Source organism: Pinus tabuliformis, chromosome J (assembly GCF_031772625.1).
Source record: "Pinus tabuliformis cultivar Carrire ecotype Pingquan chromosome J, CPIR1, whole genome shotgun sequence".
NCBI lineage: Eukaryota > Viridiplantae > Streptophyta > Pinopsida > Pinales > Pinaceae > Pinus > Pinus tabuliformis.
In genome coordinates this window covers 1,295,771,543-1,295,915,721 of record NC_142295.1, presented here as the reverse complement: position 1 = coordinate 1,295,915,721, position 144,179 = coordinate 1,295,771,543, and the positions used below count along the sequence as shown (strand labels likewise).

The 144,179-nt window shown below is 36.3% G+C and overlaps 4 protein-coding genes across 4 annotated transcripts; 2 read left to right on the top strand and 2 right to left on the bottom strand.

Moving 5' to 3' along the window:
• The first annotated feature begins 50,809 nt into the window (after nt 1–50,809).
• Nucleotides 50,810–53,784, top strand: LOC149232040 (cytochrome P450 71AU50-like). Its single transcript, XM_089379336.1, has 2 exons — nt 50,810–51,505; nt 52,796–53,784. The coding sequence occupies exons 1-2, from the start codon at nt 50,825–50,827 to the stop codon at nt 53,420–53,422; spliced, it is 1,308 nt and encodes a 435-aa protein (XP_089235462.1). The 5' UTR covers nt 50,810–50,824; the 3' UTR covers nt 53,423–53,784.
• A 23,032-nt stretch (nt 53,785–76,816) lies between these two features.
• Nucleotides 76,817–78,240, bottom strand: LOC149232039 (uncharacterized). The gene is made up of 2 exons (XM_089381811.1): nt 77,661–78,240; nt 76,817–77,448 (listed from the first exon to the last, which is right to left on the bottom strand). The coding sequence occupies exons 1-2, from the start codon at nt 78,238–78,240 to the stop codon at nt 76,817–76,819; spliced, it is 1,212 nt and encodes a 403-aa protein (XP_089237937.1).
• A 3,345-nt stretch (nt 78,241–81,585) lies between these two features.
• On the bottom strand, nt 81,586–83,547 carry LOC149232038 (TMV resistance protein N-like). The gene is made up of 4 exons (XM_089381810.1): nt 83,399–83,547; nt 82,784–82,982; nt 82,175–82,624; nt 81,586–81,648 (listed from the first exon to the last, which is right to left on the bottom strand). The coding sequence occupies exons 1-4, from the start codon at nt 83,545–83,547 to the stop codon at nt 81,586–81,588; spliced, it is 861 nt and encodes a 286-aa protein (XP_089237936.1).
• A 15,278-nt stretch (nt 83,548–98,825) lies between these two features.
• LOC149232037 (cysteine-rich receptor-like protein kinase 44) lies at nt 98,826–101,174 on the top strand. Its single transcript, XM_089381809.1, has 7 exons — nt 98,826–99,215; nt 99,344–99,470; nt 99,726–99,865; nt 99,983–100,193; nt 100,312–100,546; nt 100,689–100,839; nt 100,932–101,174. Exons 1-7 carry the CDS (start codon nt 98,826–98,828, stop codon nt 101,172–101,174), a joined length of 1,497 nt encoding a protein of 498 aa, XP_089237935.1.
• The last annotated feature ends 43,005 nt before the right edge of the window (nt 101,175–144,179 follow it).

Genomic DNA, 144,179 nt, shown 5'->3' with positions numbered 1-144,179 from the left:
TTACTTTTCAAGTTTCCTATATGGAATTGCAATACTTGTTTTAGGAAGGAACATTATGTTTCCCGTTATTGGGCTTGAATTCACTGATTTTGTGCTTTTTTTTAAAAAAACCCAGAAACTCTTTTAGAGAGTTGAAGTTTCAATATGTAATCTTCTATTTTGTTTTTTTGTTTTTTCAACCTAGAATAGTCTGGCCAGAGAACTTTGAATTTATGAGAAGAGTTCCACTCAGTCTCCTCAATGGATACAAGGTAAATTCGTGCTTTGGGCTTTTGACAGTGCCATTCTCTCGGCCATTTCCCAGTTTCCTATATAAATGTTTTTCCATGACACTCATAGTTATGCTTATTGTTTATTATATGTAAATTGTTGTTTACAAGGTTTTCCTTGCATGGTTTTTAATATTAAAACAAAGATACTTGTTTGTTTCATCACTTTATTTGATTGGTACTAGAAGTTATGGTTTAATGGGTTATATTGGAATGTTTCTTGAAATTAATGCAAACCATTTCTTGGGGCATTGACCCCATTCAGTACGTATTTTAGTCTTTTATAACTATTATTGTTTCATTCCAATCCATGGGCACTTAAATGAGATAATTCTATGTGCATTGTTTCTTTGTTCATGATGAGTAATTTTACTGCTTATTATTTCTTTAATAGTAGAAAATTATGCTATAGGAGAACAAAGTCTGGTTTCCCTCTAATTGGGCACCAAGGCTTCTACACCAGAAGAGGATTGGTTCCCTGGAGCCTCTAGCTCGCAGTGGGAACCTAACATGTTTCCAACATCTGAGGTTATATATATATATATATATATATATATATATATATATATACATCTACATATATGTAGATGTATATATATATATATATCTATATATATATATATATATATATATATATATATATATATATATATATATATATATATATATATATATATATATATATATATATATATATATATATATATATATATATATAGTTAATCAACTTAATTAGGATGAATTTAAATATTTTCTTGTACTTCTACAAATCCAAACAAACATACTTGTTGTGTATCCTAACACTCTCTATGACTCATATGACTTAGATATTTTCACTGTTCTGTTCTCTAATATTTTACCAGGCCTAAATTGTGGCAATGGTATTTTTCTATTTCAAGAAAATACTCTAAAATTTTCCTTATCACAAATATTTGTAGGAACTAGATCTCACTTATCATAGGAAAAATATTTTCAGACATTACACCATAACAACATTTGGGTTTTCCTCTAGCCTATTTTATCTAGAGAATTTACAAGAAAACTAGAGACATAAGAGTTCTCTATAACATTTTAATGCTTCAAATTCTTTCTTTTAGATTCATTACAACACTCTATACTATTTTGTAAACAAAACATGTAGTTATCACACCAAGTTTACTTATTTGTCCAGTTTAGCTCTGCCAAAGAAATAGAACTAGGAAGAAACTTCTTTATCCTCCTAGCCTATGAGACTGGCAATTACATCTAGGTCTCCCCCTGAGCTTCTTGGTTTCCAGAATAGTTCAAGACAATAAGTATTATATGACCTCAAGACCTCTAGTCCAATCCATATTATTCTTCTTAAGTGCTTCCACTGGTTATGACCAGCTCAAGAAGACCCTCCAGTAGTGCAACCGCTTTCCTTGATAGTGTCCTATCACAAGTTCTCTTTTCTTTTCCTCTTACTTCCTCACTCAGCCACTCGTGGCCTCTCCCACTGAGATATTATTCTTTTTATTCTCTCCAGGGAAGCAAGTAACTGTCTAAGTACTTGGAAACTCAATATTTTCCTCTTTTGAAGTCTTTCCCATCATTCCTCTAACCAAGCATAACTTTTTCTTTTAAAGTAAACAAAACAAATTGATAATCACTACACTTAATCTTAACCAAATCTAATTACCGAGTCCCACACAGTGAAAAGGTAAATTTGTTTTCATGACCAGGGGTATCACAAGTATTCTCCTATGGAAGCAATAATTGGAAATTCTTGAAATAATCAAATTTTTCTGCATTAAAATGCCATAGGCCCTAAGGGTTGATCCTAGGCTTTGATACCATATGTAACAACATCGATTTAAAATATACAAATAATTACATCAATTTATATGATTGATATTCAACACCCAATTATTCAACTATTTAACATAGAATATTAAAAAAACATGTGTAGAGACAACTTACTTGTATCGACGATATTCCTTGTGCTTTTGGAGTGGAATTCTCTTTGAATTTCATTAACCGCAACAAATATTTTTGGGACGACTCTCCACCCAACTGCAGGCTCAGTTGCACATAATATTTCTATAGCTAGTCACCCCTAAGCCCAAAATCAACATACTACTCCCAGGGAATCCTTTGTCTCACAACACTTTTCTCTCAAGCGAATCGATCAAAGAATGAGTGAATCTCATCTTCCTCACCATCCATTAAATAAACCAAAGAATGGAAAGAGATCCATATGCACACATTCCATGTGTCAACATGCCCACTTTTATTTCATTATTTTAAGTTTGACTTAATTTAATATTTATCTTAATTTAACTCTTTCTTATTTTATTATTTTTTACATTTTATTAAATTTACTTATTCTTACTATTTTTATAGTTTACTTTTATATATATTTATTCAGATCTCTAGTTTATTATTTTCTATTTTATTTATTTATTTATTATTATTTCATTCTCTTCATTATTTATTATTTGTTTATTATTATTATCTTGTCTTTATTATTTATTATTTACCATTATTATTTTCTCTTTATTGTTTACTATTATTATATTTTATTTATTGTTTATTATTTATTTACTTATATTTTAATATTACATTATTTTATTTATTTATTATTATTTTTATTTTTATTATTATTAGGGGTATTACATCAGAAAATAAATCTACTCATTTTGTTGCCATTAGAACTCATACACTAAAGCAATCATTTTCACAAATAGGTCTGGAGCATATTCACTTTATGCAACCTTCTCTTACTCACATACACCCAATCAACCATCACTTAAATCCAATGTGAAGAATATAAAAAATCAGGGGTGAATTCCACTTTTGGCCTAGGTTCAAGAGTGAACAAAGATGATGAAATCCAACCATAATCATCACTACTTGTGTACTAAAGGTGTTCACACCCATTGGAGGACTTAAGCAACCATTTTTTGACCTTTACCAATTAATGTAGAAGCTTATGAGAATAACAAGTTGAAATACATATGATGTGTGTGATGAATCCAAAGAATTTTTCATCAAGAAGCTCAACCGTATGCACAATATTGCCTTATCTCAATTGAAACCACATGCACAGGCTTGTCTCCATGCGGTTGGAGTCTTTCAACTGCATGCACAAGCTTGCATGGGTGCGATTGGGGTAGAGCATAATGAAAAACATAAAATATCTTATCATAACCTCTACCATGTGTTGTATCACATCCTCCAACATTTGACTTCACCTCAAAACCTCTTCCAAGTCTTGTGACACCTATGCAAATAGGCCAAACATGTCTCCCAAGTGTCACTACCAAGTTGACTTAAAAGCCTAACAAAAAAGGGTGAATTATCTACCAAGAAGTCCTTTGCTCTCCTCTGACACTTGCACAAGCTCCAACACTTCTAAACACACTTTGTAGTACCTCTGCAACATCATCTTTAGACCAACACACTACTGCAACAAGTCATCTCCATGAGCATAGATGAATACCTAGTATGCCAAATCAACTAGTGTGCCATCTCAACAACATGAATGACACTTGAGCCATCATCTCCATCACATTTAGATATGCATCATCCACCTATATAAGTATCAAAAACCATCATAAGATATCTTGCAACCATGTCTACTCAACCTCTAGTTCCTACACTAGGTCATAACATGAACATAAACACAACTGGTACATGAAAAACCATCAATCACACTAATGCCATCATCTGACCATCATGAGTGTGACATCATACTTTTGACATCAATGCCAACACAACAAGATTAATTCTAACTCAACTAGTTGCAACAATGCTACAAGGAAGACAAACAAACTTCAGCTAGACTACATAGGGTTGACAACAATGCCAACATGAGCTAGCTAGCATCATGAACTAATGCCAACATCAACTAGCTAAAACCATGCACACTGTAATGCCAAAAATCTCCCCCTTTGGCATTGATGGCAACCACACACAAACTCTAGCCCAATCTCCTCTATCACTCCCCTTTTGACATCAATGGAAAAGGGTCAATTCCATCTGATAGGGCAGTAAGAACTGAAGAAAAAACATTGGAGAAATTGATCTCTACATGGCTAAAAATAATACATATCAACCAACAACCATGCCTCTCATACAAGTAGGAAGCATTATATTGACCAACCAACATCAGAGCAACATGTCACACCAAAAACCTTTAACAGCAAGAACGATGTGCACCAACAACCATAAGCACCATTAATAGTCAAGTTAATTGTCAAGTTAATAATAGTTAAATGTAATATCTATTGCAATGGAGAGTTTAACTCATTAATTATTAAATATTAATGAAAATAATTAATCATTATAGTATTATATGTTAGTAGGTTTCCTTGTAATAGTTATAGTATTATAAAAATGTAATAGTTTCAGGAAACTATTTGTTGTTGTTCAATTATTACAATTATTAATAGTTATAGTTCATTTTTCTATTATTATTGTGGTGCTATCATTTATAGCTTCATAATTAAATCCAAACAACTAATTAATTAATAGATATTATCTATTCTTTATGCTTTCATTTATATTTTTATTGTTAATACTGTGTACAGAGATTTTTTCTCTCATTTTCATTATGTGGTGGCACTGCTAAAATGGTTGAAATGAAAATAACCAATTTAAAAAGTCAAATGGTTGAAGAGTGTTTGATGGCATTAAAAAGGCACGTAGAGTTAGTAGTGTGTGAAGCTTTGCTATATAGTTTTATTTTTGTTTTCAAAATTAAAAGAAATTACATTTTTAATAAATTGAATATATAGTTTTATTTATGTTTTCAAAATTAAAAAGCATCATAAAGAAACGATTTCTCATGTTAAGCATAGACATAATAAATGATAAGATATCATTTTCAGTAGTAATGCGAAGAAGTTGATTGTGGGGAGAAATGTGTTTTCTCCGCACAACCATTTACTCATGTTGTGCAAATAAGTTTTTAATAATTTGAATATATAGTTTAAAGTTGGATTGAGTTACAATTGCATTTTTCATAATTTGAATATGTAGTTTTATTCATGTTTTCGAAATTAAAAAACAATTATGTTCTTAATAATTTGAATATATAGTTTTATTCATGTTTTTGAAATTAAAAAATGTCATAAACTAATGATTTCTCATGTCAATCATAGACATATTAAAGGATAAGATATAGTTTGCAGTAGTAGTGCGAAGAAGTTGATTGTGCAGAGAAATATGTTTTCTCTACACTCCCGCACAGCGATTCACTCATTGTGCAATTACATTTTTAATAATTTGAATATATAATGTGCAATTACATTTTTAATTATTTGAATATATATTTTAAAGCTGGATTGAATTACAATTACATTTTTAATAATTTGAATATATAGTTTTTAATTATAAGCCAGTGTGCGAAATCTTTTTGTTCCAAGTTAATACCTTTTTGAAGACTTTTAATTGTTAATATGTCTTCACACAAACTCAGGAGTTTGGAGAAAGGTATTGTGTGGGGATGCAAAAGCTATCTAAAACTAGATTGTGCAGAGAATTGTAATGTGTGAGAAGCCAGTGTGCAGATTTTTTCTCTTCAGAAGTGTGCGGAGCTTTGCCCACTACCCCCTCTACTCCAAGTTAATATATTTTTGAAAGCTTTTAATTGTTAATATGTCTTCACACAAACTCAGGAGTTTGGAGAATGGTATTGTGCGGGGATGCAAAAGCTATCTAAAACTAGATTGTGCAGATGCAAAAGCTATCTAAAACTAGATTGTGCGGAGAATTGTAATGTGTGAGAAGCCAGTGTGCAGAGTTTTTCTCTTCAGAAGTGTGTGGAGCTTTGCCCACTACCCCCTCTACCCACCCGCTCACCCACATAAGGAACCTGCAACATTGGGAAGAGCAGTAGTAGTGTCAGGAATAACAAGGTTAGGCATAACAATGTTAGTGTCAGAGCACTCACCGACGGGCTAGCCACTCAGAAAATTAGTTCTTTTAATTTTGATTTTAATTTTAAAATGAATTGTGAGGAACTGATAAATATTGAAAATAAAAAGCTCTCCACAATCCACAAGGATAATTATGTTCCATCAAAACTCACTCAGCCAATAAAAAATTAAAAATAATATTTTTCAGAAAATTACAAAATTATTTTTGAATTCACAAGAAAATAAAAATATTGAACATTTTCATGAAACTTTAGCTAAAAATGCAAAAAAAAATATTAAATTATACAAATTTAATACACTTTTACCACACAACAAATACTATAATCATTGACAAGATAAGAAATAATAATAACAATTCAAAAGAAAAACTTCAATATCTATAATTGAAGAACTGACATGTTATTAGTTCCAATAAAACTATCTTCTACGATCACAATAAATAACATTGTTTCATTGCCCTATATTTTGGGTAATCATGAGCAATACTCTAAAGCTTTAATTTTGCACTCTTTACATTTCATCATCTAACACTAGGGCTTTTGTTTTCATTACAATCTTATTTAATGAATTTGTATTAAAATTAATTTCCAAATATAATAATTTTTAAAAATATTAAAATTAGTTAAATTAATATTTATTTTTAAATATTAAAATAAAATATTATTTATTTATTTATTTAAAAAGCACGTTTTTTAAAATTAAAATTAAATTTATAATAAGAATAAAAAATTATATACACATTTTAGCCAACCTATTAAAATCATTTCAATAATACTTACCATTTTAAATTTTATAAATAATTTATATTTAATTTTTTATATAACTAATAAATACAATAATCATTATAAATAACTTATAAAGTATTTTTCCAATATACTAATTATAACTCTTATCTTCATTAAATCATTCATAATTTTGTAAATGAGATGGGACTCATGATTCAAATTGAACTTGGTTAAGGGTTGGTTTAGGCTTATTATTCAATAAGTGTTGTTTTATATTGAAATAATTATTATTTATATGTTATGTATGAGTTTAATAGTTAAGAGTATATATTTCATATTGTTAGGAAAAAAAATTATTTCATAAATAAGAGGATCTCGTATATCAATATAGTGTTTGGCTCCATAACCTTAAATTATTATTATTATTATTTGAATAATTTAAATTAAAAAATGAAATAATATTAATTTTTTGATGAATATTTTACTACATTGAAATAGTTATTATCATTACATCTAAGTGAAATTTGAAACTTAGGTGTAAATAAGACAAAGTTGAACATTAGAGCACTACAAGGGAACTAGGGTTTTGATATTTACTATGTAGAAAAAATTATGAGCATAGGAGCATTCTCTTTCAATGATAGCTCCCCCAAGGGGAAACAACTCCCTTTCTTTCCTTGATGTCCTAGCCAAAGTCACAGTTGGTTGATTTGGTAGCAGCCAATGGAGCCTCAATTGAGTCGTTGTTGCTGACAGAGTAAAAAGCACCTCACTAGACAATAAAGGAAAATAATTAAAAGTAGTGACTCCTTTATTGACCATGAATGCATGGAAACTTGAGAAATGCATCCCTTAATTAGAGAAAATTCCCAAAGTATGAAATTAAAAATAAGTGAATGAGCAATTGTGTGTATTATATGAAATATAATGTTGTTATAAGCCATTTTATATGACTTTAGCCCTCTACAAAGCACCTTATTAGTTTCATTAACACCCATTGGAAGCCGAAAGGATCCATTGAACTCAAATTAGTATTTAAGGATTTCTTTACTATCATTATTCCATGATCAAGTAGATCGAGATACTATATTTGATAATCAGCGATACTTTGTTCATTATTCTAGTCTTCATTTGTAGTATTGGATGGAAAAATTTAACTTAGAAAAGGAAAAAATCACTTGTGCACTAGTTTGGGTTAGATTATATTCCTTATTGTAGCAATATTAGTATGTGGGAATTCTTGAAGGAATAGGTATACCAAAGGAAATATTTTTAAAATTACGAAAGCCACCAAATAGGGGTGATACATGACCTATGCTCATATATGTTTATACATGGACATATTGTTTCCCTTCTACAATGAAAATATGGAGGCCAACATATTACCCTCTATAGGTTTTAATCAGTGGCATATAACCTTAATTTGATACATGTCAGACATCCCCTAAAAAATACCCTTTTGCTTTAAAATTTCTTGGTTAAATTTGCCATCCCTATTTTTAGTAGAACATTATGATGTGGTGGAAGAAGTAGGAATAAACCATGCCACACTGATATACAAATTTTAACGATGACTCAAAAAATGAAAGCGACAACTTAAAATTTTGAAGAAGATAGTCTTCAAAAATATTTTTCAACCCAAAGATATATAAAAATAAAATTGGATTAAATAAAACAAGAAATCATTTTGCATGGAGGAAAGATGAGGAAATATGTGCTAAAGAGAAACATATTCAACAACAGTTAGAAGAAATATACTAATAAGATGAAACTTTATGGAGATAGAAAACTAGAATTCAATGGTTGAAAGAAGGTGAACATAACACCAAATTCTTTCATAGATCCACAACACAACAAGATCACTCTATTCAAGAGAAGGAGCTTTCCAGCTTCTTTAAATCCCTTTTGGAGAAGCCATTTGTTGGTTGTTCCTTTGTTATCTCCAAAATAACTTGACACATCCCCCAACTTATCACTAAAGATCATAATTATAGTATTTTTTGGCCGATCACTCTATAGGGAGTAGAACTTGTAGTAATGGATCTATTTATTAGAAAATGACTAGGTCTTGATGAATTCACTTTGGAATTCTTCCACTTCTTTTGGAACATGATCAAGCATGATGTCTAGTCATCAGTGGAGGAACTTGGCAAAATCATCCAAGTACTAATAACCCTTAATGTCACTTTCATCACCCTCATTCCTAGAGAGGATGAATTTGTTGAACCTAGTAAATTTAGACCTAATACTCTTTGTAATGTAATGTATAAAATCATATCCAAAGTCATTACCAACTGAATTAAACCTCTTATTCCTTTCTTAATATTCCCTAAGTAATCAGGATATTTGGAAGGGCATCATATCCTAGATATCATTATCCTTTCCCATAAGGTGGTTCATTCTCTCAAAGAAATGAATTCCCTTAGGATGCTCATGAAATTGGACACATCCAAACATTTTGAGAAACTTAGTTGGAAATACATTCTTTTGATCCTCTTGGATTCCATCATGCTTAGATTTATTTGGTTCTTATTCTTATCTCTTCAACTTCTTATCCATCCTTATTGATGGCTCTCCTTCTACTCCTTTTACTCCCTCTCATAATATCCACCAATGTGATAATGTCTCCCCTTCCATCCTCATCCTCATAGTGGAAAGATTAAATTGAAGCATCACAAAAATGATTAAATAAAATAGGTTACATAGGTGTTTCCTTCACAAGAAGTTGCAGTCCATATTCTATAATCACTTTTTGAATGATATTATGCTTATGGGAGTGCCCATGACTAAAGAAGCTAGAGTTTTTAAAAATTGCATGGATGCCTTCATGGAGCCTTTTAGGACTTCTATCAATCACATCAAATCCTAGCTCTTCTTTTATAACACCCCTCTTCAAGTACAATTTCACATGACAACATATTCAACACTATATCCACTTTGAGACAACAAACTTTTCAAAATCCCATCCCAAAAAAGTATGGGTCCTTTTTCTAGGATTCAATTTAAACTTGGAAAGAGAGAAACATACATATTTTAAAAAATGAAGTATATGCATTACCTTTTATCTAGGATATAATAAAGCTAAGCATAGTTGAAACACTTGAGGCCTCTCTCTCCCATTTTCCTTCTTTTCTCCTCCTTTTGTTCCTTGATCCCGCCCCCTTCTTCTTGGTCACCTCCTATATAGGTATTTTTAGTTACTAGACCACAATCAAACATGATGTTTAGGTGTTAATGGAGGAACCTAGCCAAATCAATGTAGTACTTGCACCCCTTAATGCCACTTTCATCACCCTCATTCCCAAAGAGCGTGAAGTTGTTGAAGCCAATAAATTTATACCTATTACTCTCTATAACATAATCTATAAAGTCATCCCCAAATTCATTACCAACTAAATCAAACCTCTTAGTCCTTTCACAATATTCCCTAATAAATCAAGCTATGTGGAAGGGCATCATGTCCTAGATATCATTTCCATTTACCATAAGGTGTTTCATTCTCTTAAATTAATGAAATCCCCTAGGATGCTCATAAAAATGGACATGTCCAAAACTTTTGAGAAACTTGACTAACAATACATTCTTTTGATCCTCTTAGTCATTGGATTCCATCTTATCTGGGTTTCTTTGGTTCTTGTTCTTATATTTTCAATTTATTCTCCATCCTCATTGATGTCTCTTCTCCTTCTCCTTTTACTCCCTCTCACAGTATCCACCAATGCAATTTTTTATCCCCTTTCATCTTCATATTCATGGTGGAAGGACTAAGTCAAAGCACGAAAACAATAATTAACTAAAATATGCTACATGGGTTTTCCTTCAATTGATTCCTCAACCCATATCCCATAATAATTTTGTGGATGACGTTATGTTTTTGTGAGTTACCATGATTAAAGAAGTTCTATTTTTCAAAACTTGCATGGATGACTTCATGGAGGCTTCTAGGACTTCTATAAATCATATCAAATCCTAAATCTTATTTTATAACACCCCTCTTCAAGTACAATTTCAAATGAAAACATGTTATGAAACCAGCTCACAAAAAGATACAAAAGATAGATGAACACCTTAGAAATAAGCCTCTTCGAGGGGGCAACCTCCTTTACATTACACAAATGAACAATTCTTGGATGATACAAATGACAAGACCTCCTTTCTATATATAGGAGTTTGAGGGGTCATAATATAATCAGAGCCGACATAACAATAATAATGTAAGGGCACAATAATAACAATAGTGGGCTTCTATGGGGCACAATAATAACAATATGGGGACTACATGGGTACAAAAATATAATAAGGGGGTGTACTAATAACAATAAGGGGTTACACTAGTAGTATAGGGGCCTAACATGCCCCTCTCCTTCAAAAGGTGTTGTCCTCAACGCTTGAGTAGTTCCTGATGCTTCTATATAAGATTCTTGTCCTCCCATGTGGAATCTTCAGCAGGTAAGTTCTTCCACTTGATGAGATACTTTGAAATTGATTGATTTTGTAGCTATCGGGTTCTTTTTTCTATGACTGCTCCAAGTTCCAATATGATTTTTCCTTCCTCTTCAAATTATGGCAATATTGTTTGAATTGGGATATTTTGCAACTTTTGAATGAGTGGCCACACTTCTTTGTCCTTCTTCCATTCATCCCTTGCTTCGTTTATCCAATTTGGTTGGATAATAGAAATAGCACAAAACAATGCTTCCACATCCTCATCCTTTCTTGAGAGTGCATCTGCAATAAAAAATTTCTTCCCTTTTCTCTAGATGATGTCAAAGTCATAACCCAACATATTTGTGACCCATTTTTTATGTTCTTCTAATGATAATATTTGTTCTAAAATGTATTTAAGACTATCATGATCCATTTTTACCTTGAAGTGTCTTCCCATTGGGTAAGGTCACCATTTCTTAAGTGCATGTAGTATTGCCAACATTTCCTTCTCATAAATAGCTTGCTTGAGATGTAACCGTAAAAATACCCAATCACCTATATCAAAACATTTTTCATTGCAATGTTGATCTACCTGTTTTTTCATTCGATTCTGCACCAAAGTGGCGTTATCCTTTAAAAGTTGGAGAACTTGTTGTTGATGCTCAATGTGATCTTTCACTGCTTGAACCTTTTTCTTCTTGATATTTCCTTCTATCTTGAGAGTTTTAGGAGTGGTAATTTCTTCCAATGCTTTACAAGATATGGTCAGATTCATTTGTTGACGCTCGATGTGATCTTTCACTTCTTGAACATTTTTCTTCTTGATATGTCCTTCTATCTTGATAGTTTGAGGAGTAGTAATTCCGGCCAATGCATTACAAGATATGGTTGGATTCATTTCTTCTTTCTCGATGTGATATTTCACTTCTTGAACCTTTTTCTTCTTGATATGTCCTCCTATCTTGAGAGTTTGAGTGGTAATTCTTGTCAATGCTTTACAAGATATGGTCGGATTCATTTCTTCTTTCTCTGGGGTTAGGTCCTGGTGTATATCCTTTTCTTGTGATGTTTCTTGATCCTTTTCTTCCTCCTCTTCATACTCTATGTAAAATAATTTCTTCTCAGCACACTTATGACCTTTAGTGCATTTTCTATCACAATTGTAACAAAGCCCTTTTTCTCTTTTTTCTTCCAATTGTTGTGGTGTAAGCCTTGTAGGTTGTGGAAGGCTAGGAGAAAAAACACTTCCATAATTATAGTCATGAGTGGTGGGATTCCTTGTTTTCATAATTTTTCTTTCAATTTTTCTTACCAACTTGAATGCCTCCTCCAATGAATCAGGTTCCCAAAAACAAACCTCATGTTGAAAGTTATCCTTTAAAGTCCCTATGAAGACATCAATCCTTTGCTTCTCTGCAATATAATTTACCCTTCTATTCAATTTTTGAAAGTCTTCAATGTGCTCTTTCATTGAACCCTTTTGTTTGAGATTTATCAATTGGCTAAAGAAGGAGTTTCTCTTTGTATCCTCATAATGTGCTATCATTTCCTCCATGAAAATTGATCACGTGACAAGTGGTTTACGAGAACAAAGCCCTTTATACCATAAAAATTGATTCGGTTCTAAATAATTAGATGCAATACATACCTTTTGTAACAGTGGTACACCATGTGGATCAAAATATTTCTCCATCTGTAGTATCTAATTTACTGGATCCTTGCCATCAAACTTCCTCATCTTGCTTTTTCTTGATTTTAGGAGCTCGATCTTGAAACGACTATAACTCTGTAATTTCGGATCTTCTAGTTCTGAAATTGCAACCTGCGGTAGCCCTTTGCATCCTATTTCCAATGCCACCAGTCTGATCCAAATTGGATTCTCCAAGGAAGCGTTATGCCAAATCTCCCACGGTGACCTAATTATAGACTAGTTTAGTAGATCGAACTTGTACAATGCAACACGTGTCACTATTTTTACCTTTGGATCTAAAAGATGTACACAAGAAACTATAGTCCGTCCTCTTTCTGTAACTTCTTACGAAATTTCAATCAGATGCCCAGAGAGAAAGTTATGACAATTTTCCCCAGGTCACCTATTTGGAATGTAATTTGGGGGTTTGCAAAAACCCTAACTTCCTCATACTATATCTCTAAAAATATAGCGATACAGTTTCTAAAATTCGGAGCCAAGGTTTAGATCCATTTCATCTCAAATGGGTTGTTTTCTTAGCTTCTAAAACTTTGTAGCAAAATAGTTATAGCGAAAATCCCACGATGACCTATTTGGAGCAGCGAAACCCTAGAATCCACAACTCTGATACCAAATGTTATGAAACCAGCTCACAAAAAGATACAAAAGATAGATGAAAACCTTAGAAATAAGCCTCTTCAAGGGGGAAACCTCCTTTACATTACACAAATAAACAATTCTTAGATGATACAAATGACAAGACCTCCTTTCTATATATAGGAGTCTAAGGGGTCATAATATAATTAGAGCCGACATAACAATAATAATGTAAGGGCACAATAATAACAATAGTGGGCTTCTATGGGGCAAAATAATAACAATATGGGGACTACATGGGTACAAAAATATAATAAGGGGGTTGTACTAATAACAATAAGGGGTTACACTAGTAGTATAGGGGCCTAACAAAACATATTCAACATTATCTCCACTTGGAGACAACAAACCTCTAAAAATACCACCCCAAACAAAATATGGGTCCTTTTTTTAGGATTCACTCAATGGGAAACCTGGAAAGAGAGAAACATGCATATTTCCAAAAATAAAAAATGCAAGTTGCCTTTTATCTAAGGTAGAATAAAGTTGAACGTGATTTAAACCATTACAGTCTTAAAATGGAATGAAGATGATTTGTAATTCCAACCACAAGACCAACTTATTCTTAATAATTAGGGCCTCTCCTTATCCTTCATTCCTTACTTTGCCCCTAATTTTGTTCCTCGATCCTCCTCCCCTTCTTGTTAGTCACCTCCTATCTATATATTTCGAAAGATAAACTTTCACGGTGCATCTAAAGGCATCCCAGGGCTAGCTAGCTATGGGGGAGTCTTTTGAGATCACATTGGATAGATCCTTAAATCATTCTCTAGAAACCTAGGCATCTCATCCAATAATGTTGTTGAGCTTTGATATCTTATTTATGGCTTCAAAAATTCTCCTCAATGTCGCTTCTCCAATCTCATTGTTGAGGGAGAATTTCAATTGATTATTTCAATGTTCACTGAGCTATATAATGGTCAACCTCCAAACAAGATATCAATTCACTGGAGGCTTTAAGCAAGATCGTACATTATGTCTACTTGAAGATACTGACAGTCTGGGTGGTATTTGTACAGAATGAGGGACTCTAACTAACTGACTTCTTGGTAATTGTTTTTGCGAAGTAGTCGAATGGAAACGTAAACTAGTACTACCAGCGGGGTTTGGAACTAACTTTAATTGCTTTGGAGATGAATATCTTGCTGGTTTTGGATACTTCTAAGACATCAATGTATACTCACTATTCCATTCATATGGCACACTTAGTTCACAAAATCCTACTTACAATGGAGTAGTATTACCAGGACCAACAATGACACCTTATTTTAATGCTCACTGTGATAGATTGGGATGTAGTGGAGGCATAGTAGAGGAGACAAATCCAATACAGACATTAGATTGGAGTTGTGCTATTTGTGTATGAGGAGCGGTATCATATCCATGGAACTATATGTAAGCTTGGAGAAATTCATTAATGTATGGATCTGTAAGTGACACTTGGTATCTTGGGATGACTGAAGACCAAACAGGACCATTATTGGGGACTTTGGAATCCTCCTATCAATGCATCTTCAAACTTATTATGTCTGGTATCAAGAACACAAGTTAGACATGAGTTATCTAACCCTGGTCATACAAGAGGATTAATCCCAAATTGTATGAGTCCGATATGTATGTATTTGTAATCATGACTCATACCCCATTCTACATATTCCTTTCTAATGAGAGGAATTTGATATACACTCTCACCAATAGAAACATGAACATTTACAGAGGAAAATATAAACATTGTAGTAGCGTGAAAATGAAAAACTAGGAGTTTATATATCTTTTCCATCTCAATGTTTGGTAGTTCCCAATTAGGTTGTGGATTAAATTCCTGCTCTATCACTCTAGTATCAAACAAAACATCTATATTTCTTTTGTTCAAAAACTTTGTAAGCCATGCCCATCTTTTCTCATTTGCTGCTTTATGAGATTCATTAGAGAAATTAAAACTTTTCCTAGCATCCACATTGATGAAGATAAAAGGATTAAAAGCACCTGAAAAATTGCATATTTGCAATCATGGGTCATGCCCTATGCCCAACAACACCTTTCCTCAACAACAATGGAACTTATCGCGACAGACACCTTCAAATTGCGCTTACAATAGATATGTTTCTCATTTATACCTTGAACATAATGGATAGAATGGCTTTGATACCAATTTTATAATGCGTGATAACACAAAATAACTCAAAGGGATAAAGAACTCAAAGATCACAGAACACATAATGTAGAGGTTTTGAACTTAAAACTCAAAGAAAACTTCTTTCATATTATGGAAATACTCATAATTTTATAAGTATCTTGAGCTGAGGCTAATGCTTCTTTATATAGGATGAGCCCTCGGAGTGTTGCTCAAGCTTTTGATTGTTTCCCATTCCCAAAGTGAAATATCATATCCCACAAAATATTCATGATATGATACAAAGTGGAGATTCTAACTGGGGAAACCCACAAAAGCCATAATGTATGTAGTAAAAGGTTATATACAGTAGATATTCCTTTATGGAAGAGATCATATCTGTACTAAAAGCTGATACACAGTGGATATTCTAATTTCTTGAAACCCACAAAAGCAAAACTAAATGCAATGATTATTGACACAGAGGAGATTCTTTTAAGGAGAACCCTCGAAAACCTAAAATAAAATCTCTTTGAAGATTTGGTCACCAACCTTTGGGGCTATGGTTAGAGTCATAGTCAGAATCATAATCGAACTCATATTCTTCAATATATCTGTCAAGACTTAACCGAGGAACACACGAAATCCATAATGTATATAGTAAAAGGTTATATGCAGTAGATATTCCTTTACGGAAGAGATCATATCTGTACTAAAGCTGATACATAGTGGATATTCTAATTTCTTGAAACCCACGAAAGAAAAACTAAGTGCAATGATTATTGACACAGAGGAGATTCTTTTATGTAGAACCCTCGAAAGCCTAAAATAAAATATCTTTGAAGATTTGGTCACCAGACTTCGGGGCTATGGTCAGAGTCATAGTTAGAATCATAATTAGACTCATATTATTCAATATACCTGTCAAGACTTAATCCAGGAAGTTGTTTTAACCATAATGGTTCCCTTCCGAAGCTGGCTAAAAAAGATGAGAAACACATGAATGGATCTAGCTTATCTAGGGGAATTCCCCCTCGGAGTGTTGCTCAAGCTTTTTATTTTTTCCCATCCCCAAAGTGAAATATCATATCCCACAAAATCTTCATGATATGATACAAAGTGGAGATTCCAACAAGGGGAACCCACGACAGCCATAATGTATGTTCTAAAAGGTTATATACAGTAGATATTCCTTTACGGAAGAGCTCATATCTGTACTAAAAGTTGATACATAGTGGATATTCTAATTTTTTGAAACCCACGAAACCAAAACTAAGTACAAAGATTATTGACACAGAGGAGATTCTTTTAAGGAGAACCCTCGAAAGCCTAAAATAAAGAAAACTAAGTACAATGATTATTGACATAGAGGAGATTCTTTTAAGGAGAACCCTCGAAAGCCTAAAATAAAATCTCTTTGAAGATTTTGTCACTAGCCTTTGGAGCTATGGTTAGAGTCATAGTCAGAATCATAATCAGACTCATATTCTTCAATATACATGTCAATAATTAATCTAGGAAGTTGTTGTAACCATGATGGTTCCCTTCTGAAGCTAGCTGAAAAAGCTGAGAAACACATGAATGGATCTAGCTTATTTGGGGGAATTCTGACTTCACCAAAATAGTCAATTTCAATAGTAAAATTATATCTTGTAGGAGAAGCACTATCTTGGTTGACCTTCATGTTGGTGCCTTTAAATAATAGATCAAATTCAAATATATCATATCTTTCTGCTCCATCCTGCATGTCATTATACAAAATAGAAAGGGCAAACTACTGACAGAGCTTGCCTTGATCTTCTTTTCTGGGAACAAATGAAACAAGTAGGAGATTCATCCAACTACTCTAATGAATGAATGGAGACATGATGTCTTCACAATACATAATGATTGAAATTCTTTCATAGGCACAGGCATATTGAAGAATGGCAAAATAATCCATCCATCTCAGGTTAGGATCATAAATATAAACAAGCCTGTGATATGGATATCTTACTACACCAAAATAAGCACGGTTGTTGTTGATGGGTGCTAATGGAATATCATAGATGTGCCTTGTATCTGAGAGCCAAAACCATTTCTCAAGAATGATCTTCTAGATTTCCATGGGTAAAGACAAAAACTTTTATAAAAGACAATCTACACAAAAAGAATAATGGAAGGAAGGGCATAATGTAACTTGGGAATTGTTCTGGAAGGATGATGAACATTCACCAAAATCAAATTTTTTAATTGTATATTATGTTTGAATAATTTCTCCTTCTCTAGTCATTAAATCTACAAGATAATTCTATTTACCGGCTTTATATATGATAGCAAAGTCATATCCATCTAACCATAAAGCCTGTCTTAAAATTTTGGAATTACCTTGTTCAAGCAATCTTTTGTTTTACATCATTCCTTTCATGTGCCTGAGATCTGTCTTAACAATGAAGTGGACACTTTTAAGGAACAACCTGAATCTTTTTATACCTTTCTTTTCTGCTATAATTTATTTATGGGAAGATGGATATTTCTTTTCAGCGTTTGAGAATGTGCCTGAGGCATATGCACACACTTCTTTCTTTTCTCCATGTTTCTACAATAAGATTGTTTCCCAACAGTAATATGAGGCATATGTTCCAAGAATGAATGGTAGGTCACTGTGGGGAAGAGCCAAAGGTGGTAACTGTTTGATTTTATGCTTTATATTTCTTACGGCTTTGGTCATCTGCTCATTCCAACTGCTGCCCTTTTTTAGCCTTTGTTGTAGAAGCTTTGTATCTGCGGCCTTCTTTGGATAAAATTGCCTAATGTAATTCAAACATCCTAAAAATCTTTGTACATTCTTAACATCTGGAAAATAGTCTGGAAAATTTGATAAAGAATTCAATACATGTGGTTGTAATTCTATTATGCCTTGGGATATGATTAAAACCAAGTACTCAACCTAGGTTTGTGCAATAATAAACTTATCTAGAGAGGTAGAAAGAACTAGACCATGCTTGAAAACAACTTGATAAAATATCTCCAAGTGTTTTTTATGTTCAGTAATATCCTTGTTGAAAATTAACAAATCATCTATGTAGACAATGATAAAAGAATAGCCTCGAAAAAGATCTTTCATTCTCTTTTGGAATTATGATGGGGCATTCTTCAAACCAAATGGAACAACTGTCCATTGAAACTGTCCTCCAGGTACCACAAAAGTTGTTTTATATATGTTTTCAGTATTAATGTCAATTTTCCAAAACCCACTTTTAAGATCAAACTTATTGAATACATTTGCTTTGGCGATCTTTGATAACAACATTTATTTATTAGGTAAAGGATATTTAGTGGGCACAAGAATTTCATTCAGATCTTTGTAGCTAATAACTAACCTCTTTTTCCACGTTTTTGCTCTGAGTGCTTGTTGACATAAGAAGCTGGACATGCCCAAGAACCCTTGCATGGTTCTATTAGTTTTCTCTTTATCAAGTCATTAATTTCTGCTTTACAAAGCTCTTGTTCAAATGGGCTCATGTGATTTGTTGATTCCTTTTGTGCTTTGACATAGCCTTCTCTCTCAAATGGAAGTGAGACAAAATATTTTTCCTTGAACCAGAATGCATCAGGGTGTTTTGCTGTACAATCATTTTTCAACTTATTTACAATATTAGATAGAACAGTAGGGCCATGGACTTCTTCATTCTTAACAATTTTCTGTATCTTGGAAAGATTTGTTATTGCTTCATTGAAATTTCTTACCTCATCATGTTTTACTCTGAGTGTGTATTTATTCTTAGCAGGGACTTGCACCTTTTCACCTTGAATGCTGAAAATTATCATGTTATTTTCAATGGTAATTGGCATGAATTTTTTCATAAAATCCTGTCCAAGCAACATATCAACACCAGTATCATAATTATATAAAGTGACATATGCTTCTTTTGATCTTAAGAGTATTGGAAAGTCTGGAGCAATATATGGAGCTTTTATTAGCTGTTTGCTCTAAACTGGACTTGAGTGGGTTTCCAAAAGTAAGCAGGAATGGCCTTGAATTTGCAACAACTGCTCATAGCTCCAGTATCAATTTGAGCATCAAGAATGTATTTTTTGTAGCTTGGAACTTTTATTTTTATAGGGATGACCATCCTATCATCAATACTACTGATGTCATGAATGTCTTCATTACTATGTTGATTAGTTGATAGTAATGGAGTTTGAGAGGAAAGGAAAATAGAAGAAACAAACTGTGAGTTCAGACTATCAAGTTCTTGCATGTTGGCTTGAATCCTTTGTGCAAGCTGCTTCATCTGGTTTCTGTCTCTTTGGAGATCTTATTCTACCCTTTTAATCTTATCCAATAATTTTTCTGCAATATTACGAGTGGATTCTTATGATGCTTCTGGTGTTATATGCCAATCTGAAATCTCAAATTCCTCTCCATCAGTTATCTTGTGAGGAATAGAAGCCTCCAAATGGTCAATCTTTTCTTGGAGGCATCTTCGAGGAATAATCAAGCTAGGATGAAGAGAGGCATTTTGTCTTTGGATTTCTTCAATTTGATGTTGGAGATCATAAAATGAAAACATGAAACAATTGGACAGATATATACACTCACTACTATCACTATTATTGTCTGAAAGAGAAACCTTTTTGGAATTTTTCATCAATGTCATAACTATTATCTGAATCAGTACTATGTACAGAAAAACATTCAAAATCAGAATCTTTCTGAGAAACTAAATCCCAATCATCTGGGTCATAAGAGGATTTAAAAACTTCGGCAATCTTTTTCTGGATTCCTTTCTTTCCTTTGTTGGGATATCTGTTGGCCCAATGACTAGTTTGACCACAAATAAAGCATTTAGACTACTTTAGGTGGTTTAGACCTTTACTTGAAAACAAATCATGATCTTCTGGCTAGAGGATATCTTGACCTATATTTCTTTTTCTTAGTAGTAGAAGGTTGAGACCTACACGGACACTTACCACTTTGGTCTTTTTGAGAACCCTTTCTGGAGTGGTTCTTATGACACCCAAAATTATATGTTTCAGTAAAGGAGTCACAAATGGTGGGGTTGAAATGCAACCTCTTTTTGACATTCTTATGAGTCTTGTTGGTGGCACGTTCATTCTTTAGAATGGTAAGAATGTGTTTGTGAAGTGTGACTAGAGATAATGTATCTATGGAAATGTGTTGTGCAGACAGTGACTGTTGAACTAATTCAGTCATTTTACTTGGCATGGAGGCTATGTAGTGCCGGAGATAAGCCACATTATGGTGATAAGGGATTTTATAATAAATATTTTTATTGTGCAATAATATTCTAATCATAAATCTAAATTGCACAATCTTTGACTCATAAACATTTGGGCATAATGTTCATTGTCAGAGGAAATAACTCCAAGAAATTCATGCGAGAGAGCCATCAAGATAGATTCCAAAGGATCATCATTTTCAAGAATTTATGTTTCCTCTTCCTTCTTAATAGTTTCCCACCATAGTCTGGCATTCCCTATTAGGTTCCATGTGATTAATATGACTACCTCTTTCCATGAAGCTTTAGTGTCTGCTTTCTTCTGAGGAGCCCATGCATTAATCTGTTGCAAGAGAATTAATGTCTGATCCCTATTTAGACAATCAAAATTATAAAGAAAGTATTGTTTTGATTTCCAAATTTTGTTTGGACATTGATATCATCTCTAACTTCTGCAGAGGCAAGATGTTGAGTCCAAAAATGGAATGGTCTCTTTTTATGTTGAGAGCTAACACCACCTTCTGACATCTTTGCAGCTTTGTTAGAAAAGCTTAAAGAAATTGCTCTTTTTTGCCTAGTTGTAGAGGATTCGCCTTCATCCTCTGACTGGCTTTCCATATTTATTTCTCTCGTGTAAAATTTTGAAATTTTATTTTTAAAAAGGTTTAATTTTTCTCATGCTAGCTCGATACACTTTGCTAAGGCTTCAAACTGGCTTTCATTCTTTTCAAAAACTTTGAGAGAGAGACTGGATGAGGACTGTGAAGATTTTATCAAGGTGAATTTAAGGCCTTCTTCTTCTATCTCAAAATATCTAGGGGGAGATCTTGATCTACTTATAGCAGTTTAAAAACTTGTGACTTCTTTGCTTATTACCCCTAATTAATCATTAATTTTTCTTAACTGATTTTCATGAGTATTTAGGTGAGCATATATTGTATCTATGCTCTGGTGGATATTTCTGACATGCTTTTTTACTTCTGCAATGTCTCTTCCCAGATCATCTATGTTTTGTGCCACACATACGGACATGTAGTTAGCATAATTCTGCATTTTTAAGTATTCTATTGGTTCAGGCTCTGTGGTTGATCGATAATGCAAAAATTGTAGATCACTCTGGATAGCACCATCTCTGAATTTAGGAGTACTATTACCAGGTTCTAGTCTCCTTTCCGACAATTCTTCTTTTGCGCCTGTCTTTTCTCTAGGTAGACTGAACATTTTCTGGTCTCAGACAGGGAACATAATGCATTTAAGACAATCTGAATGTTGTCCTTGAAGTGATGTAGAAGTGATGGTTTGGTATTTATTTTTTGAATTTTCTTTTTATTTTTCATGTAAATATACACAATCTAGTAACTGACGATGATTATGGCTACTAGGAGATACTAACATTCTGGGTGCTATTTCTACATAATGAGGGACTCTATCTGACTAACTTCTTGGTAATTGTTTTTGTGAAGTACTCGGTTGGAAATGTAAATTGGTACTACAATCAAGGTTTGGAACTAACTTTAATTGGTTTGGAGATGAAGAGCTTGTTAGTTGTAGATACTTCTGAGACATCGAAGTATACTCACTATTCCATTCAGATGGAAGGCTTAGTTCACAAAATCCTACTTGCAATGGAGTAGTATTACTGGGACCAACAATGACACCTTCTTTTAATGCTCGTTGTGATGGATTGGGATGTAGTGGAGGCATAGTAGAGGAGACAATTCTAATACAAACATTATATTGGAGTTGTGTTATTTGTGTATGAGGGGCATATCATATCCATGGAATTGTATGTAAGCTTGGAGAAATTCATTAATGTATGGATCTGTAAGCGACACTTGGTATCTTGGGATGCCTGAAGACCAAACATGACCATCATTTAGGGGACTTTGGAATCCTTCTATCAATGCGTCTTCAAACTTATTGTGTCTGGTATCAAGAATGAGTTATCTAACCCTAGTCGTACAAGAGGATTAATCCCAAATTGTATGAGTCTAATATGTATGTATTTGTAATCATGACTCAGACCCCATTCTACATCTTCCTTTCTAATGAAAGGAATTTGATATAGACTCTCACCAATAGAAACATGAACATTTATAGAGGAAAATCTAAATAGTGTAGTAGCGTGGAACTGAAAAACTGGGACTTTATACATCTTTTCCATCTCAATGTTTGGTAGTTCCCAATTACGTTATGGATTAAATTCCTACTGTACGACTCTAGTATTAAACAAAACATCTGTATTGCTTTTGTTCAAAAACCTTGTAAGCTATGCCCATTTTTTCTCATGTGCTGCTTTATGAGATTCATTAGAGAAATTAAAACTTTGCCTAACATCCATACTGATGAAGATAAAAGGATTAAAATCACCTCAAAATTTGTGGATTTGTAATCATAGGTCATGCCCTATGCCCAACAACACCTTTCCTCAGCAATAATGGGACTTATCGCAGTAGACACCTTCAATTTTTTCTTACAACAGATACGTTTCTCCTTTCTACCTCGAATAGAATGGAATAATTTGCATTATATTATAAAATTCTGAGTATTTCCATAATATGAAAGAAGTTCTCTTTGATTTTGAAGTTGAAAACATCTGCATTCTGTGTTCTGTGATCTTTGAGTTCTTTAGCCCTTTGATTTCTTTTGTGTTCTTGTGCATTATAAAATTGGTATCAAAAGCTTGAGGAACACTCCAAAGGCTTATCCTATATAAGGAAGTATTGCCTCATCTCAAGACACTTGTAAAACTCCAAGTATTTTCATAATATGAAAGAAGTTCTATTCGAGTTTTAAGTTCAAAACATCTGCATTCTGTGTTCTGTGATCTTTGAGTTCTTTAGCCCTTTGAGTTCTTTTGTGTTATTGCTCCCTATAAAATTTGTATCAAAGCATTATAATATGAAAGAAGTTCCTCCTATCAATGTGTCTTCAAACTTATTGTGTCTTGTATCAAGAACACAAGTTAGACGTGAGTTATCTAACCCTGGTTGTACAAGAGGATTAATCCCAAATTATATGAGTTCGATATGTATGTATTTGTAATCATGGCTCAGACCCCATTCTACATTTTCCTTTCTAATGAGAGGAATTTGATATACACTCTAACCAACAAAAACAGGAACATTTACAGAGGAAAATGTAAACAGTGTAGCAGCACAAAACTGAAAAACTGGGAGTTTATATATCTTTTCCATCTCAATGTTTGGTAGTTCCCAATTTGGTTGTGGATTAAATTCCTGCTTTATGACTCTAGTATTAAACAAAACATATGTATAGCTTTTGTTCAAAAACTTTGTAATCCATACCCATTTTTTCTCATGTGATTCTTCATAACACAAAAGAACTCAAAGGGCTAAAGAAATGAAAGATCGCAGAACATGGAATGCCGATGTTTTGAACCTCAAACTCAAAGAAACCTTCTTTCATATTATAGAAATACTCAGAATTTTAAAAGTGTCTTGAGCTGAGGCTAATGCTTCCTTATATAGGATAAGCCCTCGGAGTTTTACTCAAGCTTTTGATACTTTTAAAGTGAAATATCGTATCCCACAAAATCTTCATGATATGATACAAAGTGGAGATTCTAACTGGGGGAACCTAGGAAAGCCATAATGTATGTACTAAAAGGTTATATACAGTAGATATTCCTTTACGGAAGAGATCATATCTATACTAAAAGCTAATACACAGTGGATATTCTAATTTCTTGAAACCCACGAAAGCAAAACTAAGTACAATGATTATTGACACATAGGAGATTCTTTTAAGGAGAACCCTCGAAAGCCTAAAATAAAGCAAACTAAGTACAATGATTATTGACACAGAGGAGATTCTTTTAAGGAGAACCCTCGAAAGCCTAAAATAAAATCTCTTTGAAGATTTGGTCACCAACCTTTGGGGCTATGGTCAGATTCATAGTCAGAATCATAATCAGACTCATATTCTTCAATATACCTATCAAGACTTAACCCAGGAAGTTGTTGTAACCATGATGGTTCCCTTCCAAAGCTGGCTGAAAAAGATGAGAAACACATGAATGGATCTAGCTTATCTGGGGGAATTCCAACTTCACCAAAATAGTCAATTTCAATAGTAAAATTATATCTTATAGGAGAAGCACTATCTTGGTTGACCTTCATGTTGGTGCCTTTATATAATAGATAAAATTAAAATGTATCATATCTTTCTGCTCCATGCTGCATGTCATTATACAAAATAGAAAGGGAAAATTGTTGACAGAGCCTCCCTCGATCTTATTTTCTGGGAACAAATGAAACAAGTAGGAGATTCATCCAACTAGCCCAATGACTGAATGGAGACATGATGTCTTCACAATACATAATGATTGAAATTCTTTCATAGGCATTGGCATACTGAAGAATGGAATAATAATCTATCCATCTCAGATTAGGATCATAAATATAAACAAGTCTGTGATATGGATATCTTACTGCACCAAAATAAGCATGGTTGTTGTTGATGGGTGCTAATGGAATATCATAGTTGTGCCTTGTATCTGAGAGCCAAAACCATTTCTCAAGAATGATCTTCTGGATTTCCATGGGTAAAGACAGAACCTTTTCTAAAAGACAATCTACACAAAAAGAATAATGGCAAGAAGGGCATAATGTAACTTGGGATTTGTTCTGGGAGGATGATGAACATTCACCAAAATCAAATTTTTTAATTGTATATTCTGTCTGAATAATTGCTCCTTCTCTGGTCATTAAATCTGCAAGATAATTCTCTTTACCGACTTTATATATGATATCAAAGTCATATCCATCTAACCATAAATCCCATCTTAAAATTCTGGAATTACCTTGTTCAAGCAATCTTTTGTTTTGCAGCATTCCTTTCATGTGCCCGAGGTCTGTCTTAACAATGAAGTGGACACTTTTAAGGAACAATCTGAATCTTTTTATACCTTTCTTTACTGGTAGAATTTCTTTATGGGAAGAAGGATAATTTTTTTCAGTGTCTGAGAATGTGCCTGAGGCATATGCACACACTTCTTCCTTTTTTCCATGTTTCTGCAATAATATTTCTTCCCAACAGTAATCTGAGGCATCTGTTTCAAGAATGAATGGTAGGTCACTATGGGGAAGAGCCAAATGTGGTAGTTGTTTGATTTTCTACTTTATATTTCTTATGGCTTTGGTCATCTGGTCATTCCAACTGCTTCCCTTTTTTAGCCTTTGTTGCAGAAGCATTGTATCTGCGGCTTGCTCTGGATAAAATTTCTTGATGTAATTCAAACATCCTAAAAATCTTTGTACAGTCTTAACATATGGAAAATAGTCTAGAAAAATTGATAAAGAATTCAATACATGTGGTTGTAATTCTATTCTGCCTTGGGATATGATTAAACCCAAGTACTCAATCCGTGTTTATGCAATAATGAACTTATCTGGAGAGGCAGAAAGAACTAGACCATGCTTGAAAACAACTTGATAAAATATCTCTAAGTGTTTTTTATGTTCACTAATATCCTTGCTGAAAATTAACAAATCATCTATGTAGACAATGATAAAAGAATAGTCTTGAAAAATATCTTCCATTCTCTTTTGGAATTCTAATGGGGCATTCTTCAAACCAAATGGCATAACTGTCCATTGAAATTTTCCTCCAGGTACCACAAATGTTGTTTTATATCTGTCTTCAAGATTAATGCCAATTTTCCAAAACCCACTTTTAAGATCAAACTTACTGAATACATTTTCTTTGGTGATCTTTGATAACAACATTTCTTTATTAGGTAAATGATATTTAATGGGCACAAGATCTTCATTCAGAGCTTTTTATTTGATAATTAACCTCATATTTCCACATTTTTGCTCTGAGTGCTTGTTGACATAAAAAGCTCGACATGCCCAAGAACTCTTGCATGGTTCTATCAGTTTTCTCTTTATCAAGTCATTAAATTTTGCTTTAAAAATCTCCTGTTCAGACGGTCACATGTGATTTTCTGATGCCTTTTGTGATTTGACATAGCCTTCTCTCTGAAATGGAAGTGAGACAAAATAATTTTCCTTGAACCAAAATGCATAAGGGTGTTCAATTGTACAATCATCTTACACCTTATTTACAATATCAAATAGAACAATAGGGCCATGGATTTCTGCATGCTTAACAATTTTCTGTATCTTGGAAAGATCTGTTACTGCTTCATCAAAATTTCTTACCTCATCAGGTTTTACTCTAAGTGTGTATTTACTATTAGCAGGGACTTACACCTTTTCGCATTGAATGTTGAAAATTATCATGTTCTTTTCAATGGTAATTGGCATGAATTTTTTCATAAAATTATGTCCAAGCAACATATCAACATCAATATCATAATTATATAAAGTGACATATGCTTCTTATGATCCTAAGAGTATTGGAAAGTATGGAGCAATATATGGAATTTTTGTTAGTTGTTTTCTAACTGCTCTAAACTGGACTTGAGTGGGTTTCCAATAGTAAGCAGGAATCGACTTGAATTTGCAACAGTTTCTCATAACTCCAGTATCGATCCGAGCATCAAGAATGTATTCTTTGTATCCTGACACTTTTATTTTTACCAGGATGACCATCCTATCATCAATACCACTAATGTCATGAATGTCTTCATTATTATGTTGATTAGTTGATAGTAATGGAGTTTGAGAGGAAAGGAAAGTAGAAGAAAGAAATTGTGAGTTCAGACTATCAAGTTATTGCATGTTAGCTTGAATACTTTGTGCATGTTGTTTCATCTCATTTCTGTCTCTTTGGAGATCTTCTTCTACCCTTTTAATCTTATCCAATAATTTTTCTGCAATATTACTAGTGGATTCTTGTGATTCTTTTGGTGTTATATGCCAATCTGAAATCTCAAAGTCCTCTCAATCAGTTATCTTGTGAGGAATAGAAGCCTACAAATGGTCAATCTTTTCTTGGAGGCATCTTCAAGGAATAATCAAGATAGGATGAAGAGAGGCCTTTTGTCTTTGCATTTCTTCAATTTGATGTTGGAGATCATAAAATGAAAACATGAAACAATTGGATAGATATGTACACTCACTACTGTCACTATTATTTTCTAAAAGAGAAACCTTTTGGAAATTTTCATCAATGTCATACCTATTATCTGAATCAATACTATGTATAGAAAAACATTCAAAATTGGAATCTGTCTAAGAAACTAAATCCCAATCAGCTGGGTCATAAGAGGATTTAAAAACTTCGACAATTATTTTCTGGATTCCTTTCTTTCCTTTATTGGGACATCTGTTGGACCAATGACCAGTATGACCACAATTAAAGCATTTAGACTATTTAGCAGGTTTAGACCTTTTCTTGAAAATAAATCATGATCTTCTATCTATAGGAGATCTTGACCTATATTTCTTTTTCTTAGTAGTAGGAGGTCGAGGCCTACAAGAGCACTTACCACTTTGTCTTTTTGAGAACCCTTTTTGGAGTGGTTCTTATTACACCCAAAATGATATGTTTCAGTAAAGGAGTCACAGATGGTGGGCTGAAATGAAATTGCTTTTTGACATTCTTATGAGATTTCTTGGTGGCACATTCATTCTTCAGAATGGTGAGAATGTGTTGGTGAAGTGCAACTAGAGACAATGTATCTATGGCAGTGTGTTGTGCAGATAGTGACTGCTGAAATAGTTCAGGTATTTTACCTGGCATGGAGGCTATGTAGAGTCAGAGATAAGCCACATTATGGTGATCAAGGATTTTATAATAAATATTTTGCATTGTTCCTTAAAAGTGCCCACTTCATTGTTAAGATAAGGAGAAACGTATCTATTGTAAGTGAAAGTTGAAGGCATCTGCCGCGATAAGTGTCATTGATGCCAAGGAAAGGTGTCGTTGGACGTAGGGCGTGACCCATGATTGCAAATCTACAAATTTTCAGGTGTTTTTAATCCTTTTATCTTCATCAGTATGGATGCTAGGAAATGTTTTAATTTGTCTAATGCATCTCATAAAGCAGCACATGAGAAAAAATGGGCATGGCTTACAAATTTTTTGAACAAAACCAATACAAATGTTTTGTTTGATACTAGGGTCGTAGAGCAGGAATTTAATCCACAACCTAATTGGGAACTACCAAACATTGAGATGGAAAAGATATATAAACTCCCAGTTTTTCAATTCCGCGCTGCTACACTATTTAGATTTTCTTCTATAAATGTTCCTGTTTCTGTTGGTTAGAGTGTATATCAAATTCCTCTTATTAGAAAGGAATATGTAGAATGGGGTCTGAGTCATGATTACAAATACATACATATTGAACTCATACAATTTGGGATTAATTCTCTTGTATGACCAGGGTTAGATAACTCATGTCTAACTTGTGTTCTTGATGTTAGACACAATAAGTTTGAATACGTATTGATAGGAGGATTCCAACGTCCCCTAAATAATGGTCCTTTTTGGTCTTCAGTCATCACAAGATACAAGTGTCTTGAGTTGAGGCTAATGATTCCTTATATAGGATGAGCCCTCGGAGTGTTGATCAAGCTTTTGATTCTTTCCCATCCCCAAAGTGAAATATCATATCCCACAAAATCTTCATGATATGATACAAAGTGGAGATTCCAACTGGGGGAACCCACGAAAGCCATAATGTATGTACTAAAAGGTTATATACAGTAGATATTCCTTTACGAAAGAGATCATATATGTACCTTTTATCTTCATCAGTATGGATGCTAGGAAATGTTTTAATTTCTCTAATGAATCTCGTAAAGCAGCGCATGAGTAAAAAAGGGCATGGCTTACAAAGTTTTTGAACAAAAACAATACAGATGTTTTGTTTGATACTAGAGTTGTAGAGCATGAATTTAATCCACAACCTAATTGGGAATTACCAAACATTGAGATGGAAAAGATATATAAGCTCCCAGTTTTTCAGTTCTGTGCTGCTACACTTTTAGATTTTCCTCTGTAAATGTTCCTGTAAATATTAATTAATTAAGATGAAATTAGTATTTCATCTGATGCATTTAATTATATTAATTTGTATCTAAGATCATCTACAAGACTTTTCACTATTTTCATTTTTATATTAAAATCAGTTGACAGATAGCAAAATCGAGGTTTTCATATAGATAGAGCAGGGAGGAGCATAGGTTGGGCTAAAGGAACCATTCAATTTGCTAAATGAGGTTTTCATATAGACATGAGTGGGTTCAAATGGGTTAAAACAATCATTCATTTCACTGCAGTCAATGAAACCACGTGGTAATGGTGTCAATGAAGCCATTTGAAGCCTTTTTGCAACCTTTTTTTGTATTTATTTATTGACAAATTCTTATGCAAAAAGAAATTTGAAAGTTAACTGTTGTGGAAAACAAGCTTGTGCTAATTCTAGTTACTTTCCTTTGTAGGACTAGATTAAATTGTTTGTGGATTATTGTGTATGATTAGCTTGTTGTGTGAGTCATGCTACAAGGGTGTGAAATTTAACTAATTGATTGAGTTATTTTTTATTATGTTAAAAATAGGTGTTGCATGATTATAGATTTTATAAAAATTGTGTCATTATCTGTCGAGCAATTTTTTTTAAATCAATGCCTACATATGCAATTCCAATGATTGATATAACTCCTCACATATTTTTTTAAATAATGCTAGCTTAATGGAAGAGCACCTGCCTTATAAGAAGAAGGGTGGTGGTTCGATCCCACTATGCCCTAACATGAATTAATGAATGATATTGTATTTTATTTTTAAATTAGATATTTTTTATATTGATTTATTTCAATGGTGAGATATTTTTCTAGATTCATTGTTTTATATTGTCTCTAAAGAGACAAAAGTGATATTGTATTGCTTTTAAATATAATTTTTTATTATCTCTAGAGAGACAATAGCTAGCATTAAAGACTTATTGTCTCTATAAAGACAATATGTCTTTAATCCCAACTATTGTTTCTGGAGAGACAAAAATGAAATTGTCTCTAAGAGACAATAACGTTTGTGTTATATATTGTCTTTATAAAGACAAATGTTTATGACCAATTTGAGACACCCACTTAAAGACAAAATTTAAGACAATACACAAATGTTTTTGTCTAGATTTAAGACAATTTACCCAAACATTGACTCAAATATTGTTTTAAACACCCATCGTGTAGTAGTGTACTCTTGAACAAAAAATACTTATTACTTAAAAAAACATTAATTCTGATACAATAAAATAAATATAAGATGTTTTATATTAATTTGTACTTTTCTTAAAAGGAAAATTTATGCGAGTAATTTGGTAACTGTTATCACCCCAAGAAACTCTCCTAGGTTGTATATCAAAGATGCTCAGGAACATTACAAACTCAACAAAAAGTTGGATAAATGGTGGATGAATGAAAGAAATGATGCATATTCAAGCCAGATAACCACTTCTACCATGCTTAACCCCAGACATGGGTGAACACCCCCAGACTACAAGGCTTTAGACCACCAATTACTCACAGTTTTAAGGAAAATGTGAAGATGGAGAAGACTAATAACACCAGCAGATGCACAAGACCCTGAGATGGCCAACTGCAACCAGTTAAAAGGTCTGTTAATCTATTTCTTAATGCACAGACAGGATGATAGCTCTCTGGCATTAATACAACAGAAACCTGCATACAAATTCAATGATACAGCTAAATTCTAACACAGAGGTGGGATGACAGCCCCTCTAATGCTAAACATCAACAGAACATGAAATAATGCATAATAGGCACAGCCTGGAACAAAGAAGAAGAAGTGGAAAGTGAGCAATTAACAACAAAAGAAGCTTGTATTAGCTGGAAATGAAGACCATAAGCTGCAAGTTACACAATAGTTGCAGTCTCCAGAAGTTGAAGTTTACACCAAAATAACATTCATCAAACTCATCACATTCTGTCTTTTGGGTATATATAGAGTTTTTTTACAAAATAGCTTTGCTTCCCTATGCGTGGAGGGGTCATAACTGACCACCAACCACATTTACAATTAGGTATGGGTCTCTGCTGCAAACTATGCATTTTAATGAACAAAAACGGCCTTTTTGGTACTCTGGTGTACTCCTTGAACAAGTAGAATGTTTCATGAATAAATGTCCATAACTGCTAAATGAATTCAACTTCTTGAGGCAGTACTTTCTTGTCCTTGACTGTGTTGTTCTTTGAATGAAGTTGCTGGGGATTAAATGTGTAGATTGTTGGGTCATCTCTTCCTTCTTCGTGTGCATGGGACAAGCCAAAAACTCTGAAAATGCATTAAAAATGGACGAAAATCCGAGAAAGAACGCTGGCCGTTGGATAGCTCAAACAGACAGCCGAGATCGGACTACAGAGACCATCGGAAGACATATGCAGATGGAATAATCTGCACCATCGGATCATGTGAATGAACAGTAGAGATTCGATCTGAGAGGCTATCGGGCGGGTAGCTGAAAAGGAGGATCGAGGGCCATCTGATCGCGGATGGACGATTGGATGGCTGATGGGCGGTGGAGGTAATCAACAGTTAACGGGCAGGGGACTGTACCAGAAGGGCGGTAAGTGGTTTCCTCGCACCGCTTTCCAGCGTCAGCGTAGTTTATGTACACATGAGCATGATCTAGTAAAAATGTACCACCTGGCAGGCAGGTCGGCGGGAAAACCACTTTCCCGTGGGCTAACAGACGAGTGGTTTATGGGAGCGGGGGTTGCGATAACCATTAGATCTCTACAGGATGATCAGACGGCCCAGATTTAATACACATGTTCAGAGTGATGCGATAGGTGAAAAGACGTGAAAAGGGCAGTGAAAGGGTTATAACAGGGTTTATAGGGTTTAAAATAAAAAATGCCCGGGAGTGGGTAAAAGAAGGGTTTAGGTGAGGTTTTGTAATGTTAATATGGGATTTATAAAGGTTATCGAGGGTTTATAAGGTTATTGGGGGTTTATAAAGGCAAACCACAATAAGGAAGATAGGGAGAATAAAGAGAATGAAAGGGAAGGAGGAAACGGAGGTGTGGGGAGTTAAAAGAGAATAAGGCAAATGAAAGGGAGAGATAAAATAAACTGCTGCAAACCCTTTGCAACCCAAACCAACATTGCCTAACCTGATTTCATCCATCAAATATTGCAAACTGTAGCAAAGCTAACACTGGCTCCTTCTGGGGATAAGATCCTCCTTGTGAGGTCTCAAGAACCTGCAGATCAATGCCTTTCCAGCTGAAAACAAATTAGCCAAAATTCCTAGTGTTCCATTGGGCATGGAGTCTATTGCATCTGTACTAAAACTGATAAAAACACAATATTTACAACTTTTAAGGCCAAAGACCTTAAACAACATAAACTTTCAAAAATTGCCCATTAACTGCGCCATCAAAAACTTCTTCTCCTCCCATACTTTTCAGTATGAAGGTGTTGTTCCTTTCAATCTGTGAAATGATGAAAGGCCCTATCCAAAAAGCATCAAATTTTCCATGATTTCCTTTCTTTTCTTTTAGTGCATCCCATTTCAAAACCAAATCACCAAACTAAAAATTATTTATTTTTGCCTTCTTGTCAAAGGCTTCCTTGATCTTTCTCTGATGTGCTGCAGCCTTTTCAACCAGTTGTTCTCTAATCTGATGTAACTCTGCTAAATCAGTGATCCTTTTTACCATTTCATCTTCTTCATTCTGCTCTTCTTGAAAGAAATTTTCCACAGGGAGAGTTAGCTGAATTGGAAATACAGCCTCAGTACCATATACTAGCTTGAAAGGAGAATTGCCTGTGGATTTTTTAATGGTCACTCTGTCAGCCCACAGTGCATACTTGAGCTTGGAATCCCAATTCTTTTTATTGTCCTCTAACAACTTCTTAATTATCCTTATCAGAGTTTTATTAGAGGATTCTGCTAAACCATTTCCTTGAGGATAATATGAGGTGGAATGAACAAGTTTAATACCCATTGAATCACACATTTCCACCAATTCCTTTGCCCTGAAGGCTGCTGCATTGTTTGTTATTAATTTATGTGGACAACCAAATCTGCTGAAGATATTTTCTGTCGAAAACTTCATGACCACATTATGATCAGCCTTCCTAGTAGGGATTGCTTCAATCCACTTGGTAAAATAGTCAGTGGCTACTAATATCCATTTATGTTGGCCACTGGAATGTGGATTTATTTCTCCAATGAAATCCAAACCCCACTACTAAAAAGGTCTTTTTGCCTGAATTGGTTTTAGGGGCAGGGATTTCAACTACTGTTTTCCTTCAAATCTTTAGCACCTGTCACAAGATTTAACAAATAAAAATACATCAGAAAATAAAGTGGGCCAATAATACCCAACTCTGAGAATTTTGTGGGTTGTAGTTTTCCAGTAATGGTGCCCTCCACACACGCTGTCACATAACTGCTGCATCACTTTTATTGACTGTTCTTTGTCCAGACACCTTAAAAATATTCTAGATGGATCCCTCCAGTAGAGCAGATTTTTATTGATGCAATATTTAGCTGCCCTGAGTCTTAAAGTTCTGGCTTGACTTGTGCTTAAGCCTGAAGGGATTTCTAGCTTCAGCAAGAAATTAATTATTGCAGAATACCAATCACATTTAGCTAGATTTTTGGCCACTAACTGCTCTGTTTTTGGTTCAGCTATTTCCTCTTTTTCTGCCTAATTATTTTCTACAATTGTGCACAAGAAATCAATATCTAAAGACCTGCAATTTTCTTCAGCCAATAACTTGGCAAGCCCCTAACCTTTGACCAACTCAGTGGGCTTCAGCTCTATATTAAATTCTATCATTTATGCAATCCACTTTTCCCTTCTTCCATCAACATCAGGTTGTGTTAAAACATATTTTATTGCAGCAGAAGGTACATATGCAATTATCTTAGAATGCAAGATATAAATTCTGAAAGCCTTCAAGGATTTGATAAGGGCATATGCATGTTTTTCAATAATATCATACCTCAGTTCAACATCTCAAGTTCTTATTGAAAAATTCTACTGGATGTTCTGAACCTTCTTCATCTTGCTGCAATAAAACTGCTGCAATAGTATCTTCAGAGGCAAATGAGAATACATGGAACTCCTTGATGTAATCTGGACTTATCAATGTGGGAGCCTCCATAATAGCTTTCTTAATTAACTCAAATGATTTTCTTGCTGTATCAGTCCATCTTACCTCTGCTCCTTTCTTCAACATGGAGGTAACATGCTTCACTAGTTCTACAAAATTTGGAATAAACCTCCTGACAAAATTAATTTTGCCCAAAAAAGACTGAATATACTTCTTTGATTTAGGGACAGACAAAGTGTGAATTTCTTTGACTCTTTCTGGGTCAATCTGAACACCTGTAGCAGACACAATATGTCCTAACAGCTTGCCTTCATTTAAAGCAAATTGAGATTTTTTGGGATTGACTGAAATTCCAAACCTTCTGCACCGCAAAAACACTCTTTTTAAATGTTGCAAATGATTTTGATGGCTGCTAGAGTATATTGTTATGTCATCAAGGTAGATAAGGAAAAATTTGTCCTTCTCACCCATAAAATCTATATCCATAGCTCTCTGAAAGGTAGCTCCAACATTCATCAACCCAAAAAGCATTTTGGGATACATAAAAGTGCCCCAAGGAGTAGTGAATGCAGTCTTTTCTTGATCATCTAGGTGCACAAAAATCTGATTGAAGCCTGAAAAGCCATCCAAGAAAGACCTAACTTTGGCTCCTGAGACCTTTTGCAGCAAATGCTCCATCTTTGGTAGGGGATAGTTGTCTTTCTTTGAGCACTTGTTTAAATTCTTGAAGTTGACACATAGTCTGATTTCTCCACTCTTCTTCCTCACCACCACCAAGTTTGCTACCCATTTTGAATATCTAAGAGGAAATATGATTTTAGCAGCCAACAACTTTTTAATTTCTTTTTCAATTAGAGAAAGAAGCATGGGATTTATTGGTCTCATCTTCTGTTTGAAAGGAATAGTGTCTTTATCCAGAGGGATTTTATGCTGAATTATGTTCTTATCATATGTTTTCAGGTCACTATACTCCCAGGCAAACACATCAACAAATTGCCTCATTAAATTGCAGTATTTAGCACTTTGATCAACAGACAAATGAGTGGACAAATTTACATATTTAGGCTGACCTAGACTTCCTATATCATGCTTATAGACTGCAGATTGATCTTCTTTTTGGGCAGCATTGTAAGGCACATCATTTTGGTCAAACAGTCTTTCAAGAGGAATTAGACCCTTAGGAATATGGTTACTAGGAAGCTGGACAATGCTTTCTTTACCAATTTTATTTCTAAGTTGGGACTGGGGCTTTTCTAACAAGGCATCATTATCTTGATCAATTTTCACTTCAACAAACTCATCAATGACTTGTAGAAACCTATTTATCTCATCATCATCATTAAAAACTTTCCAATGGTGGACATTATCAGGCAAGGAAGCTCTGTACTTCATTTGGACTTCATAAACTAATCTGGGAGGCATGGGAGGTACAAATAGACTAGCAGAAACAGCAAGGGAATCAGCAAGCTGATTTTAGGCTCTAGGAATATATGAAATACAGAAATAATCAAAACAATCTCTGATTCTCCATACCTCATCTCTATATGCCTTCAGCCTTGGGTGCTTTGCTTGAAATGTTTTATTTACTTGTTGAATTATCAGATCAGCATCTCCAAACACCTTTATATTCTTGATTCCTCTGTCTTTTGCTGCATTAAGGCCGAACAACAAAGTTTCATATTCTGCTATGTTGTTTGTGACTTGAAAAGCCAGCTTAAAAGACAGCTGAATGCTTTCTTGTTGTGGAGATACTAGCACCACCACTGCTCCGGTAGTCTCCCTGGAACATGCTCCATCAAAGAACATTTCCCAAACCTGACTTCCTTGCTCTTCTTCGGCTTGAACTACTAGCTTCCTGATCTACATTGAGGCCTTATGAGATTCTTCTATTTGGAGAATGCATGCTCCAAAATCAGTGTCCACAACATATATAGGATGATTTGTAGGATTCTTCTCATCACTGATGATATATGCCAATTGTGCTTCTCTGTACAATCTCCCGCTTTCCCCTCCAAAAACTGGGATAGTGGCATAAGATAGATCATTTTGTAGTGTCCCACCTAGTCTCTTAATCCATCCTCTGGACAACAGCATGACAAACTTAGGAGGGACATCTGCTACCACAATATCCATCATCATACTCTTCATGGGTAGCTGAGTTAAGGTAATGGCCAGATCTTTAATCAATCCAAGACATTTGACCTTCCTTGAATCAAAAGAAAATAAATCCTGATAGGGTCTAGTGATATCAAGGCCTAACTCTTCCATGACAGCTTTAGGCATTAAATTGTGGCTGGCCCCTATGTCTAGCAGGCAATTGTGGAGGATTTTATCATGAATGGTCAAGGAGACATAAAGAGATAGAGAATTATTATCAGCATGCTCAATCATGGGACTAAGCACAATGGCAGGCTTGTCATCTTACAAATTAACAGCTTCAGTGGGGTTTTGGGTGGTTTCTAGCTTAAGGGCTTCAAGGATAGGCTTTATAAAAACTTCACTATTCACCAACTCTACCAGAGGCACAGATATTTTCAATTTCTGAACTTCTGACTCAAAGTTGAAAGAAGAAGATAACTTATCAGAACATTTTACCTCTTGAACTGGAGCTTTGAGGATGACTGGATCAGCTACTAGTCTTCTTTGTTTAACATCATGTGATTCTGCTTGGACAGCAGCTCTTTGGGTAGGATTCTCCTTGGCATTTTTTGCATTGGATCTCAGATTATATCTCTGCTGGTCACCAGTTTGTAGAACAGCTCCTCTGTCCCATTCTTGATTGTCTTGTTCCTGCAGCAATGATTGTTCATACTCAGCCAATGTAAAAAATGCAGCGCTGCCTTTATCTTCCATGCAGTGAATTTCATCCTCATCTTCTTCAAATTGTTCTTCCTCCATGACTACATTTTGGAAAGGAGCTTTAACTTTCTGTTCTTCTTTTGACTCTTCACCCCTCTGCATAATTTGTAATTGCTCATTTTCTCTTCTAAATGGAATAGGATTTCTTGGAGAAAATGCGTTCTGCTGCCTTGTTTTTGCTGAATTCTGCTCAACCTTTAGCTTAGAAATTTCAGCAGCCAATGACTCTATCATCTTGGTCATTTTGTCTAATTTAGGCTCTGAAGATGATGTAGAAGAAGTAGATATCTAATTTCTCTGTCTTCTCCTGTCAGCTTGACCTTTTACCTTTTCTGCAGCCATAATATTGGATTCCACCTCTAGTGCTGCATCCTACATATCAGCTAGAGTGGCACATCTTCTTTCTCTCAATAACAGGCAGAAATCAGAGCCAAAAGCATTGGCATAAGTGAGTTTGGTAGAGGTAGGAGTAGGCTTTACCTTAGCTGGTATCTTACTATACATTTGATTGAATCTTTTATTAAAATCAGGCAAAGATTCACCATTTTCCCTCTTCAGATTACCAAACTCAGTGTGATAATACAACAAGTCTCTTTTATCTCCCCATTGCTTCAAAAACACATCATCTAATACTTCAATATCTTTTATTGATCTCTGGGGTAATTCTTTGAACCACTTCCTGGCCTCTCCATCAAGGCTCTAGACAAAAACTCTCATCCACACATCATTTTCACTTATATCTAAATTATCAGCATAACTGTAAAATGCTTCAAGGTGTTCTTCTGTTGTTACTCCCTCTGTGCCAGTGAATTTAGGCATATATTTCTGATATTCCCCCATAGGCATAGGATTTAAAGGGACAGGCAAAATGAGAGGTCCATATTTGGCAGCTACAATTCTTTCTATCCTCGTAGGTGCTTGTTGTCCTGCCATGATTGGAATATTTGGAAGAATACTAGCAGATTGAATGGTAGGGAGTAATGTGATGGATGGCAGAGATAAAGGGATGTTTTGGACTAAATGTAATGCTTTCTTTGGACTGAGATTCAAAGGGGAACTAACTGCACAAGGGGCTGAATTAATCTCTGAAGGAATTTCCTTATTAATAGTGTTGATTTCTAAATCTTCAATCTGTATGTCTTCAGCGACAACTTTATCTTTCAGAGATGAATGAGACTTCTTAGGATTACCTGATCATGATGCTCCTTTCTGTGATGCTTTCTTCGATTTGACAGTCCTCTCAGGTCCAGGCACTGGTTCAGCAGGTGACTTCTGAGGATTTCTTTGAGTATGTCTCACAAATTGAGCCAGAACTTCATTGTGGAGTCGCCAAAGGATGGTCTTCCTCCAGGGGAGTCACCAGATAGATGATTACAACCAAAAACTGTGTTCAAACCTTGTCTATCATCAAAGCTTGAAGCTATGTCGTTCTCCCAGGGAAGCTAAACTTCAATTCTTCTTTCCCCGGCAACGGCGCCAATTAATGTTATCACCCTAAGAAACTCTCGTAGGTTGTATATCAGAGATGCTCAGGAACATTACAAACTCAACAAAAAGTTGGATAAATGGTGGATGAATGAAAGAAATGCTGCATATTCAAGCCAGATAACCACTTCTATCATGCTTAACCCCAGACATGGGCGAACACCCCTAGACTACAAGGCTTTAGACCACCAATTACTCATAGTTTTAAGGAAAATGTGAAGATGGAGAAGACTGATCACACCAGCAGATGCACAGGACCCTGAGATGGCCAGCTGCAACCAGTCAAAAGATTTGTTAATCTATTTCTTAATGCACAGACAGGATGACAGCTCTCTGGCATTAATACAACAGAAACCTGCATACAAATTCAATGATACAGCTAAATTCTAACATAGAGGTGGGATGACAGCCTCTCTAATGCTAAACATCAACAACACATGAAATAATGCATAACAGGCACAGCCTGGAACAAAGAAGAAGAAGTGAAAAGTGAGCAATTAACAACAAAAGAAGCTTGTATTAGCTAGAAATGAAGACCAAAAGCTGCACGTTACACAATAGTTGCAGTCTCCAGAAGTTGAAGTTTACACCAAAATAACATTCATCAAACTCATTACATTTTGTCTTTTGGGTATATATAGAGTTTGTTTACAAAATAGCTCTATTGCCCTATGCGTGGAGGGGTCATAACTGACCACCAACTACATTTACAATTAGATATGGGTCTCTGCTGCAAACTGTGCATTTTAATGAACAAAATCAGCCTTTCTGGTACTCTGGTGTACTCCTTGAACAAGTAGAATGTTTCATGAATAAATGTCCATAATTGTTGAATGAATTCAACTGCTCGAGGCAGTACTTTCTCGTCCTTGACCGTGATGTTCTTTGAATGAAGTTGCTAAGGATTAAATGTGCAGATTGCTGGGTTATCTCTTCCTTCTTCGCGTGCATGGGACAAGCCAAAACTCTGAAAATTGCATTGAAAATGGACGAAAAGCCGAGAAAGAATGCTGGCCGTTGGATAGCTCAAATGGACGATCAAAATCGGATTGCACAGGCCATCGGAAGACATATGCGGCTGGAAGAATCTGGGCCATCGGATCATGTGAATGAATGGTGGAGATTCGCTCTGAGAGGCTATTGGGCGAGTAGGCGAAAAGGAAGATCGAGGGCTGTCTGATCGCGGGATGGACGATCGGATGATTGACGGGTGGCGGAGGTAATCAGCAGTTAACGGGCGGGGGATCGTACCAGAAGGGTGGTAAGCGGTTTCCCCGCACTGCTTTCTGGCGTCGGGCGGTTTACGTACACATGAGTGCGATCCAGTAAAAATGTACCACGTGGCAGGGAGGTCAGCGGGGAAAACCACTTTCTCGCGGGCTAACAGACGAGTGGTTTACGGGAGCGAGGGTTGTGATAACTGTTAGATCTCTGCAGGATGATTGGACGGCCCAGATTTAATACACATGTTCAGAGTGATGCGATAAGTGAAAAGACGTGAAAAGGGCAGCGAAAGGGTTATAACAGGGTTTATAGGGTTTAAAATAAAAAGCGCCCGAGAGTGGGTAAAAAAAGGGTTTACGCGGGTTTTGTAATGTTAATATGGGGTTTATAAAGGTTATCGAGGGTTTATAAGGTTATTGGAGTTTTATAAAGGCAAACCACAATAATGAAGATAGGGAGAATAAAGAGAATGAAATGGAAGGAGGAAAAGGAGGTGTGCAGAGTTAAAAGAGAATATGGCAAATGAAAGGGAGAGATAAAATAAATTGCTGCAAACCCTTTGCAACCCAAACCAGCATTGCCTGACCTGATTTCATCCATCAAATATTGAAAACTGTAGCAGAGCTAACACTGGCTCCTTCTGGGGATGAGATCCTCCCTACGAGGTCTCAAGAACCTGCAGATCAATGCTTTTCTAGCTGAAAACAAATTAGCCAAAATTCCTAGTGTTCCATTAGACATGGAGTCTACTGCATCTGTACTAAAACTGATAAAAACACAATATTTACAACTTTTAAGGCCAAAGACCTTAAACAACATAAACTTTCAAAAACCGCCCATTAACTGGGCCATCAAAAACTGCTTCTCCTCCCATACTTTTTAGTATGAAGGTGTTGTTCCTTTCAATCTGTGGAATGATGAAAGGCCCTGTCCAAAAAGCATCAAATTTTCCATGATTGCCTTTCTTTTCTTTTAGTGCATCCCATTTCAAAACCAAATCACCAACTTGAAAACTATTTATTTTTGCCTTCTTGTCAAAGGCTTCCTTGATCTTTTTCTGATGTGCTGTAGCCTTTTCAACCTGCTGTTCTCTAATTTGATGTAACTCTGCTAAATCAGTGATCCTTTTTGCCATTTCCTCTTCTTCATTCTGTTCTTCTTGAAGGAATTTTGCCACAGGGAGACTTAGCTGAATTGGAAATACAGCCTCAGTACCATATACCAGCTTGAAAGGAGAATTCCCTGTGGATTTTTTAATGGTCACTCTGTCAGCCCATAGTGCATACTTGAGCTTGGAATCCCAATTCTTTTTATTGTCCTCTAACAGCTTCTTAATTATCCTTATCAGACTTTTATTAGAGGATTCTGCTAGACCATTTCCTTGAGGATAATATGAGGTGGAATGAACAAGTTTAATACCCATTGAATCACGCATTTCCACCAATTCGTTTGCCCTTAAGGCTGCTGCATTATTTGTTATTAATTTATGTGGACAACCAAATCTGTTGAAGATATTTTCTGTCAAAAACTTCATGACCACATTATGATCAGCCTTCCTAGTAGGGACTGCTTCAATCCACTTGGTAAAATAGTCAGTGGCTACTAATATCCATTTATGCTGGCCACTGGAATGTGGATTTATTTCTCCAATGAAATCCAAACCCCACTGCTAAAAAGGTCCTTTTGCCTGAATTTGTTTTAGGGGAAGGGATTTCAACTACTGTTTTCCTTCAAATATTTAGCACCTGTCACAAGATTTAACAAATAAAAATACATCAGAAAATAAAGTGGGCCAATAATACCTAGCTCTGAGAATTTTGTGCGCTGTAGTTTTCCAGTAATGGTGCCCTCCACACATGCTGTCATGTAACTGCTGCATCACTTTTATTGATTGTTCCTTGTCCAGACACCTTAAAAATATTCCAGATGGATCCCTCCAGTAGAGGAGATTTTTATTGATGCAATATTTAGCTGCCTTGAGTCTTAAACTTTTGGCTTGACTTATGCTTAAGCCTGAAGGGATTTCTAGTTTCAACAAGAAATTAATTATTGCAGAATACCAATCACATTTAGCTAGATTTTTGGCCACTAACTGCTCTGTTTTTGGTTCAGCTGCTTCCTCTTTTTCTGCCTGATCATTTTCTGCAATTGTGCACAAGAAATCAATATCTAAAGCCCTGCAATTTTCTTCAGCCAATAACTTGGCAAGCCCCTGACCTTTGACCAGCTTGGTGGGCTTCAACTCTATATTAAATTCTATCATTTTTGCAATCCACTTTGCCCTTCTTCCATCAACATCAGGTTGTGTTAAAACATCTTTTATTGCAGCAGAAGGTACACATGCAATTATCTTAGAATGCAAGATATAAATTCTGAAAGCCTTCAAGCATTTGATAAGGTCATATGCATTTTTTCAATAATATCATACCTCAGTTCAGCATCTCAAGTTCTTGTTGAAAAATGCTACTGGAAGCTCTAAACCTTCTTCATCTTGCCGCAATAAAACTGCTGCAATAGTATCTTTAGAGGCAAATGAGAAGACATGGAACTCCTTACTGTAATCTAGACTTATCAATGTGGGAGCCTCCATAATAGCTTTCTTAATTAACTCAAATGATTTTCTTGCTGTATCAGTCCATCTTACCTTTGCTCCTTTCTTCAACATGGAGGTAACATGCTTCACTAGTTCTGCAAAATTTGGAATAAACCTCCTGACAAAATTAATTTTGCCCAAAAAAGACTGAATATCTTTCTTTGATCTAGGGATAGACAAAGTGTGAATTGCTTTCACTCTTTCTGGGTCAATCTGAACACCTGCAGCAGACACAATTTTTCCTAGCAGCTTGCCTTCATTTAAAGAAAATTGAGATTTTTTGGGATTGACTGAAATTCCAAACCTTCTACATTTCAAAAACACTCTTTTTAAATGCTCCAAATGATTTTGATGGCTGCTGGAGTATACTGTTATGTCATCAAGGTAGATAAGGAAAAATTTGTCCTTCTCACCCACAAAATCTATATCCATAGCTCTCTGAAAGGTAGCTCCAGCATTCATCAACCCAAAAGGCATTTTGGGATACATAAAAGTGCCCCAAGGAGTAGTGAATGCAGTCTTTTCTTGATCATCTGGGTGCACAGCAATTTGATTGAAGCCTTAAAAACCATCCAAGAAAGACATAACTTTGGCTCCTGAGACCTTTTGCAGCAAATGCTCCATCTTTGGTAGGGGATAGTTGTCTTTCTTTGAGCACTTGTTTAAATTCCTGAAATCAACACATAGTCTGATTTCTCCACTCTTCTTCCTCACCACCACCAAGTTTACTACCCATTTTGAATATCTAAGAGGAACTATGATTTTAGCAGCTAGCAAATTTTTATTTTTATTTTCAATTAGAGGAAGAAGCATGGGATTTATTGGTCTCAGCTTCTGTTTGAAAGGAATAGTGTCTTTATCTATAGGGATTTTATGCTGAATTATGTTCTTATCATATGTTTTCAGGTCACTATACTCCTAGGCAAACACATCAGCAAATTACCTCATTAAATTGCAGTATTCAGCACTTTGATCAGCAGACAAATGAGTGGACAAATTTACATATTTAGGCTGACCTGGACTTCCTATATCATACTTATAGACTGCAGATTGGTCTTCTTTTTGGGAAGCCTTGTAAGGCACATCATTTTGGTCATACAGTTTTTCAAGAGGAATTAGACCCTTAGGAATATGGTTACTAGGAAGCTGGACAATGCTTTCTTTACCAATTTTATTTCTAAGGTGGGACTGGGGTTTTTCTAACAAGGTATCGTTATCTTGATCAATTTGCACTTTAGCAAACTCATCAATGACTTGTAGAAACCTATTTATCTCATCATCATCATTAAAAGCTTTCCAATGGTGGACATTATCACGCAAGGAAGGTCTATACTTCATTTGGATTTCATAAACTAATCTGGGAGGCATGGGAGGTATAAATAGACAAGCAAAAATAGTAAGGGAATCAACAAGCTGATTTTAGGCTCTACGAATATATGAAATACAGAAATAATCAAAACAATCTCTGATTCTCCATACCTCATCTCTGTATGCCTTCAGCCTTGGGTGCTTTGCTTGAAATGTTTTATTTACTTGTTGAACTATCAGATCAGCATCTCCAAACACCTTTATATTCTTGATTCCTCTATCTTTTGCTGCATTAAGGTCCAACAACAAAGCTTCATATTCTGCTATGTTGTTTGTGACTTGAAAAGCTAGCTTAAAAGATAGCTAAATGCTTTCTTGTTGTGGAGATACTAGCACCACCCCTACTCCTACAGTCTCCCTGAAATATGCTCCATCAAATAACATTTCCCAAACCTGACTTCCTTGCTCTTCTTCGGCCTGAACTGCTAGCTTCCTGATTTGCATTGAGGCCTTCTGAGATTCTTCTATTTGGAGAATGCATGCTCCAAAATCAGTGTCCACAGCATATATAGGATGATTTGTAGGATTCTTCTCATCACTGATGATATATGCCAGCTTTGCTTCTCTGTACAATCTCCTTCTTTCCCCTCCAAAAACTGGGACAATGGCATAAGATGGATCATTTTGTGGTGTCCCACCTAGTCTCTTAATCCATCCTCTCGACAGTAGCATGCCAAACTTAGGAGGGACATCTCCTACCACAATATCCATCATCATACTCTTCATGGGTAGCTGAGTTAAGGTAATGGCCAGATCTTTAATTAATCCAAGACATTTGACCTTCCTTGAATCAAAAGAAAATAAATCATGATAGGGTCTAGTGATATCAAGGCCTAACTCTTCCATGATAGCTTTAGGCATTAAATTGTGGCTGGCCCCTGTGTTTAGCAGGCAATTGTGGAGGATTTTATCATGAATGGTCAAGGAGACATAAAAAGATGGAGAATTATTATCAGCAGGCTCAATCATGGGACTAAGCACAATGGCAGGTTTGTCATCCTACAAATTAACAGAGTCAGTGGGGTTTTGGGTGGTTTCTAGCTCAAGGGCTTCAAGGATAGGCTTTCTAAATACTCCACTCTTCACCAACTCTACCAGAGGCACAGATATTTTCAATTTCTGAACTTCTGACTCAAAGCTGAAAGAAAAAGATAACTTATTAGAACCTTTTACCTCTTGAACTGGAGCTTTGAGGATGACTAGATCAGCTGCTGGTCTTCTTTGTTTGACATTCTGTGATTCTGCTTAGACAGCAGCTCTTTGGGCAGGATTCTCCTTGGCATTTTTTGCATTAGATCTCAGATTATATCTCTGTTGGTCACTAGTTTGTAGAACAGCTCCTCTGTCCCATTCTTGATTGTCTTGTTCCTGCAACAATGATTGTTCATACTCAGCCAATGTCAAAAATGCAGCACTGCCTTTATCTTCCATGCAGTGAATTTCATCTTCATCTTCTTCAAATTGTTCTTCCTCCATGACTACATTTTGGAAAGGAGCTTTAACTTTCTGTTCTTCTTTTGATTCTTCACCCCTCTGCATAATCTGTAACTGCTCATTTGCTCTTCTAAATGGAATAGGATTTCTTGGAGCAAATGTGTTCTGCTGCCTTGTTTTTGCTGAATTCTGCTCAACCTTTAGCTTAGAAATTTCAGCAGCCAATGACTCTATCGTCTTGGTCATTTTGTCTAATTTAGGCTCTGAAGATGATGTAGAAGAAGTAGATGCCTGATTTCTCTGTCTTATTATGTCAGCTTGACCTTTTAGCTTTTCTGCAGCCATAATATTGGATTCCACCTCTAGTGCTGCATCCTGCATATCAGCTAGAGAGGCACATCTTCTTTCTCTCAATAACAGGCAGAAATCAAAGTCAAAAGCATTGGCATAAGTGAGTTTGGTAGAGGTAGGAGTAGGCTTTACCTCAGCTGGTATCTTACTATACATTTGATTGAATCTTTTATTAAAATCAGGAAAAGATTCACCACATTCCCTCTTCAGATTACCAAACTTAGTATGATAATACAACAAGTCTTTTTTATCTCCCCATTGCTTCAAAGACGCATCATCTAATGCTTCAATATCTGTTATTGATCTCTGGGGTAATTCTCTGAACCACTTCCTGGCCTCTCCATCAAGGCTGTAGACAAAAAATCTCATCCACACATCATTTTCACTTATATCTAAATTATTAGCATAACTGTAAAAAGCTTCAAGGTGTTCTTCTGTTGTTACTCCCTCTGTGCCAGTGAATTTAGGCATATATTTATGATATTCCCCCATAGGCATAGGATTTAAAGGGATAGGCAAAACGAGAGGTCCATATCTGGCAGCGACAATTCTTTCTATCCTTGTAGGTGCTTGTTGTCCTGCCATGATTGGAATATTTGGAAGAATACTAGCAGATTGAATGGTAGGGAGTAATGTGATGGATGGAAGAGATAAAGGGATGTTTTGGACTAAATGGGATGCTTTCTTTGGACTGATATTCAAAGGGGAACTAACTACACAAGGGGCTGAATTAATCTCTGAAGGAATTTCCTTATTAACAATGCTGATTTCTAAATCTTCAATCTGTATGTCTTCAGCTACAACTTTATCCTTCAAAGATGAATGAGACTTCTTAGGCTTACCTGATCCTGATGCCCCTTTCTGTGATGCTTTCTTCGATTTGACAGTCCTCTCAGGTTCAGCGGGTGATTTCTGAGGATTTCTTCGAGTATGTCTCACAAACTGAGCCAGAACTTCAATGTGGAGTCACCAAAGGATAGTCTTCCTCCAGTGGAGTCGCCAGATAGATGATTACAACCAAAAGCTGTGTTCAAACCTTTTCTATCATCAAAACTTGAAGTTTTGTCGTTCTCCCAGGGAAGCTGAGCTTCAATTCTTCTTTCCCCGGCAACGCCGCCAATTAATGTTATCACCCCAAGAAACTCTCCTAGGTTGTATATCAGAGATGCTCAGGAACATTACAAACTCAACAAAAAGTTGGATAAATGGTGGATGAATGAAAGAAATGCTGCATATTCAAGCCAGATAACTACTTCTACCATGCTTAACCCCAGACATGGGTGAACACCCCGAGCCTACAAGGCTTTAGACCACCAATTACTCATAGTTTTAAGGAAAATGTGAAGATGGAGAAGACTGATCACACCAGCAGATGCACAGGACCCTAAAATGGCCAGCTACAACTAGTTAAAAGGTTTGTTAATCTATTTCTTAATGCACATACAGGATGATAGCTCTCTGGCATTAATACAACAGAAACCTGCATACAAATTCAATGATACAGCTAAATTCTAACACAAAGGTGGGATGACAACCCCTCTAATGTTAAACATCAACAGCACATGAAATAATGCATAACAGGCACAGCCTAGAACAAAGAAGAAGAAGTGGAAAGTGAGCAATTAATAGCAAAAGAAGCTTGTATTAGCTGGAAATGAAAACCAGAAGCTGCAGCTTACACAATAGTTGCAGTCTCCAGAAGTTGAAGTTTACACCAAAATAACATTCATCAAACTCATTACATTCTGTCTTTTGGGTATATATAGAGTTTTTTTACAAAATAGCTCTGCTGCCCTATGCGTAGAGGGGTCATAACTGACCACCAACCACATTTACAATTAGGTATAGGTCTCTGCTGCAAACTGTTCATTTTAATGAACAAAATCGGCCTTTCTGGTACTTTGGTGTACTCCTTGAACAGGGAGAATGTTTCATGAATAAATGTCCATAACTGCTAAATGAATTCAACTGCTCGAGGCAGTATTTTCTCGTCCTTGACCGTGTTGTTCTTTGAATGAAGTTGCTGAGGATTAAATGTGCAGATTACTGGGTCATCTCTTCCTTCTTCGCGTGCATGGGACAAGCCAAAAACTCTGAAAAATGCATTGAAAATGGACGAAAAGCCGAGAAAGAACGCTGGTCGTTAGATAGCTCAAATGGACAGTCGAGATTGGACTGCGCGTGCCATCGGAAGACATATGTGGATGGAAGAATTTGGGCCATCGGATCATGTGAATGAACGGTGAATATTCGATCTGAGAGGCTATCGGGCGGGTAGGCGAAAACGAGGATCAAGGGCCGTCCGATCGCGGGATGGACGATCAGACGGCTGACGGGCAGCGGAGATAATCAACAATTAACGGGCGGGGGACCATACCGAAAGGGCGGTAAGCGGTTTCCCCGCACCACTTTCTGGCATCGGGCGGTTTACGTACACATGAGCGTGATCTAGTAAAAATGTAACACGTGGCAGGCAGGTCAGTAGGGAAAACCACTTTCCCGCGGGCTAACAGACAAGTGGTTTACGGGAGCAGGGGTTGCGATAACCGTTAGATCTCTACAGGATGATTGGACGCCCCAGATTTAATACACATGTTTAGAGTGATGCGATAGGTGAAAAGACGTGAAAAGGGTAGCGAAAGGGTTATAACAGGGTTTATAGGGTTTAAAATAAAAAACGCTTGGGAGTAGGTAAAAGAAGGTTTAGGCGGGGTTTTGTAATGTTAATATGGGGTTTATAAAGGTTATCGAAGGTTTATAAGGTTATTGGGGTTTTATAAAGACAAACCACAATAATGAAGATAGGGAGAATAAAGATAATGAAAGGGAAGGAGGAAACAGAGGTGTGGGGAGTTAAAAGAGAATAAAGCAAATGAAAAGGAGAGATAAAATAAACTGTTGCAAACCCTTTGCAACCCAAACCAGCATTGCCTGACCTGATTTCATCCATCAAATATTGCAAACTGCAGCAGAGTTAACAATAACAATTTGTTTCTTTAGTTGAGCAGGTTCAAGTATATGACACTTCTAAAATAGTTATATCCGACGTAATAATGATAGTGATGTAGTTTGTTGTATATAACACTTCTAAAATAGTTATATCCGATGTAATAATAATAGTGATGTAGTTTGTCTAAATGATATGGCGATGATTTGTTTGATGCAATGAGGATAGTCTAAGTTCAAATATGACATTTTTGAAATAATTATATATAATGAGTTTAAGTATATAAGATTCTTAAAATAGTTATATCTGATATAATAATTTTAATATATCTTTAAAAATTACTTATAATGTATCTTTAAAAATTACCAATTATTTTAATTATGATTTCCATTAAAATAGGAAATCGTGATTTCCATATTTTGTAAAGGTTGAGATATGATTCTCGGCAGAAAATGTTTTTAGATAAGAATTTGTATGCGGGGCACTGTTATTTGCTCAGACTTCAACGCTCGTGGTTTCGAAAACGCTTTGAACGAAAAAATCCAAGTTCTAGAAGAGAAGAAATACTTCAACACCCTCGATATGTTTTGTAATTTAGAGAATGTCAAAACTTACATGATAATTATTATTTTAAAAACATTAATTCAGATGTCTTTATGTAAATTTGTGTTTTTTCGGTCAGAGCACAATTTGGTTGAGTGGTTTGGTGATAATTAGTTTCTCTTTAGTTCAGTTAGTCAAAGCATATGGCATTTGTGAAATAAAAAAATATCGTGATTTCTATATTTCGTGAAGGTTGAGATATGATTCTGCGCAGATATTTGCATGTCTTGTCGATTCTGCGCAGATATTTGCAACCTTGACAAGACATGCAGAGAGACGAGTGGCTATCGAGGGCGCATGTAAACAACCTTGACAAGACATGCAGAGAGACGAGTGGCTATCGAGGGCGCATGTAAACGGGCATTTAATGCCCTATGGTATGCTGGTTGACTCTTGCCCAAAGTCTTGCCCAAAGTCTAGCTCGCGTGCAGAGAAAATCGTGGAAGGTGATTTCCGGGCTCCAACTGGACCATAATTTCACGTGTGTTGACTATGACCATACCCCCATCCTGTAAGTAATGAGACCAGAATTCAGTTACCTGACGTTTATGCATGTTCGACCAGCCTATAAGTATTTCCACCACTCTACAGAAAAATATGTCTAGTAGTTCATTGTGTTGGAAGTAGTGAGCGTGCGCCGCTGAGATTGATCATGGCGACGGAGTTGGGTTTTCACCAGTTCCCAGTTTCGTGGAACGTAGGTAATTACTTTGATATTAAACTACTCAGTGCTTTTATCTTTGTATTGACAGTGGCGGCATGGAGTTTCCTTTTCAGGGGGAGGAATGGAAAATCTGGTAGCATGCCTAAGGGGAGGCTGCCCCCGGGGCCGTTTCCGTTGCCCATCATCGGCAACCTTCACCTGCTGGGAGAGCTTCCCCACCGCACTCTGGCGGCGCTATCTAAGAAATACGGGCCTCTCATGTCTCTCCGCCTCGGCTCCGCCCTCACCTTGGTCGTCTCCTCTCCAGATATGGCCAAGGAGTTTCTCAAGACCAATGACCGCATTTTTGCCAGCAGGTCTCCATCCGCCGCTGCAAAATACTTGACCTATAATTCCTCGGATGTGGTCTTTGCTCCGTTAGGGCCTTACTGGAGGCAGATGCGCAAGGTCTGTGTTTTACAGGTGCTCCACTCTAAGCGCATAGAATACTTCCGCTACATAAGAGAAGAGGAAGTCTCCGCCATGATTCGCTCTCTTCTGAATTCAGTTCATCAGCCTGTGAACATTACTAAGATCGTGTCGAGTCTGGTGACTGATATAATGTGCAGGATGGTCTTCGGTAGAAAATATAGTGACCAGGACATAATTGGCAACATAGGGTTTGTATCAATGGTGAAAGAAATTGTTGCATTGTCTGGTTCTTTTAACATCGGAGACTACATACCATACTTGGCCTGGATGGATCTCCAAGGCTTCAGCCGTCGCTTCAAGAAAGTAAGGAAGTCGCAGGACGATTTCTTAGAGAAAGTAATTGATGATCACGCTGCGCAGAATGACGCCAACGCTCCACGAGATCTTGTGGATGTTTTAATTGCAGCCTCTGTCGATAAAAATGCAGAGTTCCAACCTTCACGAGATAATATTAAAGCCGTTCTTCTGGTAAGTATGTTGGGCTTGAAATTCATCTTCTCCCAGATTCATTCATCACATTGAGGTTAGGTTATTTTTTACTTTTTCTTTTTTATTTTGGAATTATAAAGTGTGGATTATCATTTTATCAGGAAGATGAATTATATTGGATAGTTTTAAATGTTAGGCAAAAATAATTGATGTTTGGAACCATATACTTTGATTTATCATTTTATGGGTAAGATAAATATTATTGAAGATGAACAATAATAGATAGTTAGAAATGTCAAAAAAAATTTGGCAAAAATAATTTCAAAGATAAACCATATTAGTTTGTTTAAAGTATTGACAAAAATAATTTCCATGTGTTAAAGATAATATTAAAAATGTTATTCTAGTAAATATGTTGATTTGAAATTTTTTTCCCCAACCAGATTATTTTGCCCATGTTTCAAACCATTCAATGTGATTCATCATTTTAGTGTGATAGATTTAGAAAAGATAATATTAAAGTTGTTAAAGATAATATTAAAGTGATTATTCTAGTAAATATGTTAGTTTGAAATTCTTTTTCTGATCTAGATTATTTTGCCAATGTTTTGAACCATCTGGTGTAATTCACCATTTTATTCCAAAAACAAACCATACTAGATGGTTCTTTGAAAAAAATAATTTGAACGTGAAAGATCATGAAGAAATAATATTAAAAGAAATAATATTAAAATTGTTATGGTAAGTATGTTAATTTGAAAATTTTCTCCCTATCTATCATATTGAGATTACTTTGTCAATTTCTCAAACCACCTAATGCCATTCATTATTAAGCATTTTATCTGAAAAATGAATCACACTTAAAGTTCGTGGTTCAGAATATTTATCATATTGAAATTATTTTGTCAATTTCTCAAACCATCTCATGCTATTCATTATTAATCATTTTATCTGGAAAATGAATCACACTTCAAGTTCAGCGTTCAGGATGTTTGAAAAAAAAGTTGCCAACTAAAATAATAATTTCAATATGATGAGCAGAACTATGTACTAACTCTCCCGGGTTCAGAATGTTAGAAAGATGTTGCCAACTAAAATAATAATTTCAATATGATGAGCAGAACTATGTACTAACTCTTCCTTAATTCTTAGGAAGAAGACAGGGAATATAGAGATGGCCAAGAAAATAAATTTCAAATGAATCCTAATCACAAAGAAACCTTCATTCTAAAGTAGGTTGATTTTGGATATATTATTTCATCAATTATTCCAATGGTTTCCGATAATTCAATAATTGTGACCCCGAACTTATGTTTACAATGGTGACAGGATATGTTGGCCGCTGGCACGGACACGTCTTCTACAAGCTTAGACTGGACAATGGCCGAACTAGTGAAGAACCCACCAGTGATGAAGAAGCTTCAGGGCGAGTTGGAACGTGTAGTTGGATTCGATCGCATGGTAAGCGAGTCTGACCTGCCTAGTCTCGTTTACTTACAAGCTGTGATGAAAGAAACGCTTCGACTCCATCCACCGGGGCCGTTTGGGGTTCCCCACGCTTCTGTGGAGGACTGCACTATATTGGGTTATCAAATCCCCAAGGGAACTCGCGTTCTGGTGAACCTTTGGGAGATTGCAACGAACCCTGAGTCATGGGGGGAGGATGCAGATACTTTCAATCCAGAGAGATTTATGGAAGCTGGTTCCATAGATTCTAGAATTCAGAACTTTGAGTGGCTTCCGTTCGGAGGAGGCAGGAGAGGATGTCCAGGACAGCAACTGGGAACTCTTGTCGTCGAGTTTGCGGTGGCGCAACTCGTGCACTGTTTCAATTGGAAGCTTCCTGAGGGCATGGATGTGAAGGACCTGGACATGACTGAAAAGTATGAATTTACAATGCCCAGATCCCACGAACTCTTTGCGGTTCCAACTACTCGATTTGCCGTAGCAGTGTAATATCATATTTGTATTGCCAACTGCTCACATTACGTCGTGTGGGAGTAAAATAAAAACAACAGACCACGTAGAAGCTGTTGAAATAAAGCCCTGGTCTTGTAGAAACTTCTTACCAGATGGGACATTATAGTGTTTAATAGCTTAGTTATTAATTACGTAGATGTTATGAATTTTCATTTTCTGCTCTCAAGCTGTGAATTTCTGTGATCAATTCGCTGTGACCAGAATTGAAAAACCTGTAACTGAGTTTCGAGTCACTGATATAACAGGATTATACAGGATATCTTATAATATCCTCCTTGCCAGTAATACATTCTCACGGAATATTGTTGAATTAAAATCTTACCATGAATCAGATCCTTGAATAGGAACAAGTAGTGGCGAAAAGTAGAAATAGTTGCAAAGTACTTATTTGTAAATTTTTATTAGCCTACGTTTAATAAGGAGAAGAGGAGGTTAGTTTTTTACGGTATTTTTTATGAGTGGATATTATTTAAATGTTTTTAATAGTTATTTAATTTTTTAATTTTTAAATGTTTTTATAATTTTTATTTTAGTTTATATGAGATTTAATTCTTTTTATTGATATAGTTTCAGGTTAGAATTTGGTAAAATAATTTTTAATTTAAATAAAATATTTTTTAATATATAAATAGATTTTTTAAAATACATAAATAGATTCAAATATCATTAAAAAAATATGGGGTGTTTAAATTGTGTAAAATTCATATATTGAATTTATAATTCTAACAAAATTTTGCTATATTTTGAACAAATTTAACCTGAAAATATATAAATAATTATTTACCATTATTTATATTTATATTGTAAATATTTTTATTTTGTTTCTTTGTGAAATTTTGTTTTGAATATATACATGCCTGATCGAATATTCTAAAATATTTATAATAATATATACAAATCAATGATTGAGATTTATTTCCAAATAGTTATGTCTTTTTATTTTTTTAATTTAATTCATTATTTAAAAAGATGTTATATAAACAAATTTCATATGATGTGAGTTATTATTTTTGGGGCACGTGGTATTGATAATCTATATGGTATTGTAACAAAAATATATTTACAAATTAAAAATCTCCATAATAAAGTGTTTGTAAGTTTCTATGATGATTAATGAGTTTGTTGCATGTTTTTAAAAATATTTATATCTTTAACTTATATTAATATTTTTATAATTAATATTAATTTAAAATAAATTCATAATTTAATTAGCTTTTATGATTATTTTTTTTAATTCAATTCAAATATGTACTTACCAGCCTATGACAACATTATTTATTTTATTTTATAATATCTTAACTTAAAAAATAGGTTAATGGCACAATCTAAAGAAATAGGTTATCCGAAGACTAACATTTCTGGATAATTATTCCATTCATGAACAAGTGTAATATGCAACATTGCTTCTTAGTACCCGCCTCTTATGAAAAAAGTAATTGATAAGAGAAGTTATTTGTTCCACCAAAGATTTCTATAAAGTAATGATGGTCGAGGGAGAGGCCAAGAAAAGCTAGAAACAAGGATGGAAGGGACACATTCAGAAGGGATGAGAGGAGGAGATACAAAGATGGATGAAGAGTGGTAGCGAGGAGAGGAATCAGCAAGAGCTACCAGTAGGTAGCGCTTAAGAGAAGAGAAGAGAAGGGGATTGCCTCTCGATCCCTAGAGGTTGTGGGTTGAGTATCTAGTCTCTTGAGCCTTGTAACAACTTAGGGTCCTTGGAGACAGTCGGTTGAGATAGGATCCCTAAATCCCGATAACAGCTTGGGTCCCTAGAGGCTATGGGTTGAGACAAAGGTCTTTGGATCCCTGTAGCAGCTTAGGTCTCTAGAGACTATGGGTTGGGATGGAATCTTTGGAGCCCTGTAACAACTTGAGTCCCCTAGAGGCTGTGGGTGGAGATAGCATACTGTTGAGCCCTTTAACAACTTTGGAAGAGACCATCCTAGAGTAGTAGTAGAGGAAGACTAGAGTGAATACTTGTGGTTACCGCCCTCATCGAACAATGGATTTTGGACTCCTTAGAAGGGGGAGAATCACTATGTGTGCAATTGGGGCTGAGGTTGGGCACCTCTGGACTCCTAGTGTCTACCAAGCAAGTAGTTATCAGTTAGTGGGATTGAGGAAGGAAGTCCTGTGGGGTCCCTAATTCAGTGGCAGTTGATGTCTTAGTCCTAGAAGAAAGCAACGAGGGAAAATTTTAAGAACCACCCTAAATTTATACGTATAATAAATGGGCGAATCCCCATGATACATAGGAAAAATGGGAGGCGATTTTATCAATAATATAATATGTATATATAATTTTTTTGGCGAATCTCTCACCAGATTATATTATCTTGTAAAGTCATGGCGAATCTATCACTGAATTATAAGATCTTATAAGATCTTGGCAAATCTTTGACTGAATAATAAAAAGTGAAGTCTTGGTGAATGTTTTGTTAAAGTATGAAACCATATATGATAATAGGAAAACATATACATGAAATTGTAATATACTAACATACATGTTTTGAAGAAAGAAACATAATTTTCTCTTCCTACAAACAATGTTGCAAATTTCAGTGGCCAAGTTTGTCAAGGTTCTCACTGTACACTCTTTCATATCCTTCTATTAGTTTTGATAATATTCCACAACAAAATTCTTGTAGGTGTTGATCTTGACCACAAGTTCTGTTAAGGTAGGAGAGATTAATCTTTTCTCTACCACTTTTGTCAAGCTATCAAATTTCTTTCTTATTCCATAGAGTCCAACTACGAGATTAAAAAAAAACATATTTTGTACCACTTTTGTAAAGCTATCAAATTTCTTTCTTATTCCATAGACTCCAACTACGAGATTAAAAAAAAACACATTTTGTTTACCCCAACACGCCGACAAGTAGCAAGCCCCAACTATATAATATAAGAAAGTAGTAGGTATCCCAAAGCCCTGAAGGGGATCTAATAGAAAGAAGTGACCGTTGTCAGAAGCCTTCCAATCAATATATATATATATATATATATATATATATATATATATATATATATATATATATATATATATATATATATATAAGTAGTATTGATCTATTAATATGATACAAAAATTACAGAGAGACCTGAATTCAGGGATGTTAAACATCAGTCATCATCACAAAATGAAACTGTTTGTAATGGACTGCCCCAACAGAGGGGAAACTAGTCTAAGAAGTTTTAAAGATTGCCCCTGTTATGGGGGAAACCAGCCATTGAACCAGAAAAACTATTTCAAAGTAGACCTTGGTTTTCCAAAATGAACAAAAGGATTCTAGAGCCAAAAACAGGGACATAACTAAGAAACAGTGTAACATGTCCACCTGGTAGAGATTCAACCAGAGGATTTAAGACACATAGCATAGAAATAGAGCACACCCAGACCACCAAACCACGGAACCATGAAACATATCCACCTGGAGGCCGAACATCTTTGCATAAGACAAGAAACCACAAAACAGTGAGACGTATCCACCTGCGAGCTGGAGACCTTTGCATGAGGCCACGTGTTAGGCCAATGGTTCCTCCGGAGCTGGCTCCTCCTCAATCAGGTAGGCAAACTGATACCAATCGTCATTTGCTTCAGACGCGCCTCAACCCTGAGCTGGTGGAGCTTCCACAGTGCCTTTTGCTTCCATCTGTCACTTACCAGAGTCGTTATGCCTGCTACCTAAAGCTTTTGTGCCGTTATGCTTGTCCTCCTCACCAGAAGTGTCACTAGCATTGTCTTTTCCATGTAGAACCTTGCTGCTTTCACCTTGTTGCTTGTTGCTGATCCCATAACTACCAGGCATTTCCTTGTTCTGCTTGTTCCCGTGACTTGACAGAGGAGCTTGCGTCGCAGACTCTTCCTTGAAGGAGATTGTGATGGTTGCAGTGATTGTAGGCCTATTTAAGGCACTACGAAAGCAGAATTAGGTGCTGTAGGGGCAAAAAAAGGAGGAACTGGGAGATCCACAGTATGGACAACATTGTCCCTCCTACCTCTACCACTTTTGGTATTTGGGTAGCGATGAGTGGGATAAATGGGCGGGTTGGGCATTTCAGTAGTTGAGTCCGGGGAATCAGAGGCAGAGCTCGTTGAAGCTTGCGAGCAGATAAAACCTCCATGCATTCCTCCACGTCTACTGCACATGCGATGCCTGAGGTGAGCCATGGCATAGATGTAAGCTAAATTGACAGTGGAGGAATTGGAAGAAAGGCGACGCTGAGCGTGAGTAGGGGTGGGCGAGCCACAATCTAGGAGGCAATGATGGGAATGCAAGCAATGGAAACCATTACCAAAATCCTGACAAGAGAGGATCAGGCAGCGACTGCCTGTTGCAGTTCTGATACACGGTTCAGTCACTTGCGAAGAACAAATGCCATGGAGAAGAGGAGGATTGACAGAACAATTTACATGGGCCATGCTGTTGAAGAAGGTGAGCTCGTCACAGCTTTCGAGTCAATAAATGTCGCCTGCAAGGTGTTGTTAATCCCTCTACGGTGGGCTCTCAGGATGAAACAAATAGCCAGATGGCTTCCCAACCTGCCGACACTCCGTCTTGTCATTTAAATACTATTGTTGACACCTACATCTGGGTTTCCAATCAATATATTAATATATACATATAGATTTATTATTATTTTAATTAGAAATATTCAATTAAATAATAAAATTTAATTACGTCTCTCCCAATCTAAATTGCTTATTAGCATAATTCACTACCTTCATACGTCTTGTATTTTTTAACAACGTTGTAACATGTGGATTAATTTCCTTTTTGGTGCACAATCTCTGCCTTTTAGGACAAGATGGTGCACTGCCCAACCCCTAAAGATCATTATGACAAATCAAGAAAAACATAGAAGATGAAAGGTTGTACAAACCAGCATATTTTTCAAGCACTGGCCCAACCCCTACAGATCATTACGACAAATTAAGAATAACAGAGAAGATTAAAGGTTGTACAAACTAACATATTTTTCAAACAACTAATCAAACATGAGTACCTTAACCTTTTCATGAAGATAACATATTGAGAATGTTTGAAAAATGGTGGGAAATCTGGGCACTAACTATCTCTCTTCTGTGAGGGTGATGTGGAAAGAGTGATAATATTTCACTGTTTTGAATTTTTTTTTTTGTTGAATAAAAAAAAACCAATATTAATGGAGATATTGGTATTTTTTACTAAATTTTGTGAAGTGACTAAATGTAGCTTTAACCATTCACCTTAAGATGTTTTTTATAATATAATTTCCTAAGTCTATTTAATATCTTCATTATCATAAAAACCAACCTATATCCATCTTATCTCCACTTCTACCACTCTTGGAGGGATGAAATCTATTTATCCCAACCTATATCCATCTTATCTCCACTTCTACCACTCTTGGAGGAATGAAATCTATTTATCCCTTGGTAGACCCGGAATTAAGATGGATCTCACTTGATAGAATTTCCCCTTTAAATAGTCTATGCACACATGAATACCATGATATTACCATGGGTCAATACTATGGGTTATCATAAACTTGGAGCTTAAAAACTACTATTAGTAATTTATAAAATTATAAAATTAATAATTGATTTTTATTTTAACCAAATTAAAATGTTTAAGTGACATTAAATTACAAGATCCATTTTTACCCTTGATCTACCAAGCCCAAGGATCAAATATTTTTTCACTTTATGCTAGTTTGCATATCACGATATTTGATCCCTGTTGGGGCTTAGTAGATCCAGAGTAAAGATGGATCCACGCTGGTTTAATTCCCCCCTTTAAATAGCTTACTTTTTACATGAATACCATGGGTCAATACGTGCCATCTTTTTTTTATTTATAATAATATTAGGGTTAATAATGGGTTAATAATGTTTTTTTGCATGGTATTAATAATAATTTGGCCCATGGTATTTGGCCCATAGTATTTGGCCCATAGGCTTCACCTAAATATAACACATTTTTTGAGTGTTCTTAAATATAATGTGACTTCTGGAGTAAATATAAAAAATGTTTTATTTATTTACCATACCTCTCGTTTATTTATATTTTTATTAATTTACCATACCTCTTTTATAAATATGGCATTTGGCCCATAGGATTCACTTAAATAAAACCTCTTTTTTGAGCCTTCTTAAATAGAAAGAGGGCTATGGACTAAATATAAAAAGAGGTTTTATTTATTTACCATACCTCTAGTTTATTTATATTTATATTTATTTACCATACCTTTGGAGTAAGTATAAAAAGAGGTTTTATTTATTTACCATACTCCACTTTATTTATATTTTTATTTATTTACACGTAAATATAAGGTGACTTATGGAGTAAATATAAAAAAAAATGTTTTCCATTATTCTTTATATGATTATGACTAAACAGATGCAAACTTGGAATATGGCAAGGACATTATTCAATATTTAAATAAACATGAAAATAAGAGACTTGATTTTTTAAATAAAATGAATTATTCTTTTGTGACCATTTGTTCCAAAAAATATGGCCATTTTCTCGAAATTAACCCCAATACCATGAAATACGAGAAAATGAAAGAAAAAAAACCTTTTTTACACGAAATGTGGAGGGTAAAATAACTATCATAAATACCTATTCTTGAAAATTGGGGGGAATGGAAGGTTGTAACTCCTAATTTCAAGGGCTAAATTTACTTTTTTTACTCTCTCCCTTAAAATAAGGTGGGCTAACCTCCATAACTAATTTTTTTATAAAATAAATTTGAGGCAATTTGTAACAATGTATTGTGATACAAAATATTCGCCCAATAAAAATATAAAACCCCTTAATTTCACCCAAGGGCGAAAATTCGCCCCTAAAATTTTCCATGAAAGCAACGCCCCCCCACACTCTAGAATCTGGCTCGGGGGTGACGACTGCAAGTAAGTGTGGTTGCAACTGTCTACAGTTGAGTGGAGAGTCCTTGTCCTAGACTCAGTTGCTCATCAAGTTCAAAGATAAGTATCTGTGTATGTCGTTTATCTTCTAATGAATCATGTCGAAGTATTATAGATGATGGTTCTGGATTCAGGGACTACACTATGTTGATTATGCTTGCATATGTGGTACATTTTCCTTGGGGATATGTTATTGATATGTATATACATATATGTGTTGATCATATAGATGCATGTGTGTGTGAACGATGAAAGAAAGAATGCATGAAATGATTGTGAATGATGGTCACAGAACATCTGATGCATAATAGGCATAAAAAACTACATGATAACAAAGGCTAAGCCACAACACTGAGCTGAGCCTAGACCTACATACATGTTTAATAATGTGGAAAGCAGCACATACATAAATTATTAAGGAAGAGATAGAAATCGTTACATGTCACGACCAAGCTATGAGAGCTTGGATTAATAGTTGAAAAATAGTGGGTTCTGAGACCCCTTTTATCAATATATAGATTACATGGAAGACCCTCTGCATACTAGGGCTTGTATTCACTTATATGTCATTTGTTGTCCAGTTACAAGTTCTTGTGTTGCATGGCAAACAATGCATTAATGACAATAAGAGTTTTCCCCTGGAACCAATTGAGCCACTAACTTTTCTTGAATGTCCTTTAGCCTGGCATTTTCAGTAGGTTGGATACCTATTGTTGGCATCATTGGGTGGTTGTTGAGGCACCCGAAGGCTCCATGGAACTTCTTGTAGGCTCGACACAAGGTCCACTACCATTGGCGTGTGGTAGGAGAGGTAGGAACCTCTCAAGACTACACACCAATTCCGTGGTAGGTAAGTGATGTAGGAGCACCTACGTCACCTTGGGTAGCATTCCCTCCCAGTGGGAAGGGAAGAATTGCGGGCCAAGTACCCAATGGAGAATCTATCACCTAAGCTCAGGAGGGATAATGTCATAGACAACCCTAAGAAACCAATGACATCATCATGAAACCATGAATCACATCTCGGAGTCCACCATATTCCTAAAATAGAGCCATTTTCAGCAAGACTGACTCAAGGAAGCCTGTGCGGCGGTAGAGAGGGTAGCCGAGGATGTTGTGGATCTCTCTGTCTAAGACACTACATGATGTAGAGTCAAGTTCCCTTAACCGATTTATGACAGGAATGAGGAGGAAGGCCTTGTTGTGGTGTAGAGGAGTGAGGCCATGAACTTATAGGAAAAGTGTGAGCTAACCTTATCCTTTGCTCGGTCAAAACCCTAGTCAAGGGAGGGTTTTGATTGGTGGAACCATATTCCCCCTCACGTGATTGGTCAGAATGACGAGGCAAAAAATATGTAGAGCCAATGCCCAAAATATAATTTAATTTGAAGTCGGGGACTTGAGAGTAAAGGGCACCAAAGTTCTATCAAGTGATGGTGATGGAAACTTCTTCCTTCACTCGAATCCATTAGGTGGGGAAGCTACCAGAGGTGGCCACCCCGGAAGCCCAGAAGGTCGGAACCCCGGAGTGTTGTGAGATGGATTTCTTAAGGGGCTCTGGGTTCAAGGGTTCCCGATTACTAAGTAAAACCAAGTTTCAACCTAGTCACCGGGGAATCCCTCACTTTCCTTAAACCAAGCAAATGGAGACTTATCATCAGGTGGAGATGACATTAGCATGACATCATGAAGGACATGTCGCAAGCATTTTGGGAGTTTTTGGTACACAAAGGAGCCACATATGGGTGACACGTGGACCTCTTGCAGAACAACACAGTGTGGATGATGTTGACATGATGTCACCCGAGCGATGGTGAGACCCCAGAGGTTAGAAACCTCGTAAATATAGATGGATGAAGGTCCCAGGAAAGTGCACTAGTCGATGGAAAAATTCTCTATCACCTAGGGCTGTTAACCCATAAGTATTCTCATAAGGGCGTCGGGGTTGTGGAGCCCACAGGGGCACTAGTGGATATTGTGTGGATGGTTGCGTGGTAGCCGGAATATTGGAAGTCCTTAACCATTGCAGAAAACAATATCGAAAGTGTCGGGGTAACAAGATGGATAGAGGATGGGTGGTCAGACCCACACCAACATGGCAGGTCATTGATGGGAAAGAAGGTCATCATCGTAGAGTAGTGGTCTGTCAACCGAAAGGTCAAATTTTGGGGGGAACCTCAACTTGAGAGTTCAAGACATGTTGAGCGTCCCAAAGTCGTCACATGCCAGCGAAAAGATTGAGATTTCAAAGGGGACTCTGGATTGCAATTTCAAGGTGTGTCGAGGACCCAAAGCTACACTGAATTAGTCAGCAATATATATATAACCCATTCCTTGAATGCAAAATGAAGGGGTCAAGTACATTACAATATTTTATTCTGGAATTTATTGTAGGTCAAAATTCTTATTCACTACAAAATATTTAAGGGGAAAGTTTAAGGGCACTTGTAAATGGTCACATTCCAAAACATTATTTTATTTATGGATTTTTCAAATATATATTAGAAAAAATTACATCATTGTAAATATTTTTCTTTTAAAATTTTTAAATAAATTTATTTTTCTTTTGAGTTTGTAGTTTTTGAAATGGAAAACTCATTATTTTTCTTTGGTATATTCATTTTTTTGAAAATTTTGAGTTAAATGACTTATTTAGCATGTTCTTTTTTTCTAAACTTTTAAGTTAAATGACTTGTTTAAAAAATAAATAAATAAATTCATTACTAAAGAAATAATTTGGTAAGTTTAAACGAAATTGTCTCTTAAATATTTATATGCTCTAATTAATTTCATGTTTTCTTTTTAATAAATTTTTATAAAAATTTCAATTTAAAGAATTATCTTTTACAAAACTAAAAATAGTTAATTTTTTAGATTTTTTTTAATTATTTATTAAAATAATTATGAATTTTACTCTTTTGAGATAAAATCAAATTAAGAATATCTAAATATATAAAAACATTTAACCATTTCCATTTTACCAAAATTCTAATACTCCCTCGTACAATTTGTAATCAACAAATGAAACACATACAAAATTTTCTATAATCAACATATTAAATACATATATACACATAGAGGAAATATAATTCAATTTATAATGGGGAAATATATGATTACAAATGAAACACATAGGAAATTTTCTATAATCAACTTATTAAATACATATATACACATATAAGAAATATAATTCAATTTCTAATGAGGAAATATAAATATCTTTATTAGAATTATATATTTTTGTTAATTTTCTATAATCAATATATATATATATATATATACAGATATAGGAAATATAATTCAATTTCTAATGAAGAAATATAGATATCTTTATTAGAATTATATATTTTTTTTGGATTACATAGTAAATCCTATGATTTAAATTAAAAAGATATATACATATATAAATTTTTAATTAAAATCTCAAATTTCAATATGCCTTTAAAAATATGATTTAAATATTTTACATTAAATTAAATTAAAAAATAAAAATCATGTTTTACTTTCCTTATTTATGTCAAAATGATTATGAATACTAAATTTGATTAATAGCAAAGCAGGAGTAAAAGGATATTTTATCAATCCCCTTTCAACAAAAGAAAAAATTAATTGTCATTTCATTAATTTTGAATTTTAAATATTAAAATTTAATTTTCTTTCTTTATAGGACTTTCATTGAAAATTATATTTTCATAAAGCTTCGTAAAAATTATGAAAAATTTTGCAATTTGATAGAAGTCAAAATCACACTTTCAATCCCAAGCTATTTCCCGTGCAGCCAGGAACAAATAATGGAACGTGATCGGAGTATTATATGAGACAAAACGCATCATCTTTTGGTTAGGATTCTCATGATAGTTTAATGATGGATTATGTTTCTGGTTTGAATTGGTGATCATTATCAAAATTCAAATTTTATTCATGTAAGTTAAAATAAAAAATTTATAAAAAAATATAAATATAAATTTATAAAAAATATTGCATTTGAAGAAATTGGATATCCCTCAGCTTATATTAGATCAGTATTTAAGATGGATTAATGCTGGTTTTATTTTCAATATTAACCATTTATGTTTATTTAAGATAATCTAAAAAAATAAAAGAGAGAAAATGGGAAAACATGCAAGTAAAATCTAATAATATGAATGACAAAACCCTAAAATTCTAGTGTACTGTAAAAAATGAGATACTAGTATCAGAGAGCAGAGAGACTCAACTCATCAACACAACACATAAACACATAACACAAGACTTGCTTCCATTCATCGATTAATAGGTATTTATACAAGATTGAGAAACTTCTGGATATCAATTCGGGTGGTGGCTTCCTGAAGAAGCTTGCCCCTTTGTCAACAGTTTGTAGAAACCATATTTAAAATCTCTGTTGAATGTAGGTTCCAGGTAATTGGAATTAACTCTAGTTTCTTCTAACACTCCCCTTAATTCCAACTATATAACAAACATCTGATATGCCTACTGGTCTAAGTCTCAGCTAGGCTTACAACATAATTTGGATTTTCTACAATGCACAACTTATTTCTACACATTTCAAATTTAGCCTTTCCAAGAGGCTTGGTGAATATGTCAGCCACATTTTCATTTGTATTACAATATGATAAGTCAATTTCTTTTGATTGCAATTTTTCTCTTACAAAATGATGTTGTGTGTCAATGTGTTTTGTCCTTGCATGATATATAGGATTGTTTGCCAATTTGATAGTGCTTTGATTGTCACATCTGATTACTGTAGGTGCTTGTTGTGTTTCTCCAACATCTTCAAGTATTCTCCTAAGCCATATGGCTTCACAGGTAGCACTGCATAATGCTTTATATTCAGCTTCAGTGGATGACAATGAAACAGTTGGTTGTTTCTTACTGCTCTATGATATTGGTCCTGAACCAATATTGAACACGTATCCAGTAGTAGATTTCCTATCTTTTAGATTTCCAGCCCAGTCAGAATCAGAATAACCTGCCAATTCAACATCAAATTCATCAGTATACATAATACCAAAATTAAGTGTTCCTTTTAGATATCGAAGGACTTTCTTTGCTGCTTTCCAATGGCTTTCACAAGGCTTAGCCATGAACTGACTAAGTATGCTGACAGAATATGCTATGTCTGGCCTGGTAGTGGTGAGATAGTTCAGACTTCCCACCAATTAACAGTACATAGTTCCATTCACCTCTTTGGTTCCATTATCACTGCACAATTTGACATTCTATTCTAAAGGAGTAGATGTTGCCTTGCATTCAGTCATATTGAATCTTTTATGGATTTCCCTTGTATATTTGTTTTGTGTGATTAGTGTCTTACCAGATTCCCTCCAAACTTCAAGACCTAAACAATAATGCAATTCACCAAGATCCTTCATCTCAAATACATGTGACAACTGATTTTTAATTTCTTCAATCAACTTGCATGCATTTCCTGTTATGATAAGATCATCAACATATACAGATATTAAAGCAACATTCTTGTCTTCATCTTCCTTGATGTATAAGTTAGGATCATTCTTGCTTCTCATAAAACCTTTCTCATAAAAGAAAGAATCAATTTTCACATACCATGATCTTGGTGCTTGTTTCAAACCATATAAAGATTTATTTAACCTGCAAACTAGATGCTCCTGTCCCTATTTTACAAACCCTTCAGGTTGAACTAAATAAACTTCTTCTTTTAACTCACCATTCAAAAATGCAGATTTGACATCTAACTGATGCATTTTCCAATTATATTTTGTAGCTAATGCAATCATGATTTTAGTTGTGTTCAACTTAGCTACAAGTGCAAAAGTACTTCATAATCAATTCCCTCCTTTTGTGAATATCCTTTTGCAACCAATCTAGCTTTATGTTTATCAATACTTCCATCAACATTAAATTTAGATTTATAAAGCCATTTGCATCCTATGGGAACTTTGTTTTTAGGTAATTTTGTTAATTCCCATGTGTCATTCTTCATTATAGAGTTATATTCTTCATTCATTGCATTTCTCCATTCTTCATATTCTTTAGCTTCCTTGTAGCTTGAAGGTTCTACAACATTCATAACATGAGACATTAATGCATAATCTTTATACTTTACAGGTACTTGACTTTGACGTGATGACCTTCTTGGAGTTTTGCTATTTCCATCTTTCTTTTGGCTTTGCAGAGTCTCCTCTCCTCTCTTTGGAGTGTCATGACTGCTTGATGCCACTTGCTCTTGAACTTGTACCTGTTCATGTGCTTGTTCCTGTTCTTGTTCAACGCTTGGATCTAATTTGACATAATCATCAATATCATGCCACACACTAGTATTATTTATTTTATCACCTTCATTTGCAATCTCATGAAACACCACATCCCTACTTGCAAGCAATCTATGAGTACTGGGATCAAACAACTTGTATGCTTTTTTATTATCACGATAACCAATAAATATGCACTTAATTTACTTTGCATCAAGTTTTCTTCTTTCATCTTTTGGAATATGAGCAAATGCCTTGCAACCAAAAACTCTTAAATGACTCACTTTTGGTTTGTACCCATAAAATGCTTCAAAAGGTGTTTTAAGCTCTAAACTTTTGGTTGGACTCCTATTGTTCAAATAAACAATAGTATTAATGGCTTCAGCCCAAAAAGCATTAGAGATATTTTTACCTTGAAGCATACTACGTGCACATTCAACTAGTGTTCTGTTTTTCCTCTCAGCAACTCCATTTTGTTGAGGTGTATGTGGCACTGTAAATTGTTGTAGAATCCCATTGCTTTTACAATATTTATTAAATTCTATTGATTTGAATTCTCCCCCTTGATCAGATCTCAAAATTTTGATGTAATTACCAGTTTGTTTTTCCACCATACTCTTAAATTCTTTAGAATACTCAAAGACATCACTCTTCTTTCTTATGAAATAAACCCATGTATACCTAGATCTATCATCCACAAAAATAAGAAAATACCATGCTCCACCAACAGATCTAGTTTGTATAGGTCCACATACATCAGTATGAATTAATTCAAGTATTTCCCTTTGCCTTTTTTCTTTATGTATAGAAAATTCCTCCCTATGTTGCTTGCCAAGTACACATGCTTCACATTCAACATGATCATTCTTCAAGACAGGAAGCCCTTCAACCATTGTGTTCTTTTGAAGTAGCATTAAATCTTTGTGATTTAGATGTCCATACCTTTGATGCCATAAATCTACCGCTGATATTGTTGTAGATACCAATGCTTGATGACTTTTCCAGGTTACATCCAGCTTATACAAGCCTCCAACTATGGTTCCTGTGGCAATAACCTTGTACTTATCTTGAATGTCTTTCACTACACACTATGATTTAACAAATTCCACCTTCAAATCTTGGTCAGTAATAGTAGAAACATAAATTAAATTCTTTTAGATATCAGGAACATACATCACATTATGGATCTGTTTCTCTTGTCCATTAGGCAAATTCACACCTATTACTCCATAACCTTGAACTTTAAATGATCTGTTATCTCCTAGGCAAACATATGTTCCATCAATGTTTTCATTATATTCATTAAACCACTCCTTATTACAAGACATATGTAGTGATGCACTAGAATCAATGAACCAAGCATTCTTATCATCATTTTCCACAAACAATGCAGCATCAGAAACAAACAATTTAAGATTTTTAAATCCATCACTGATTGAGGTATCTTTGTCCACAAAATTTCCATTATGCCTTCTATTTCTTTGCCTAGACTCATTATATTTCCTTTTATAACAATCTTTAGAATGATGCCCAGGTTTGCCACAATAATAACACTCATCATTTCTCTTATGGATTGGAAATTTAGACTGTGTCATACCTTTTTGTTTTGCTTGAAACTTTCCTCCTTTGTTCTTGTCCCATGGCTTGTCTCTGTATGGATATTTGCCCTTGGCCACCAATGCCAAATCTAAACTGCTAGAGCCCAAATTAAAGCTCTTCATCCTTTCCTCCTCTTGTAGAAGAATTCTTGTCAATTCATCAAATGTAGGAGGTTTCTCTCTAGCTGCAAGACTTGAAAAAAAAAATTGATAATATTGCACGAAGCCATTTAATATGATGGTGACTAAGTCGGTACTAGACACCTTTTCACCAATATCTCCTAACTTATCACTTAAATCTTTGACACAAGATATGAAATTGCTTATATTTTCATTTGCTTCCATTTTTAGAGATAAAAGCTTAGTCTTCAAAAACAAGATTCAGTTTGTATTTGTTGTTTCATACAAACCCTTCAGCATATCCCATGTTTCTTTAGATGTCTTGCAATCTCTGATGTGAGGAATAATGTTGTCCTTTACGGACATACGCAAAAACACCTTTGCTTTTGTCTCCCTTTTTTCCCAATCTAGAATAGAACCTGCAACAGTGGGTTTGGGCTCATCCCCACTCACAATGGACCACGAATTATTTCCTTCTAAAATAGTCATTAATTTGAATTTCCAATTCACATAATTTTCTCCATCAAGTTTGGTGGATTCATTCATATAAGTATCAAGAAATAAATTTGCCATAATGAGAAAAACTTTATCCAATCACCAAAATGACACCAAATCCAAATGCACCAAATTTCACTATGTGTAAACTCACATTGCATATTACAAAGCAACAGAATAGCATAAGAAACCCACTTTTACCCTTTGGTATAAATTCAATCTTTCAGCTTCAAAAAATAATTACTTGACCAAACTGACACGATGTTCCTGGCAACTGGACTCTTGCACTTATTGGCTGAAACCCAGAAAACAAAGACTGATCACAAAGGAAACCAAAACCTGCACAAAATGATATGCTTTTACAGGAGCTTACGTCACTATATTAACTCTTAGTTGGTCATAACATCTGGAATTTCAGCTGATACACAGAACTCCAATCAGAGTCTTGATCTAGTTACAGTCTTATAAAAAAACAGATTCTTTAATCTTAGTCCAGTTACGGTTATATAAAAATGCAGCGACACAATCCTCAAAGAAAAAAACATAACTGTTCTGTCAAATTTTTGAGCAGCACCCAATACAGTATATTTTTCTGCGCCACAATAAAAACAAGCAAGAAAGAATTAAACACAAATTACTGTTATGAATAGCAGTAGTGCCAGCAGTTCACACAATCAACAGTGTCTCTCATAAACAGCCAACGCGGTCATCAGCACCGCTATCCCTTGCCGTTCTCTGCCGCGTCCACCACACTCACAAATACAGAATACTCCTCTTACTCAGAAAGAGAGCAGAGACTTAAACATAACAATGACTCACTGCCTCACATGGCGCTCACCACCAAGCCTCACACGGCGCTCACCATACTTCTGCTGCGCGGCTCTGATACCATATCAGAGAGCAGAGAGACTCAACTCATCAACACAACACATAAACACAGAACACAAGACTTGCTTCCATTCATCGATTAACAGGTATTTATACAAGATTTAGAAACTTCTGGATATCAATTCAGGCGGTGGCTTCCTGAAGAAGCTTGCCCCTTTGTCAACAGTTTCTAGAAACCGCATTTAAAATCTCTGTTGAATGTAGGTTCCAGGTAGTTGAAATTAACTCTGGTTTTTTTTAACAACTAGATATTAGCAGGTTTCAAGTGATCTCCATATACCAAGAAATTTATATGTTAATCATTATTCTTTTTTGATCCAAATTTATTCATCAATAAATATGTCTAAATTAATCCTTATAATAGATCACAAAAATAAATCTTTTAATTGAATTCCAAATAGATTATCATCATTAAAATAATGACTATTCTCCAACCAACCAATTTCTATTCTTTGCTAAGAATAACAAGGGGGCAATTTGAAGTCTGACTATAAAAGGAGAACTGCGCTCACTGCCAACTTCAACTAATTTCATAAATCAAAAATTCGTACCATATTGAAAGCAACGTATTAGGTTGTGAGCCGAATCAACCTATTAGGTTGGGTATTAATGAATCTCGGTAACTATGGATTGAAGTCATTGAATATTGACCAAAAAAAATTCAAAATCTTGAAAATTTTCAACTATAATATAAATTTTTAAAAATTTCTATTTATTTAATCAAAATTTTATAAAAATATTTATTTTTATTATTATGGGAACAAAAATGATGGCAATGCAAACTAGCAGTTGAGACGAGAGAGAAATGGAGTTGTTTTTAGTGGGATTTTTTAGACTTTTCGGTGTCTGAATCATGTCGAAAAATTTCAGGTGAAATCTTGACTTGTGTTATTTAAACTCATTTTTTGACTATATAAATGGATTTAGCACCCATAAAAAACCCTAGGGCACTTCCATTGTACAGGGTTATCCATCAAGCTTATGATTTCAATAAATTCTTGTGGGATTTTACAGAAATTAGACCAAAAAACTGGCTGGAAAAATTTCAAAAAAATCTCACTAAAAACAACTTAGAAACACACGCAACTTAACATTGACTCGAATGAATTCTTGGTCAGAAAGCATCATTGATTGTCTTATAATTGAACCTAAAAATGACAGGTATTCCTGTCATGATATTACATGTGTTTAATAATTTTGACTGGCTATCAAAAAAATCCAATGGCCGTGAAGACGTGTTGGTCGATTAGGGTTCCAGCAACTAGGGAAAATTTTAAGGATGGAAAACTGTCTTGAAGTTTAAAAATATTGGCGAATCTCACTAGTCCTTAATATGAAAACTATAAAATGTTTATTGATATATTTGTAAAATTATTCAAATTTATAATGGTTTTAGATATAGTATCTATATAATGTTGGCAATTTTTAAGGTAAAATAATTTTATATTATAAAATTTGGGCGAACAATTTTTATATAAAATGGAAATTGGCAAATCTTTTTTGTGGAAAAATCATGGAAAATTAGCCCACCTGCGAATATTAGCCCCTAAAATTTTCCATGCCAGCAACACTTCGATTGAGGAAAACGCACGATCAAGAAACACAATTGCAGCGTGAGCAGGCACATGACTGATGCAAAGATCTGATGATGTCGGGGACCATTAGAAAAAAACAAGAGCAGATCTGAAGAATCTCTGTGGCCGGGGCATGAAAAGTTATTTATAATGCATGTACGTTTATCAAAGAACATTAAACAGATTATCATTCTCTCTTCTAAAATTAAATAAATAGTCTTTCTTTTCATAGTAGTGTTCAGTGTTCCACGGGGACTTGCCCCCCCCCCCAGGGGTCTAGTTTCCTAGCTCCCCCACACTCCGGGGACTTGGGGACGAGAAGTGGTCATTTCCTCATGCTCCCAAAAAATAGGGTACGCAGGGGGACATGCCAGGGGGTCGTTTCCTTGTGCTGAGGGGTCGTTTCCGAAAGGGGGTCGTGGGGAGTCATGGGGGGTCAAGGGGGGACGTGGGTGGTCGAGGGGCCCATTTTTTCAAATAAAATTTTGTTATAATTAAAATTTAACATTAGTTTTAATACTTTAGGGTTTCAATTCATTTTTTTATAAATTTAATTCATTATTCACCTTGGCCCCTCATTCCATTCACAAGACGTTCCTAGTTCCTTTGCAGCAAAGAGGAATTGGTCCACATATAGCTTCATCCACTCTATCAAGAGGAACAAGCTTACCTCTAAAAGAGCAGAGAAGTTAGTGGCTGTGCACAATTCCCTACATCTTGAGCATAGGAAGACACTTGAGTATTTGAAGGGACCAACAACACGATGGGATGTTGATCCAAAGAATGATGCACAGGTAGATATGGAGGAGAGACTTGATGAGAGACAGATGGGGTTGGTTGGTGTGCCACTTATCATGTTTGAGAATGCTAGTGATTCAGATTCATACGGTGATATGGTTGATCTTGATTTATTCATGCAGCAATTGGATACAAAGACTAGCGAAGCATTACCTTCAGGCTTGAGCAAAATTATGCTCGTTTATCTTTTGATATGTTGATGTTCTTATGTTATTCTGACTCTATAAAATTTTGACTCTTGATGTATCAGACTTGACTTTAGTATTTTATAATTCTATAAAATTTTGACTCTTGATGTATGGTGTATCAAACTTGACTTTTATAATTTTATGTCAATATTCATTGTTCAATGTTCAATGTTCATAGTAGGAAGTGGAACATCAATATGGTTTAAACTTTAATCATAATGTATGATGTATGATGTATGATTATAAATTAGAATTTTAAATTTATATGATATTAGATAATGATATATATATTAATGATCATGCGTTGCAACTTTTCAATTCAAACCCAATTGTCATAGTGGACTCAATTTATAAATTATATTTTATATTTATAAATTTTTAAGACCCTGACATCCCCCCACGTTTCCTAAAAATTGGTGGGGAGCTTTTGCATAGGCTACTCCAGCGTATCCTCTCTCCCTCGCCCCCTCATCCCAAAACCTTGGTGAAACATTGGTAGTGTTAGATAGAGTTATAACAAGTTATTCTAATAGTCTTTCTTTTTATAGTAGTGTTAGATAGAGTTATAATAAATTAGAATAGAACAATAATTAAACAAAGGCTATATAGTAGCTAGTACCTACTACTTAGTTAAAATAGAGTTTATTAAAACAAAAAATAGCAAAGACAAAGATTTTTTTTTTAGACAAGGGTCGGTTGCTATTGTATTAAACTGAAAAAAAAGAAGGCAGATTGCCATACATAAGATGCTTCCTGAGCATTTTGAATCCAAGGAATTACAAAAAATTTACTTTCCTTAATTCTAACTTTTGTTTTACTGCCCCTAAGACTACTTATACTGCTGTAGATTCTTACAAACTGTGAGCCCCAAAATTTACATCTGCAACCCATGACTAATCTATATCTATACGACTTATCTTCCTTGCGGTAGATCCTTCTGGGTCCATGTCTGGCTCATTTGGCTTTGCACTAGAAGAGGATGAAGTATCTTTGAATTTTTTATCCATCATATACTTGAGGATGGATATCTTTTCTTCCGCATGGACGCATCTGTTACTCAAATCACTGAATTGTTCATGCAGGGTGTGAACTCTATGCAGGAAGAGGTTCATCTCAGCCCTGTATTTGTCATGGAGAATTCTGCATTGGTCTTCAAGCCTTGTTTCCAAACTGCGAACCTGATCCTCATCGAACTCAGCTTGTAAGTCCCTGCAATGAAAACACTGTTATGGGCGCTCCATTGGGTCTGGAAAAAGGTTGTAGGTGCTGATCGGATTCTTCTCACAGTGCCTCTGATGACTTTCCTTACAGCTGGGGTAAGTCTCCTTTCGCTCGGTGGCGGCACCTCTCTGGTAAGAGTAGCAGCCTCTTGAGGATAGAGCCTCAATCTTGAAGAGATTAACACAGATTGCTTGGAGAGGAGCAGCGGCGATTCCGCTCTTGAAACTGTGAATGCGAACTTCTCCAGGGGTATATAAAGCCTTCCCAATGGTCCACCGCACCTTCCAACGCATATCCTGACCAATATCAAGGACCTGATGTTTAGGACGATTTCCGTCTGCAGGATGTCTAATTCCCATGCTTCGAATTGATTTCCTTATCTGGTTTCTGATGCGAGTCCTTTCTGCCTTATCTACACTATCCCCTGCACTGTGGACTTGCCTGTAGTAGTGGATTCTTTTGACTGCGATTCTCCTAGCTTTGACTGGCTGCGGATTCCTCATGGTAACGGTTGGAGGGATGTGACGTTATTACAGCTGAGGATGCCTTTGGAGTGATCACAGGCCTTGTTGGCGTTCTTGTCAGCATCTTTATTTAGTCCATGAAGTATATGATAATATCGGACCTCCTCCAACAATTCATGAAGGATTTGGTTCCTACAGTTGATTTGCTGCAGAAGGGTGTTTGGCGTGCTCCGCTTTTGCACCATGAGCCTGATGATAATTGCTGAATCCCCGAAGATAATTACTTTCTTAATTCCTATTTTGAGCAGTTGGGTGAGCCCTTGGAACAGAGCCAGTCCCTCAGCCCTGTTGTTGGATAGCTCACCCAACCCCCATTCAAACTGAAGAATAGTCTCACCATTGGCGTTGCATATAAGACCCCCAGCACCTGCTAGGCCAGGATTTGATTTTGAGGCGCCGTCAAAGAACATATAGAACCTATTGCAATTGCTCAGCCAGAGTGCAAATTCCTCTTCCTTGAGCCTCAATTTCCAAACGCTGCTTGCCTCCGTCAATCGTGGATTTCCTTGCCTTGGTGCCTGGAAGCTGTTGTTGTTTCCTTGTACACAGTTAATCAAATTTCTCTCTTCAACACTATAATTGGTGGTCTCAATCTTTTCATGAGTGTGGACTATAATTGTTTCCACCGCTAAATTCTTAGCTTTTTGACACATAACTCTAGTATTGCATCCTTTGTCTTGAAAAACCTTCCTGTTTCTTGCCAGCCAGATGCGCCAAACAAGGGTTAAGGGTATAGTATGCCATATCCTTTGCGTTAATCTGCTCTTTTTTCCTTTCCAAGGACAATTTCTCCTCCAGGTGTAGACAGATTCTGCAATGGTTGCCTTTGGTTCCCATGTGACTTCCCCGATTGAGGCCATCTGTCTCCAGCAATCATCAGCTACTTGGCAGTCTATGAACAGGTGTTGCATTGTTTCTTCAGCTTGACAGCAGTTTGGGCACCTGGATGGACCCAGAATGCCCCTTTTATTTAAATTTTCTGCTGTTAGAATCTTCCCTTTCAGGAGGAGCCAAAAAAAGAATTTGACTTTAGGGGGGGCTTCAGCTCTCCATACCAGTTTCCATTGATTCCATATGGCCTGTGGGAAGGCGCTGTTGCAAAGATGTTGGTACCCTGCCTTGGCTGTGTATTGAGTTCCCGTGGGGTCCCAGCGGTAGCCATCTTGCTTTCCTCTTTGGATCGGAGCTTTACTTTGCAGAAGGTTCTTAAAAGCTACAACGCTTGTTTCTAACTCTCTAGGATAATCCGGGAGATTCCAACCAGCCCAAGTTTGAGAATGGTTTCCCCATTGCGTTATTTGAGCTAAGCTCCATATACCTCTGTCATTAAGCCAACTAATGGCAGGGGTTGCTTCTATGTTGGATCCCATGGATTGCTGTCCTAATATTCTATCAGTAGAAAAATTAATGCTGCTCCCCCCTCCTGGGACCTTTGATATGTTTTGGGTCATAAATGGTATGACTTTCTTGCAGAGCTGCCAGATTTTTGTGCTGTCTCTATTGGGGATATTGGTGTCCAAGAGTTGATGCCTTGTGCTGTTCAGATACTTGGCCTCTAGGACCGTTTTCCACCAAGCTGAGGCCCCTGAGATCAGTCTCCAAATTATTTTAGCTCCAAGAGCTAGGTTCAGCAGTTTTGGGGATCTTATTCCAAGCCCTCCTCTCTCATGAGGCTGAATGACATTCTTCCAGCTAACCAACTTTTTCCTTTCCGTTTTCCCTCCTTGCCAGAGAAAGTGTCTAAGGGCTCTTTCCATTTTTTGGTGGAAAGCCATTGGAGCTTGGTACAGAGAAAAACGATAGATGGGCAGAGAGGACAAACTAGATTTTAGAAGAACAAGGCGACCTGCTGGATTCAGCCAGATAGATCCCCATTGTTGGATCTTTCTCTTTATTTTGTCAAGGATTTCATTCCATACATCATCTTTCATAGGTCCCATACTTACCGGCATTCCTAGGTAAGTGAAATGGCTCCAATTTAGCTTGTATGAGACTCCTAGAGTGTTTGCAATGTTGTGGATGGTTTGAGCAGTTGCGTTCCATCCATAAATGCAACTCTTTACCTGATTAACTTTCCCTCTTGAATAGTTCATGAATTGATCTAGAATCTTTTTGAAGCACTTTGCTATGATTATTGACGCTCCTCCCATCAAGAGGGTATCATCTGCAAATTGGGAGTGATTGATGTTCTTTGTACCTTGCTCAAACTGGATGCCAGTGATTAGGCCAATTCTTCGGTTGTAATCGAAGGCTTTGCTAAGAGACTCAGCCATCAAAATGAATAAGTAGGGGGACAAGGGACAGCCTTGTCTTAGGCCACGAGAGGATTGAAAGGCAACACAAGGGCGACCATTGATCAGAGGGGAGATCCAAGGATTCGAAATGCAGGCTTTGATCATATTAATGAAGGAGGAATTGAATCCCATTTTATGAAGCACTGCAAACAGGAAGGAGTGTCTAACCCTATCAAAGGCGTTGGCAAGATCTAGTTTTAGGACAAATCCCTTCTCTTTTCGGCTAATGATTGAATGAATGGCCTCTTGCACAAGAAGGATGGAATCAGAGATGTGTCTATTAGGCAGAAAGCCACCTTGATTTTCTGAGATCAAAGAGGAGAGAAGGGGCTTGAGTCTTGCTGACAGAATTTTGGTGATTATTTTGTATGCTGAATTGCATAAGGATATGGGTCGAAACCTTGAGAAGGTGGAGGGCCTGTTTTCTTTAGGAATTAATGCTAGATGGGTTGAGTTGGTGTATCCCCCTAGTTTGCCTTTTCGAAGAGCCCAACGTATCATCTTTAGGAGGTTTTTTTGATCAGCTACCAGTACTCTCTGTAAAAGCTAATTGGAAACCCATCTGGTCTTGGGGCTTTGTCTGGGTGAAGACTCCAGATTGCTTTTTGAACTTCTTCCTCTTCTATATCTTGAGTGAGCTTGCTGTTCGTTTCTTGAGTGACTTCAGCAGTCATGTATTGAAGTATACTGGAGTAGTCCTCCTCACTTTTGTCCTCTGTAAGGAGATTTTTGAAATGATTGGTGGCTGCTTCTTTTATGGAGTCCTGGGTGTCGTAGTTGTTGCCTTCACTATCTCTAATTGTGCTCACAGTGTTCCTGGTTTTTCTAATTGTTGCCTGCTTATGGAAATAAGATGTATTTTTATCTCCCTCGCGCAGCCATAACTGTCTTGACTTCAGTCTCCATTTGATCTCTTCGTCCCTTAGTGTTTGGCTCAGCTGGGAGTACAGTCGTATCTCGTTTTCTTTGGCTTGTTGGGAGAGACCAACAACTTCGATATGTTGCTGCACTTCCTCAAGATTTTTCTTGATATCCTTTTTAATCAGCTCAGGCTCTCGGTAACTATTCTTTGCCCAGGCTTTGAGTGCCTGTCTAGTTTGCTTTAATTTTGATTCCCAGGTGAAAATCGGGAACCTTCCACATGCTGGGACCAAGCCTGCCCCACCACGTCTCTAGCTGCAGGAGATCGATTCCATAAGGGGCTATATTTGAAAGGAAGGGGTCCGAGCTGGCAATGACTGTGCAAGGTGAGCGTGATTGGATAATGATCCGAGGCGGAAGTGTTGAGGATGTTTGACTGGCCGGTGGAGAAGGAGGACAGGAATGAGATATTGATGAGGAACCGGTCAAGCCTCTCCATGATATTACCTGCTCCTAGTCGCCTATTGCTCCATGTGTACCTGCGGTTCTTGGGTTTTATATCAACCAAGTCTTGCTCCTGCATAATGTGCTCAAGTCTGTTTCTGAATGGGTCTGGGCTGAAGATGCCCCCTCTCTTCTCATTTGCATGCAAAACCAGATTTAGATCCCCTGCGAGAATGAGGTTGTTGTCTTGGTCTTCTGCTATATTTGTTTCCAAGGTGGTCCAGCACACTTCTTTTTCCCTGTATTGATTTGGTGAATAGATATTGTATATTTTAACAGTTTTTCCATTTTCCTTGCTTTCTAGTTTGACACTGATCCAGTTCTGATGTGTTTTGACAAAGTTGCAACTCCATTTGCTATTGTCCCACATTGTTAGGATGCCGCCCGAAGCTCCTCTTGCTTCACTGGCACAACCATTGTATTGCTTTTGCTGATTGATAATGTTGTTGGATGCGGATTGATCTTGCTTTGTCTCCTGAATGAGGATAATTTCAGGCTTTTCACTTTTGATTAATTCCTTAAGGGCTGCTATCTTGGAGGGGTGCCCTAACCCCCTACAGTTCCAGGATAGCATTTTCATCATGGTTTACCGGAAGCATGGAGAGGTGCTCGCCTCTCTTTGCCTTTGTAATTGTTTTCTTTATCCGAATGTCCAACAATGAAGGATTCTATAGGAGTCTGAGATCCCATAGCAATATCTTTCTGCGCACTTTCTTCTCTGTGTTGTTTAGCTGATTTTCTGCCTGGACCGTGTTTTTTGGGAATATCACTGGGTGCTCCATGGTCCTTCGATGAACTTCTGGTGATCCTTGCAGAGGGGGTGTCAGGGGAAGGTTGTGAGGTATGAGGGGGGGAGGGGTGAGGAAGTGGATCTGATGGATCGGATTCTTCCTCAGAGAGGGCAGCAAAGGGGTTGGAAGAGGGAGGAATGGATGGATCAGTGGGTCGAGGAGGAGAGGAGGGATGATGAAGGGGGGGCTGCTGAGAGGATGAAGAGGGATGCTGATGGGATGGATGGGGATGGTTGGGTTGCTGGAGAGAGGGCTCAGGGGCTTCAGATTCCGAAGGTTTCAGAGGAGGAGATGTTTTTTTTCTTTTAACAGTTTCCCATTGCCCTTCTTGCTCTTCTGGTTCTACATTAATAATTTTAGGGCATCTATTTGCAAAATGGCCATACTCGTGACATACCTTGCATTTGAAGGGTATCTGTTCGTAGTCCAGCTGCTGGATATGGCACCACTCGTCTACTTTCAGTTTGATTGCTTCCGGTAATCCACGTCCGAGATCCACTTCAATACAAATCCGCGCACAAGCCTGCATATTATCCTTGGGCTCACTGCGATCTATATATTTTCCAACCGCATTTCCTATTGCTTTAACCGAGTCATCACCCCAGCAGTGAAGAGGCAGATGGGGCAGCCTGACCCAGACTGGTACGGCGCTTGGAATGTCAAGCTCTGGATCAAAATCCGGGGTCCATTTGTTGAGGTAAAGACCCCTGGAATCCATGAAGTAAGGCCCATTTCTGAAGATTAGGTCCTTGTCTTCCTTAGTTTCGAAGTGGAAGGTAAAATATCCTCTGCCACAGAATCTGATGGATATTTTCCCTTGGGTCTTGTCTGCCCAGTTTCGTTCAACCCACCTTTGCACTGTTTTGGGCGAGGGCCATAGTCCTGTAAATTGCCCTATTAAGCCTTTCTCTGCTAAAGAGATAGCTGCCATGCGAGGGATAGTCGGTGGCAGATGAACTTCCTGTAAAACATCTAATTTCTTCACGAACTTGGTTGCTATTGGCCTTGTTCTTTGCTGAGGAAGCGATTTGACCAGTTTGGAAAAGGCCTGTTGTAGTTCCGGATCCCCACCAGGCGGATCCGGAGGATCCATGGAGCTGATCGATCAAGCAGCAGACAGTTCGATGGCAGAGGCGCGCGCGCACAGCAGCTCCTAGGTCAGGGCTCGCAAAGACAAGGATTTTATCACAAAAATAAAACAACTAATAAAATATTGTATTGTTAAACATCATCACCAAAAATTAAAAGATCTGATTAACTAATGTTGTTTATATTAAGATACATATTTATTTTTATTGATATATCTAATTGTTTATAATTAAATTTATTAAAATATGTTTTTAATATAATAATAAGTTATTTTAGATTGAAAATATTGTGAAAAAATTATAATTCATGAAAATAGAAATAATAGAAAAAAGAAAAAAATTAAAGAAAAAAGAAATAAAATTAGTAACTAATAGAAATGAAAGTTACTAAACAACTCATAATAAGACCTCAACCAATCACTTTACAAATAAATAAATTTAAATAATGATAAAAATAAGAAAAATTAAATTCGTAATGTTAAATTATAAATAAACATCATAAAATTTTAGTCAAACACAAACTAATACGGGAAAAAACTAAATACCTACAACAAATATAATAAATAATCTCTCATACCTACAACAAATATAATAAATAATCTCTCATCATGATGCTTAATTAAAACCAATAACATGTTAGTTAGAATGGAACGCTGCTGTTTAGATTACAAGGTACGATTAGAATGTCATTTCTGCTATCAGTTTCCTATGTACGTATGTAATGATAGAAAGTTTGTGACATTTGAATTTATTTATTTAGATTTATTAATTTAAAATTTATAAACTAGCATTTGCACCTAATGTTGCAAAGGAAACGCCATAAGGCATACCGTGTGGAGGAATATTGAAATGTGAATGGGCATTTTTGAAAGCAAGGGTCGATGATAATGAGTTTCAATTGAGGAAGCCATGGCTAAAACCCTATCCAGGGGTTAAAGTGGCTATAAAATGGAATAAAAATAGTCATAAATAGCCATTGAAGTTGTTTAAACACCTTTGTATCTGGATAAAGATTGCCTAGTTGAAGGTGAAGGTAAAAAAATGAATCCAGGTGAACAGGTCGATGATAATGAGTTTCAATTGAGGAAGCCATGCCTAAAACCCTATTCGGGGGTTAAAGTGGCTATAAAATGGAATAAAAATAGTCATAAATAGCCATTGAAGTTGTTTAAACACCTTTGTATCTGGATAAAGATTGCCTAGTTGAAGGTGAAGGTAAACAAATGAATCCAGGTGAACAACCACTGGGTATCCATATCGATTTGGATAGGGTTATTTAAGAAATCATTATTTAAACGAAAAATTTAATTAATATCAAGATATATTTAAAACATGTATTATATTCATTAAAATAGTTTGATTTTTTTTTAAAATATGTTAAAATCCATTGATAATGAATTGGTTGTAAAGACATAAACTATCAAAATGGTATTTCATCTTGAAACATCCTTTTTCAAGTTTCAGTTGGAAAATACAAGTAGTAAATTGTAACGGAAGAGGTTAGAGAAGAAATATAATATTCTGAAGAACATTGTGGTTGTCATTCCATATTTGAAGTTGCATCAAAATTTGTTGGAGGCATCGAAGACCTAAAGACGCAGTAATGAACCTGCAAAATGTATATTTTGTTAGGATTTGTAATATGTAAATTAAGTGTGGAAATTTATTTGTAATATTTTGCTTGTGAGTTGTGTTAAAAAGAAATTGGAATGAATGGAAATGAATATTCGTTACAGTATTCAGCCCAGTGTCTATCGTGTGCTCAGTGATTTTATCATCTATAGTTCTGGGAGACACACTGCGTCTGGGAAGGTGGGTGGTTTGTTATATTCTCAAATATTCAATTTGGTGGTTTGTTATATACTCCAATATTCAATTTGTGTTAGAGTGGTTCAGGTAAACTTAAACTTGATTAGATAAAGTTATTAGTTGTTTTTGGGCTAATGAGAATCTATGGTTTTGTCCATGGTATTCATATGGAATATAGTATATTCTTAAGTCTTCAATTTCTATTAGAGTGGTTCAAGTAAATTTGATTAGGTAAAGTTATCAGCTATTTTGGGGTTCATGAGAACCCATAATTTTGTCTATGGTATTCATGTAGAATATAGCCTGTTTAAAAACAGAAAGACTCCATAAGTGAAAGAAATTAACATCGAGGCTTTTGGCTTTTAAATAGGTTATATTCCATAGGAATATCATGGGCCAAACCATAGGTTGGAGATAGAAAACTACTTATAGGTTGGAGAGAGTTGTAACTAATTTTAAGGCTCCTTTCTATCTCTGTAGGTAATGTTTGGTGAAGTCCATTCAGTTGCTCTTCCCAGTAAAGTTTGTCCTGTTCACAAACAAGCGCCCCAAAAAATTTCAATGATAAAGGCAAACCATGGCATGCCTTTAAAAACCCATCTACAAGATTTTCAAATCCTGGTAGTGGATATGGCTGGAAAAAGGCATGCAAGCAAAACAGCTCTTGGGAGTGTGCTATATTGAGGCCTGGTAACTGATAAATTGACGACTCTACAATTCATGCACTTCTAAGGATATGCTTGCCCCTAGACGTAACCAAAATCAAGCTCTTGGGGTGAAGGACATGCTTAATTGGCAAGAAAGGATCTAGTTGATCCACATGACCTACATCATTTAATATTATGAGTGCCTCACAAGCTGAGAGATTCTTTTTAAGTATCTCCACGCCTTCTTCCCACCTTTCAATTTTGATATCTCTATCCTTCAAGTCCTTAATGAGTTTGCTTTGTAAATTATTTAGAGACATTCTATTTGCATTTTCCCTCACATCAAATAGAAAGCAGGATCTATCAGAATCTGACCTCTTACGATTGAAAAGTTCTTTGGCCAGCATCGTCTTTCCAATTCCACCGATGCCCACAATCCCCACAACCTTGACCTCCACATGCTCGTCATGATGCAGTCGCAGTGTCCCTTCAAAATCTTGTAACTTTTCTGCCAAACCAGTTGGATATTTTGCCACATCCAATAGCATTGCAACATTTTTCAACACGGCTTGCATGACCTTCTCCAACAGCTCCTCTTCGTGCTCCTCCAAGAGTCTCTCTTCACCCTCGTCCTTGAATATTAATTAAGACAGTAAAGTAAGTAATGACAAAAGCATACTTGAGATGTGATATATGCTTCAATGCAACAGATTTAGAACTAATATGGATCGAGACGGTGGATATCCTTACCCATCACCCTCCTGCAGTTCAAAGCCACTTATATTCGCGACATGATGAAGGGCGTTTCGCCAAGTCTGGATAGTCTGCAAGTCGTACTGCTGCTTCTCTTCGTGGATACGTAGGGCTTTAGCGTACGGTCCATCTTTATCTTTGCCCATCCACCTGACCTCCGAGGGATTCACTTTATAGAAGACCGAAAGAATAATAGCTTTGGACTCCACCATGAGGACCAGCTCGTCCAGGCACCACCTGAATTCGGCATAGGTCGCAAATGAAATGGCTATATGGACAGAGGCTACTCGAACAACAACTTCTATCTGAGATGTAATATTGTGTCCAGCCTGCAGTTCGGGCTTGTCGAGGAAGACTTGCAATCCATTGGAAATGAGGTGACGGTATTTGTAACCATTAGACCAGTGCGCAAACCGTTTCAGCAACTAATTTTTTGTAACCATTCTAATCTAATGGCTGTAATCTTTGCAATCGTCTTACATATAATCCTATGGCATATAAAGATGACAGGTAGGCAGAGAGGGGAGTTGATTTCAAAGGGAAACTCCTTACGGCGTAATTAATTAATCATCAATGGTAAAGGTGACATACAAGGTGGGAGTAGTCTACTTAGGCGAAGGAATGGCCCGGTTTCCGTCGCCGCCTGGAAAAACCTCTGGCTTCTGGCGCTGGCAATTCCTTCGCCCTCCGCGAGCTCCGCCACCCTCCGCATTAATGTCCATGACTGACAGGGGCGGGCTCCGCCACCCTCCGCATTAATGTCCACGACTGACAGATATCTGACAGACATTCTGATTTCCATCGCGTCTTGCCGCCGAGGAGTTAATTCACCATGGAATTTGAATTCCTCCGCCTGGGATTAACTTCAACTTCTCGGGTTAAGGTTCTTCAGAGATTCAAATGGAGAAACCATGTTGCAGGTCCTCTGTCTTGTGTCTTCTTACTGTGTTTTTGATGCTATGTTCCGGGTTCGAATCCCGCTGCGCTCAGGAGATAGCAGCTCCTGCTCCAATGCTTGAATCAGAAAAAGAAGCCATGTTTTCAGTATTGGGTTCTCTGGTAGGAAGTGACTTGAATGTGAATGGGATTTATCCAGATCCTTGTGGTACCACACCTATTCAGGGATCTTCATGTGATCTATTCGGCGATTTCTGGTTCGTTACATTATTAAACCTTGGCGCCATTTATGATAACTCGTTGAAATGCAGTGAGATCGCCAGCATTCATCCTACACTTTTCAGCCTCGGGCACTTGAAAACTCTCTCATTCTACATGTGCTTCAATTGGGCTCCACAGATAATGCCTTCTCGAGGGTGGAAAAATCTGAGCAACTCTATCCAGAGCCTCACATTTCGCAGCAATGAGGTCGTGGTTGGAGTGTTCCCGTCTGAGCTATGTGAGCTGGGAAACTTAGAAAATTTGGTTGTGAAAGAAAATAACATGAAGGGTCCATTTCCAGAGGAGCTGGGGAGATTGTATAAACTGAAAAAGCTCCTTGTCAGTCGGAATCAGTTCTGTGGCCAAATTCAAACTTTGATTGGCAACTTGGAGAATCTGCTAATCCTGGACCTGAGTTTCAATAAGTTGAATGGTACTTTGCCTTCTTAAATTGGGGGCTTAAAATCTCTCATGAAGATGGATTTCAGCGATAATTTTATCAGAGGGAAGATTCCGCTGGAGTTGGGCGATTTGAAAAATGTGACGTTGTTGGATCTTCGCAACAATGGGCTTCATGGAAATCTTCCACAGACATTGACGGACATGAGTAATTTGCAGGAACTTTATCTAGGAACCAATTCTATTGGGGCCAATATTTCTCTAGCATGGGATAAGCTGCCAAAGCTAATTAGTTTCGATCTCTCGACCTCAAGATACGAGGGAAGAATACCAGAGTCTCTAGGTTCATCCAAGCAATTGCGATATATTTCTCTCAATGCCAATCGTTTCACCGAGGAAATCCCATCGAATTTTGCGGAGATTCCTTCCTTGAATACATTATATCTCAATGGAAATAATTTATTAGGCACAGTGGTTTTTCCTGAGATCTTTTGCAGGAGATTGGGAAGGCGCCTGGCCCTGTGGAATAATGGCCCGGGGCTTTGCTATGAAGGCTCTGGTATAATAATTCCTCATGGTGTCAGTTCCTGCAGCTCCGAATCATCAAAGGCAGCAAGCCACCCATCTTCTCCAACTAGTTTTGTAAGCCCAGGCATAAAGAGATATGATGTTGAATATGTTTCTGTACTGTTGTTATTACTGTATGTAGGCACTCTAATGGCTCAATAGCCATAGATAAAAAACAGAAAGCCCTTATTTTGAAGGACGGATATATAATTTTATGTGTATACTACATCAGGATACATGTGTTCCTTTTTGTTATCGTTCGTTATATTAAGAAATATGAAAAAAAAGTTCGGGGATACAAAATCTGTGTCATCTTTTTGTGTTTCTCTAAGTAATATTTGACCCAATCAGTCATTTGGTGATGATTTGACTCAATTACTGTGAGTACATGTTACCTGTCTGACTTTATTTTGCATATTTTTTCAGGAAAAGACTTGCTAATATATGAATTGACCATGGCTTTAAATTCCAAACTGGCCATGGCATTTTGGTGGAAAAGTGAGGACAGTGTTTGATATAAATGTGAAGAATTAGCCATATTTTAAGAGATTGTCAGTCTGTAACAGTAAACCCTAATCCTACTGTAAAACAGGAATTGACCATTGCTTTAAATTCCAAATTGGCTATGTCATTGAAACAGAGTTGGGGGAGAATCAGGCAACTTGGAATTCTGAGAAACAGAGTTGAGGGATGTCAAGTTCCCTATGGCCATAATTCATCTGGGCAAAGTGCATTTTCTCTGAGTGTACAGAACTGCAAAATCTGAGGTGAACAACAGTAATTGAAACATTGTATTCCTCGGATAAAAGGTTTATAAGTTTATCTAAAGGACTTTAAAGAAGTCAGAATTGCTTCAGTGTAATTTCTATTGTTCTAAACTTTAACTATCCTTCGTATACAGCTTCTAATTTGTATTCCTCTTCAAGGAATTCAATACTATCCACGGGCACATGGCATTTTAAGCTTTATCCTTTGTCTTTAGGTATAGCCCCTTTTATAATTTATCCTTTGTCTTCCGGCTTATGTACAAACTTTTCCAAATGTTAATGGTAAAGGAGTTGGAATTTCTTCAGTGTATTTTCTATTGTTTTAAATGGTAAAGGAGTTGGAATTTCTTCAGTATATTTTCTAGTGTTCTAGGTCGATGGTGGCATGGTTTGAAGGCATCTTTCTGGTTCATCAATGTAAATGGTTTTAACACACAAAAAGTGTTTGGAAGCATCATTGCAGAAGTTTTTGTAGATTAAAAGTATAGCACCATAGATCACTACAACTCTAGCATTGTCACTTCCCAGAATTTTATACAGGACCCCAAGTCATAGTAATCATTATAATAATTAATTGGTTCAAAGTCATAGTAATCATTATAATAATTAACTATAAATGAAGTGTGAACAATTCCAAACGAATAATACCATGTATTTAGAAATAAAATTACACAGTATTCTAACTACATACCATGTACTCAACAACTGAGTGTAATTATGGATAGTATATTATGAAGCTGGCGATTCATTTTGCATTTTATACAATCTCTTATCATGCTGATCTGGAAGCGTTATAGAACTATTCTACTTATCATAGACTTGATAGATGGGAGACCATAGAAACTCAACAACGCTGGTAGAAAAGTGTGTTCATAGCAACACAAGGGCAAGGTACATTCGAAAGTAGTAGACCTCGAATATTGTTGACCGTGCAAAGCACAATACAAGCACAACAAATTATTTTATAAGTAGCACTCAATCCATTGAAGAGAGAAGTCACCATGATTGTAATTTTTTTTTTTTGAGAATGGTGCCTTGTTGCCTTCACTCACAGAGAATGTATGCAGTATGGGGTGATGTGGACACACAACTTGACTGCCAGAGCAACGACATTAGAGTTTCACATTTAATTGAATACCTAGCAGGGCCATCGAATCCATGATATTCAGTACAATCATTGCTCAGTATAAGCAAAACTGTTATTGGTTAAATCCATAAACTCCAAGTAATGACAACGCGAATAATAAACATGGCATCGAGCCCAACTGTACAAGTATTGCTCAAAGAATATATAGAACACAGAATATGAGAAATATGAAACCTTTAAAGAGTCTCAAGCTCTAGAGCCAACTCCATTGCAGCTTTCATTGCATTTAGGAAAATATTAAAATCTCTGTTTGTTTAAGGTGTGTCTCATATGTACTCAGTTGTGGTGCTTGAATTACTCCATTCTCATATCCTTTGAGGTCAACACTCTTGGTGTGGTGCTTGAATTACGCCATGCCCATATCCTTTGAGGTCAACACTCTTGGTGTGTAATCACCATGACCCACTTTTCAACAAACTGAAGATTACACATTGCATTAAGAAACCATGGTAGTTCCTCTCTGACTGTCTGTAGATGGACATTCCAAATCAGATCTGAATGTGGATGACACGTTGTGTAGTGCTGGCAAGTCTCACTTACTCCACAGTAGCCATTGTCAGATATACACCGAGGTCCCTGATCATCAGGGGGTGGTATGCCTCACTGGGAAAAAATTTCAGCAGCACTCTGATGCTTCTGGGTGTGCTGATAACCAAAAAGATTGGTATCCAGCCAAGATGCAGCTGGAATTACAATGTCCCTGAACTTTGGTGTGAAAGCAGCCCTTGATATTTCATTCAGTAAAGAGTTTGATTCAGGTTGACTAGTACAACACAATGAATTTTTGTTGTTGATTCTAAATTTTGATTGTAGATGTCTACAACAATGTAAAGTGGAGTTCCAACAAGGTAATCAGATATAAATTTTTGTTGTTTGATTCTAAATTTTGATTGTAGATGTCTACAACAATGTGAAGTGGTGGTCCAACAAGGTACTTGGATATAAAATTTTGTTGTTTGATCCTAAATTTTGATTGTAGATGTCTACAACAATGTGAAGTGGAGGTCCAACAAGGTAATTTTTGTTTTCGATTCTAAATCTTGATTGTAGATGTCTACAACAATGTAAAATGGAGGTCCAACAAGCTACTGAGATATGTTACTGCAATAACTTTGGACATGAGAGGACAATACAATAAATTTTGATTGTAGATGTCTACAACAATGTAAAGTGGAGGTCCAACAAGGTACTCAGATACAAATTTTTGTTGTTTGATTCTAAATCCCTAGTATAGGCAAGAAACTGATGAATCACAATTGTTTCTTTCAAATTCTAACAATTTCAAATCCCATTGTGGCCGTTGGAAAGGTGACTGTATCATGAGGACACCATTACTCCCCCCTAGTTCAATCAAGAAATAATCAATGCCCCAAGTGTTGATTGGCAGATACTCCTCCCTCAACTTAATTCCCAGCTTTTGGACTCAATTAAAAGTTTCTTTAGAAGTCATAACTTTCACTTGCTCTCAAACAGTTCAGACCTAATACCAGAAGTCTTCAATCTTTCTACTTTGTCTGTTGTCCTGGTTTTCTTTATGCATTACTAATTGAAAAGGAAGACATTAAAATTGAAAAGGAAGGCACCTGGCCTCATTCCTTTTGACATGTCATTAGAATGGGCAGACCACAGAAACAATGGAGCTCGGTGGATGGCTCAATATTGTCAACCACACCAGTGAACCAAGGCCCTGCTAGAGTTTCTTTGACTTAGATGCCAAAATCTAGTCTGCCAAAGTCACCTAGGGACTGCACCAGGCCTCATCTTATAAGAAGTCAATGCATACAATCCACTTCGAGGGTAGAAACTCCTTTTACAAAAAATACAATACAAGACAAGATATGATGGCCCTGAGACTAGGTACCCTTGGTATATATATTGGAGACAAAGGGTAGAGTAATAGCACTCCACCAATCTAGGGTAGACTCTGCAACTATCTTTGGGTGATAAATGATAAATGTTTATGAAAGACATGAGGATCTTTGTATATGTCAGAATTACTGAGGTTCAAGAATTTTTCTTTTATGTGATAGCTGAACATAGCTCATTTATGTTGTCACCTGTACTACTTACAATTCTACATTATGCAACCTGTACAATCATCTACTATACTATTCAGAAATGGAATTTCTATTACATTAAAGGATGAGATCTCTTACCTACTTCCCGGGCATGATCTGGGAAGTCAAGTTCATGTTACAAATTGCAGTGCCAATTTATATATATGAAATCTTAATCTAAGGATAAACCCATAATTTTAAAAATTGTGAATAAGATAACCTCATTTGAATCAATGATGCTATATATCAAGGGCACTCCAAGATTTGTCATTGCAAACCCTTGTGCCTGATTTTTTTAATTCACTATATTATAAGAAAGCATGAGATGGAAAAATTGAGTTCATGCAAAAATTGAGTTCCAAAACAAATGTTATTGATCTGATTCATATAATCAACCCACTTTATTATAAGTTAGCTACATAATATGTTTAAATTTTTAAGTTTCTTATTAATTATAAGAGTTAAATAAAAAATAATAATTAAATATTTATTCTTTAAATAATAATAATAACAGTTTAGGAAGTCATGTTCTTGTTACAAATTGCAAGGTTAATTTATATGAAATTGTGAGGCTTTTGCATGTGCTATTTGGTAATGTATTGGCCCCAAACAGAATCTGACAAGAGCTCTTATTAAATTGCTAAGACTATATACAAGGACAATCAGAGAATGAATCCCTAATATCATACACAACGAGTGCCTCTCTGGCCTAAACATGTTCGGATTATCTACCTACCTACTTGAATTCTAGGATCTAGATACTTGCACTCACTTAAATAAGGTGACTGTACTTCAATAAAACCCTGCTTTGAAAAAAAGGATACAACGATGCAGCATCATTTCAGTTCTGGAAAGAGTTGAAGTCTGCTTCAGTAGTGTGCACAGGAATGCCCTTATTGCCAGTGAATAGGTTTATGGGGCAAAAACTGTCTAACAAACTGAACTAAAAATTATCCATGGTCATTCAAACAACTTCAATTCTATGATCTGGATACTTGTACTATCTTAAACAAAGTGGCCATACTCCAATGAAACCCTGCTAAAACAAATTGATGTAATCTAAGCAAAAAAGTCCTTTAGATAAACTTATAAACCTTTTATCCGAGGAATACAATGTTTCAATTACTGTTGTTCACCTCAGATTTTTGCAGTTCTGTACACTGAGAGAAAATGCACTTTGCCCGGATGGGTTATGGCCATAGGGAACTTGACATCCCCCAACTCTGTTTCTCAGAATTCCAAGTTCCCTGATTCTCCCCCAACTCTGTTTCAATGACATGGCCAATTTGGAATTTAAAGCAACTGTCAATTCCCATTTTACAGTATTAGGGTTTACTGTTACAGACTGACAATCTCTTAAAATATGGCTGATTCTTCACATTTATATCAAACACTGTCCTCACTTTTCCACCAAAATTCCATGGCCAGTTTGGAATTTAAAACCATGGTCAGAGGTCAACACTCTTGGTGTGTAATCACCATGACCCACTTTTCAACAAACTGAAGATTACACATTGCATTAAGAAACCATGGTAGTTCCTCTCTGACTGTCTGTAGATGGACTATGGATGACACGTTGTGTAGTGCTGGCAAGTCTCACTTACTCCACAGTAGCCATCGTCAGATATACACCAAGGTCCCTGATCATCAGGGGGTGGTATGCCTCACTGGGAAAAAATTTCAGCAGCACTCTGATGCTTCTGGGTGTGCTGATAACCAAAAAGATTGGTATCCAGCCAAGATGCAGCTGGAATTACAATGTCCCTGAACTTTGGTGTGAAAGCAGCCCTTGATATTTCATTCAGTAAAGAGTTTGATTCAGGTTGACTAGTACAACACAATGAATTTTTGTTGTTGATTCTAAATTTTGATTGTAGATGTCTACAACAATGTAAAGTGGAGTTCCAACAAGGTAATCAGATATAAATTTTTGTTGTTTGATTCTAAATTTTGATTGTAGATGTCTACAACAATGTGAAGTGGTGGTCCAACAAGGTACTTGGATATAAAATTTTGTTGTTTGATCCTAAATTTTGATTGTAGATGTCTACAACAATGTGAAGTGGAGGTCCAACAAGGTAATTTTTGTTTTTGATTCTAAAGACGTCGGCGCTCGAGGGGGGGGGGTGAATCAGTATTATCACATTAATAAAACTTTTCCATTTCCATAATCAGATTCATACATGCTACTTCCACAACTTCTTATGATTAAGTTAATTGATCTTCAATGAGTGCATTAGAACATTATCAACCATATTATCAATTAACAGATGCAGTAACATAGAATAGATCATCACACATAAGGCACACACATGAACACCATGATATAAGGTGGAAACCCAATGCGGGAGAAAACCACCTGCTGCAAGTCATCTCAATCTTCTTCTTAATAAGAAAATCCTTTTACAATATTTGTACTGGTGCAGTCTTATACCAGTACGGGAGCTACAACCCCCTTTGCTCTTGTACTAGCCGATCCATTTACTAGTACGCAGGCTACTACCTGCTACAATGCTCCAAAGATTTCCTTTAGCTCTTGTACTAGCTTAGATACTAGTACGTAGGCGCCGACCTACAATCTTCTCTCCTCCAGGTACCACGTTTCATCAATTTTCATACTGGATACACTGAAGCACAACACATAATCTGAAAGGCTACGTTTCGTCCAATTTTCATACTGGACCCAACAACAACATTGAAGCACATAATCAAACAATCTTCTGAATCACCCAATCACCAGATCCATACACATACAATGATATTATGAGAGTTATCAACCAGATCTAGTACATAAAGATAAGTCATTAATCATGCTGCTATCTGAACTCAATACCAGTAACCAAACATCAGTTATGCACCCAAAACCCTGCAGAATAGTCAAAGGCAGTTAAAACAAATTTCAAGCAGGGACCGCAACTTCAATGGTATAGATCTGTGGATATCTGTACTACCTCCGCACCTGCGCCTTCTGTGGCGCCGCGACCACCGCACTTGCGCCTTCTGTGGCGCCTCCGCACTGCGCCTTCTGTGGCGCCTCCGCACTGCACCTTCTGTGGCGCCTCTGCACTGCGCCTTCTGCGGCGCCTCCGCATTGCGCCTCCTGTGGCGCCTCTGTGGCGTCTCCGCACTGCGCCTTCTGTGGCGCCTCCGCACTGCGCCTTCTGTGGCGCCTCCGCACTGCGCCTTCTGTGGCGCCTCTGTGGCGTCTTCGCACTGCGCCTTCTGTGGCGCCTCTGTCTGTGGCGCCTCCACACTGCGCCTTCTGTGGCGCCTCCGCACTGCGCCTTCTGTGGCGCCTCCGCACTGCGCCTTCTATGGCGCCTCTGCACTGTGCCTTCCGTGGCGTCTCCACACTGCGCCTTCTGTGGCGCCTCTGTGGCGTCTCCACACTGCGCCTTCTGTGGCGCCTCTGCACTGCGCCTTCTGTGGCGCCTCTGTGGCGTCTCCGCACTGTGCCTTCTGTGGTGCCTCTGTGGCGTCTCCGCACTGTGCCTTCTGTTGCACCTCCGCACTGCGCCTTCTATGGCGCCGCGGACCTCCGCACCCGCGCCTTCTGTGGCGCCGCGTACCTCCGCAGCTGCACCTTCTGTGGCGCCGCGGACCTCCGCAGCTGCGCCTTCTGTGGCGCCGCGTACCTCTGCACTTTTCCTTCACTGTAGTTGCGTACCTGTGGATATAGATAATTTCAAGACTTCAAGAATAACCCAGACTATCAGATCTACAGATCTGATCATGCGCCGAAGTGATCTCAATCCATCAGTAGATTCGCCTTATTTAGATCTAGACATTACTCCCAAGAGATCATAGTATTTCAGATCTAGCTCCCATAAGATGTTCAACCCAAAAACTACACAAGCCAAATGATCTCCTTTGCTTTATATAGGCAAGCTCTTCCTCAAATCATGGATCAATACCACGAGCCAAAACCATAGGATCAAAAAACTGTTGGACTATTACCATGAACCAACCATGAAAGTATGTGAGATCAACACTTTTGGATGAAATACCACGGGCCAAAACCATAGGATCAAAACTGTTGGACTAATACCATGAACCAACCATGAAATTGCGTGAGATCAACACTTTTGACGAGGTACCATGGTCCAAAACCATAGGTTCAAATACCAAGGACTAACTACCATGGACCAAAGGTAAGTTCTCCAACATATACGCGCTTTTCCTCATAGGTTCAAATACCAAGGACTAACTACCATGGACCAAAGGTAAGTTCTCCAACATATACGCGCTTTTCCTCATAGGTTCAAATACCAAGGACTAACTACCATGGACCAAAGGTAAGTTCTCCAACATATACGCGCTTTTCCTTGCATGAAAGTGCGTGAACTTTTTCTCTACATGAAATAAACTTTTCTCTGCATAAAAGTGCGTGAATTTTTCTCTACATGAAATAAACTTTTCTCTGCATAAAAGTGCGTGAACTTTTCTCTACATGAAATAAACTTTTCTCTGCATATAAGTGCGTGAACTTTTCTCTACACTATAATTTATTTTCTGAGATGAGTGGGTTGCCATCAAGTACAACATATGTATCATAATGCCAACAATCTCCCCCTTTGGACTTGATGGCAACAACAACCAATCACTCTCCCCCTTTGACATCAAGGGCAAAGGGTTATGCTCCCCCTAAGAACATGCTCCCCCTGACTATAAACCAGATCTACTAAAGTCTCTGAATGAACTCCCCCTTTGTATATGCCATGGTGCTCCAATCTGATAATGCTCTTTCTGAGAACAAGCTGAAATATCTGCTCTGCTATATAGTGTTGCTCATGCTCAAGCTCCCCCTGACTGTAAGCAAGGTCTGCGAAAAGATGTTCTACAAGAAGAACATGACTCTATATATCATAAGTGACCTTCCTATCACCAAAAGACTCAATACATACATTCATCACAATGGTGATACAAAAATTTACATATGATAACATCATTCATCCCAGGCATAGTGGGGAAACATAGGCCGTTACATGACCTGAAGAGATAACTACAATAGAGACATAAAGACCAATCACCTAAGATAAACATCAGCAACAACACTGTATGATCTGCTTCATAGTATCTGTCAACAGCAAGGTACGTCTGCATCAACTCATTCATAACCATCCAGATCTACATGAACCAAGAGTCATCAAATGGAAGCATCTGCATCAATCAACAGATGTACGAAACAACCTATCATCATATAGGTAAGATCTCATCATCATCATGTCTCCAACAATGCAACTTGAGTAGTCAATCATGAATCCAGCCAACAATCCTCATCCATATATGTGTCAAGAACAATAAAGACTCCATGCAAGCATCATTAGAGAATCAACCACAAATCTGATCCAAGGACCATGTGAACAACTCATAACCATAGCAAGATGAATCATAAGCATTGTCACCAAGGATCATAATGCCAACAATGCATTAAGAACATATGCTCCCCCTAAACTGGTGCCATCTATCAGATACTCAGATCTGATTTTATGCTCGAGAGATCATACTTCATAGATCAACTTCACTTTTCTTACTGCCTTTCTTCAAACAATCATATACGTGATTGTGCAGTATCCAACTCGCGTATATACGTGACTTTCCTTCATGGAGTTTGCATATGAGATTCAGGACACTGAAGTTTTGTACTTTCAGCTCCCTCTGATTCTAGTTTGTCTGTACATTGTGCTATGCCGCCTTTTTCTGGCTGTACTTCCTTTTTCCTCCATATCTTCAAGCGTGATGATGACATTTTCTCCTTTTGATATGGTGCCCACACTTTGTTCCTGCATTCCTTAGCTATATGTCCAAGCTTGTCACATGCATAACATCTTACATGTTTCATATTCCTCCTGTAACAATCAACAGCTTTGTGACCAAACATATTGCAAGAAAAGCAATATCCATAAAAGTACCTTGATTGAGATGACCTTTCTGCATAATGGTCTTGAACTCTTCTTCTTCTACATCTAGCTGCAACATGTCCAAGATTATGACATACATAACATTCAACATTATTCATAGGAGGAGTAAAGGATTTTCTTTGAGGAATCTCTTTCCTTGGTTGATGATGAGATGGATCTTTCATTTCTTCGTTGATCACTTTAGATTTCTCTTTAGAGTTCCTTGCTTCACCTTGTGAACTAGATTCACCTTCAATCGATTCATGGAAACCAAGACCAGTCTTTATAGCAGGAGACCTTTGACTACTAAGAATATCATCCAAGACTTTAGAGCTATCTTGAAATCGTAAAATCTTATCCTTTTCTTCTATTTTACCTTTCAAGATATTTACCTCAACCTGAAGCTGTTCTTCCTTTTCAAGAGATTGCTTTTTCAAATCTTCTTCAGCTTTTCTTCCTTCTTCCATTTGTTCCCTTAGATTGAGAATCTCCTTTTCTTGTTCTTCATTCAGATCCTGCTGCATTTGACGAACTTGGAAGGCATATTCCAGCTGGGATTTTAAGCTGATGACTTCGTTGTCTTGTTTTTCAATTGCTTGATGTAGATCTTCATTCTGCTTCTTTGATTCTTCAAGATCTCCCTTTAGTGAGAGGAATGTAGCTTCAAGAGTTTCATAGTAGCTGGATCTATCTTTGAGTTTCTTGATGGTTGTGCTTCTTTCGTTGACTTCTTTTCTTAATGATGTCACTTCATGCTGCAATTTTTGACATTGGTCTTCCTTGTCCTTGAGTAGTTTTCTTGCCTTGTTTCCTTCTTCTAGTTGGGCCTTTAGTTTGGTAGCTTCTTCTTTGAAGTCACATTCCCTTTTTTTCAATAGATCTTGTTGATCTCTAATTTTGTCTGTCAGCCTTTTAAATTCTACCTCTATTTGATATCTTTCTTGTTCACCCATAAGAGCAAGTTCAGTAGTTTCACTATCACTTCCATCTCTTTCACAAGGAAATATAGCTGGAACATCAGAGGATAACACATTCATACCTGATAATGATTCTGAATCTGATTCTGAATCTGAAGAGCTTCTTATGCCTAATCCCCAATCGATTCTTCCACTGTCATAGTTCTTCTGAGATGACTTCTTTTTATTAGATGCTTTCTTCTTAAGCTTCTTTCCCATTGTTCCACGGATCTCCTTCAAGCGATCAAGCTTCTATCAAAGGACCTGCTCTGATACCAATTGTTGGAAATAATACTGAGAGGGGGGGGTGAATCAGTATTATCACATTAATAAAACTTTTCCATTTCCATAATCAGATTCATACATGCTACTTCCACAACTTCTTATGATTAAGTTAATTGATCTTCAATGAGTGCATTAGAACATTATCAACCATATTATCAATTAACAGATGCAGTAACATAGAATAGATCATCACACATAAGGCACACACATGAACACCATGATATAAGGTGGAAACCCAATGCAGGAGAAAACCACCTGCTGCAAGTCATCTCAATCTTCTTCTTAATAAGAAAATCCTTTTACAATATTTGTACTGGTGCAGTCTTATACCAGTACGGGAGCTACAACCCCCTTTGCTCTTGTACTAGCCGATCCATTTACTAGTACGCAGGCTACTACCTGCTACAATGCTCCAAAGATTTCCTTTAGCTCTTGTACTAGCTTAGATACTAGTACGTAGGCGCCGGCCTACAATCTTCTCTCCTCCAGGTACCACGTTTCATCAATTTTCATACTGGATACACTGAAGCACAACACATAATCTGAAAGGCTACGTTTCATCCAATTTTCATACTGGACCCAACAACAACATTGAAGCACATAATCAAACAATCTTCTGAATCACCCAATCACCAGATCCATACACATACAATGATATTATGAGAGTTATCAACCAGATCTAGTACATAAAGATAAGTCATTAATCATGCTGCTATCTGAACTCAATACCAGTAACCAAACATCAGTTATGCACCCAAAACCCTGCAGAATAGTCAAAGGCAGTTAAAACAAATTTCAAGCAGGGACCGCAACTTCACTGGTATAGATCTGCGGATATCTGTACTACCTCCGCACCTGCGCCTTCTGTGGCGCTGCGACCACCGCACCTGCGCCTTCTGTGGCGCCTCCGCACTGCGCCTTCTGTGGCGCCTCCGCACTGCGCCTTCTGTGGCACCTCTGCACTGCGCCTTCTGTGGCACCTCTGTGGCGTCTCCACACTGCGCCTTCTGTGGCGCCTCCGCACTGCGCCTTCTGTGGCGCCTCCGCACTGCGCCTTCTGTGGCACCTCTGTGGCGTCTCCGCACTGCGCCTTCTGTGGCGCCTGCGCTGCCTTCTGTGGCGCCTCTGTGGCGTCTCCGCACTACGCCTTCTGTGGCGCCTCCGCACTGCGCCTTCTGTGGCGCCTCCGCACTACGCCTTCTGTGGCGCCTCTGTGGCATCTCCGCACTGCGCCTTCTGTGGCGCCTCCGCACTGCGCCTTCTGTGGCGCCTCTGTGGCGTCTCCGCACTGCGCCTTCTGTGGCGCCTCTGTGGCGTCTCCGCACTGCGCCTTCTGTGGCGCCTCTGTGGCGTCTCCGCACTGCGCCTTCTGTGGCGCCTCTGTGGCGTCTCCGCACTGCGCCTTCTGTGGCGCCTCCGCACTGCGCCTTCTGTGGCGCCTCTGTGGCGTCTCCGCACTGCGCCTTCTGTGGCGTCTCCGCACTGCGCCTTCTGTGGCGCCTCCGCACTGCGCCTTCTGTGGCGCCGCGGACCTCCGCACCCGCGCCTTCTGTGGCGCCGCGTACCTCTGCAGCTGCACCTTCTGTGGTGCCGCGGACCTCCGCAGCTGCGCCTTCTGTGGCGCCGCGTACCTCCGCACTTTTCCTTCACTGTAGTTGCGTACCTGTGGATATAGATAATTTCAAGACTTCAAGAATAACCCAGACTATCAGATCTACAGATCTGATCATGCGCCGAAGTGATCTCAATCCATCAGTAGATTCGCCTTATTTAGATCTAGACATTACTCCCAAGAGATCATAGTATTTCAGATCTAGCTCCCATAAGATGTTCAACCCAAAAACTACACAAGCCAAATGATCTCCTTTGCTTTATATAGGCAAGCTCTTCCTCAAATCATGGATCAATACCACGAGCCAAAACCATAGGATCAAAAAACTATTGGACTAATACCATGAACCAACCATGAAAGTACGTGAGATCAACACTTTTGGATGCAATACCATGGGCCAAAACCATAGGATCAAAACTGTCGGACTAATACCATGAACCAACCATGAAATTGCGTGAGATCAACACTTTTGACAAGGTACCATGGTCCAAAACCATAGGTTCAAATACCAAGGACTAACTACCATGGACCAAAGGTAAGTTCTCCAACATATACGCGCTTTTCCTCATAGCTTCAAATACCAAGGACTAACTACCATGGACCAAAGGTAAGTTCTCCAACATATACGCGCTTTTCCTCATAGGTTCAAATACCAAGGACTAACTACCATGGACCAAAGGTAAGTTCTCCAACATATACGCGCTTTTCCTTGCATGAAAGTGCGTGAACTTTTTCTCTACATGAAATAAACTTTTCTCTGCATAAAAGTGCGTGAATTTTTCTCTACATGAAATAAACTTTTCTCTGCATAAAAGTGCGTGAACTTTTCTCTACATGAAATAAACTTTTCTCTGCATATAAGTGCGTGAACTTTTCTCTACACTATAATTTATTTTCTGAGATGAGTGGGTTGCCATCAAGTACAACATATGTATCATAATGCCAACAAATCAAATATAAATTTTTGTTGTTTGATTCTAAATTTTGATTGTAGATGTCTACAACAATGTGAAGTGGTGGTCCAACAAGGTACTTGGATATAAAATTTTGTTGTTTGATCCTAAATTTTGATTGTAGATGTCTACAACAATGTGAAGTGGAGGTCCAACAAGGTAATTTTTGTTTTTGATTCTAAAGACGTCGGCGCTCGAGTATGATTAGAAAGCTGCTTCCTGCGATACGAGAACTTTAGCCTTTTTTCAAAGCTAGACACCAATGGGACTTATCTGGTCATGGTAATTGAAATTAGTACAAGTAATCTATACAATTTCAAGACCACTACTTCAAATCTGCTTTTCAACGTGTCTGATGAGGCCTGCAATTCTGCAAATAAGGGATTCACTCAAGGCTCAGCTACATGTTCTGCCAATGGTACCGTTTACAGTTTAGTTCAATGTTGGAGAGATTTATCCAGAAAGGACTGCAGATCTTGCTTTCAACTACCAACGAATAACCTCCACCGATGTCTTTCTCTGAATGGAGGAGCCCAGGCACTATCGGGAACCTGCAGGGTTCGATATGGAATATACCCTTCTTTTAACACTAGTACTGCTGGGAATAGTGCTAGTCCACTTTCATTCTCTAACTCCTCCCGGCCAAACCCTTCTGCCCATATGACTCAGGTGACTCAGGCGAATGGAGCTTCACACACCACGTCAAGTAATCCCTCATGGCCACATCTAATTTTATGATTTCCTTGCTTTTGGGGATTATAGAAATTGATTGTAACTTCAATGTCTGTAAATAACAGTACAATGCATTACATGATTTTCTCTACAGAAAATTCTCTGGGGATTGTGGCAGGCGTCTTAGTAGCGTTAATGGTCTGTTTGTTTGCCCTGAGGAACAGACTGAAATCTTTCTTTTCACGGAACCCAGTAACATGTCAGCAGAATGAAGGTAGAATCAGCGGAATTTATCTCAGATTTTAAGAATAATTGACCTTATTCTTGTTTATCTTATTCTGAACTTATCTTGATGGCAGATTTTAAGAATAATTTTCAAAATATTCTAAATCTACCATCTAGAAATAAAATTGAATCTATAACCAGGCATCTCTTTAACACAACCCATTCATATTTATGTTATCTAATGAAATTAGATTCTTATTTGCCTCTTCTTTTTCTATGTAGAAAAACATGTTATTGATCCAGAATCGACACTAATCGAACATGAGCAAATTATTTTCACCTTAGAAGCACTCACAGAAGCAACGGATAATTTTCATGAAAACATGAAGCTTGGAGAGGGAGGCTTTGGCCCTGTATACAAGGTATTTACCTACCCACTATTGTTTGCAAGTTTAACGCTATCACTTTACATCATCTTCCAGATAGAGGAACAGGAACAGGGATTTTTCCATGGTTTGTTGATGGACTGATTCTTCCAGGGAATAACGAGAGACAGAAAAGAAATAACAGTGAAGAAGTTGTCTATAAGGTCTGGACAGGGCAAACGAGAGTTTATGAATGAATTGAAGCTTGTTACCCATGTTCAACACCGAAATCTGGTAAAGCTGCTCGGATGTTGTGCCGAGGGTCCCGAAAGGTTGCTTGTTTATGAGTATTTGCGAAACAAGAGTCTTGACACCTTCCTGTTTGGTATGTCATTTTGAATTTTGTTTCCTGTATGAGGGAAAGATGATCAATTTTTCATAAATTAATGAGATTGATTATGTAAAAGGTTTTGAAAATTACTATTCTTTGAATACAAATACAGATCCAGAGAAGAAGAGACATCTTGATTGGCAAAAACGCTATAACATCATAATGGGAATAGCTCGTGGTCTTCTTTATCTTCATGAGGATTCACAGTTGCGAATAATTCATAGAGACATTAAAGCAAACAACATTTTTCTTGATGAAAGGCTGAATCCTAAAATAGCAGACTTTGGGCTAGCAAGACTCTTTCCTGAAGACGAGACTCACATCCAAACAAGAGTTGCAGGGACATAGTGAGAATATTTCATTCTACCCTTCTCTTCTCTATGCAATTTATTTGAAATTAATCAATTTGTTAAACAGCTTAACATTTATGCAATCATGTGCCACAATCACCCCCAACTTATTTGAAGAGTTTCTGATTGGAGTATGTAGCGGTTACATGGCGCCAGAGTATGCAATGCAGGGGAAACTATCCCTGAAAGCTGATGTGTATAGCTTTGGAGTGTTAATCCTTGAGATTGTGACGGGAATTAAAAACAGTGATATAAATTTTTCCCCAGAAATGCAAAGCCTATCAGAATGGGTAAGACTTCAATTCATGATTTTTTTTTGGTATGAATAACAGTGGATTGCGATAAATCAGAATAATGATGATTTACCTTGGATGGGATGCAGGCATGGAGATTACAGAAGCAAGGGTGTCTTCTGAATATGATTGATTCCACAGTAATGGAAACATGGCAGCAGGAGGAAGTTGTAAGATGCATTGAGGTTGCTCTTCTATGCACGCAAGCTGATTCAGGCCTCCGTCCAACCATGTCTAATGTTATATTAATGGTCTCAAGCTCTCCTGTAACATTACTAAATCCAACACAGCCATCATTTCTTAAAAATAGTGAGAGTACGTTTCATGTGTGAAGCAGACAGTACAAATAGTGATATAACAGCACAAGGCTGCGCTGGCTACGCGGCCTTCAGGCAGGAAGAAAGACACGAAACCAAGAAGAAAGACACGTTTCGTCACTGCGAAGACACGTTTCGGTTCAGTCACTGCGAAGAGTCTCATCGCCAGGAGGCCTGGCCTTTCATGGCCCATTGCCAGATCCTCCCTCTCTGTCTTCCAGCTGGTGGAAAAAATAATATTTTTCTATGAAAAAAATAGATTAAATCAACGGCAGAAAACACCCCAATCGTCTAACACACAGAATCAATGGCTCAGGATCGCACACGTCACATTTTAGGGATGTCTTTCTCAAAGGGAACGCCTTACGGCGTAACTAAAAAAAAAACTATGATTACAAAAGTTTTACATCAACGATACCAAAGAATTCATCATAGTTTTGTATTGTGAGACCCATTCATCAAAATCAAATTTGAAAATGACTTGACACGTGAAAAATAATAATAAAAAGAGAAAAGTTGAGAAAAGAGGACGTTATGGCTTCGTGACTCTGATTCATGGGCAGGAGAGTTTAAACATAGATTATACTACATCGACCAATAACAATGAACAAATACCCTTAACTCATCTCCTCAATTAAGGCTTCTGAAACATCATATATTGGTTCAATGTATGTTTAGTATTGTGGGCAATTTTGGTATGAGTGTTAGTGTTTGATTGAATGTCTTTCAAGTTGCTAGTTGAGTTGTTTGATTGAATGTATTTGAAGTTGCTAGTTGAGTTTATGTCTCAGGTTGGATATTTAGGAGAAAATAATTGAATTTGTGCTTTAGTTTGGATTTTTTTAATGAAGATTAGTTTATGTTTAGGTTGAGTGTAATTCAGATTTTGGTTTGGATTTTTTTAATGAACATTAGTTTATGTTTAGGTTGAGTGTAATTCAGATTTTGGTTTGGATTTTTTTAATGAAGATTAGTTTATGTTTAGGTTGAGTGTAATTCAGATTTTGTCTGTTAGTTTATATTGTTATGGATGAGTTTGGTTTTAATAGGATAATCATTTCAAAATATTATTGGTGTTTATAAGTTATTTTTGAGTGGATTTCTAGGGAAATTTTGCAAGAAAAAGGAGATTCAAATATCTTTTGGGCACAAGCTCAAGCATTAATCTCTCTTAAAAAATTTAGATGCACTTATGTACCTACAAATTTAAAGGGAGGGGGTTTGATCCCTTAACCTCTTCCTGCCTCACCCTTTTTCACTTGGAAATTTCCATAAAAGTAAATCAAATTAGAGGAAGGGTTCAAACCGGTTACCTCTTCCCCCTCAAATTTTGGTATTGAACTATAATGAAAACCCCGTTATTCGAGGATGAGGGGTGGAAATATATATGTGTGTGTGTGAGCGGGTGGGGGGACAGGGGGCTTTCCACCCCTCATCCGCAAATAGTGCATGCAACTAACCACCATCAAACAACTTGAAGCACCTGCCTCCCAACCCCTCTAAATGGTCCTATCACCCAAGGATATCATTGCTTGTGACATGAAAACCTCCTTCAGTGATGGTTTCTACAACCCATTGCTTACCCACCACTCATCAACCATCATTGCCACTTCTCTATCAGTTTTTGCAATGCAGAGGGGTTAGGGGCATATCTTACCACTTGTGTGGAGCCATCATAACTACTCTTGTCCACCACCAAGGGTTTTAGTTTTTGTTTATTTAATATGTAGTTTGATTTTTTATTTATGTTAATTTTTTTTTTATTTCCTATATATATATATATATATATATATATATATATATTCCCAAGGAAAATTCGTAATTTTATTAATGAAAACAAAATTACATGTTACAGATGCTTGAAAGCATTCCATCATCTAGTCAATGACTGATGATCATAAATTCATACAAAATAATAAACTAGTCAAATGAAGAGAATAGATTAAATTTTTCTCCATTTCTTTTTTTCAACCTTTCACCATTCTCCTTGAGATGGCGATGGGGAGACGATGGCTAGCTGATTTCCTTCTTCTATTCTTGGATTTCCTTGTCTGAATCAAAATTATCTGATGTGTGATGACATTTGTATCCACTAGAATCCTTTGCTTCTGATATCCTGGCTAGTTGTGTCGCAGTGACCTATAAATCAGTTGGTTCTTGGGATACTTCCCCCTTTCCTTCATTGTCTTGTGATTTTTGATTTTCCACATTGGGAGTGGGTACTTTTTCTGCTTTGCCCTCTTCCTCATCTAGCTCATTTGGTCGAAATTGCCATCCTTTGGGTTGCTTCCTTGGTTTCTTCTTCCTTCGTGGTTATTTCTTGGCTTCAGGGCACAAGTTTTGTAGATGTCCTATTTGTCGGCATATTCAACATCTAAAGGTTGTGTTCTCGAAATATAGGAGTTGAGTCCAATTCTGCTTGTTGTGTATCAATTGTATGTGATCCTGCATGCCTTTACTGAGGTCCACTTATACGCATATTTGAGAAAAAGTGTAGATTTGTTCCTCCATTCTTTGTGTATCTATATTTATGTATCGTCCTAAAATATTCACAATGCCTTCTAGCACTTGGTCATGCCAGAAGTGTAGGGGGAGGTTATGAAGTCTAACCACAACGAAATTTTTTATACAATCATGGTGTTTGCATCAAATTTTGGGAACCATGGGGTAATGAAAAGCCCCATAGATCCCCAAAACCATGGGCCTTCCTGAAGTACAATTTCTTGATCCTCCGATGATGCAAACTTTACGATGAAGAATCCTTTACAGCAAAGATGTATTTCATATTTTTTTGTCCAATTTGTGAAGATCCACTGGAATAGATCCATTGGTTTTGGCCAGAAACTATTAAATCTGCAGATGATGGCTTGGGCTTCATAAGTTGTGCATAGATTGATTGTTTCTAAAATATATATGACCAATTATGGAATGTAATTCACTTGTTCCACTATGTATGGACTTGGAGTGTTAGGAATTTTTTCTGGCCATGTTGTAGTTGCTGGATCTCCTTGTTGATCCATGTGGTTATTGGTGGCCACCCGCCAATTCCACTTGGACCCCCACCATTGTTTCTTTCAGTTTTTCAGTTTCCTTATTTGTAGCACAATTTACTATTTTTGGCAGTTTTTTGGGTCCTGAACTTGTAGTCCTCGCATAGATATTTTTAACAAGGTATTGTGCACATAAAACGAAGATAGTATGTCAAAGTTACGACCTTGGGAAGTTGATGTACCAATTTGCCCAAAACGGGGCCCATAGTTTGGCGCTTCATCTCCTAGGGTTAGGGTTTTGGATCTTTAGGGTTTTCCACGGTTTCTCAACAATAAATAGGCATTCGAGCTGTAGGTTTTAACCCCTTACAGAAATTACCTGCATACGAATTCTAAAACATAGAATATAAACAATGTGAGAGAATTATATTCCTTTCAATGTTACAATACATATATATACATGCCGAGGCATCCAATACCATGGACCAAAAACCATCGCGTTCAAAACCATGTGCGAAAGCCATGTACAAAAGCATAGGTATGTCTACCCAACCTAATATAGGGTTGGACCCCATAGAGGGGGAATACCCATCCCTCTCAAACCCCCTGTGACCCCCCCACTGTGCAATTTGTGCAACGAAGAGGGGGTTCTGCCCCCCCTCTATCCCCCCAGTTAACTAGGGAGCCTAATCATGGAAATAATATAACACAACCCAACACGAGCCTCATTGTAAGACAGTTCAGAGACATGTAGACGCCACATCTCTCCTCAGAGATAAGATACCATTGCCCTAGCTAGTTTATTTCCATTTCTGTTTGTAAGCATATTTCATTATTTCACATTAATGAAATGAAGTATTATTTTTGCTGCATCTTTGTATTTATAATTATATCTATACTTTGTTGCGTTCTTGTTTAAATCCAGATCACTTGTAGAATGTTTTTGTAGAAGAGACCACCCTTGATATGTTCCTTGTATGGTTTTGTACGCTTGGGTAAACATGATCCGACAACCTCACTTGTTGGCTTTGACTTACTTGATCCCACAGCTCCGCCTCTCAGTCTCAGATTTAGGATAATGGTGGCCGCAGGATGAATGTTGTAATCTTGTAGACTTTGATCATCCTACAGAGATTTGTCACCATAGATCAGGTTTTGTAGATGCGTTGAATAACCCAGATTGATCATGATGTTCTGCTTCAGTTGAGAAACCTTGTCCAATGTTTGTACCCAAACTGATGATGATTTTCTAGCAGGGGTTTTTACAAAAAATTGTATAGTATTATGTTCTACCAATTCTTCCTGATCCAAGGGGGACGTATGATATAGTTTTAGTATCAGTGATATATGTCACCTCGAAAGCCTCCAACAAAGTCTTCATTTTGGGAATAATCCATATTGTGTTGCATTTTCTAATGAAAGAGGGTCGAGCCGCATAAAAGGGTTCCAGTGGGCATAGATTTGATTATGATTCGACCTGGCTAGGAGAGAAAAATTTTGGATCTAAAATGGACATATCTAGAATAGATCGACTTTGCATTGTACTAGTTATCTGCGTTCCCGGTGGTGCTTGGATGAAATAGATAACCTCTTTGACAAAGAGAAAAATCTCAATAAGTTGATAAGATCTCTCGGCAGGTGCAATCACGGATGCAGATATCCAAAACCAGACAGCGCAAAGGGTAGATCTGAGTGTGCATTGACATGTCTCTACAGGTGTGTATCTAACCCAGAACAATAAGTCGATTAGAAGATAGAAATTTTCCTCCCTTTCGCAGATAGGAACCAAATCAGATCTGTTGTCCGTAAGAAATTAGAGGGAGATCTCATGGATTATTGATCTATTCGACTTAATACAAAGGTTCTAGATGTGTCCATCCGCATACTGGGCAAGAGATGCAATCCCATTGTCAACAATCTCCTCAACTGTAGAGATCTGTGAAACCCTAGCTTTCTTCATCCTTTGAAGGTAAGAATAGTTTCGATTTGCATCATGGTGGAGGAGGGAGCTATAGACACTCGCTCTCTCGATAGATCCTCCATCACAAATCTTCACCTTTGCCTCACGCCTTCCATTGCCGCAGATCACCAACTCCTCAGATGCTCCGTTGCTGCAGATCTTCGCCATCACATATCTATTTTTGATATCTTCCTATCTTAATTCAATTCTCTTTGTTGTTGCCTTATATATATATACACACACACACACATATATATATACATACATACATATATATCTATCTATATATATATGTGTGTGTGTGTGTTTGCGCGCATGTGTGTGTGTGTATATATATTGGGCAAAGTAATATTATATATTCCTCATGCAAAGGTGTTTTTTTTACCATGTTCAGGAAATCACACAAAAGCATTGAAGGCATCTACAACCATATTACTTAGTAATTCAACCTATATTCTCATAAAAAAATTCAAGAGTTATATGGGCACTAAATTGCTCCTTGAGGTAGGTGTTAGAAGGGGGCATAATTGGATGCCTCCATGAACAAATTTCACCAAATCAAAAGGAATCTATTTCAGTTATATTGTAGCAACATATCAATTCTAGAATTTGTTTCAATTTTTTGGTTTAATTTAGAATCCCCTGAATCCCCACCTATATTGGCCTTTCAATTATTCTTTTGCATAACTTTTATAAGCCCATATCTCACTCATCATAAGTTGAATTGGTGCCAAGGGAAAGGCACATGGAAGATGGTGTGAAACAATACAACATGAAGGCAACACTTAGGTCTCCATAAGTTCCACAACACCTGAGTCAAAGGAAAAGGCTTCATAACACTATGACTAAGTGATCATTCAGTCTCTTCGCATCATGGCTATTTTTCTTAACCTTGAGTTTAGTGGGAAGGACGAATTGGCACTCTTTTTAGTATATATATTACTTATTTTTCACTTTTTTCTCCTCCTAAAAAAAAAGAAAAGCGCAAAAAACCCCAAAAACATTAAAAAACAAGAGGTTGGGATCCATCCAATGAGAGAAAACAAAAATATCTAGTTATTGTACTTGCATATATACATATATGTTATATGTGAGTCTATGCATGAAGTTGGGTTACACTTTTTGGCAAGAAAGGGCACATTTTGGGTGTAAAACAACAACTCGATCAAGCCATTTTAAGTGCTTGATTGAGCAATCTTTCAACCTTCGATCGAGTTGTTTGAGGGCCTAAATATAGCTCGATCAAGCATTAAAACAAACCCTCGATCGAGCTCTTGTGTAACCCGAGGTTATCTAGGAGCTTGATCAAGCCTTAAAGCTAGATCGAGCATCCGTTTAACCCCATTAAGGGCTCCATCAAGGTTTTCTTAAACCCTTAATCGAGCTATTTGAATTTTATAACTCAAGTGCTCGATAGAATGTTTTAAGTGCTTGATTGAGCTCCTGTGGTCCTAAAAATCACAATTTTAGTAGCCCTTTTGTAGATTTCTCTGCAACACCATTTTTTACCCTAACGAACTTAGGGTAGAATTTGTCCTTAAGTTGAGGAGTTGATCATGTTGGATTCGTGAAGGAATCCTCTATCCAATGACATATGAGTTTCACATTTTTGAATTCACGTGATATTTTTCATCTAATTTCTTTTAAAAATAATGTTTGAAATTTTTTGGATATTTTCAAAGGGGTTGAATAAAAAATCAATAACATAAAATATACACAATGAAAAAATTTCAAAAAATACTAATATCTCGTTTACGAGTCCTTTTCAAAAGGGTACTCTTGGTTTTTCAATTTATTTAAATAGTTGAAAAAAAACTTACTTGAACACATGTGTCTGAAAAGTGCAATTGAAATATTACTTCACCAACTTTGAAAAATAATAAAAAATATATTTTTGCATAAAAAATAAACTTTTGATATGAAAAAATTAGTTCTTTCCATGTAGATCATATATATGTATTACACATTTTAGACTAATTTATGCAACACGAACACACAAATACCTCTTAATATGTGCAAAAATTTCCAAGGAAACACATTTCATTTAATGAAAAATTGATAGATCATATGACAATTCATTTTGAAAAAAATATCATTAGGACAACATCATAATTCTTTACAAATTGTCTTTCTACCCCGAATCAAAATTCATAACTCTTATATGAATTTTGAAGGTTTCAATTTGAGAAAATAGTAAAATTTTGAAATTTCATCACCACATTTAGCCCATAAGTGTAAACTTATATTCATGAATTCACCCATTAATTAGATACATTTAAATTTTAGTTTTTTTAACAAAGAGACATGATTGTAAAAGCAATACATGATCTTACCACATGGATGGTTTGGTATTTTCATTTATGCATCAACAAACTTTTAGAATACTAACAATTAAAGCCAGGGAATTCTCATGAGGGGTCCCTTGAAAAATTGTCTTTCCTATATGAATTGAGTGAGTTCTTGATTCAAATTGGTTTTACTATATATTTTCAATCCTTTGAACTGTGAATAGTTTAACCCAAATTAGAATACTACACTACTTAGGTAATCTCAACCAAAATCCCTTGTGGTGGCCTTGACCCCTTCCTTTGCACATGTATCCTATTGTCATCTATGCAACTTTAAGATCTTGAAAGAGTTAGTGATGAGAAAGGGCCAACCCCTCCTTTAAATTGTATGGAGAACTCATTGTTCCCTTAAAGTGGTGTATGCCAACTCACTCAACTTATACTAGTTACAAGATAAAAGATATGTGCCTACTCAAAAGGACCTTCATAACCGAGTGGTAGCTTGCTTGCTTAATTATCTAGATTGAAATCGTAAAACAATACATAGTTAAAATAACAAAACTTGCATTAGTCCACCCAACATCTTGATAATCTTATTTTGGAAGCCAATTACCCTTTTTCCATAGCTATAATAGCTTATTGAGTGGATGGAATTGAGATTTGAAACCCAATTTTTATACACAACTACCCAAATCATTTTCTTAGTGATTTTGATTATTTTTAGGGTAGTTTAAATCCATTTGAAGTGAAAACACTTTCTATTCACAATCTCTAGTCATGTTAAATCGTGTTTCTATAGCTTTCCTAAGTATTTTTTAATCCTAAATTTGATAATTTTACACAAGCCATTTACTATTTAATTGGTTTCAAACTCAATAATTGACCTCAATAATATGTTTAGACTATCTTTCCAATGTCACAAGTATGTGAACATATTTTTGTTCACTTATTTTAGTTCACGGGTTTGAAAATCAACAAGCTCATTCTCACAACTCCTTCCCAAAAAAAAACATATTGTCCTTTTTGGCAAACTAAGCAGCTAAGGGAGGACAATATCTATGTTGGGCGGTCCTAATAGGGCATGCACACAAGTCCTCCACCTCTCTTTCTTCCCCTTTTCATCACCTTAAACACAATACCATCTAAGGTATATGTAGCTTATGACTTGTGCTAAGTTACCAAAGAGATTGTAATTGGCCTCACTACAAGATAAGTGGGATTTGTCTCAATAGATAATTTTTTATTATAACAAACACTAAGGGATTTATTAGTACTTCCACATTTTAAGTATTTTATAAAGCTAACATCATTCTACCTATTCATATAAGAATCCTAGTAATGAAAATTCCACAAGAAATTCAAGAAAAACCTAATGATACACAAAATTAATTGATTTATCCATATGTAACAAACCAAATAACAAAATACAAGAGGATAAATGAAAAGAGGACTATGGAGATATGAGAAGCTTGATAATCCTTGGATAAGGTCTTATATTATACAGAATTTGTTGAAGGTAAAAATTCTTATTCACTACAAAATTTATAAAAAAAAGTTTGAGGGCATTTATGAATGACACTTTTCTAAATATTTTTTTATTTATTCATTTTTCAAATATATATTAAAAATTATATGAGCACAAATTTTATTTTATTTTAATTTCTTAAATAATATGTTTTTTTTATTATTTTGAGTTTGTAGTTTTGAAGTTTTAAATCTCAAATTTTTGTTTTCTATGCACTCTTTTTTCTTGAACTTTTTGAATTAAATAACTTATTTTATTGAAAAACCCATTACTAAAAATCAATTCGATATGCATTTTAATAAAATTGTCTCTTAAATATTTATTTATTTATTTATGTTTCAGCAGGAAAAAAATCGTCTGTTTTATATTATGATTAAAACAGTACATATATATGATGGACGGAACGTCATCATAAATCTGATATTGTATCCACAATATGACTACACAGGGAATTATAATTCTCAACATTCCACAGCTATAGCTATATGCTAATAAGCAACAGAGAAATAGTTTCTACAACTACTCTGCCCCTTCCAAATATTTCTCAGATTCACACAATGGGAACGAGAAGGCTTAAATTCACATCTAGTCTCTAACATGTTCTACATATAGCTACATATAAGTGATCTTTTTTCTGTCTTTTTTATACAAGACCATATACAAAACTTTTACAAAAAATGGTACAAAAAGTTGTAAGGTACTTAACTGTGCAGAAGTTCTTCTCCTTTTTGTTGATCTTCAAAACTCTATCATGGTAGCTTGAAGTTTCCTACTTCTATCACAGTTGATCCCATTTTTATCTGGATATGCATACCTTCTTCTGTGGCTAGTAATCCTTTCTTCGACATTTTATCTACTTTCTTGTTGTGTACCCTACTGATGTACTGAATGGAAGATTGATGAAGAGTGCTCCATAGGCTTTGTATACGTCTCAACCAGCCTTGCAGATAATTTTGTTGAATATTATTCTTCCCCAAAATGTGATCAATCATACCTCTGGAATCTCCATATATTTGCATTTTTGGGATATCCAAAAATTTAATAAACCATAGTAATCCCCACAAGGCTATGCTTCTTCTTTCATACGTGTTCCCTCTCCCGCATTCCAGTGAATCCAGTACTCTTGTTCTTCTGATACTTTTAGCCAAATTCCACACCCACATCTCCCTCCTTGTGCTGCCCCATCAAAAAAACATGTCGAGTATTTGGTAACCTGTACCCTCCCCTTTTCTACCTTCTCTTTTTTCTTGGTGTCGTCTCTCTGATCTGATATAAACCATCGTTCTATGAATTCACAAATTACATTCTCTCTCCATCTATTGGATCCAAAAATCAATTGATTTCGACCTTTCCAGATCTCCCAGAAGACAACCAAGGTGAGCGTTCGCCAACTTTTTCTTTGTGTACTCCACCATTTTAAACATTCCTCAATTGTATTAAACTGTATGTATGGGATCTGCATCTTGGTGGTGAAGTGCTTCTAGATGCTTATAGATCTTGGACAGTGTAAGAATAAGTGGCAATTATCCTCACCATCTTTTCTACACAGATAACAAATTCTAGGACCATGATGATTCTTCTTTTGTAAGTTTTCCCATGTAAGATTCTTATTCTGCCAAGTTAACCAAAGGAAAATGATGATCTTTATGGGGATATTAATTTGCCAGAACTTGTAAAACCAACAATATTCCTCATCATGTAGCTCCTTCAAACATAATTTGAGATAGTAGTCTTCCACCTCAATCTCTTCGGATTTCTTCTTTTTACCAGCCCATGTCATGCAATCCCCTTTTCTATCATAACATATCCCTGCATATTTTAGTGATTTTGCAAGTTGGAACCAATCCAATTCATACTGTCCTGTAAGGTTTAGTTGGACAAAATCATGCCAAATTGGAATATTACCATTCCAGTCACTGATCATCTGACTTAGGGCAAATATGCCCTTCCTATTTAGGTGGTTTATTAGTTCCACTGTACCAAGTGGAATCTCACCGGATCTTATTATGCTGTCTCCACCAAAAATAATACTATTACCGGATCCAAAAATCCATGAGATGTTCTGGAGTAGGATATTCTTGACCCTGTTAAAATTGTTCCATATCTGAGAACCATATTTTTTCCCAATTACACCATGTCTCATCCAAAAGGAAAAATCTTTATTCTTCATGTACTTAAACTGAATCAACTTTCCCCATATGCCAATACTGTTGATGCCCCGCCATAATGATTTTAAAATCAGTGCCCATCCAAAAATTTTAAGATTTAAAACACCCCATCCACCCAGCTTTTTTGGTCTAGTAATCCTCTCCAACTTAACCAAGTGATATTTGCAGCTCCTTCTTGCTCCTAACCAAATATAGTTTGCCATTATGCGATTCAGTAGTTTTATTATCATCTGCGGGATGCGGAACAAGTGTGTCCAATATATCCCCAACTGCGTGAGAACTGACTATGTGAGGGTGATACAACCTCCCATTGATAAACAACTGTGTTCCCACTCCTTAATCCTAGAGTGGAACCCTTCCACCAACCACATCTAGTCAGCATCTTTGTAGTTTCCTGGCTTTAGGTGGTACCCCAGATATTTCATTCCATTGTCTAAATTTACTGTACTTACCCCAAAGCACCTCTGGATATAGTTGATATCATCATGGTTACATGATCCATATAAGATGATGGATTTGTGTTCATTTTGAACAAGACCAGTAGCTTTTCGAAACTTCTTTAGAATTAATGAAAGTGCATACCACTTAAGTTTGTTTAACATACCCATCAGCAAGATATCATCAACAAAGAAACTGTGAGAGATAGAAATATGACTGTTGATTTTTAGCACTTCAAATTGACCTGTGTTCACAGCTTTTTTAATTTTCAAGCTTAGCCCATCCATCACCAGTATGAAAAGAAGGGGGGATAAAGCACATCGTTGTCTAAGTCCCCTGCCCGCAACAGAAAACTTTGATGGGTATCCATTATTTATCATAGCATAATGTACCGTTGTTACACATCGCATAATCCATTCTACCATGTTTTTTTTGTGCCAAATTTATGAAGGACCAGCCTCAGATAATCCCAATCTAAGCAGTCATAAGCCTTTTTAAGATCCACCTTCATTATTGCTGCATTCATATTTTTTGTCTTAATACTGTGCATGCATTCTTGTGCAACAACCACTGCATCATGGATTATTCTGTTATTTAGAAAACCATATTGCTCTGGTGAAATGAATTTTGATAAGGATGCTTTTATTCTGTTGGCAATTATCTTGGAGATAATCTTATATGTTAGATTGCATAATGATATTGGGAAAAAATCAGTAAAGGTTTCTGCCTCTAATTTCTTTGGAATAAGGGATATATAGGTTGAATTTATATAGGGATGTATGAATCCCTTCATTCTCGATTCTTCAATAATCTGTAGAAGGTCCTCCTGAAAGATGTCTATGAAGTGGACAAAAAATTCCATAGTCCATCCATCTGGACTCGGGCTTTTGTCACCTTTCATTGATTTGATAGCCTAGATCAATTCCTCCTCCTTAACCTCCTTATACAACTCCACATTGTCCTTCTCATTAAACATTGTAGGGTATTCATTTACTGCCCATACCTGTGAGTCTGCTTCCTCCACTTCCATTCTTTTATATGCCTTTTTGAAATATGAAACCGCCAAGGCTGTAATTTTCGATTGTTTCTTATAACAGTTCCCTTCACCATCACTCATCTACCAAATCATATTTTGTTTCCTTCTGTGATTGGAAAAGCGATGAAAGAACTTGGTATTTTTATCCCCTTCACTAATCCAGATGGCTCTGCTTTTCAATCTCCATGTCATCTCTCTTACTTGAAGAATCTTCTTCTTTTCTACTTCGAGTGCATGGATCCTCTCCCTTACTTCAGCAGGAAGGGAATGGGTGGCCATTTGGCTATGCATGGTCTTTAAGGCCTCCTCAATATTTGTCAGCTCCCTTCTCAGATTTTCCTTCTTCTTCCATTCCCATTTTTTTACCTCTGTTTTAAGAATTCGAAGCCTACTCATAAACCTTTCAGTATACGAGAGGTCTTCCTCTGTATCTCTTCTTTCCAGCCAGAATGATCTGATAAGAGAATCAATATCTATGTCTTCAAGCCAAACTCTATTAAACTTAAAAGGAAAGCCAACTCTTATATCAGTGTTGCACCAGAAGAGAGTGATTGGGCGATGATCTAATACATAGTTTTCAATAATGTGAGATCTTACATCCCCCATCTTTTCCACCATATTTTCTTGTACAAGGAATCTATCAAGCCTCTTTGCTATAAAGTTGTTTCCACTTCTTCCATTATCCCAGGTAGGAGAATTATTTCGTAGACAAATATCTATTAAGTTGTATGAGAAAATAATGTCCCTTAGCTTTTGTGCCATCTTATCCACCACCCTAGATTGTCCCCACAGCTTCTCAACCCCTGGGGTACAGTTAAGATCATGTTGAAGGCTCGAAAAATTGGGACTCCAACAAGGGGGATAACCACCCAGTCCAGACCTTAAGACAACTCCTTTTCCGTTTGGAATAGTGGCTTTGATTGGGGATGATGGGACCAGTTTCCCAATCTATTTATGATGTTTGTGCTAACGGGATGATGTTTGTCTTTCTGGGATTTTATGGGGTGAATACTTTTCCTAAATCTAATCTATCTTCTAACTATCATATGCAATCTATCATAATCAAAGAAAACACCTAATTTTAGAACTATCCCAGGAGTAATGCTTACGTATGCGATCTAAAATGATTTCTAAAAGCGACTGATAATGAAGATAATTCAATCATAATAAGAAGCAAATCCATTTATCAATGATTGTTTCGTATAAAAGGTTAGCGGAAACAATATGAGAAATATATCGCATAAAGAGTCATTCACATATTCAGCATAAAGAGTAAGTCATCACCATACAAAAGTGTAATAATGATAATTAAACATTTAAACTTTCATACACAAATAACTGAAAATGATTTATTGTTTAACACACAAGTAAAAAACATTAGGAGATAAAAGTACCATTTGTAATACGTCCTACTCATGTGTTGTAGAAATATCGATCTATCTTCAAATAAATTAACATTAACTAAGAGTACAAAAGTGCAATTTCAGTAGCAGATGTTAAGCTCAAATAGAAAATAAATCTCGTTCCATTGATTTTATCAAAACCTCTTCAGTGGGGGGCAAAATGCACATTCTGAAGAATGTTTTTGATAAAACTATGAACCCCTCTCTAAATGCATGAGAGGGGTTTAAATACTAATCTATGAAAAAAATATTACAAAAATAGACGAGGTTTAAACAACCTGCCTCATTTTAAGCAAAAATAAACAAAAACAAAAACAAAATGTATCTATGACTAATCCTGCATTTGATTCCTTAGATCAAAAATATCCAGCATTGGTTTTAAGAGTGTCGGTTGGCTAACTTCAACTTTTAATTGTCCTGAAAATACGACGTTGGTGAGAGTTGGCTATCTTTTCGGCGGAAGTCATCAGGCACTTTAGGGACATCCATTGGTTATGTGGTTTCACCAGGTACTACTAGTATGCTTCCTAGTTCAATCTATTTACCTGTTTAATTGCCTCTGCCCTTTCTTCCGATGCTTGTTTCCACACTGCTTGAAGTTATTGTGCTTTTGGAAGAAAACCAGGGGTAGTTTCTGCTACCAAATTAGCCTTGTGTAGATTTTCATTTATGCATTCAATGACACTGTTTGTTGCTGCCATTGCATCCTTCATTTCCTGTTCTGCCTCCTTTAGCCGAGAGTCCCATTTCACAAATAAAATCTCATTGTGTGATTCATCAATTTTGGGCATATCTGCTCCTTTCCCTTCTTCAGATTTCTGCCAGTTTAAGAAGTCTGAGACTTTCTTAAAAATTAAATCATATTCAAGTCATAATTCCATTGCTTGATTTGTTATATTATCGCTCATTTTGCAGTGGGAATTCCACTACGAAATCTTTTGGCATAATAGTTCTTTCTGTTACAAGAGTTGGGAATTGAGACCAAGTGCCTTTGTGATAAACTCTCCAATTTTGGGATCATCTTTATGCAGTTCTATTATATTCTGTAACTATTTTTCTTTACTAGCCAAACTGCTTTGATGTGCCAATTCCATTTGCTAAAAGTCTTGTTGAATTTTTTCCAACTGTGTTTTGGCTTGTTGGTTGATGTTGACTTGCTGTAACTGTTGTTCCAAAAACAAAATCCTATCTTCTTTTTCTTTAAGTAGTGATTGTACCTCTACTACCTTGTCAATAGTTGCTGAAGCATATGCGGCTGCGACTTGTGAGAGCCTAGTGAGATTTACCGTGGGGTTTGTAGATAGGTATTTCCAAAGAACATCTAGAGGTTCATCCTCGAGAGCGAGCACAAAGTCCAACTTTCTTTTCTTTATTTGCCTTCTAATGACAACTTTATTTTGAGGGCTATAAAATACATCTAGAGGAGGAATTTCCTCCATTCTTAGTACAATCTCAGATAAGGGAGCAATAGGAATGTGCTCCGTTTCTTGAGTGTTGATTGCCCTTTATATTACCATTTATGTGGTCGTTTCTTTTGGATTTGTTGGTGGCTTTGCACTTTGTCCTTTTGTGTTAAGTATCTTATTAAAATTTTCCCATTCTCCTTCTAGATCAATTATGAGTGGCTCTACTTGCTTTGTAAGGGGAGTGGAGGCTTCAGCTTGTTTTTAAACCGAAGTCTGCTGATCAAACTTTGCTATGGACTGGGCTGTGTCTTTTATTGACTCCTCGCTCTTACTATGTTCATTCTTAGATTGATCGTCGAACTTTTCTGCTGATCCTTTTTCAGAAGTTGTTTTGGACTTCTCTTTTGAATCTTCACTAATGCTTACGCTGGGGGTAGGATTCCTTACTGGTTCAATGAGTAATTGGTCCAATGGGACCTTAGACAATCTCTGTTTTCTGTAATTCTCAAAAGTTTGGAGACCTTCTTGGTCAAAAAGAATTTTTTCCATATGTTGAACTTCTTTGAAAGTGTTCTTCTACAGAAAAACATCATCAAAGGGATCTTTTTCATGAGTAAAAACTCTTATTTTAACCATTGTGTTAAAATCACTTACAATACCAAAGGGATCATATTGCCTTCCCGGGAACTTGGGTAGTTGTAAAGATAATACATTATTAACTTCTTTGAAAGCATGACCTAAGTCATCCAATGCAAATTCTTTGCATGTTATAGGAAATTGAGGCCAAATGGCCTTCTTGGAATCTTTCAGTATTTTTCTCATCCCCCCCTTGCCACATGTCTAATAGGCTATCTCCCTAGCCATCAGTTTATCTAGGACGTAAAAGGGTAGCACATGGGGTGAAGCAATGCTACCAAACACTCTAATATACGTGAATAATTCTTCCCCAAACCATCTCGCTATAGGGAGAATATCTACCTCAGCTTCTTGTGAAAATCTTGGGGCATCTCTGTTGTAGATCCTTTAATGAATTAGGAGTATAACTTTGTGACAAATTTTGAAGAAATGTGGCACGAAATTTTATTCCCACATGACTTTGTGATAAATTTGAATGGGAATTGGATTTTGAACCGTCGACTTCCATCCCATAACAGGAAATTTGGAAACAAAACAAACAACGTCCATAACATAGGCACTCATGAAAAATGGAAGGTAAACCCTCAAATCAACGCTTCTTTTTCTTCTGTATTCTAAAATTGCAGTGGCTAAATTATCTGACAGGATTTGGGCCCAATTCATTATTGTGGCATTGATAGCCGCATCCACTGGGAGTAACCATTCTGATGAAAATTTGTTGTTGTCTGATTTACCAAATAGTCTACATAACATAGCAGTGACAAAATAGTAAGGGGAACAAAGAGAACCAGTGGCGTACATACCATTTTTATCTTTCTTGATTCTTTCCTCATTGTTCGACCAATGCTTCATGCATTCTGCTAAGTCTTCATTCTCCTTGGCGAACTTCTCGACAAACTGTCTATTGTAGACGGCTTGCGGCTCTGGCAGATGGTACATGAGCCTTAGGTTGTCTGGAGTAAACAACCCTATGACTTCTCCGCTTTCTGTCTTGAATTCCCTGTCTGAGATGCTTGTGTCATCTATAATCCACTTAACCATGTCAGTATAAGGGAGTATCTTTGGTCTTGTAGCAATGTGGTGTAGAAATGAGCATGTAAGTTCAGTTAGGGATGCATCAGAAGAGCTGCGTCCATCTACTGTAACTATTACTTCCATAATTCTTGGTTGTTCCTCCTCCAACAACTGATACATTGTTTCCCACATAGATGTCCTTGCATCCCGATTACAAGTAGTGTCTGTAAATAATAGGGTCATTTTTTACTTTTCAGTAGTGGGTGTCTTTCCTTTCTTCCCCATTTCTTCGTATGTTCTGCTCTGTGTGTTCTTCCTGAAAGTTGCAAGCAGAGAGAAAAATATGATAAAAATGATAGTGAATGCAGAAATAATCAATAGAAGGACAAAAATAAGGTGACAAAGGTTCTTTAATTCTGAATCATGTCAACAGATATCAACTTGCGTCAAATGGTCCTTTACACTAATCCTAATCATTCTTTTAAGAAATGACCACTAATGAACCATTATGCTTAGCTTTAATGTTCATAAATTCACATTGAAAGTCAGGAAGTACTCTCCTAGAACCCTGAGCCCTTCAAATTGCGATAAAAGTGATTTTGCGATTTGCTTCGCAATATCGCAGATCGTTATATCGCAAAACTTATTTTCGTTAAAAACCACCGCTACATGAGTTGCTACGATATGTGATTTGCCAGATGCTATCATGCATTTCATGATATTTGGTTATGCTTTATCAAGTAGCACAGTGTGCTTGAAACTGCAATGCGATAAGGTTATAGGATTTTATGATCTCGCATTTTCACAGATCGCATTTTCAAGGGGTAACTTTTATAAGGGAAATATGCTGTAATTGTTTTGCGATGTGAGAATAATCCTCTTAAAGTGGTTATTTTAAAGGTTTTCTTTAATATTCATGACCTTCAGTTATAAAGTCATTCTTAGGGTTTTTGATCATATAGAGCTTTTTATAAGAAACTCCTCGTTTGTGAAGTTTTATGCGCTTAAAGTATAAAAAGGTAAATTTCCATGTTTTAACAAGTTCCACTTTGATATCTTATTTTATTCTAAAAACAAGAAAGGCATGATTAAATGCTAAGATTTGATTTTTTTGGAAGGGTCCCGAATTATTAATGTTATTACTAACACTAATAACAGGGGGGTTGTTGATAGGCACAATAATTGGTGATTCACTTGGAAGAACTAGTTATCTCTGAGGGTTTTTTGAATTTTCTAAAACTTCCAAAATGGAGATGGTTTTGAAAATGAAACTTCATTGTACGAAATATTAGGCAAATAGTGCTATTTATTAATAACAACATCTTGTTCTAACTATCTTTATTCTGATTGTCTTCTTCCTAGAGTTAGTCATTTTACTCACATCAGTCATTACTTGGTTGTAAAGATAAAAACAAAAACATCTCTTTAGATTAGTTTTGGTGTACTCATTTGTCGTCGGTAGAGCCTCTACTGCCAGCAAGTATTCATAGCCTTGACAGGGTTACCTGTTACCCAGTAATGATTCAGTGTCCCATTTGAGAAGAATGTAATTTTAAAAGATAAATCCTCATATACACTTATTGCTTTTTCTTTTCAAATTTCTCTTTTATTTCTTAAAGAACAATGTCTTGGTTTGGTGGCCAAAATTGACAGTGCCATTCACTTGATTTATAACTTAACTGAACAAGCTGGCTCGTGATGAGACCCCTTTTCTTTTGATTGAAACAATCTCGAGCCATTAACATGTTTTGGTATTCAATATGGCAATGCCAGTTAGTTATAATCTTTATGATCATGATAAGCTGACTCTTGATGAGACCTCTTATTATTTAAGTTTAAGGTGTATAATTGGATTACTCCTTGAACCTTGCAAATTCCTTGAGTGGGGAGGAAGTCATTGGTTCCTTAAGAATTCTCCTAGACGACAATTGTAGAGTTTAAAAACAGCTTTTCCATAGAGAGTTTTTGTTTTGTTATTGATACCTTTTGTGATTGATGTAAGGAAAACTTCTTCCTAAGGTTGATTCTAATCAAAACTTAGATAGTTGAAACAGAAGAACATGCAAAATTTTTCGAAAATAATAGCACTTACCCATATGTTTCATAAATGAAGATTAATTTTCATAACCAAACCCATTTATACAAGCAAAAAAACAAAATTTAAATGAGACACTATTCTTCTTGTGGAAACCAAAAGTGAACATTCTCAACCTATTTTATTATCAAAAGAAAACTTAATTAGAACTATAATTTACAAAAAAATAGAAGAGAACATCTTCTTTGGAAAATATTTCTTAATGATTTGTCCATTAATAGGTAAAGATTCCCTTTTTCCTGCTAAATCTTGTAACATGAAAGTTGATGGACCAATGAGTTTGAAAATCTGGAATGGTCCAAGCCACATCTGTTGAAATTTAGTATGCTTGTCTTTCTCTTCATGGGTTTTATCCAATTTTAATACTAAGTCTCCAAGTTGAAAATATTTTCTAGACATCGAGTGTGAATCAAAAGAATCTTTCACTAATTTTTGATGCTGTGCGTGGGTAATTTTGGCCTTTTCTCATTTTTCTTCAATTTTAAGGATTTACAGTTCTCTTAATTGCATGGATGAGGAAGGGGTTTCTTCAATGAATTGAACTAAGGCTAGAGAAGGAATAGCTAGATCTGTTGGTAAGACCACTTCTTTCCCATAAACTAAATTAAAAGGAGAAGTGCCAATGGAGGTTTTCTAAGTTATCCTATCTGCTCGAAGAGCGTTCATTAAAGACTTATGCTAATTTCTTTGATTTTGATCAATGGTCTATTTGATAATTCTAATAAGGTTTTTTTTTGTTGATTCGGCCAACCCATTTCCTTGTCGATAATAATTAGCAGAATATTTAAGTTTAAAACCTCTTTTGAGCGGAAAATTTTGTCATGGCATTACTTGAGAAATAGGATGCATTATCAAACATTAAAGCAGATGGTAAGCCAATCCTGGTGATTATGAATTGATCTATAAATTCGATGATATTCTTAGAGTTGGCTATTTTGAGTGGAACCGCTTCTACCCATTTGGTAAAGTAGTCAGTGGCTATAAGGATGTATTTATTTTGTTTAGAAGAATGAGGAATGATCTCACCTATTATATCTAATCCCCATTGGTCAAATGGTTTATCGATGTTGATAGGCTGTAATGAAAACGATGGCTTCTTCTGTCTTCCAACAACAGTTTGGTAAATTTGACATCTTCTTATGTAACTGTGTGCATCTTTAAATAGAGTTGGCCAGTAGTAGCCAACATGCAGGATTTTGTGTGCTGTTGCATCTCCTGCATAGTCTCTGCCTGCTGGCCCGTCATGAAATTCCTATAATACTTTTTCTGCTTCAGATTTCTCAAGGCATCTATGGAGAATGAAATCATAATTCATTCTAAAGAGTATATCATTGACAATTTGATATTGTTTAGCTTTCAGCCTCAAGGCCCTTTTCTTTATGTAATTCAAACGTGGAGGAGCATATCCATTTTTCAAGTAGAACATGATATCAACATACCTTGATTCAGAGTCGTTTAGTCTTACCTCATACACTTGTACTTCACTATCTGGAGACTACGTTTTTTATATGTGCGATGCTTCTGCCAATATCCTACAAAAACCTTGACCTTTTATAATATTTGCTAGTTTAATCTCAGAGTCATATTATTGCAGGGCTATGATCCAATTTACCCTCTTTTCAGCCACATCTTTTTGTACCAAAATATTTCTTACCACTGGAAATGGTACTATTATTTTTGTGTGAGTCTTAAGAAGGAAAGGTCTGAAGTGTTTAATTGCTTTGAAAACAGCATAAGCTTGTTTCTAAACATCAGAGTAATTTAATTCAGCTCCTTGCAAATTTGAACTGAAGAAAGCAATTGGGGCTTCATCTTTATCTTGATTTTCTTGTGTAAATATGGCAACATATGATTTCCCAGAGGTGAATGTATATAGAGTGAAAGGATCGGAAAAATCTGGAGTTGTTAGAGATGGGGCATTTATAATTTCTTGTTTTATCAAGCTAAATGCTTCATGTTCTGCATGACCCCATTTGAAGAGAGAGTTTTTCTTTATCATGGTTTGGAGAGGTGACACAATTCTTGGGAAGTTAGGGATGAATCTTTTCACAAAATTGATCTGACCAAGGAAAGACTGCATTGCTTTTTTATTATGGGGTAAAGATATTTCAAAAATTTCCTTAATCTTATTTGGGTCAATATGGATACCTGATTTGGATACTATGAATCCAAGAAGTTTTCCTTCATTCAACGCAAAAAAAAAAAAAAAAAAATGTGGTTAAGTGAAATTCCATATTTTTGACAACGTTGAAAGATTTGTTTTAAGTCTATGAGATGATTACTATGTTTCTTAGAGTATACCGTTATGTCGTCTAAGTAGATTACCACTGACTTGTTTACTAGTCCCTTAAACGCAATGTCCATGGCTCTCTAAAACGTGGCACTAGCATTGATTAGCCCAAATGGCATCTTTTGATAAGCACAAGTGCCCCATTTCATTCTAAATGTAGTTTTTAATTGATCATCTAGGTGGACTAAAATTTGATTATACTCTGAAAATCCATCTAAAAGGAACATTAATTCAGACCCTACGATTGATTTTAATATCTGTTCCATAGGGGGTAGTGGAAAATTATCCTTTTGGCAAGCTTTACTGAGATTTCGAAAGTCAATACAAATCTGAATATCACCATTTTTCCTTTTAACTGGGACCAGATTGGAGACCCATCTGGAATGTCTAACAGAAAAAATTATCTTGGCTTTTAATAATTTGTTCAACTCAGATTTAATTTGGCTTTCCAAATCGGGATGTATTTTCCTCAATTTCTGTTGAATAGGATTTTCATCAGAAATCATAGGAATTGTATGTTGGATAATAGAAGTGTCATAGGGTTTAAGATCATCGTAATTCCAAGCAAAGACACTCTTGTATTGTTTCAAAAATCGAATAAAAGCTGATTTTTCCTCGGATGTTAGGCCAAGACCTAAGTTGATGTTCTGTGGTTTCATGTCTATTCCCAGATTCACTAATTCATATCTTAGAGTTGAACTCTGAAGTTTTGAATTGGTGGACCATTTAAATCTGTCCTTTAAGTCATATAGGTCCTCTAACTTGACTACAGATTTTGGTATAGCATTATTGTTGTTTTCTTGTTCCAGTTGTTTGTCATGTTGGTCTTCATCAATTATCTGATTATTGTAAGAGCCTTCTGAAGTCAGAAAACTCACAATATCAGGGTCATTGTTGAAAACTCTCCAATTTGTAATGTTATTAGCAATAGAGGGTCTAAAGATTAATTCAATCAAGACTCTATCTGGGTTATAGTCCTCGGATGGAATAAGCTTGTAAGCTACATTAGCAAGGAGATCAGCACTTGCATTTTGGAGTCTGGGAATGCACGAAATATTAAATGCTATAAAGTGTGAGGTGAGGTCTTGTACTAAAGATTGATAGTGTTTCAAGTGTCCCGATAGACAATGTATAGTATTTCTTACCTATTTAATAATAATCTCAGAGTCTCCAAATACTTGCAGATATTTGAAATTAAGCCTGATTGCTTTGTATAACCCTTGAACTAATGCTTCATATTCGACGGTGTTGTTTGTGCAATCGAATTCAATCCTACATGCTAACATGGTTTTCTCTCCTTGTGGACTAACTAATATACAACCTGCTCCTACTCCATCGTTGGATTTAGAACCATCAAAAAATAATTTCCAAAACAAGGTTCTATTTACAGGTTTATCTATATAATTGATGCATCTAGAAGTGTCAGTTTGAGAGAAATTTTCTATCTGAGATAAAACAGAATTTTCCAAGAAAGGTGACATATGAGCCTTGAAATTATCTAAGAATGAATCAACAGAATAGTTTCTGATAATGTTGTTGCTATATGCTACTAGCTCGTTTTCTCCTTCTAACTCTATCACTATATACTTTTGATGTTTCTCTCGTTCAACCTTGATCTGATTAGGTTTGCCATTGTAGGGGAGCCACATATGAGACCAATCGGTCGCAAAGTAACCGTGAAGTTTTTATGACCAATCCCTACTAAGGATCAGTCCATAAAATTTAGGGATGTCTGTGACAAGTATATCAATAACTTGACATACCTTTGGGTTTGATGAAAGTCTTATGGTGACTTGATTAAGTTCACTGATAACCTCGACTTGAGACCGATCTAGCTGTACTATTTGTACTGCAGATTTCTAAGGTTGGACGTTTAACTTTGCGCAAATTGTCTTAGGTAAAATGTTAGATGATGCACCGGAATCAACTAGACAATTGTGCAAATTTTTATTGAAAACTTCAAAAGTAAGGAGAAATGGCAGAGTATGGGATTTGGATCTTCCGCCAATTAGAGCAATATCAGTCGGATTGACTTTATTTGAAATGCTAGTCGGAGGTCTTCCCATTTCATGAGTAGCTTGTGAAATTACAACAGCAAGGAGAGGCATAGTAGGTACTGCCTTCAACTCCTTCAAGAGTAATTTCTGTTGATGTTTTAATTTACTGAGCTCATGAAGAGTAATGATTGCTCTGGTTTTCTTCATATCTTCATCAATGTTATATTCCATTTCATTTGAGATGATAAGAATTTTAGATGAAGATGAGGAATTAGATTGAATTGGGTTTGTCTGAGTAGACTTTGGTGAGGATTTCTTACCTACTACTTTATCCTTGGGAGGTGGAATTGGGTTTTTCTATTTAGCACTGGATTGTGGAGGATCAAGTTGATTTCTACTTCTAGTAGCAATAGGTAATGCTTCTTGATCTTCCTCATTTGGAAGAATGAAATCCCACATTCCTTGTAGTTCTATGATTTCTTCATCGTCAGTCTGTTCCTCATTTGAAACTTCTTCCTCTTCCCCTTCCGATTCAACATTTGTTATAGCATTTGGAGGTTTTGGGTCAGTTGAAGGGTTTCTTTTATAGGGTCTAAATGGTTTCTTGGAAGAGGTTTCTGCTACTTGTTTCTTTATATCTACCATTTCATTAGACATGGTCTTCAAAACCTTTTGCAATCCTTCTAGGTCGAATGGGCCCTTCGATTGTTTCTTCTTAGAATCATCTCTAAATGACAATTTTTTAGACTTCCTTTCTTCTACAGTGTTTTTCTTTTGTACAACTAGGATACATTTCTCTACAACTATTGCCTCTTTCATGTTTTCCACTAACATCGGCTTGGCAGCTTTATCTACAAAGATGGTTGAATTTGAAGGTAAAGCAGAAATATACCATTCATTTCAGACTTCATTGCTAGGCTTAGATGTTGCTGGTATTTTGTTCAATAATTTATTAAAGCGAGAGTTGAAATCCTTATTTCATTCCTTTGGTTCAGCTTTTAAATTGGAGAGGTCATTTATTAAGGTTGTTGTTGACCTATCATCTCCAAATTTTGTTAAAAACTGATCTTAAAATATATCCCAGTTATTAATGGAGTCTGTTGGTAAAGAAAAATACCTGGATCCTATTGCTCCTTGTAAAGTATAAGGGAATAATCTTACAACTATGTACTCTTTTGTTACTCCATTCAAAATAATAGATAGCATAAAATTATTTATGTTTTCCTCAGCTAATTGGCCATTGTCAGGATTGAATTTGGGCAACCATTTTTCAGGATGTACTGGTAATTGAGATAAAGGTGCATGCATTCTTACAGCTCCTAGATTGGCCCATGGCCTTGGTGGTGGATTTCCTACCATCATCAGGGTATGAGTAGGAGGAGGTGTGGCAGTAGTTGAAGGTGATTGGGTAGAGGAGGATGTTTCTCCTGTACCTGTATGAACCACAATCTGGAGTTGAGGGATGGATGAATGAACTTGTGATTATATGGATGGGACAGTAGACGAAAATGATGATAGAATATCACTCTGAGATTCTGCTGATATTTTCCTAGCTTTCTTATGACTCAGTAGAGGAAACTCAATTGGTGCGATTCCTAGCTTTTCACTTTGTGCTCTAGTCAATCGTTGAGATGGGGTCAGATGAGAAGTGACACTACCTTGGGATAACTCAGATTCTTCTTGAGATATAGAAATCCCCTATAACTTATGAATTAAAGTTTGTTACTCAGGGGGATCTGAAGAAGAATGATCTAGCCTATTTGGGATTTCAGTAATGTGCTCTGTATTTTTCTTTACAACTTCTGGTTTAGAGATGGAAGAATTGGAATGCGAACGAGAAGTTGAGGGTGATGGTGAGGGCGTTTTACTCTTAGAATGGCGTGAAGATGTAGATTTACTTGCCATTCACAGTCAAGCCCTCCTTCTAGTGCCAAAAATGTTGAGGGCTCAAAAAATCGGGACTCCAACAAGGGGGATAACCACCCAGTCTGGACCTTAAGACAACTCCTTTTCCATTTGGAATAGTGGCTTCGACTGGGGATGATGGGACCAGTTTCCCAATCTATTTATGATGTTTGTGCTAAGGGAATGCTTTTTATCTTTTTTGGATTTTATGGGGTGAATACTTGTCCTAAATCTAATCTATCTTCTAACTATCATATGCAATCTATCATAATCAAAGAAAACATCTAATTTTAAAACTATCCCAAGAGTAATGTTTATGTATGCGATTTAAAATGATTTCTAAAAGCGACTGATAATGAAGATCATTCAATCACAATAAGAAGAGAATCCATTTAAGAATGATTGTTCCGTACAAAAAGTTAGCCGAAACAATATGAGAAATATGTCGAATAAAGAGTCATTCACATATTCAGCATAAAGACTAAGTCATCACCATACAAAAGTGCAATAATGATAACTAAACATTTAAACTTTCATACATAAATAACTGAAATGATTTATTGCTTGACACACAAGTAAAAAGCATTAGAAGATAAAAGTACCATTTGTAATACGTCCTACTCATGAGTTGCAGCAATATTGATTTATCTTCAAATCACTTAACATCAACTAAGAGTACAAAAGTGCAATTTCAGCAGAAGATGTTAAGCTCAAATAGAAAATAAATCTCGTTCAATTGATTTTATCAAAACCTCCTGAGTGGGGAGAAAAATGCACGCTCTGACGAATGTTTTTGATAAAACTCTGAACCCCTCTCTAAATGCATGAGAGGGGTTTAAATACTAATCTATGAAAAAAAAATATTACAAAAATAGATGAGGAGGTTTAAACGACCTGCCTCATTTTAAGCAAAAACAAACAAAAACAAAAACAAAATGTATCTATGACTAATCTTGCATCTAATTCTTTAGATCGCAAATATCGAGCATTGGTTTTAAGAGTGTCGGTTGGCCGACCTCAACTTTTAACTCTCCTGCAAATACTGCATTGGTGAGAGCTGGCACTATCTTTTTTGCGGAAGTCATCAGGAACTTTAGAGTCATCCATTGGCTATGTGGTTTCACCAGGTACTGCCAGTATGCTTCCCAGTTCAATTTGTTTACTTATTTAATTGCCTTTGCCCTTTCTTCTGATGCTTGTTTCCACACTGCTTGAAGTTGTTGTGCTTTTGGAAGAAAACCAGGGGTACTTTCTGCTACCAAATTAGCCTTGTGTAGATTTTCATTTATGCATTCGATGACACTGTTTGTTGCTACCACTGCATCCTCCATTGCCTGTTCTGCCTCCTTTAGCCGAGAGTCCCATTTCACAAATAAAATCTCTTTATGTGATTCATCAATTTTGGGCATATCTGCTCTTTTCCCTTCTTCAGATTTCTGCCAGTTTAAGAAGTCAGAGACTTTCTTAAAAATTGAATCATATTCAAGTCCTAATTCCATGACTTTATTTGTTATATTATCGCTCATCTCACAGTGGGAATTCCACTATGAAATCTTCTGGCATAAAAGTTATTTCTGTTGCAAGAGCTGGGAATTGAGACCAAGTGCCTCTGTGATAAACTCCCAAATTTTGGGATCATATTTATGCAATTCTATTATATTCTGTAACTATTTTTCTTTACTAGCCAAACTACTTTGATGTGCCAATTGCATTTGGTGAAAGTCTTACTGAAGTTTTGCCAACTCTGTTTTGGCTTGTTGGTTGATGCTGACTTGCTATAACTGTTGTTCCAAAAACAAAATCCTATCTTCTTTTTCTTTAAGTAGTGATTGCACCTCTATCGCCTTTTCAATAGTTGCTGAAGCATATGCGTCTGTGACCTATGTGAGCCTAGTGAGATTTGTTGAGGGGTCTATAGATGGGTATTTCCAAAGAAAATCCAGAGGTTCATCCTCGGGAGTGAGCACAGAATCCAACTTTCTTTTCTTTCTTTGCCTTCTAACGACAACTTTATGTTGAGGGCTATAGAATACATCTAGAGGAGGAATTTCCTCTATTCTTAGTACAATCTCAGATGAGGGAGCAATAGGAATGTGCTCCATTTCTTGAGTGTTGACTGCCCTTTCTATTACCATTTATGTGGTTGTTTCTTTTGGATTTGTTGGTGGCTCTACACTTTGCCCTTCCGTGTTAAGTATCTTATTAAAATTTTCCCATTCTCCTTCTAGATCAATTATGAGCAGCTCTACTTTCTTTGTAAGGGGAGAGGAAGCTTCAGCTTGTTTTTCAACTGAAGTCTGCTGATCAAACTTTGCTGTGGACTGGGCTGTGTCTTTTATTGACTCCTCGCTCTTACTGTTTTCATTCTTAGATTGATCGCCAGACTTTTCTGCTGATTCTTTTTTAGAACTTGTTTTGGACTTCTCTTTTGAATCTTCACTAATGCTTATGCTGAGGGTAGGATTCCTTACTGGTTCGATGAGTAATTGGTCCAATGGGACCTTAGACAACCTATGTTTTCTGTAATTCTCAAAATTTTGGAGACCTTCTTGGTCAAAAAGAATTTTTGCCATATGTTGAACATTTTTGAAAGTGTTCTTCTGTAGAAAAACATCATCAAAGGGATCTTTTTCATGAGTAAAAACTCTTATTTTAATCATTGTGTTAAAATCACTTACAATACCAAAGGGATCGTATTGCCTTCCTAGGAACTTGGGTAGTTGTAAAGATAATACATTATTAACTTCTTTGAAAGCATGATGTAAGTCATGCAATGAAAATGCTCCACATGTTATAGGAAATTGAGGCCAAATGGCCTTCTTGGAATCTTTCAGTATTTTGCTCAGCCCCCCTCACCACATGTCTGGTAGGCTATCTCCCTAGCCATTAGTTTGTCTAGGACATAAAAAGGTAGCACATGGGGTGAAGAAATGTTGCCAAACACTTTGATATATGTGAATAATTATTCCCCAAACCATCTCCCTACGGGGAGAATATCTACCTTAGTTTCTTATGAAAATCTTGGGGCATCTGTGTTGTAGAACTTTTTATGAATCGGAAGTATAACTCCGTGACAAATTTTGAAGAAATGTGGCACAAAATTTGATTCCCACATGAATTTGTGATAAATTTGAATGGGAAGTGGATTTTGAACCGTCGACTTCCATCCCATAACAGGAAATTTGGAAACAAAACAAACAGTGTCCATAACATAGGCGCTCATGAAAAATGTAGGGTAAACCCTCGAAGAAACACTTATTTTTCTTCTGTATTCTAAAATTTCAGTGGCTAAATTATCTGACAGGATTTGGGCCCAATTCATTATTGTGGCATTGATAGCCGCATCCACTAGGGGTAACCATTCTGATGAAAATTTGTTGCTGTCTGGTTTACCAAACAGTCTACATAACATAGCACTAGCAAAATAGTAAGGGGAACAAAGAGAACTAGTGGCGTAAATACTATTTTTATCTTTCCTGATTCTTTCCTCATTGTTTGACCAATGCTTCGTGCATTCTGCTAAGTCTTCATTCTCCTTGGAGAACTTCTCGACAAACTGTCTGTTGTAGACAGCCTGCGGCTCTGGTAGATGGTACATGAGCCTTAGGTTGTCTGGAGTAAATGACCCTCTGACTTCTTCACTTGCTGTCTTGAATTTCCTATCTAAGATGTTTGTGTCATCTATAATCCACTTAACCATGTCAGTATAAGGGAGTATCTTTGGTCTTGCAACAATGTGGTGTAGAAATGAGAATGCAAGTTCAGTTAGGGATGCATCAAAAGAGCCATGTCCATCCGCTGTAACTGTTACTTCCATAATTCTTGGTTGTTCCTCCTCCAACCGCTATTACATTGTTTCCCACGTAGATTTCTTGGCATCTCGATTACAGGTAGTGTCTGTGAATAATGGGGTCATTTCTGACTTTTCAGCAGCGGGTGTCTTTCCTTTCTTCCCCATTTCTTCGTATTTTTTGCTCTGTGTGTTCCTCCCGAAAGTTGCAAGAAGAGAGAAAAATATGATAAAAATGATAGCGAATGTAGAAATAATCAATAGAAGGACGAAAATAAGGTGACGGAGGGTCTTTAATTCTAAATCATATCAACAGATATCAATTTAAGTCAAATGGTCCTTTACATTGAGCCTAATCGATCTTTTAATAAATGACCACTAATGAACCATTATGCTTAACTTTAATGTCCATAACTTCACATCGAAAGTCGGGAAGTACTCTCCTATAACCTTGAGCCCTTCGAATTGCGATAAAAGCAATTTTGCAATTTACTTCACAATATCGCAAATCGCTATGTCGCAAAACTTGTTTTCGTTAAAACCCACCGCTACATGAGTTGTTGCGATATGCAATTTGCAAGATGCTATCACATTTCATGATATTTGGTTATGCTTTATCAAGTAGTGCTGCATGCTTGAAACTGTGATGCAATAAGGTTATAGGATTTTATGATCTCACATTTTCGCAGATCACATTTTCAAGGGGTAAATTTTATAAGGGAAATTTGTTGTAATTGTTTTGCGATGCGAGAATAATCCTCTTAAAGCAGGTATTTTGAAGGTTTTCTTTAATATTCATGACTTTCAATTATAAATTGATTCTTAGGTTTTTTGATCATATAGTGCTTTTTATAAAAAACTCATCGTTTGTGAAGTTTTATGCGCTTAAAGTATGAAAAGGTAAATTTCCATGTTTTAGCAAGTTCCACTTTGATATCTTATTTTATTCTAAAAACAAGAAATGCATTATTAAATGCTAAGATTTGATTTTTTTTGGAAGGGTCCCCAATTATTAATGTTATTACTGACACTAATAACAGGGGGGTTGTTGATAGGCGCAACAGATCCCCAGCTAAAATCGGAGAGGATGAATGAAGGGTCCCAGTTTCCTCCATTGTATCCCAAAAACATTCCCGCTCTTTGTAAGGAGCATACACATTAAGGATGTGCATTCTTACTTGGATACCTTTGATGTTACCAACCAGAAAAATACCCACTGAGTAGGAAAATGGCTTCAGTTTTACCCACCTTGGGTCCCAGAAAGCTACTAAACCCCTAGATCTTCCCGTGGCATCAATTTCCACAATATACCATGTTGGAAACATCCTCCTAAAATAATCAATTTTTTGTGATGCAGAGTGCATTGATTCTTGGATGAGAATAATGTTGGAATAAGATGTGAAAAACAGGTCTCTTAATGCGAGGAATTTTTGAAGGGCCCCCAAACCCCTTATATTCAATGAAAGGATGGAGTTCATTTGAGCCTGTTAGAGGGCATACATGCTCTAAGTGCCCTGGGAGAGATGGGAGAGGAAATGGGGATATCAATGAGAGATGATGAGTTTGTCAGGGTTGTATGGGTTTGGTACAAGTGACCTTTGAAGTGTCTACTGCCTTTGTTGTTTGTACGTCTCACAATGATATTCCCTGCTGAGGAGGGACTTATTACAGGAGAACTGGATCCCTTTGGCTTATGAATAGTGAGCGATTTAAGGTCAAGGGTTTTCCTTTGAAGAAGGAAGTTGAGATCGTTGTCCACAGAGTTATTTGGTGATGAGACCAAAGATATTTGAGCGGGAGATTTAGCAATGGGAGAATTTGGTTGTGTAGCCAGAGAATGGAGCCTTCAGTATAATGGCATATGAGGTAGATGGAATATCTGCCATAGTGTGTTGTGATAGTACCTACGGCAGACGCAAGACTGGAGTGGAAAGAAGCTAGTGATGCTCCCAATATGGAGAGTTGGCAGCAATATGAGAGCCAAACTGTTCTGACATCGGGGAGGAGGAGTGAACACAAATAGGAATAGGAGTAGAGACAATTTTTATAAAGCGAGGAGAGGTCTCAGAAAAAACTTGATTAGTGTGAAAGGAGTTACCTGAGCCCGAAATATTTGAATATGTTTCGTGGCATATCCATGACGTGGAGAGAGGCATTCCAACTTGTTCTCATTCTGTAGCCTTTGATGAGTCACTTTACATTCCCATGAAGGCCACCACCCTCCTCTTGCTTTGGTACAATTAGCTATTAAATGTCCAATTTGGTGACAATTGAGGCACCGGAATGGAATTCCCCAAAAATCCAAGCGATGTGTGAGATTTATGTCCTCCCACCTTAGCTCAATGTGATCCAAAAGGGCCTTACTAAAATATTTTTCTATAAGGACCCATGCTATCCTTTTATCCCTGGCTCCCAAACATCGAGGAGCAACGTATATGAATTTACCAATGGCATTGCCAATATCAGTAAATACTTCCTTCGTCCAAAATTCTAAAGGTAATCTAGGCAATTTAACCCAGATAAGCTTGTTTTTGGGTGTTTGCTTCAACGAATTAAAGCCTACATACCATGCATACATTGCTAGAAATCCACGGTCCTTGACCAATGGCATTGCAATGATTTTTCTGTGATCCTCTTCACTCAGAAAATGAAAGTTGTACCAGCCTCACCACCATGGAGACATAACCCAACAAGATTTTCCATTTTTTTTCTAGCCACTGCCTCATCTCAGCTTCTTCTATCTTTGTAAAATACCACCTTCCTACTAAGGCCCTCTTCTGGAGACTCATTACTCTATCGAGGAGAACAACGTGGCCGAAAGAAAGTATAGGTGCAGGTGTTGTTATCTTGATAGCACGTTGTTTTTTTCCACCCCGCCTTCTACCACCTTTTTTCCCTTACAAAATATTTTGAAGCTAGCAGCCGGCATTTGCCCACATGTCTCTTCCATCACCCAGGGTTTTCAGCCAAGGGGAGCGTGCCACATTCCATTTCATGTCGAGGTTTGTGTGGCATTATGACTCAGCCGCCAATGTGGCTTGGATGAATGCTTTGTGTAAGGATGTGTCAGACCCAAAAGGGTCCATCAGCATATATGGAATAATTGGTACTCCCTTCAGGACTTAATGATGTCCCTCCCACCAAGACAAGCTATAGAAGTCAGGACAATTCCCACGTCCCAACCCACTTGGAGACCACCTCCCAAGAGAATGTCAACGTTGCCAAGTAGGATAACCATAAGGATAGGTACATCCCCTTGGAAAATTTATCTTCCCAACTACAGGCCAGGTCACGACAGACAATAAATATCACCTGATCACATGCAGTCACGGCAGTTCCCATGTCTCAACCCTCCTGGAACTCGCCACCAGATCGGATGCCTGAATTGGGAAGATATCGCCTTGGTAACGTAGACTGTCCGAAAACAATAATGTTACACGTATGAGGGACAGGGGTAGATGCCAGGAAAGTGTGTTAAGTGTAGGAGCAGGGACACCCGTCACCTCTAATGGGCGCCAACAATTGGATCCAATTATGTTTTAAACCTAAATAGTTTTGAAAACTCCCCCAAAATTTCCAGTGTCAGAATCTGGTAACAACACATTCCCGAAATAACCAGTAAGTGCGAAAACTGCCTTCTGAGCCGGTTCAGGACTCAGGACCCTCACAACAGCAGATGCAGTACCAAACTTGGCAAAACCACCACCTATAACAAATTTGAATGGGAAATCTTTTGTAGGGACATGATACGAGAAAATGTTAATCCACTTATACCAACATGTGTCTAGGGGATGAGACTGTAAACATGCAGTATCTATCTGGAGAAAGGAAGGGCATGAGGGAGCTATAGGATAATTGCAGGCTATCATTCAAACTGTGAGAGGAGTGAAAGGATTATATCTAGTGAATTCCTTTCAGAATGGCCCTAGCCAAGAGAATTAACCGGAGACAGACATACAATAACCAGATACGAGGGAGTTTCAAAAAAATACTACTGGATTTTTACTTCATTTAATTAAACCACTGTCAGGAAAACAAACATAAAAAAGCTACACTATGTCCTGTTTTTTGCATACAAACGAGATTTAATTCCTAATTAACAAGAAAACTCCAGGTTCAAATAATTCGACCCAGACCCATTAATACAACATAACTTTGCACTTTAATCGCTAGAAGACATACCTTTTCCTTTTTGTGCAGTGGTTATGTTGTTCCTGGCCCATTTCAGGTTCTCGCCAGCAACAAACCAATGTGTATTTCAGGACAAAACAGTATTCAGTTCCATCACGGCCTTTAAACTTTGATTACCACCACTGTGTGATCTAAAATCAAATAACTAATACCAATTCATGAAATCACCATCAGGTGAGGAGACAGAGTGGTCTGGTTTTGTGGAAATCACCGTCAATCCTCACCAAGGACACTGATAAGCTCAGTGGCAAGCTTAAAGACGTGGATATTGTTCATCTGATAAGCTTGGAGAATTCCGAGAAGAAATTGTCAATTGTTACTTTTTTTTGTTGGTTCAAACAAATTGTTGATACTTTCTCTTGTTTCATTCAAACAAATTGTACATTCACCTTGACATCTTCATATGGTGAACATGTTGATAGATTTGTTAGTGAAGTAAAGGATATTTTTAACTCACTTTGGATGGAAGATAGAGAAATAATCAATCTTGTTAACTCACTACATGCATAGCCTGGTAAATGTATTCAGTTCAATAATGAAGGCATAATGGTGGTCATCTGCATTTCTGATGGCAACCAAACAAACAACCAATGCGAGCAGAACGATCTCCTGATATCCTCAACACCAAAGCTTCATCGCCTGTACCATATTCTGCATGAAAAATCTTTTCAAATGTTTGGTTCTCATAATGCCATACAGTGAACTCTTATACTTGATTTAAGTTATCAATATACCCAGCTTTTTAATCATTACTCAAACCAACTATAACTCATGATTCAGTAGGAATCCCATTGTCTCTTAAATATTTATATGGCTTACCCTTTCATGTTTTCTTTTTAATAAATTTTTAGAAATTTCAGTTGAATATATAATCTTTTTATTTAGAACCAATAATTCTTGATGTTACTCTTTTGAGTATAAAATCAAATTATGGATATTTTATAAATTTTCATTTACCATTAGATAATCATCCCAATTTGACTTAAAGAGATACCACTTAGCTATAAAATTAATTTTATATAAATATAATATGAAAATGAAATTCAATTCAATTTTTAATAGATAAATATATATGTTTTGTTGGAATTATAGATTTATATTGACTGCATAACAAAATATATGGTAATAGAATGACTTCACTAACACTATCATCACACATACAAAGTAAAGAAATATTGAAAATACATAATTGACCTACTTATATAGAATTTTTAATTGTAACTCTCAAATTTCAATATGCTTTAAAGATAATGTTTTGAGTATTTTTCACTAAATTAAATTATAAAAATAATAAATATATTTAGATTTCAATTATTAAATATTAAATAGATATTTATGTCAAAATGATTATAAAGAATATGGAAGCCTCAGGTACCCAAATTAACAAAGAGAAATCATGTGCTTACTTCTTTAACACAACTAGTAATGTCAAATCTTATCTTTCAAGAATGTTGGGTTTCACGGAAGGGGAGCTACCAACCAAGTATCTAGGCATACCTCTGACTATCAACTCCTTAAAAATGGTAAATTGGTAGTAAACTATATAGAAGATCCAAGGTAGGATAGCCAATTGGGTGTTCAGATCTCTAAACTTGGCAGGAAGAGTGGTATTGGTAAAAGCAGTCCTACAATCCATACCAATTTACTAATTATCGGGGATGGCAACACCGAAGGGAGCGTGCTCCAAAATGGTGGCCTAGGATTGAAAGACCCATACCTCACCAACCAAATTATGGGGGCCAAGCTATGGTGGAGGTGGATGACTGGAGGAGGGGACCTCTGGAAATGAATATGGACAAAGAAGTATAACATGCCAGGAAGAATGGAGGATATATTAAGACATACAACAAAATCGCAAGGATCCAACATTTGGAATTTGGTAAGCAAGAACAAGGATATAATCACAAACCATGCCTTCTGGGAAATAAGAAATGGCAAAACAACAAAATTTTGAGATGAAGCTTGGCAACAACGTGAAAAATTAAATGGAAAGCAAGAACATAGAAGTATTCTTCAGTATTCTAAAGATGTAGGATTAAATAGAGTGGATGATTTCTGGAAGAATGAAAATAGTGAGGAGAATTGGAGATTTTGGAAAAACCAAGAAGAATGGGGACAAAATATAGAAGAAGAACAAAGAGAACTTTATATGAAAGAAATGGAAATGAGAAAAATTCCAATCAGAGTAGGACCTGAAATTTTGAGATGGGGCCATGCAATGAAAGGAAATTTCACGGTAAAGGAGGCATATGATCTAAAGGCCGAAAAGGAATAGGAAGGGAACCAACACTTATGGAAAAAAATCTGGAAGAGCAAATGGTGGTCGAAAGTGGCTCACTTCCTATGGCTAACATGCAAAGGCAAAATTTTGACATGGGATCAATTACAATGAAGAGGGATGCAGGGACCAACCCGCTGTGGCCTGTGCAAGCAGGAAAACGAAAATATAGAACACCTATTGAACTCATGCCAGTTTGCACAACGTTAGTGGGAAGCTATCTATGAGGTCTTCGGAAGGACAGATAGGAATCCACAGAGCATAAAAGAGACGATTCAACAATGGGGACGCGGCCACTTTATCAATCCGGTCCTAAATAGAGCATGCAGGCTAGCTGTAGGTTTCAATCTATGGATGATATGGAAGGAGAGGAACAGAAGGATCTTCAAAAATGAAGAATTCACACTGGAGAAGGTATGGAGAGGAGTAATCGAACATATAAGAGAAACCATACTAGTAGAAGAATGGAGGCAAGAAGACTGGGAGACCCTGCCGTAGGAAACAAGTATCCTAAAAAAGCTTAACCTAGCCAAGGAGATGGTGGGAGCGAATGCTTGGAAAGCAAAGAGAATGAGTGGGATATCGCCCCAGAAGTATAGTAGACCAACAAAAGGCTTCATCAAATTAAACTTTGATGGAGCCTCCAAAGGCAACCGAGTAATGCAAGAATAGGTGGCATCTTCAGAGATAGCCAGGGTAGGGTTCGGTTGTTGTATGTGGCTTATGGCAGCATGATGAGCAATAATGAAGCAGAACTCATGGCAGCAAGACTAGGGATGAGAATAGCTGTCAGGCTTGGGTACAAACAACTGGAAGTGGAAGGGGATTCATTAATGGTAATCAACATGATGAGGAAAATATATAATGGAATGACATGGGATAGGATCTGCCACAGTTGGAGAACATCAAGCCTCATCCAAGAGTTGGGTGAAATCATGAAACGATTTGGTTACATAATAATCAAACACGTTATATGAGAAGGAAATAAAGCAGCCAATTTCTTAGCTAATTAGGGAAGCAACCCACAAATGGGACACATGGAAAGAACCTGGCCTATCTAGCCAAGGGATACCAGAATGGACTCGCTAAATGAAATATTAACCAAAGATGAGGAATATGAATAATCGAAATTACAACGATTATAACAGGCCCTCGATCAGGGTGATGGAGTGGGGAAGGAGCCATAATGGCATTGTGAGAAAATGGGCAGAGTGAGGACTACTTACCGTAGTTAGCATGAGTGAAAGGTAGAACGTGGAGAGGTACTGCTGAGCGGATGAGAGAAGTGGCGTGAGGAATGTCAGGATGAGGAAAGGTGGTGAGGACGGTGGTGACGGAAGGATGGGACAATAGGGTGATGTGAGGAGGTATGAAAGAGGGAGTAAGGAAGGAAGGATGGTCAGAGTAAGAGAGAAAAGAAGAAGAAGTGTGACGAGGAAGCCAGACAAACATCCAGAACACAGGAAGTGAAATACCGGGTATGTTTACCGTCTTTGCTCTGTAATTCAAATAGTAAATTGTCGTATGATGGATGGGGTTAGAAACAGGGCTCAGGGGGGGAAGGAAAGACCTGGTGAGGAGGTTTTGATGCATAAACAGCATGGGTACTGGGGGAAGAAAGGGCCCGGTAGCTCGGCTCCGAGGCAGGAAAAGAGAGGGCGTATAGATATTGATAGGAAGGGGTCTGCTGAGTTCAGAACCAAAGTTATAAAGGTTTAAATGGAGAGTGTCAGTGAGGTCGAGAGGTCAGATAGTTTGGAAAATTTAACCAGGCAGGGAGTCCGAGTAGGGGAGGGATGCCCGAGTAGTAGAAGGGAGCGAGCCTGGGAGGCGAAACCGGGTAAGAATCCAAGAAAGAGGGAGAAGACCTCCCAGGGGGGAACACAGATGAGAAAGGGAGTGGTGCCAGCCAACAAGGGGGGAAGGGAGAGAATCTTAATAGGCAGACCCATGGGTTCACCATACTGGGGAAGCTTCGAGAAGGGGATAGCTAGACGGAAATAAAATAGGGAGATCGTGGAACTAATGGGGAGACAGTTCCCAGAAACCTAAGTGAAAAACAGGGAAGAGGGAGTAGGGAGAAGGGGCGGACTACCCTGAGGCCATTGGGGTATTTGGGCACAGGGTAGTGTAGGCATAAGCGAGATAGTGTAGGTAGACAGAAAACACTATAAATTATGGAATTTGGATGGAAAACGATGGTTTTATCCTGACTCAGTACTGTGCATATTGTGAACAGATAGTAGGGAGCGAAGACATGGCACGGGCAGCCAGAGGTCGCGGTCGCAGGGGTAGGACAAACAATGGTCCGCGCTCTTAAGACAGTGACACCCTTGGCAAAAGGTTGGGGAAATGTCCCATGGACGAGACTATGAAGGAAGCAACTAGAGCTTATATGAAAGACACAAATGCTGGCATCAAGAAAATTATTGATGAGATGGAAGATAGGGTCATGGAAGAGGACTCAGAGGAAGAGATGGAGGAATGGAGAGACCTCATTCTTGATCCTAGTAATACGAGAGGTCGAATGTCTCAATATAAACAAACTCTTCATTTGTATTGGCTCAGGAAGAGGTTGGTGGGTAAGGCAATGGAGCAAGTATCCATGGGGATGGCACTAATAACCAGGGATATGCTTTATTACAAACGAGACCTGCAGACCATACAATTCCAGCTTTGTAAATAGGATATGCATCTGGATCGTATTTAGAGACACATCCCCTATATTGTGGAAATGACACCAGCAAATGAAGGCTCAGCAGAAGATCCAACAGTCGTTGAGCCAAACCAAGATGAGCCTAAGGAATAGACTGAGCATATGATCTCAAGTCACTGTTTTTTAGCAGCTGGTTTTCCTTTCTATATGCATGTTTATGGGAACTGTAGATAAAAACTGGTTTTTAAATAGTTCTGTTTATATAGCCTGGGTAGAAAGACTTCTAAATTACCAATTTTGGATGGCGTATAATATGCATAGGTGGCCAACAGACTTGGTTTCCCACCGGGCAAGTTGAGGCCACCTATTGACAATATGTGGATTCAGCTTTTTTTTATATAAATAGAAAAGAAGGACCTACCTAAGCTTACAAAAAAAAATGATTATAGAGAATAAATTTAATGAATAAAAAATCATTAATAAAAAAATATATATATTTTTTAATTTTTTAGAATAACTATTTACTATTATATAATTATTATATTTTATATTTATATGTCTACAATTGATAAAAAATTATAATAGATAAACAAAATTGAAACATTTATACTATTATAATTGAAAATTCAATATTTAATATAGTTTTATACATCATTTTATCATAAACCTATTAAATATATTATTTGGCATGTTGATAAAAAATTTATTTTTTAATTAAATTTCAATTGTAAAACAATTATTGACATATATCTCAGATACATAACCTTTACTCTTATTTGAAACCTTATAAAAGAAAAAAAAACACACATAAATTCTTATCATAACTTTTTATTAAAGAAAAGGAAATATTAAGTTACATAGTAGCCAAACAATTTAAAGATGATATATAATCATAATAATAACATAAAAACAACATAATTTTCAATTGTTTATGTAAACTATATCCTCAATGAGGCATAAATTTTAGTTTATGGAGTCGTTTACAGAGGCGGAGGAATTGCTAGGACAGTCAAAAGTGGCCGGAATTAGGGCAAAAAAATTCAAAAATCTTGTAGATGCAGTGTTTGAATCATGTTTTTGATAGTGGAAATGGATTCAACACCATCAAAAATGTCTACGGCACCTAAAATTATGAATTTTGACAACTTTTACTTGGATTTAAAAAAATCCTTGCTAGATATTTTCAAAATATGACCAAAATTTCCATAATTTTCAAAACAAAAAAACATAATTTTTAAACTAAGACTTAGCTTACTTGTGGGAGCATTTCCATTTAAATAACTCTCATTTGATTTTAACATCTTGCATTAAAATATCAATCTTTCTCTCCATTATAGCATTGAAATTGGGCATGGCCCTTGATGTAGATCTTTGAGTATCATCATCATGCATATCTCCATCCACATTATCATTCCTTTTTGGACGTCAATGTTTCTTCCTTGCTAGCTCATTGTCTAGGAAACTTTCTTCCCTAGTAACTAAAACATTGAAGGCATAATTCACTCATGCAAAATAAACAACATTCTCTAAAGTCAATTCATTATTTCTCATTGAATTTAAATGATCAATTTTCCAATATTATAGACCTGCAACTTCCATAAAAGTATAACCATTTAGATTGAAGGAAATAATTCATCAACATTTCAAGTGGATAAGCGCAAAAATTAAAGTAACAACTAAATTTTAAAGGATATTAAATTAAAATTTAATCTTAAACATATACTTATTCAATCTTGAAAGTAAAATGAAAAAGAAATGCCTATCATATGAATGCTCTTAATAATTCAATGCTCATTTATTAGTTAATAATTATTATGCGTTTGGAAGTTTGAAAGATAGATTAATGGATAATCTCACACATTTGATGCTTAATTCATGCAGCATGTGAAAATTTGTTAAGGACTCCATTACCCAATAAATTAGGCATTGAACTACAACCTTTGATGCTTCGTGGAGAAGAATCATCCCCATTTAGAGCTCGATGTTACAACTATAATTGATTTTACACCATTAATGATTATATATTAATCGAATTGTCTTCTTATGAGGATATTATTATGATAATTGTTAAAGTTCAGTTAAATTCTAGTTTAAAATTCATTATTGATAATATTTGTGAAAGGAAATAAAACTTTGATTAAATTCAAAGAATTATTTTTGACTAATCATAAATTTATATGCATTTAGAACTCGATGTTACAACAATAATTGATTTTACACAATTAATGACTATATATTAATCGAATTGTCTTCTAATGAGGATATTATTATGATTATTGTTAAAGTTCAGTTAAACTCTAGTTTAAAATTCATTATTGATAATATTTGTGAAAGGAAATAAAAGTGTGATTAAATATAAAGAATTATTTTTGACTAATTATAAATTTATATGTCAAAATTTTAAATATGGTAAATAAAAAAAAATTAAAATAATGGCTGAAATTAAAGTAATTGTATGTTAAAATGATTCATGAATATATAATTTGAGTGGGCGTAATGATTAAGAGCATGTGTTTTTTAGAGGTTACAGGTTCAAAACCAGAAAGAGGTAGAGTATGTATGCGTTTGTAGACTTAGTAGTTAATTCGATAGACTTAATAGTCAATTTGATACAAATTTGATATCTAGCTTAGTAGTCAATTTGATATCTGGTAGTCAAATCTCTGTACCATCAAAGAGGTCTCATACACCAATTTGATATCTGGCTTAGTAGTCAATTTGATAGTCAAATATCTGCACAAACAAAGAGGTCTCATACACCAATTCGATATCTAGCTTAGTAGTCAATTTGATATCTGGTAGTCAAATCTCTGTACAAACAAAGAGGTCTCATACACCAATTTGATATAATTTGATAATTTGATATCTCGTAGTCAAATCTCTGCACAAACAAAGAGGTCTCATACAACAATTTGATATCTGGCTTAATAGTCAATTTGATATCTGGTAGTCAAATCTCTGCACAAACAAAGAGGTCTCATACACCAATTTGATATATGGATTAGTGGTCAATTTGATATCTGGTAGTCAAATCTTTGTACAAACAAAGAGGTTTCATACACCAATTTGATATAGTTTGATATCTTGTAGTCAAATCTCTGCACAAACAAAGAGGTCTCATACAACAATTTCATATCTAGCTTAGTAGTCAATTTGATATTTAGTAGTCAAATCTCTGCACAAACAAAGAGGTCTCATACACCAATTTGATATATGACCTAGTAGTCAAATATCTACACAAACAAAAAAATCGTATGAACTAATTTGATATCTAGCTTAACCATAACTATAAAATCAGATAATAATAATAATAATAATAATAAAATAATTAACCAATTTTTAAAAATTAATATCACTCTTTACCTTTACAAAATGGAAAGCTAAATGACATAATTTAAAGCCCGCTACCTCATGCTTTGTAAATCCCGTATCCAATTTACATGAAATTTCGTAGTAATTGTGTTATATGAGATACCATTGATGGTATACTCATTCCAGTATATGCTGATCACTGTCTACCATCCGCCATTACCGCCAAATTTGTTCTTCAAAATCGCTCAAACCTTGATGATTATTTGAAAACTTTTACAAGTAGCCCACTGTCCTCAAATTGTACAAATTTAACAAAATAAGATTAAATTTTCATTCTGTTTAGAATTTGATTTAGTTAAATATATTTTAAATTTGATTTTTTAAAATGGTAAATATTTTTTTTTGTTGTTTAGACTTTCATTTAGTTAAAATTATATATATATATATATATATATATATATATATATATATATTTTGATTTTGATTTCGATTTCGTTAAATTTATTTTAAATTTAATTTTTTAAATAATAAATAATTTAATTTTTTTGTTTTCCTTACATTTAAAATAATATCTTAAATTTTCAATTTTTTTAAAATTTTGATTTAGTTAAATTTATTTTAAATTTGATATTTTCAATTGTATATATTATTTAGTTAAATTTATTTTAAATTTGATTTTTTAAATTGTATATATATTATTTATTTATTTTTTACTTTTATTTATTTAAAATTTGATAGATTGTAAATACATGTTTTTAGAAAATAATTGATGCAAAAGTAATGATCAGATTGTAAATATATGTTTTTAGAAAATAATTGGTGCATAAAAAATGGTCAAAATTCATAGAGGTGTACTTTTTTTCTTTCAAATTTTCATTCTACATTAAATATGGATATATCTGGATCTATGTTAGTTATTAATATGTCACTTGTCAACTGTGTGTTTATTACAAAAAATATTACACTTGTATCTCGTGCTAAGTAACACTTCATTTAAATGTATTAGCTACAATGCATTGTGAGGGATTAAGTTCTTAATTCTATAAACCTTTCCTCACATTTTGATCTTTCTTTATGTGTGATGAATCTAGAGTTAACAAGATTTAAGTTGATTCTTAAAATGTTATATGTAAACTTCATATTAATTATAAACATAATTATACATCTCCCTTATTTATATTAAGCAACACATTATTCAAATATTTTATATTTTAACTATAAGAATCTCTTTTGTATATTTAAAAAGACAATTTAATTTACTTCACATATTTATGTTATCTTCTTAAAAATTACTAATAAATCACTTAATGTGATGTGATTTTTTAAACAATAATAATAAATCAACAATAAAAAACATGAAGTAATACCATTAATAATCATTTTATTAATATCACTTTAATAATTAAAAGCCAAACTATAATAATTATTATACCTATTAAAAAATTGTAAATCTATTAAAAAGTTAGAAATGTGAAATATAAAATTAGGCATATTACCAAAGCTTACCTCATGGATTTTTAAATGATTAGTGACTAATTTCTTAGTAGCCACATGCCAACAACAACCTAGTGACTAATATTTTTATAATGTGATTATTCTTAATATAATCATTTAAACCAACTTGTTTGTTGTTGAAAACATT

Excerpts from the sequence above, each read along its gene's own strand:
- LOC149232040 (XM_089379336.1), top strand. The coding sequence starts at position 50,825 with ATGTCTCTCCGCCTCGGCTCCGCCCTCACCTTGGTCGTCTCCTCTCCA. Across the intron at positions 51,506-52,795 it reads ATATTAAAGCCGTTCTTCTG|GATATGTTGGCCGCTGGCAC; the intron begins GTAAGTATGTTG and ends CAATGGTGACAG.
- LOC149232037 (XM_089381809.1), top strand. The coding sequence starts at position 98,826 with ATGGTAATTGAAATTAGTACAAGTAATCTATACAATTTCAAGACCACT. Across the intron at positions 99,471-99,725 it reads CTTTCTTTTCACGGAACCCA|AAAAACATGTTATTGATCCA; the intron begins GTAACATGTCAG and ends TTTTCTATGTAG. Across the intron at positions 100,840-100,931 it reads TGCAAAGCCTATCAGAATGG|GCATGGAGATTACAGAAGCA; the intron begins GTAAGACTTCAA and ends GATGGGATGCAG.
- LOC149232038 (XM_089381810.1), bottom strand. The coding sequence starts at position 83,547 with ATGGAAATCAGAATGTCTGTCAGATATCTGTCAGTCGTGGACATTAAT. Across the intron at positions 82,625-82,783 it reads GGCGAAACGCCCTTCATCAT|GACGAGGGTGAAGAGAGACT; the intron begins GTCGCGAATATA and ends TTAATATTCAAG. Across the intron at positions 81,649-82,174 it reads CACTCATAATATTAAATGAT|GCTATATTCTACATGAATAC; the intron begins GTAGGTCATGTG and ends GTTTTTAAACAG.
- LOC149232039 (XM_089381811.1), bottom strand. The coding sequence starts at position 78,240 with ATGATGAAAATGCTATCCTGGAACTGTAGGGGGTTAGGGCACCCCTCC. Across the intron at positions 77,449-77,660 it reads CAATAGGCGACTAGGAGCAG|GCTTGGTCCCAGCATGTGGA; the intron begins GTAATATCATGG and ends GTGGTGGGGCAG.